The 143,790-nt window shown below is 45.6% G+C and overlaps 1 protein-coding gene and 3 long non-coding RNA genes across 12 annotated transcripts; 2 read left to right on the top strand and 2 right to left on the bottom strand.

Annotated features, from left to right (window-relative positions):
* The first annotated feature begins 10,370 nt into the window (after positions 1-10,370).
* LOC123286741 (uncharacterized) lies at positions 10,371-25,767 on the top strand. Of its 4 annotated transcripts, none has more exons than XR_011503834.1 (6): positions 10,371-16,241; positions 16,342-18,964; positions 20,092-20,163; positions 20,831-21,073; positions 22,439-22,856; positions 24,675-25,767. It is a non-coding gene; the product is annotated as an uncharacterized lncRNA (long non-coding RNA). The 4 variants fall into 4 exon arrangements; XR_011503835.1 differs by having other exon boundaries at positions 16,342-18,217; positions 18,795-20,163; XR_011503836.1 differs by having other exon boundaries at positions 16,342-18,217.
* Positions 25,768-32,850: 7,083 nt separating this feature from the next.
* POU3F3 (POU class 3 homeobox 3) lies at positions 32,851-34,586 on the bottom strand. The gene has a single exon (XM_044773068.2). The coding sequence runs from the start codon at positions 34,494-34,496 to the stop codon at positions 33,000-33,002; it is 1,497 nt and encodes a 498-aa protein (XP_044629003.2). The 5' UTR covers positions 34,497-34,586; the 3' UTR covers positions 32,851-32,999.
* A 46-nt stretch (positions 34,587-34,632) lies between these two features.
* Positions 34,633-36,746, bottom strand: LOC139045483 (uncharacterized). The gene is made up of 3 exons (XR_011503827.1): positions 36,442-36,746; positions 36,157-36,216; positions 34,633-35,566 (listed from the first exon to the last, which is right to left on the bottom strand). It is a non-coding gene; the product is annotated as an uncharacterized lncRNA (long non-coding RNA).
* Positions 36,747-36,764: 18 nt separating this feature from the next.
* LOC106832686 (uncharacterized) lies at positions 36,765-88,816 on the top strand. Of its 6 annotated transcripts, none has more exons than XR_011503832.1 (8): positions 36,765-36,901; positions 66,796-66,887; positions 76,100-76,296; positions 78,216-78,310; positions 80,425-81,716; positions 83,790-83,938; positions 84,480-84,570; positions 85,589-88,815. It is a non-coding gene; the product is annotated as an uncharacterized lncRNA (long non-coding RNA). The 6 variants fall into 6 exon arrangements; XR_011503829.1 differs by lacking the exon at positions 36,765-36,901 and adding an exon at positions 38,516-38,659; XR_011503831.1 differs by having other exon boundaries at positions 84,480-88,816.
* The last annotated feature ends 54,974 nt before the right edge of the window (positions 88,817-143,790 follow it).

Below are 143,790 nucleotides of genomic sequence, written 5' to 3' on the forward strand. Positions count from 1 at the left end.
CATAAGGTAGAGAGTAAAATCCTATAAATTACAGCGTCCGAAGGAGCTGAACCAAGTGAAGAGATTCACAGTGATCTGGTTCTATTGTGTTGTTTACCTAAAATATGTGGGCTATTGGTAGTGAAGAAATTTTAAAACAATAACGCTTGAGTTCCCATCAAATCTGTTTGGCTGTGAAATTGTCAGACCCTGTAGAGAAATAAACAAGGCAGGGGCTCTGAGAAGGCTCCGCACAAAGAGGTGTGGCTACATGTGAAGTAAAGAAGATGCTTGAGGGAGGGGCTGGCGAGAAACACACACCCTGAGGGTGGAATAGCCACAGTCCGGGAGGCAGGTGTAATTTATTAGGATTTTCTAGATAAAGTCCCTCAAGAAAGTAAATTTTAGGGGGAAAAGATGAGCACATGCACAAAAACTTCTACAGGCCCACAAACAGACTAAGCAGCCCTGGGGATTGCTGGGTGTCCCCTGTGCCCTTGTTCCTTCACACCCCCAGCCTGGGAAGGGCGGCTGAACCCAGGTCTCGAGGACCACACGGGATAAGACTGGCTCCCCAAGCCTGTCTACTGTTGTAGGTCGTTTGAGATGATGCCTCTGTAGATGTTTTAGACAGTGTGCTTTTCACTGAAACGGCCAGATGCTCTCATTAAAAGGATTCTATTGTCTCTCCCTGTTTGTTCATTCTGCCCCGCTTCCCAGCCGGCTTCTTGAGGCGCTTGTATCAGGAAGTGACAGAATGACTGAGGTGGACCAACACCCTTTCCTTAGCCCGGGGTAGAGGCAGATCCAGCTGGAGGCCACTGCAGAGCGCAGGGGAAGAGCAGAGAGGACCTGCCACGGTGAGCTGTGGGACCAGAGAACTCACTGGAAATCTCCACCCTGTTTTTTGGCCTGTGAGTGGAAATTCTTGACCCTTGTATCTCACAAGGATCATGAGCAAAAGTAAAGTAGTCCTTTCATAGAAGGATGTGAAAGCAGTTTTAAAAGTTAAATCATTAGACTAAAACAATGTGACGGTATGGTAAATGCAGAGAAGGGTGATTCTATGTAAAATATCAGTAATGCCTAGCATTTATTGAGTGCTTGCTGTGTGCTGGATACTGCTGTGTGCTGTACACATTGATCCCATCTAACCCTCACAGAAACTTTCACAAGACCCCACTGGACACACAAGGATAATGAAGCATGGGGGACTGAGGAACGGGCCTGAGGCCATGGAGTTAATTGGCAGATCCAGGACCTCAACTCGACAGTCAGATTCTGGAGCCCACCAGGTGACCCGTCATCCTCCACAACAAACATCCAGCATATCAGCATGCTAATGCTTATATGCATATCATTTCATGTAATATATTGTATATATTATATATGTAACTATACCACAGGAGCTAACATGAGTTAAGCATTTTTAATTCACCTACTTGGTGTAAATTCCTTTCTGTGAGCTACTTTTTTCAATCCTCTTTCAACTTAGTGAAGTTAGTACAATTATCATTCCCATTGAAAGCTGTGTAGACAGTCTGCATGGAGAATTCTGATCCAAGACATTTTTTTCCCCTTAAGTGGAAGGTCCACCGCTGTGGTCTGCAGATGAGCCAGCAGCTCTGGTCTGGGCTTGCTCTGTTTTCTCTGCGATGCAAAGAGCTAATCTGAACAGCCCTGTCTTCAGGGGGCTTGCCCAGGCTTCTTCAGGGTAAAATCCAGGCCCAGAGCGACAGCAAGGACAAGCCATCCCACTAATGACAGACCTGTCACTGGGGGTCTCAATCATTTTAGGAGTGTTTCTAATTCATCATTGCCAACCTGTGATTATTTCATTTTCAGAAAGTGAGTGTAAGCCCAGGTCCCTGAGCACATGGTTGGGTGACTCAGAGGGACCTGAAATTCAAGCTTTCTGCTAGCGCCTGTGCAAGCAGTGTATGTGCTGTCCATGGTCTGTAAAGCTTAATTCTTCAGAACCACCTCTCCTTACCTACTTGGGGTTTTCTACGACTAAACATACCATTTTAATTCAATGAAATAGCATTAACGTCGGTGAGCAATTCCTGAATCTGATCATAGAGTGGAGATTGCATGTGCAGGTAAGCCTCTCAAAGAAAGCTGTCTTCTTCCATCTTCATTATTCATCTTCCATCCTATCAATCTAAAGCATGAATCTCTTAAATGGCGAAGTCTTCAACTTGAGGTTGTTAAATGCCAAAAGGACTTGAAACGCTCAACAGCTGGAGGCCCTCTCTAATTCTGCCACTGGCTAAATGAATAAGCCTGAGGAAGCCATCTTGGTGCAGTGCAGTCGGTTCTTTTCGTCACATGTGGAGGCGGACAGGCTTTTCTAAGTTCTTTCTCTCTCAGTGGGGCCATCTTCACCATAGAACCTCGTGACAAAATCACAGAGGCAGAACATTAGAATGTATGGCTCACTCCTTCCAAACCTGCCATTCAACAGGTAAAGAGTCCGTGGCCCAGAAACATATAGAAGGCTCATGCCACAGTGGGGTTTCCGGCCCGGGTCTCCTTCTTGGACTCTGAGTCCAGGCTCACGTCGTCAGCAGTCTGAGCTGAGCCCAGGTGTGTACGTTAGTCATTTACCAAAACAATTTTGCTGGTGATATTTCTCTGTTTATACTTCAGGGATGCCGTGCTTTTCAGTGAGCTATGTGTCTAATGTGCTTTAGGCTGTGTTTAAATGATGAATTTCTCCAACCAATAAGTGAAAAATTCAGATGGTTTGTACCATATTTTTGTATATTTAGAAATAGCTGGTTGACTGACTGAATTTTTAATTTTTCAGACATGTTTGATGTTGGGGAGACTGTGCCTTTAAAGTTCTCTGAGGAAAGAAAAGATTTATACAAAAATGCCTTTTTCCATAACTCTTTCCCATTTCACTGAATGACTATGAACAGAAATTCAGTGACAATCCTTCTTTCCCCACATACCAGCTAAAGGTTCATTTTCCAAAGTCATGGCCACCCACTCCCATTTGGGAATCTGCTCCTAAACCCTTCTTCAGAATCCAGTTGTCATCCAACCCTTCTATCATATTTTGGAATTGGTTTTCAAATTGTTGCTACTGTAATTTTGAATAAACAAGACTGAATATTCGGTCAAAATGTTTAAGTTACCCGAGCTGCAGAAAAAAGGCATTACTGATCTTCATGCCTTGCACCTAATAAATACCCAATATATATTCATTCATTCAATCAATATTAAATATTTATTAATTTTTAATATACTAAAATACTAACAATTACTGCTACATAGTACTATAATATTCATATAAATTAATACATAATTAATAATATGAAATACATTAAATTGAATTGAATGACATCCCTCAGGGCTAATATATATAGTTAAGTAAAATGACTCAAAGAACTATAAGATTCTCGGTGGAAAGGGGCTAATATTGACTGAATATGTAGAAGATGCTAAGTATGGTGCTAAATGCATCATAAATGATCCCAATCGTCACAGAAACCTTGGGGGCAGAGCTCCCTTTGGGGACTTTCTCCAGCTCACAGAAAGGGAAACTCAAGGATCAGAGAGTGAAGGAACTCCCTCCAGACTGCACAGCTGGGAGCGGAGGTAGCCTGAAAGTTAACCCAGGCCAGTCTGGTTCCAAGGCCATGCCCTTACCCCCTTTATGCGCCCTTTACCCAGCCCTCTCCTAGGTCACCAGGACGAATTTCCTTCCTGCTCTGGAAATTCGGCATTAGGCACACCTAGCTAGATTAGAGAGCAGAACCTGGACCTGTGCTCCAGGTGTCCATGAGGAACGCGCACCCCCATGGCCTGCGGGAAGAACAGGTAGGGCAGGAATCGCCCTGCCTCTTGCACCTGGGAGTGCAGGAACACATCAGATGGGCTGGCTGTCCCCTTGCACTCTTGCCAAGGCCCAGCAGGCTTGAACTGATGAGCGAGAGACTTCCCAGAGTAACTGACAAAGCCCTGCATCCGGGTCAGGAGCCCTCGGACAGCCAGAGAGAGGAGGGAGTGAAGTGCCCCAGCGTCTTACACCCAATACTGTGGTCCTTAGACGTACTCAGCGGTGGCATTTTTTCTTTTTCCAGGAGTGCTTGATGTCACTTCCCCCTCTGTCATCAGACTCAGGCTGTTCCTCAGACAAGCAGTTGGGCTAATGAGGTCCCTCCCATCTAATATTTCATTATGGCAATGGAGAGGAGAGAGAAGGAAGGAGAGATGAATCCAGGCATTTGAGAGTCCTACGGGAATCAGCCCCAGGTGCACCTTGTGCAAGGGGAGCCCTCTGAAACGGGGCAGGGGGCGGGGGACACCCTCGGCCCAGGTGAGGAGGATGATGTGGAGGTGAACTGTTTCTCTCACACCCAGACAGGCCCCCATGGTCCAACTGTTACCTTCCCTTGCATTCTTGAGAAGTGAGTGATTAAAAGCAAAGCTCACAAGAAAAGACGATTTAATAATATATTTGCTATATGTTAGAATTGTCTATTAATTAGATATTCCAAACCTCTTTCTTACACTAAAGACTTAGTATTTTTTGTAAAAGTCACTAATTCAGTGTAATAAGCATTTCCCTGGCACTTGCTATGTGTCCTCCTGCACAGTGCCAGGCAGAACTAGAAAGGTGAGGAGGATCAGTTACCTGCCGGGCAGTTTAATTATGATGGTGCCCCTTTCAGTGTGGGCCTCGGGTTCGGATTCTGGATCATCCTAAAGACGAGGCCCTTATCGGAAGGGGGGAGTCCACATGTGGAAAGGATCCAGGCTTCAAAGGCACAGGCCCCAAAGACTAGTTAGGGGACCTTGGCCCAGTTACTTAATTCCTCTGACCTTCTGCTTTCTAATTTATAAAGTGTAGAAATACTATCTCTTTTTCACACATTCATGTGAGGATTCGACGAAACCGAGAGTGGAAAACATCTAGTAGCACAGTCTGCGGCTCCTAGTAAATGCTCTCACTATGGCAGCTAAGAAGGTTGAGGTCTCTGCTGCCGAGTTCCACACCTGTCAGACAGGGTGAGGCCTGACACATTTACTAGAAGCTAGGTTCAGTTTATTTTAAAAAGCGTCATCAAAATTTGATGGAAGGTTACCGACTAGGACAATTGCAAACAAACACTTCAGGCCTTCGCAGTATTGCTGCAAGAAGATCCCCCCTCTTTTCAGTGGCATAATTTGGGAAGCGCTGACTCAAAGTGTTTGGATTGGTGGGGAGGGGGGTGGTGGCAAAGGAGAAGAGAGGGAGGTCTCTTAGCCAAGATCTGCAGGTGTTAAATATAAACCCGAAATCGGTTCCTGAGACACTCCTGAGATAGGGGAAGGAAGTGGGTGGGTGGACGGGTGGATGAGGAGTGGCGAAACCAGGCTGGAAACCAAGGACTCCATATGATGAAGCTTAACAGATATTCTCTTCATGTTTCCTTCCTTCTCATGGGGGTGGGATTTACATAAGCATTTTCTTGAGTCCAGATAACAAAACTATGCCTTGAAAGACATTCCACTTTTTCTGCCCATAATCAAGGTTAGTACCATCCAAGATGCAGAAATCCTTGATCAACAACAACAAAAAATGTACTCACCATGTTCTGAAAGCCTTCCAAATCACGGTGCAATAAAGAACAAGGAGATGGCAAACCCCGCTGCCAGCCTGGCATCCGAGATGCCCTTTCATCCAGGAATGTTTTCATCTCCCCAGGCAGCACTTCACGCGCATCCTATTCAAAACCCACATTAGCTTCTTGATTTCTCACACAACAGAGAGTAATCTGTTAGACTTTCCTAATGAACCTTAACCCTTTGAAAAGTATTTAATGTTCGGCCCCTAAAAGCCTGTAAAAATATGCCCACTTCACATACGGAGCAGGGCTGCCAACAGAAAGACGGAGGGTGCGCTTATCTGATGAAAGGTGTCTTTTTCAAGTGCAGCTCTTTTACTGAAGGCATATGACATCTGAAATGGATGTACTTTGGATAGATAATGAGTGATGGTACTTCCTTATTGTTGGTACCCACTTTCCACTCTTAGGAAAAGCGGGTGTTGTGCAGCATTTGCAGGGATCCTACAAAAGAAAAATTTTAGATGATTTAAATACCTAACTGTTTCCAATTGTTATTCAGGATAAAAGGTTGTACTTCTTAAGTGTTCCCCCTTGTAGCACTGTTTTTAGTTCCTCCATTTAAAGCCTGAAGATAAAGATGCTTTTGCGTGTGAATGCAGAGCTATCCTCTCCTGGGGCGTCTATCTTGGTGGCTGGGGGGAGGCCTGGGTGCTCAAGAGTAGTCGGCATCACTCTCAGGAAGCACATGGAGTGCAAAAGGCTCTGGTGGATCAGGCACTTCAACCCACATCTCCACGTCGACTGGGCACCATTATGTGCTGGCACGCTTCGAAGCTCTGTAGGGGATAAAATAATAGGAGATCTTCTGCCTAAATTTCAGAAATTTAAAGTTTCATCAGCAAAATATGGTGGAACCATTGTGCCCAGTGTGCCGTCTAACCCAGGCTGGAGACCCTGAGCAATTCCACATCTGAAACTGCCTGCCCCGGTGATTGCAGCCTTGGATGAAAGTGTCTTGAGGCTCTTTCCTTTAGCTGCAGAAGGAAAGTGGCCGAGTCTCTCCAGTCGGATCAACAGGAGCTTCACAAAAAGTAGTTGGATTAATTGACAGCTGAGAATATTCTACCATTAGGGCATTGGACAGACATTTTTCAGTAATAGACAGTTTAACTTAAATCCCTTAAGCTTAATACTTACACCAATTTACCCCTTTTCTGCCCTAATTAAGGATGGAAAATCATGGTTTTTGTCTAACAGCCTAGGATGTGCATTGTACATTTGTGTATGCATTCCTGCCCTCCCACCCCTCAGCCGTGCCTGGTAGTCCTCAGCACACACTAAGTATTTAATAAGCGTTATTATACGCATCGAACTGTTCAGTTTTCAGTGATCACTGTCTTCCTTGTTCCAGACTAAACAACCTCCTTTCCTGGTTTATTAGCTTTCCTATCCCTTGGAACACCTTTAGGTTTTCCCTATTCCTCTGTAGTTGTGGCTCCCAGAAGGGAAGACTCTCCAGAAGGAGAGAATGACGAAGACGTCCTTTCAACACATCCCAGCATGGGGCCCGGTCCTTCTGCCACCATACAAGACAGTATGGCCATCTCCTGTCAGCCCTCTGAGTCAGAGAAGAGCTCATTGTTAGCTGATGGCACCAAAGCTTTGTGGGTTTTTATAGGGATAGAAGGTTTTGCCTAATTCGGCTGAGACATGTGTGCCCTGAAATTACCTCCATTAGCCACAGTGTTGGGCATGTTGAAGCGAGGTGGTGTTCTGACTTCCTCAGCGAACAGGTTTCCAAAATACTTCCTGAGTTGCTTTTAGGCTCTCAGAGAATCTTTTATTCAGTCTGTGCACAGTCACTAGTGGGATGCTTCGAGAGCGGAAGCGTGGTTGATTCTCTGCATGGCGAGAGGAGCCCTGCTACCCTAGAGAATCAGAAGGGGGCAGAGAGAGAGAGGCTCCTCTGCTTGACAAGCAAACTCAAGAGGGTCTCTGCCAGCAGCTGCAAGCTTTAGGAGCATTGAATTCCACAAGTTCTCATGCTGTACCTGACTAGTCATTCTCTACCATTGGGTGTCGTCATCCTCTGCTATTACCCTGAATTGGGTCCCAGTGGACATCCTTCCGTGTCACCCTCAAATAAATGTGTTTGAATTTTCATCACTACTCTAAACTAATTTTGAATTGAATTATATTTTTGTATGCACCCTCTTCCCTGTCAGCCCTTCCACAAGCCTCTCTCTACCGATTGGTGCCGCCCCTAACTTCGGGAGCATGATCTCTACTCTAATCAGTGCCTGTATGACGGAGCAGTTCTGCATCAGCAGCAGCAATTGGAAACGGACCACTGAGGACTCACCTAGGGAAGCAAGAGCTGCAGCAAGTGTCTTTCCACCTTTCTCCCATTCCCTGCTTTTTTCTTAGTTGTGTCCATAAGCTGCTGGCGGGCTCAGGAATTCTGAGAAAGGACCACTCCAGAACTCGGGCTCCCTACTATCCCAAGTGTATCCTGACTCCCTCTTAAGTGAAGGGCAGACATCCCCTCCACTCCTCCCTCCATCTCCTTCTCAAGAGTCAGAACCCTAGTGACAGTCATTCCTAAATGTTTGCAGCTTCACAATACAGCATGCTGATTTTCTGACATCACACATACGTTTGGTATGGGACCGTCTTGGAAATACGTTTTCTTCCTCTGTGCTGGGAGTAGAGAATTGCATTTGTTAGAGTCTCTCAGATGCTAAAAGAAGAGAACTGGGCTGAGGAGGGAGAGCTGGACAGAATCCAAAGCTGCTGTGTAATCTTTCTGACTCTCCTTTGCCAGATCTTCCACAAGTGATAGCACATTGCACAAAGCTCCCACTGAGGGGAAACCTGCCCGTTCCAGCCCTGCCTAATGACAGACCAACGTGCATTCACGCCCAATTTGAACAAGAAAAAAAAAAGGGCTGTCAGTGAGCAGCTTCTACGGTCCAAAGCTAATCCAGGGTTTTAAACTGTTTCACAAAGCCCAAGGCCAAGGCTGCAGCAGGCTCAGGGCGGGGGACGGGGGGCTGGGGCGGGGAGGGGGGGGGTGCTGCTGCTCATGCATGATGTTGCGGGAAGCTGCGTTGCTTGTGCATTACATACCAGGGGAATGCTGCCTTTCTAATGGCCTTGGCCACTTGGGGTGGGCGTCTCACTGCACGCAGGTAGGAAAATGCAGGCTCTTTTTCTCCACTTCTTCCCCTTAATCCATTTAGGGGTAATCCCTGCAATTCTCCACAGGAAAGACTGGCTTGCCACAAAGAAGCCGAGCTGGTCGTCCCCTTCTCTCTGCAGGGCCTTGCCGCAGAAACTGATGTGGGATAACTTTCCCCCTAGGACCCATCCAGGGACAGATTACACTTAGATAGCTATTATTTTCTGATATTCAATATTCTTCTTGCTTACTACCACCTGTCATTTTCACCTGTTATTCTGGGATTCAATTCCTACCCTAACACACTCTGCAAAGCTTTCTTTGATATTTCTTCTTGGTTCTTTCTTAGAGGAAGAAAGTAAAATTAAAATTTAAAGAGAGGAGAAAAGAATCATGTGAGAAGGTGTACAAAACTCTCAAAGCACTTAGAGTGTGAATTTGTTTCTGAACACAGATTTCGAGTGTTTTAGTCACATAATGTCAGATGAAGATGACGAAATTCGTTGGATTCCTCAGATGATCAACATGTGGGATTTTAAAAGTCAAGATGAACGATGCTTTAGCTCCAATATCCACTCTGTGGAGAGACTAGGTGAGGTTGAAGGAAGGAAAGGATGGTGAGAACATCCAGGTCTTCTCTCCAACCAGAAAGATCGTGCTTAAGTCAGGCCAATACCTGACATTTTAAACTCAGATAAGACTTGAAAAACATACAAACAAACAAACTTTCACTTTGAAACACTGCACATTTCTTAGAAATCCATTCCCTAACAGTAGATTTTATCTGTTCTAATAATCTTCAGTGAGTCAATAAGGCCACCAACTAGACAACAACCAAGATACCAACTTGCTTCGTTATTTCCCTTATAAGCGTGGATTTTATTTCTTCTCCCCTTTTCAAAGGGGGAAGAGAAGAAAAGCAACCTCGAAATGCAATGGAGTGGAGGGAATGGTGATAATCTAGTGGCAGATGTCCCAGCTGTGAGAGCTGTTCCGTCCACATCCACAGACTCAGGGGGACCCCAGCAAGGGACTGTCCCTACCTCCTTGGGACGTGTCCATGCTGCACCCTCAGAGAAGCACACCCATTCCCGTGAACCACGTGGGGTTCTCCACTCCAGCCCTCCCAACAAATCACCAAAGTTGAAAACTTGAATCAAGATGATTTTACTGAATTCAGGCAAATTTACTGGGTTTCGTGGACACACCTAAGGCTATGTTGGAAGAAGGTCAAAGCAACTGATTGAAGAGCTAGTTTGAAAAATATATATATAGGGGCCAGCCCGGTAGTGCAGCAGTTAAGTGCGCATGTTCCACTTCGGCGGCCCGGGGTTCACCGGTTCAGATCTTGGGTGCCGACATGACACCACTTGGCAAAACCATGCTGTGGCAGGCATCTCACATATAAAGTAGAGGAAGATGGGCACGGATGTTAGTTCAGGGCCAGTCTTCCTCAGCAAAAAGAGGAGGATTGGCAGCAGATGTTAGCTCAGGGCTAATCTTCCTCAAAAAGGAAAGAAAGAAATAAAGAAAAAATATATATATATTATATTATCAAATGATATATTTTCTGGTATATATGTAAATGTATACATATGTACATGTATATGTTTATATGTCTCATAGATAGAAAGAGACAGGGCACATTGAACTTCTGTGTAACGATCGTGTATGAAAAAAGAAAATTAGTTATGAATAAAAGAAGATTATACGTGAAATAAACTATATGTCCTTCATCTTCTAAGAGTCTAAAGCCTATCAGAAAAAATATTTTCACCCTATTAATGTAATAAGTTGCTTTTGATATACTGTCTTTGCCTTATTGACTTTTTAGAGCATTTAAATGATAAACTGAGTCTAATTCCACAATCTCTGTTCAGGCTGAAGAGCAGCCTTGTATTGGCTTATCTAATGGAATAGCACCCAACTCACTCCTGCCTAGCACAGATAAACTCTGCTCCAAGCCTTTGGCCAAGAGAAGAGGCAAGTACCGTGCCCAAAGGCATAGCTCTGGAGCACAGTGATGGCCACAGAGTTTTCAGAGGACTGGGCCAGCCAAACATGCCCTGATCTTTAGGAGAAAAGAGGAAAGCAGAGTGGAGAGATTTTCTTTCTTTTCTAGGCTCTGGCATCCATGCCTTGTGTGGAGAAGCGAACAACTCAAAATGGATTTCATGGCACCGCCTGAAGAAACAAGAGTAGACTCATATGAACACTTCCAGGGAAGAAACCAAGGCACCAGCAGTAAATACAAAAGCAGCAGGGAGCACGGTCAGGCACAGAGCACGCCTGGGAGCAGGCAGGAAATGTGAAGGCATTGGAGACCCCTCAGCTGCTCCCCCGAGAACAACAGGTCTCTTAGGGATGTTCACAGTCTCTCTCCAGCCAGTCCCACTGAGTTAATGGTACAGACGGCACTCCATCCAAGCACAGAACCTGGAAGTGGAGCCAAAGGAGGGCTTTCTCCTCCCTCACCGTTGGAGAGGGCATTGTTGTAGACTACGGAGGATGAAGGAGAGAATCTGGCAGAAGGAATCTTTTCCATCCTCCTGGCTGTGGAGTGAACAGGTGGCCCCAAATCTGTCTATGTGGTGGGGGGTGGAGGCGGGTGGAGAGAGGATGAATCTGAAAATATAATGTCCTGAAACTGAAATCCGAACCACATAAAGGAGGGGGAATAAGTTATAAGGTAGTATTCTCAGAAATTTCCACCAAAATATCACCGATGTCAGAAGAAACTGCATGTGCTTGGATGACAGGAAGGGGCGGGTATTGGTCCAAAGCCACCATCTCCAGTCCCCAAGCGCATTTGAAGTCTTGGTGTTTGTTTTAAATTATATGATGACGTTGTATGCTACTGTATAACAGATTTGTGCTTGTTTTTTAACAAATGTCCAGTTTGAAGTTATTTACCAGTTAAGTTACTTAACTTGTCCCCTCAAAGAATTATGTAGTACATCGATGCTCCAGGCAGACACACCATACTCGTGCTGTGACTTGCTTCCTGTAACCCGGACACCTCGCCTGCACCCCTTAGTAGGCATGAACTTAATAAGCTCAGCTATGGGACAGGATTTCTGCCATGAAAACAAGGCACAGAGGCCACAGTGACAGGAGGAGGTGACACCGCGAGGACGGAGACCCGATGCCCTCTTCCCCGTGGGCTCCTCTCCCCTCATGATTGCTGCCCCGTGCTGCTTGCCCAAGGCCTAAGCAGCTTTCTTTAGATGTTCTGGCCCAAATGTGGGGAGAATTTGCTTCTGGGGATTTCTCTTAGCTTAGCTGAGATGGGTTTTTTCCAAAAAAAAAAAAAAAAACTTGGAAAAAAATGAGAAAACAAATAGGAAATTAAGTACAAGAAACACAAAAAGCCAGCTTTCTTGCCTCTTCCATGTGCTATCACCTGAGATGACCACACTTCATCTCAGACGGCTGGCAGGGCTTGGCAGCCGTTTTACCCCCATGCCAGCTCATGGCCCCTTCTAGGACCTGGTCTCCTGGACATCCAGAGGAGAAGGAACTGTGGTCAGATCCCAGACGTGAGTGAGGACACAATGTATGTGTGTACTGTGTGTGTCGTATGCACATGTGTGCTGTGTGTGACACCCACACACAAGTCTTGAGACACAGTGCGGTGAATCTTGAGATCAAACAGAGCTCAAGTCTATCTTTGTCCCCCAGGCAGAACTCCCCTCCTCAGTAATGCAGTCTGAGAGGTCTATTTCTCATCAGGAGATGGTAAGGATGGGGTGACTGGCCCATTAAGAACCCCAACTCTTCGACAAGATGCCAACTTCTATATACAGGATCTGCCTTAGTCCCGTATTCTATCAAGTGTAAAATAATACGGGATTCATGGAATAAATACAACACTCCCCTAAGAATTCTAACTGTTGACTAGTAAGAGTGCAGCCTTATCACAAAAGCATAATGCAGAATAAAAGCACCGGGCTTCCACTGGGAATACGGAGAAGGTTGGAAATAGTTTCATTTAATGACTTCACCCCAGTCGATACTATAGTATGTGCAGGTAGACAATATTTATATAACAATATTGATAATATATCTTAGGCTTTCCGTATATCACAGTAAAGAAATTGGCAGAGAGGAAAAAAAAAATCCACTTAGTTGGAAATAATTCATCCTCATTTCCAGACCAAACCCTACAATTGAATTCAGTCTCTAAGATTTGGGTAAATTGCATGATTTTGTTTCCACTCTGACCTTTGAAATCTGGCTGATTAAGGCTGGGTCTGCAAGCACAGCCTGTCTGTCCAGATACTAAACTGACTTACTAGAAACCAGCCAGTTCAGCCAAGCAACCAGCTACTAATCAGCCAGTATCTGGTTCATCTTTACTGCTTACGAGGTCCCAGATTTTTCAACTGCCTGCATCCAGGTGAGTGAAGGAGCCTTTTCATTTTGTCTCTGTCCTGTCTTATGAGGACAGGAAGGACAGTCTTCTGTGGGAAAGGTCACTGGACAACTTAGAAACGATTCAGTGACAGCAATGGAGCCCATAGGCTGTGGCCTCCAGACAAGCCACATGCAGAGGGCACGACACTGGCTTGCTTCTGTCACAGCTAGACTCCACTTCTCTCTCCACTGTGATTAGAATGGAGCCGTGGAAATATGGGTGGCACTGGTGCACAGCGTACTGTCAGGGGAGCTCCTCACTGCAGAATGTAAAAAGAAGACACCAAAACTAACCACGGAGTCCTGCCTGCGGTCTCTGGGTTTATGGAAAGGACATTTTGCAGAGTAACTGTGTGGTGAGGACACACTTTGGCTATCTCCCCTGGCAGGGTCAGTTGGAGGGGGAGCTAATCACTCAGTAAACAGAGAAAGAGATGCTTATACTTAATAAGCCATTGCAAATGGAAAAGCAAGCTCCTACCCAATGTGATTCTCTCTAGAAACAAATGGCTTGGATCCAAACACTACAAAGCCCTTTCAGAATGCTGAGAGGTCTCCTGGTCCCAGCGTCCCCGGAATGTAATCCTTCTGCATCTTCTCTTTCACATGGAAGTAGCTTTAACAAGGGAAGAGGAAATGACTGTGCGTGCACGCGTGTGTCACAGTCGTGATTTTTTTTCTTTTGTCTTAAGTTGCAGAGCTCCTGATGTGCAGTACATCCTCCTCTCTGGGGAGCAGACACAGCAATTAAAGGGGAGGGCCAGACGAACACTCGAACACTCGCGCTGAGGTATTGGGAGCTGCCTCCATGACGCCCTTCCCAAAGGGCGTTCCCAGCCCCCTTCCTCCACGCCCCCTGAACCAGAGAAGCTCAGACACCACAGAGCCTTAGCGGTTCAGCAAGCGGCAGAGTTGGCCTGGTGGCAGAAGGGAGGTCGAGGTCTCTGCCAAGGCTTCCTGCACTGGTTTCTCTCATCTCTGTCCTGTGCCAACCCTCCTGTCAGATGAAAGAAACAGTGTGGTTCAGTGGGCCAAGGAAAAGCTCAGGCTTGGAGCCTCAGCCACCACCCTGTCACCACAGTCCTTTCCATTTAGCATCTTGTGCCCACTCTAGAGATCTTCACTTAAAATGTGGGCAATAAAAACACTAACCTGTTTCCCCAGGCTGTAATATAAAAAAGAAGAAAAAGGATAATAGAGTACTTTGTAAATACACCACACATAACTACTAAATAAGGCCGGCATGAGGTTACCAGCAATAGGGCCATGGAGAGAAGTTAAGGGGTGCTCTGTACAGGAGATAGCTCCCAAATCTGGGAATTCTGGAGGAGAATAACAGCCTCCTGCTTGCTCACTTGCTATTTCTCAGCCCTTTTCTAGAAAAAAGGACCCCAGAGATTTCCACCAATCTACAGCCAATGTCTGGGATACGAGTGTCTCTTTCAATTGGAACAAATCAAAGAATCCAGGAAGAAGACAAACACAATTTTTTTTCTCTCCTCTCTACTTAAGACAGGGTGAATCTCTGGTCTCCTTCTGGAAAGAAAGAAAGAATAGGGCTCACTAATACCATAGCCCAGCTCATAATTGGAAAGAGAGGCCAAAACGTGATCATCAAATAGGGTTAGTTTTGTGTGTCCCTCTATCTTAGCCATTTCTCCTCTTCTGTTTCTAGAACTGGACTCAAAAATTAAAGATCAGAGATTTAAAATAATTTCCAGGATATTTCTGCCCTGCTATAACCTGTAGCGAATTTGCCTCATTAGTATTATTTCATTATGTTTGTATATTTATACCTCAAGAAATGTTTCAAAAGTACAATGAGATACCCTCGTTAGGGTGGCTATTATTAAAAAAAAAAAGAAACAAAACAGAAAGTAACAAGTGTTGGTGATGATGTGGAGAAATTGGAACCCTTGTGCCCTGCTGGCGGGAATGTAAAACGGTGCAGCTGCTATGGAAAACAGTATGGCAGTTACTAAAAAAATTAAATGTAGAATTACCATATGATCCAGCAATCCCACTTATGGGGATATACCCAAAAGAAGTGAAAGTAGGATCTCAAAGAGATATTTGTATGCTCACTTTCATATCAGCATTATCACAATAGCCAAAAGGCGGACACGACACAACTCCCCATCAATGGATCAATGAATAAACAAAATGTGGTCTATCCATATAATGGGATATTATTCAGCCTTGAAAAGGAAGGAAATTCTGACACACGCTACAACATGGATGAACCTTGAGGACATTATGCGAAGTGAGATAAGCCAGATGCAAAAGGACAAAACTCTGTGATTCCACTTACATGAGGTGCTAGAGGAGTCAAATCATGGAGACAGAAAGCAGAATGGTGGGTGCCAGGGCTGGGGGAGAGGGGATGAGGAGTCAGTGTTTAAAGAGTACAGGGTTTCAGTTTGGGAAGATGAAAACATTCTGGAGATGGATGGTGGTGATGCTTGTATGACAATGGGAATATACTTAATGCTACTGAACTATACACATAAAATGCTTAAGATGGTAAATTTTATATGTATTTTACAATAAAAAATATTTGTACATCTGACATTATGTTCTACCCTCATAACATCCTTGAGAGAGGAACAGGTGTTCTATGCTCCCTTCTATAACCCAAGCAGACAAGGTGAAAGGCTCACAGTCCTTTAACAACTCTGGGCCTACACCGACCAGATTCACTGCTCTCCTCTGAATCTAGACTCCAGCCCAGCCACCTCTGGTTGCATCACCAGGGCCAACCACCAGGTGTCTAATGCTGCCCACAGTCCTCGCCTGCTTCTGGTCCTCCTCCTGGAGGCAGAGATAGGTCACCACATTGTTAAACAGCAGCACAGATGGCAGCTGTCCCATCTGAGGAGAGGGTGGGTTGGGCCTGACTGACACGTGTCTTCCCTTCTGGTCCTTATTTCACAGCTGGTCAGGAACATCAGCCCTCTGCTCCCTTCCTAGACTCTGCCAGATGCCCTGATCTGACAGAAGCACGTGGCCCAGATTTGTATCTCCCAGACCACTGGCCTTCCCAGTGGCCTGGAAGCCTCAGGAAAGGCCTGGGCCTCCTCAGGCTCCAGCCCACCTTCAAGGTAGGTGGGTCCCTCTCTTCCATCTCTTCCTGCCCCTGGCTTCCTTTGCCCTCCCCAGAGGCTCCACCTGGGCCTCACCACTTGTCACACTCCTCCCCAGACCAGCTCCCAAGTTCAAGGACAGCTCCTAAGAACCCAGCCCCTCCCTCGAAGGAGACAGGGAGACTCTCCAGAGGCCCCTGCAGGACCAAATCTCCTTCACTTGGGCACTTCCTTTTTGCTTCGGTACCATTACCCTCTTTCACCTCCTTTCCTGATCCCCCTGGAAGCTTCTTTGCCTAGAGACCTCTTTATTGCCTGGCTGTTCCTTTCGGGGGGGTGGGGGGGGGGAAATAGGTGCACCTGCCTGGGGCTTCTTGGGACTTTCCATCGCGGGCCAAAATGAAAAGGAGAGATCTTGAACGACACCAGGGTCCTATTAAGACAGGTGCAAGACGATCCTTCCTCTTCTGTGGCCTGGGGGAACGCGGAAAGAGGGAGGGCAGGGGCGCAGAGGACGGTCCCGGGGGGCAGGCGAGCGCTGCTCCCCGGCCCCTGGGAAGGTGAGCTCCGGGGGGTTCCGGAGTTCCCGATCGTGGGTGTGTGCGGCGTGTCTCGGGGCAGATGTCAAGTCCGGAGAGCGCAGAGGGCAGGGGAGAGGACCCTCCACGCCGGTCCCCGCGCCTGGGCCGTCCTGGCCTCCGCCCGGCGTCAACTTTTTGCTGCTCCCGTTAGATGGCGCCCAAGACTTTCTAACCACTTGTGAAAGTGAGCCTGGCCCGGAACAAAAAGAACCGCGGGGTGTGAGCGTGAGCGGGTGTGAGCGCGCGGGCGTCGCCCCGGCACGGCGCGGGGCCGTCGCGGGTCGGCCCGGCCCGGCGGGGGGCGCTCCCGGGAGGGCCTCCGCGCGGCCCGCGAGCCCCGCGGCCTCCCGCCCGGTCCCCTCCTGCCCCTCCCGGGCCGCCCGCGCTCGCGGGCAGAAGCCGGGCCTGGGCCGCGCCCCGAGGCTCGAAGGCGCGCCCGCCGCAGCGCCGGCCCTCGGCGCCCGGCTCCGTTGTTCTGGGAAGCGGGCAGGTGCCGGTGTTGTCGTTTTAACCGTTCCAAAGAAATTGTCGCTCAGGGCGAGGCTTCCTAAACTTCGTGCGTGCGTGTCTCCCCAACCTCACAGGGCAAACTTTCTGGCGGCCCCACGGCAGGTGGAGCCCGGGTGAAGCCAAACAGGTTTCTTTCTTACAAAAGCCCCTGGGGACCCTCGGGCGTAAGATGCGATCGCCAATTAAAACACAAACAAAAACTCAAAAACCTGTTTAGGGATCTGAGAGTGAGCTCTCTGTCCGCCACCAAGCTCCTCTCTCCTTCCACACCCTCCAAGAAAAGTGACTTGACAATAAGGCGGTCCCGCTCCCCAGCTCTCTCCTCCGCGTCAGTCCGAGCGGGCGCTGCCGCGGAGAGGGGCGCGTCTCCCCAGCCTGGAGAGCGAACCCGCGGGAGCGGAGACCTTCCTTTGTGCCTTCCCTTGGCCGTGAACTTTCCCGCTCGGTAGGTTCTCCTTTAAGAAAGTAGAGATCGCTATGAATATTTAATACCGAGCGCCTGCCGGCCTGGCGGAGGGGAGCCCACCGGCCTGGAGCCCGCGCGCAGCCCGGGCGCAGAGCGGCGGCCCCCTCCCGGCCACGGCGAGCCCCGGGGGCCGCGGGGGCGGGGGCGGGGGCGGCGGGAGGAACGGGCCGGGAGGAAGGGGCTGGGGACCGGGAGCCGCGCTCGGGGTGAGCGGGCCGTCGCGTTCATTTCCATAAGAAAGCTGAAATCGCGGTTGGAGGGAGGACTCCTCGCCCCTGCTGCCCTCCCCCTACACCCGGCTTTCAGCAGGAGCGGGCTCGGGAGCGCAGAGCCCTAACGTGCGCTCCGCTCTTTGATGGTATTGATAAAACGTGGCTTCAAGTGTCGCCCCGACTGAGGCCGCTTTCCTGCCTGTGAGGAGTGGAAGCTCCGCGCGGGTGAGTCCAGAGCGCGGGGGAGCGGGCGGCGGCGCAGGGGCAGGCGAGAGGAGGGCAGGGCACCCTGGCCAAGGAAGTTCTCCGGGAGGGTTCCGAAAAGGGGAGCCAGGCTGAACCGAAGACCCCAGCACAGAAGAGTGTGGGGAGGGGGGCGGTGATCAGCGAAGAGAGGTCGCAGAGCCCCTTGAGCCCAGGCGGCCGGCCGGTGGGGAAGTCTGGCCGGCCTCGCCGCCGTGGCCCTCCGCAAAGACCCGGGGAAACGTTCTCTCGCCGCCGCTGACCCTCTTCCTGCGAAGAAATAAAGTGAACTTGCTCAGATGCTCGATGCCGCTAGCGGTTCAGTTCTTTCTACTTTCGCATTGAGTTTCTTTTCGGCTTTTAGTGTGAACAGCAGCCATGTGTCCTCAGTTCTGTAGTATATTAAAAACAATCTCCTAGGTACTTTATGATCCCATCTGGAGAAATTAAAACCCAGATCTGTAATGTTTATTCTTAGATAGTTTACAAAAACCGGAAAAAAATGTGTGAGACATGTCTGCAAATATAACAAAAGTACTTTTCCTTCTGCTTGAAAAAGTTGCCTGCAAATGGCTCCCCTTTACTGATTCTGGACCACCTGTACTTGCCCGTGAAACCAAACCAGGTCGTGAATACAGCACCAATCAGATCAAGCAATCAAATACCAATTATGCCTATTAATGACTTTATTACTAATGATTGGAGTTAAGGACGCCAAACCTGCTCAAGGTAATCAAGCTGTTTCAAAATTCTGCTACCTAACATTTTTACAGCACTCCACCCCAATAAAGGAGATAAGAAGATAGAGTTGATGTTTTCAAAGAGTTCTCCAGTACGTATGCCATAGTCGATGCTGAATTTCTTTCTTTCAGTAAAGTTTATTGCTACTTCTGGTAAATAACGGAGTCTGCGTTGCTGTCTGTGTCAAGTTAGGCAAAGCGTAATTGATGATGGTGATTACAATATAGTTGGTTTGGATGCAGAATTGGGGTAGGGAGGGTGTGTTCTCTCTCCAGTTACTCTGGTAATGCTGAAAATCCTGGTGGATTTTAAGGAACAAGTGTTTTAAATCTTCCGATGGGGTAGTGGATATAGGGATGCTGGATGGTGAACTCAGGAGCAAAGGAGAAATAAAAAACTTGGTCTAGGTTTGAAAATTTCTTTTTGCTCATGGGTTGAAATGCTTTGGGCCTATCATAAGCTGAGTGACGGTTTGAAAGAAAAAGTTAGTGAGAATAGTCTGGGGGTGTCGAGGCTGCTGTGGCTGGGCTTATTTATTACTGAAGATGGCTTGCCGCTCCACCTTGCCTCTTTATCGACACCCTTCTTATCCCAAATAGAAATCCATGCTCCGTTCTGGGATGGAGGAGGAGGCATGGAAGGAGGGAGTAAATTGCTGTTGGGCATCCAGAGCAAGAAGACAGGAAGGGGGCAGCTTAGGGGACTCTTATCGACCACCATGAAGCAGGCAGGCTGAGCAACTGGGCCGCTGCAGGAGCCAGTAATTCACCTCAGTGTAGGTCTTCTGCTCACAGCTCCCTAGTCCAGCCCTTCCTGCTGGCCTGTCAGGACACTGGGTGAGTTGGAGCAAAGAATTTCAAGTCTGTCCTGTTTGGGGCATCTCCCTGGCACCTCAGCTCCTGGGTGGAAGCCCAGAGCAGCAGCACACATCTGGTTTGGATGTATCTACCAGGCTGGTATGGAACTGCCCAGGCTGCATGGCAGAAACCTGAGCTGCTTGCGACACACAAACTCCTCTGCTGAGCAGTGTAAAGGTTTGGATAGTTTCACAGTGCCGGATGGCCCCTTCTCTTGATGCGAAGCACATGACCCCCCTCCCCATTCTATTTTGTTAGAGTTAATTGCCCTGCAGCGAGGCCATCTGACACCTCAGCCAAGGAATACAGCAGAGAAGGAATCCTCCACAGGTAACAGGGTGGCATGGAATAATCTGGGACACCTGCAGGATCCAAAAACCTCCCCTGAATGAAATGGGCCTGGGGTAGTCTCCTTTCAGTGGCTCCCTGGATACATGACCCTTTTGCCTGGCCCAGGCCTTTAGCAACCTGCATAAGACCCTGAGTCCTGAAAGTAAGGCTACTACAGCTTCTGGGAGTGGGTCGCCGATCCCAGAGGCAGACCTTAACTGGACAGCTTCATATGTCAACAACAAATTCCCTTTGTCCCTAAGAACCCAGAGGCACCATAAGAACTCCCTGAAAGAGGGGCAAGAGTCTGGCACACAGCTCCTATTAACTCCCAGCAGTTCGGGCCCTGCCTACAGCTGAGCCTGGGAGTGAGCGAGAGGGGCAGGACCCAGGAACAGGGCTAAGAAAATCCGCGGTTGCCCCTCCTGGGGTCAGCTGTGGACAAGCCCGAGACAAGAAGTACCTGTGAGAAGGGGCAGCTGTGGAGTGTGGAGCAGGCCCTGTGGTCCTCTCTGGCTGTCCTACCGGGACTTCCAGGGCTGTGTGCTGAAAAAAAGACCAGAGCTCTCCCAAAGTGTTCATGCGTACCGTAGGAGGTGGCCTGGGGCGATAACACCAGAGGCCATTTGGTCCCTGGGACCTGCCAGCCCCTCCCCTTACCTTACAGGGGGACCACATCACCTGGGTCTGAGAGGACTGCTTCCTCAGGAAACCTTTCCTGGGAATCTGGTGAGAGTTGGAGGCAAGTTTCCTGCACTTAGAACTTGTTCGGAAATTGACATCTAAAGAGGAGAGAAGCACTTTGTCACCCAGACTGGGCCCCTACGGCATCAGAAAACCTTTCCACTCTTGGTGAACCCCTGAGACTGCCCCCCCACCCAAGAGGCCCCTTCACATTGTTCGATGTCAGGTAAGCCTGGAGAAGGAGTTTGATCTGCCCCCTGCAAGATCTGTCCAAGTAAATTCTAATGAATTTTGTTTCTTAAAAGAAAATGTTATAGCTTTAAACTTCTCTCAGCCAGAATCCACTTAGTTTCATCAAGGTCTCTTGTCAGCAACCATAAGCCACCCCACCTCCTTTTCCTTTCCTCTTTGTGGGGTAAGGTTGCATTTTAGGAGGGTTTATATAACGTTGTTCATGTCAGCAAGCCTCCTTGTCTCCACTCTCGCCCCATCTCCCTGTATGGAATTGTAGTTGGAAACCACACACAAAAAAAATTCTTCTAAAAATTTTCTGCTATTCTTTCCGACTAGAAGAGTTGACAAGACATAGACACATTAAGTTGCATAAAATACAGTGGACTGATCAGCCAAAATGCATCTCATTTGCACTTGTATGTAGCCAGGGGTAGAAGCCCGTGTCACTCATTGCCTCCAGCCTTCTCCGCCATGCTGGGCTGACTGGCTGGAATTTTGAGCAGGCCCCACTGCAGGGGCCATTTGCAGGTTGGAGCTCCAGCCCAGCCCAGGCCAGCTGGGGTGAGGGGAGTTGGGGCAGTGTCTGGAGGCCTGGCCTGAGGACTCGGGCCAGCTTTGGCTGACCTTGTGCTCAGGGCAGTTCAGGGAGCTGGGAGGCCTGGCCGGGTGGACACAGGCAGCTGGATGCCTGAGGCCTGCAAGACTCTGAGGGGCTTCCCGTGGGTTGAATTAAAGAGAAGGGACACCATGAAATAGAGGGATAGTCACTGACCACGTTTTACACCTACCTATAGCCTTCTCTCAAAGTTTCACTCATCACCCACTTTGTAACTGGTGGAGGGACACCTCTGCCTCCACCTACGCCTCAGACTCAGACCCTGAACTTCTCACTTCCTGAGTGTCTGCACTGAGCCCCACTCCTGTGCCACCGAGTTCCCAGAAAAAAGCATCTCCCACCAACTCAGAGAGGTGCATGGGAGCCACACTGATAGTCTTCAGGAGCCCAGTGTGGGCATTAGGGCGAAGTTAGGGTCTTTGTGGTGTTCCCCCTCACCTCACTCACTCAGTCCCTCTCCTACATTGGTCTCAACGCTTCCTGTCCCCTGGTGCTGGGGCACCAATTCTTATCCATCCATTCCTATCCATCAGCTGGACGCCCGGGCTGCGCTGCCCGGCGCAGGGTCACCGCCAGGGTTCTGTGGCGGTGGGAGGCACGGGGTAGAGGGGTCGGAGGAACGAGAGTCCTGGGGGAGCCTCAGCAGGGGCAGAGTGCCCAGGCTTAGGCGTTGGGATATGCCCATCTAGCCTCCGTGCGCTCCCTACCTACCAGCGCGTCCTGGGGACATTCTTTCCACAGTGTCCTGCTTGCTTTCCTTGGAAAGGTCATGGGGACTCAGACACCCGCCAACCCCACGGGCTCCGGCTTCTCCAGCGCTCTCCCTTTCGCCCAGCAGGGAGGCTTGTGGAGCGCTTCTGGGTCTGCATTGCCAGACCAGACTGCAGCCCATGACCTTCCCGGGGCCAACCAAGGGCGAGGTATGTTGCCCAACAAGACCACAGCCTCACCGGGCCGCCCAGGAACAACCACCGACAAAGGCTCTGCGGGCCCTGGCGCAGCCACCCACCCATGCCCGCGGGGCCTGCAGGAGTGCTGGGGCCGAGGCTGCAAAGCTGGGTAGCCAGCCCCACACCATTGACAGCCCAGGCACGTTTGCGGAACCCAGGGGAACAATCAACGGACTCTATGTCCCGGGAGCTGGGGATACGCCTGTAAGGTGTGTGATCCTTTAAAGATCCTTGGTACTACTTTTGCAAGAATCCTTTGTTACAGTTTCGTCAGCCTGCGCGCCTTCAGCAGCTCCCCCTCCCGGCCCCTCCACTCCCCCCCTCATTTCCTCCTCCCGGTTCCCCCTTCAGAGAAGGCCTGGCTCAGGGGATCTGCCCGGATCAACTGTCCTGCTCCAGATCCTCTCCTACAAAATGCTCGTCCCTGGGTTACATCTCCCCTTCGTGCTTGGGGCAAATGAACACGGTTTGCAATGCTTTTGCCTTTGGGGTGAGGCTGCCTGGAAGAACAGGCTTTCTGGATGTGACCTTGGGCTGCTGCAGGGGCAGAGTCCTGCTGCTGGTGAATGAGTAGCTCTCCTGCCACTGGCAGCGGTGACTGGGTGGGCACAGCAGGGTGCGTGGGTAGGGGGTAACCTGCCGTCCCACAGCAAGGGTTTGAGGATTCTGACAGAAAGAGCAGTGTGAGGATAACACAGCTCTGAACCAACTTGGCTCCTACTGGCAACAGGCAACCAGGTCCCAGTATTCTTTTGGGTACGAGTGCCCTCCCCCTAACCCCCAAATTAGGTATGACTCCTCTTTAGCCAAAGTACAGCTCTAGAGAGGGTGTCTGAAGGATGCTGTGGCGCACAGGAAGTGAAAGTAATGACTGTTCACATGCACATAGCTTATATGCATCGTCACATATGGCTACACATTTCCTCATAGGTTTTTAAAAATTTAATTTGTCTTCATTCCTCCTTTCTAGTCTTTTCTTCCTGCACATAGTGATTTGGAGAAAAATCAAGTGTGAGCACCTCTCCCTGCAGAACGTTCTGTATGTTATGTAACACACTCACACAGGGATTCCTCAAGTTACCATTTTGCTCCAGATCAGCCAGCACATGGCTTTCTGGCCTGGGTGGGGTGGAGGTGGGGGTGTCAGGGTGATGCAAATGGAGGTAGAGGCTTCGCTCCCTGGGGGCTTTGACTCCCCTTCTCGAAGTCCCAGATCAAGGCTCAGGAACAAAGGGGATAGGTAACTGATCTGCCTTTTGGTCTCTCCCCACGCTTCCACCCTCTCACCTGCAGGCCCTCCTCTTTGACAAACAGAGGAAAGCCTGAGGGCTCAGGGACACGTGTAAATATCGCTGGCCTCTGCCAGCCCTCCGCATGGGAAGCAGAAAGCCCACTTCAGGTGCAGGCTGCTTGTGCCTCTGAGCATCGACCTCTTCCACTCCCCCAGACTTCACTGGACTCAAGGCTACTTGCTTAGCATCTCTCTTGTGTTAAGAACATCCAGAACAACTATTAAATCATTTCTAGAAGAGTTAAAGACAGTTCTCATTTGAACCATTTTTAAAGCCCTGTTTGGAAGAAATAGTCAAGGAGTACAAAGTATAATCAGTAGGATTGCCTGAGCAATCCTGAAAGATTTCTCCTCCGAAAATGTGAATTAAAAGTAGTTTGTAGATGTTATTTTGCTCACTGATGAGTTTTTCCCTATTGTAACCTACAGATTCTTAAGACCAAGCTGGTAACACGTTTATTTTCATTCTGTTAGTTTCTGGCTGATACTATACTTTCTGATTAGACCTATTTAATTTATTTTTTAAAATTCTGCTGGAGAGTTTTCAACCTTGGAAATGTAAACGACAAATAGACTGCCTCCCTCCAAGACTCTTACGGGGATGGAGTGGAACGAACCTACCCGGCCCCTCATACCTCGAAGTCGCCCTGTCTGAACTTGGGTGTCTTGAGGGCAATTTTTATTTTAGTGCTGGTGCAAGGCGAGCTCTTTGAAATCAATATCTATTCTATTTCAGAGTGTGATGTTCCAGCCCAACTCAATGGGCTTGCCTTCTCCTGAGAGGCAGTCCTGGAGGACAGAACTAATGTGCCATCTCCCAGGAAGCTCTTCATCAGAATATCCCTTGTCCTTTTGTTTTTGTGTTAAAAAAGTGTTTTTACTTTCTCTGAGTGTCTGTCCTGTTATTTTGTAACTACAACAATGAAATGTGGACGACAGTTGATATAATTCTTGTGGTCCTTTGTAAACATGCTTCATATTGGGGCCTCACACAGTCCCAGCCATACCTCAGGTGTGTCCTGTGCTCTTGACATTCACTCACGACTCAGGAGTCACCCAGAGATTAACACTTCCTTCTGCCTTCCTCTGGACAGCTCTCTCCCAAACAATGCTCCTTTCCCAACTCATAGGGGAAGGGGATTCAGTTAGAGAAAGCTTTCTGAATTAAAAAAGATGAGCCTCAGGTTCTCCAGGTAATTGATACTGGCTTACACTGGTGGCTAGGAAGCCATGCCAGCATCTCCCTAGGTATAACTCCTCTCAGGAAGGAGGGAGGGCGGCGGGCACATTTCCACAGACATTTCTAAAACTATGGCAACTAAGTGAGTTTTATGGATAAAATTTTGGTATATTCCCAGCCAGCTGAAGTTATTTAAATTTTAGATTTGTTCACATGTACACACACACACACACCAACTAGGGTTATATTACCAGCTTATTTCCACTGGGAAACTCTGGTGACAGCAACCATGACCAAGAAACATTTTCTGAAGAGTAAAAAGGGGGGAAAACCCCTCCCCATATCTTTTAGATGGTTATTTTATGCTGTTTAACGTCCCCACAGACAGGAATAGACCTTTTTCAAGGGACAGGTAAACTACCCACTCTTCTTTCCCTCCCCCAAGATCCAGACACTTTTAAAATCTAAAAATTCTCTTTCCAAGGGGAGGAGACGGAACGAACTCCATCAATGAATGACGTGCAGGGAATGCGGCTTGTCCAGGGCGATTGTATTTGTAAACAAGCGGCTTCCTGTCTATTACGTATGTTTTACCGAAAAACGAACTCTAATGCCTCTGACTACTTAATACAGTAAATATTAAAACTTACAGTTTGATCCCCACTGTCTTTTTGTACTCATTAGAAGGAAATCGGGTTAAACTGCGTCACTGGGGGCTTCATTAGCCTTCCGCGTCCAGGCTGACCTGGGGAAGAGTCACCTCGAAAGTTCCCACGTTTGCCACAGCGTGAGCGAAGGGGGTCGGCTCCCTGGGAATGTTATTGGAATCAATCTGGGGACTTTCACTTTTGCCCCTGGATCTTTCTAAAGCTGACCAAGGCCTCCTTTGGCGGCTTCCGAGGCGAAGCGGGCGCGCGCCCCTGCGGGCCGGTGGCGGGGCAGCCCCGCCGCCTGGCACCCCTGCCTTTCCCCGCGGCCCGCTCGCCCGGCGGCCCCGCAGCGGCGCCGCGCAGGCCCCGGGCCGGGCCGGGCAGAGACAGCGAGCCCAGCGGCCGGGGGGCGCCCGAGCCCCCACGCGCCGGCCCAGCGCGGGGCTCCCCGGGAACTCGCCCGGACCGCGGCGCCGTCCCCAACAATGCGACCTGCCCGCGCACCAGGCCATCCTCTCGGAGTCCCCCACCCTCCGCCCCTCGTCGGACTGTTGCGAAGGGGTGGACCCTTATTCTGAGCTGGCGCGTCCCTTTCCATGAGCTGCGCCCCTCGGGAAGAGGCACAGAGTGCCCCCTTACGCCAATCCCAGGCTCTGGGCTCCGAGTTGGGCCTCAGTCTTCGCAGGCCCAGGGAGCGCAGCTCCGGCTTTACTTTCCCGGCGGGGCTCTAGGCTTGGGGCATGGGGAGACGGATCCGGAGAGCCCGGGGCAGCAGGCCCCGAGCCCAGCGCCTCTGGATCCACGGGCGCAGAAGGGGAGGCGGCGACTGAATTCCCCGCGAGAGGGGGCTGCACCTCAGCACCGAACATCCGCGAACAGCGAGCGGAGGGCCACAGGCGTTCCACAAAGTCACCGCCAGAACCTCTGGAACCTGAAGACTGGAGTCAGCAACTCCCTGACCTTCCAAGGAAACTGTCACAAGTTTCCCCTCTCTCTCTCCTCAATTTCGAAGGTTTTCTCCAGCCTTGGCGATCGCTCTGCCAACTGCCCGTTAGTCTTTCAGGCTCCCAAAACCTGCGTGCGTATTTCCAGAATTATAATAATAATTGTTATTACTAGGCTGGGAAGGGAGAGCAGGATCAGAGGATAGGAACTGAGGGGGAGAGGAGAAATCTTGATGAAAAGGGTAATTTTAACCTGTGTTTCAAAAAGTTTCAGTTGACAATTATCATTAACCACGATAGACAACTCCATTAAAAAAAAAAAAAAAGACAGACTTTACTACTGCTCTTGAAAAGCCGTTATTTTTTACATCGCTTTTAGGAAGATAGATGAACAAAACATCGCGTTTCAAGCCATTTTGATCTGTAATTAAATGGCAGGATCGGTTTGTATTCTCCTACGGCTTTTACAGAAGTTGCAGTGATCCAAAGTCGGGTTGCTGTGTCAGAGTGGCATTTTTATTAATGAGAATACAAAAAGCTTGCATATTCTTAGCCCTGCTTGAATTTAGTTGCTAAGCAACCGGTGTATGGTAATTCATCCGCGAAATTTAAATCTTTGAGAAAGGATCCTGCGTTTTGCTGAATGGTCGCCACGAGGAAAACAACTTGTGGGACTGGCAGCAGCTGTTCCGGCCAGGCCGCCTGGCTGGGCCGGGCCAAGCAGGGACCGGGCCACCCCACCGCGACCGCCACCGCCCCACCTCGGCGCCGGCAGGCCCTGCGTCCCAGAAAGAAGCTGGGCTTCTGACGCCCGCTGCCCCGAGTCCCCAGCACCACCTTCCTCTGCTCCTCTGCGCTCCCATTTCCACTGGAGGCAGGCTCTGCACCTGAGCAAGCCGTCTGCGTCCCTAGGGCTTGAGAGTCCAGGCTGAGAATTTCCGCAGCCCCTCCCTTCACCCTCGCCCACAGGCACGCGGCACACACGCACACGCGCGCGCTCACACACACTAGCGCACACATCGTGCCGTCGCGAGAATGCCAGTTGCCCTCTCCCCAGACCCCTCTGAGGTCACTTCCAGAGCCGACTCTTCCTTGAGGAAGACCCGACTCATAAAGAACGCACCCCACAGCCCTCCAGAAGGCCAGGCGGCCAGCGCTGGCCGGCAGTGACATCATAGGCTCCTGCTCGCCACGCTCGCGCCCACATTTTAGGACACAGGAACAAACACGGATGTGAAATCAAGAATGAAAGAGAGAGTAATCTAATTAATAGGCCATGAGCCAGGCTAACAAAATCAAAGAATCTGATTACACAAGTACCCCTCTTGCTATCTCCGCTGCCCCCGCCCCCATCCATCTCTTCCAGCCTCTGCACTATTTCCTTTCCTACACTGGAAAGTTCAGGAGGCAAACCCAGAGCCCTCTGATTTCCTTATTGAAATCAAGATCAAGCCCACGGTGGGGCTCCGGCAGCCAGGAGATCACGTGGGTGACCTTCAGGCCCTCGGAACAGGCCCCCTGAGGAACTGAGATGACCAAGTGACCTACAGAACTTGGAGAGCTGGAGAGGTGGCCCCCACACTTCTTACATGTATCTCTCTTAACAACAACAACAACAACACAACAACAACACCTGTAGTGACTGTTTCTGCTGTTAGAAGCAGGAATAGGAGAAAGAGATTCTTCACTCTGAGCCATTTTAAGAGGATCTATTTAAAAAATAAATAACACAACTCTTTCTCCTACATCACCTTGCTGCTGGTCACTGATAGCCTCAAAGTCTTAACTCTCTTTCAACACCCTTCCCCAGCATAGATGTCTGAGCACAGCCAGGTATTAGGTTTTACCACTGATACATAGCATCGGTTTTGATCGTTCCAGTCAGCCACATGTGTTTCATGACAGAAGCGAATTCTTTCGTTTCTATCCTTCTACTTTGAAAAAAACCAGGTCCACCTCCTAAATAATTAATTTCAAGTCTGTATCCAGTGCCAATACTTGTTGCATCCATTTTAGAGTTTGATTAATTACCCTGGAACTTGGGCGAACTAAACTCCATGTGGGGAGAATGTTTCTTCCTTCAATTTAGTTCTGCAAGCTACCAGTTATTGATGGATCTTACTCGATTTACATACAAATTGGTGCAAATATGCCCATCTCTTAAAATGCATTTTGTATAAATATATAAAAGTGTCATTTTTGATTTAGCTTGAAGAGGTTGATCATTTATTACAAAAATAAACGAATAAATACAACAATATATTGTTGCTTCCAACAGGATAAATACTTTACAAATATATAATTTAAAAAACAAATTTAATTGTTAAAGTTATTTAAAATATTACACTTATCGATAAAACTATCAATAGTATATACTGCAGTTAATATTAGAACCAATTATTCTCGGAATGTTGAAAACCATTCATACAAAACAGATTATAAGCATGGTAATGAGCAAACAGTGCAGGCTTCAGGGAAGCAGAGGGGATCTCTAAGATCAATAATGAATAGTTGTATTTTGGAACAAAGAAGTAGTCCTTGGCTAAGTACTTAAAAAGAAAGAAAAAAGGCAGAGCAACAACAGCAAAGTGACTATTTAAAATACACCTTGAATGATTAATCACCCAGACTTGCACGGGAAGATGGCTGGGTGAATGAGGTGACTGGGCCTTGCACAGGCTCAAGAGCCACAGGACACTGCAAACTATAAATGGGCCTAGCTTGGAATTAGCCAGATTGATGGAACAGAACTTTGTCACTTTCCTTTGGGTTGGAAGGGGAGGAGGGGGTGGACTGAAATGGAGGAAACAAATGGGCACTTTACGAAGCACAAGACACTTGCGCTGCAAAGGAACACAATGACCAAATTCATTAAAAAGATCTGGTGATATATAACAATATTTTCATTATTTACATGTGTAACAATATAAGCCTTAGCACAAAACCTCTCAGTTGTATCTGCCCTCTTTTGTTTTTCAACCACAAATTTCATTTTGTAAATACATTCAAAGGGCTGATTTTTTAAAATACCGAGTGCAAGCGTTAGCTCACTTTAAAAAATGCAACATAATGAAATAAAATGGGCTTGATTTCCCAGCTTCTCCAATTAAAAGTTACTCTGCTGCTCCTAAATCAGGGCTTCTTCCAAAGTAATCAGCAAAGGATGCTTTTTAATAGAAAACAGTGTGAAATCTAATGTTAGTTCTTTTGTTGTCAGGCAAATCAAGTAAGCAAACACCTCCTAAAATTTTAAATAGACCCAGTCTCTGTCTACTGCACCACAACCATTCCTGTAGGGGATACAGGATTTCATCTCACGTGCCAGTGGTACCCACCGTATGAAAACAACCACACCCAATGCTCAGCCTTCCAGTAAGGCCCTCTTTGCTTGCCCCTGTAGACCCTCAAAAAATGATGAGGTTTGTCTCCACCCCCTACTCCAGACTGTAAATTTGCTGAGCAGAGAAATTACAATAGCAAGAGAAATAGGAAATAAGAAGGCAAAGAAAAGTAAATTGTGGTTTCTTGTTTTCATTTTTTTCCTTCTCTCTGTTTAATAAATATGGCCTTTTTCAGATTTCACAAATCAAAATGATTGTGATTTTTAGTACGATTTGGTGTTTAAAATAATGCAACCCAATACACGGCCATCTGGCTGGGCTTGATTTATGAAAGTGACACAGGGTCTGTCTGGAAGAAATAACAGTTCCTTGTTGCTCTCACAGTTTTCTGGGTTTTTTAACCCCTGCATCGATAGCATAGGGAGAGGGTCTGAAGATGAGAGAAGAAGGCAAGAAGTGAGTGACAGCTAAATGAGATTGGGGGAAATTAATCTATAAAATCATTGCTTTATCACCCATAAATACTTTTTTTTTTAAGTACAATATGAAGGGACTCAACTAAGCAGAGCCTTTTGCGTCTTTAGTACTTACAACGTGAGGCATTACACTTTCATTTCCCACATTGTAAATATTGATGCATTGACTTGATAAATGTGACCGATCTGCAGGGTGTATCTAAAGAGTGATCAAAAAAGCTAAAACCCCCAGCACCAGTAAAGAAGATACAGAATTGTCCTGGGGAAAGACAGAAACACAGAAATGCAGAATCTTAAATCTGAGCTGGTCATCACACTGAGGGGAATGCAGTGTGGATCATAATTAGGATTTTGGAACTACATTCTTTCATTATAGGAAAAGCAAACTGAACAAAACCCCAAAACAGCTCAATAACTTAAACTTAATTACACATAGTTATTAATGGGAAGTAATTGATATAAAATATCTGATAGACTTGTAAGGTATTCTTCACAACTATTAGTCTTCAGAAAAAGAGGAAGGGACATAGCAATATGGTGGGGGGATGAGAGGAAAAAGAGAGGCTCAACTTGGCGGGGGGCGGGGGTCTGTATTAACTATTAATAACCAATTGGCACATTTTTACTGGTGATGTGGTCCAATCCTCTGATAAAGATGATAAAGGACACAGGTATCTCCAAGAAAAGGACTAGTATTTGGACAATCTCACCTAAAAACACTAAAAACACTAAAATTAGAGAAAAATATTGTGGAATTGATGGATTCACAAGGAGTGACACTGTGAAAGTTCTATCAGTTTCTGTCATGACTGTCCTTCCCTCTAGATTTCCAAACAGACCTTCGGTGGAGGGGGCCCTGCTTTCCTCAGCGCTATCACTTATGGATTTGCATTAGTAGAAAAATATTTTCTAAAGAACTCTTTTCTTCCCACACAGTGTTTATGCATCAGACACAGACTATTTCATTCTAACAAATTTATTTTCTCGATCAGCTCTTACGGAATCACTACTCAAATTAAATTACAATCAAATGATCACATCAAAAGATACCCTTATTACCTAACAACTGTCCATATTTTCATTTCATTTTGATTTGTGCTCGTCTGAAAAAAACACGTAATACAAGATCTGGGGAAAAATAAATTACCGTTTTGCAGCAGTTCATAAGTATTCTGAATAAAATATTAAAAGAAGTCATTTAATGAAAATATAAAGCAAATATTTTTAGATCAACAATGGATCTAACAATTCTATATTGCCGTCTTTTGAAAAGTCTGTTTATTAAAACCTACCAAAAACACTGCTTGGAAATGGCAGTATTATATAATCACATCCACAGCACCCATTCAATCAAAGTTGGCAACGGATTAAGGAGAGGAGTCCAGAGAAGCGCAGCGGCTGGTGCTCAGTCTTTCTAAATCCCTTTATCTGAGTCAGTCCAGAAATAAAAAATAAAAAATATTAATAAAAAAAATATTAGCGGTGGAATCTTTAGGCGTCGTCCGCCCGAGCCCGAGTGGCAGCCGTTAAAGCCGGGGTTGGCGGCCGGGCCTCTCTCCGCGCCCAGTCCGCCCGCGCGCGCCAGCTCGGCCCGGGCCTCTCCCACTCCTCGGAGGACGTCCCCTTCTCCCTCGCCCATCCCTCTGCTCTTTTGTGATGCTTTTATTTCCAAGGTTACTTTGAGAATACTTATTCTTTTCTTTTGGCTTTGCTATACAGTCTGCTAATTTCAGAAGCTGTGAATATATATATTTTGCTGGAGACTGTTCTTTTTTTCTCCTTCCCATTTCATAGTCAATTCATTTGTCCCCAATGACTTTAATATGGCCAAGAAAAACAGGGTCCCGGAGCACAGAGGCATCCCCTGATTAAACCCGGTGCCTCTGCTTCCTCTCAGATCGCTCCCAAGAGGCAAAGTTTTGCTGGATCACTGCAGGCAGCCCTTTGGAGGGAGGGGGTGGTGGGAAAGGGGATGCGATTTTTTTTCCTTTTTTTTTTTAAGAGGAGAGGACGAGGCAGGTGCTAGGTGCTGTCCACCGCTGCCGGGTAGGACTTCTCAGGGTGGGAGCAACCTCACGAGTGCAGTTTTGGTGCGCTAGGCATCTTCACCCTTCTTTAAAAAGAAAAAGAGAAAGGAAACGAAACACCACCGCAGTATAGACGAGATCTCAGGGTCGCCCCCTTTTTCTCTTCCGGTTTCGTTATATATATGTATATAAAACAGCCCGGGTATTTATTATGCTTTTGTTTGTTTGTTTTGCCCCTCCTTCCTTGGACTTCAAAAATGTCTTCTTGGTCCGGCTCTCTTTTCCTCCAAGGCCGGGCATGCCTGTCTTTGGGCGGAGGGGAGGGCGGCGGCCCGGCCCGGCCCGGTGCGCCCCGGTGCGGGGTCGGCGCGGCGGCGGCGGCGGCGGCGGCGGGGGCGGTGCTGGCGGCGGCGGCGGCCCTCTTCGCGCTGCGGCCCTTGCCTTCACTGCACGCTCGTCTGCAGCCCGTGGTGCGGAGGTGGCGTGTCGGCGCTCACGGTGCCCACCTGCGAGTAGACGTCGTCGGGCGTCTGCTGTTGGATCCCGGGCGGCGTCATGCGCTTCTCCTTCTGGCGCCGGTTGCAGAACCAGACCCGCACCACCTCCTTCTCGAGCTGCAGGCTGTCGGCCAGGTTGGTGATCTCCTGCGCAGAGGGCTTGGGGCACTTGAGGAAGTGGCTCTCGAGCGCGCCCTTGACGCTCACCTCGATGGAGGTCCGCTTCTTGCGCTTGCGGCCCTGCGCCGCGATCTTGTCGATGCTCGTGGGGCTGCCGGTGCTCGAGTCCGCCTCCTCCAGCCACTTGTTCAGCAGAGGCTTGAGCTTGCACATGTTCTTGAAGCTCAGCTGCAGGGCCTCGAAGCGGCAGATGGTGGTCTGAGAGAACACGTTGCCATACAGCGTGCCCAGCGCCAGCCCCACGTCGGCCTGCGTGAAGCCGAGTTTGATGCGCCGCTGCTTGAACTGCTTGGCGAACTGCTCCAGGTCGTCCGACGTCGGCGTGTCCTCGTCCGAGTGCGGGTCGTGGCTGTTGAGTCCGGGCCCCGCGCCGCCGCCGCCGTGGTGTGGAGGGCCCTGCGCGTGGTGCGGGTGCGGCGGGTGCGGGTGCGCGTGGTGGTGGTGGTGGTGGTGGTGCTCGGCCAGCTCGGGCGTGTCCCCGCGCACCAGCCCCGGGTGCACCAGGCTCTGGGCGCCGCCGCCCGCGCCGCCGCCGCCGCCGCCCGGCCCCGGGGGCGCGCTCAGCATGCCGTTCACCGTGAAGCCTCCGGGCTGCGAGTAGAGCAGACTCTGCGGCGGGGGCTGCTGGCCCCCCGCCATGGACGGGAGGTGGGCAGCGGCGGCGGCGGCTGCGGCGGCGGCGGCTGCGGCGGCGGCAGCCCCCCAGCCCCCCGGGTGGCCCTGGTGCGGGGGTGGCGGCGGGGGCCCGAGGTGCGGCGGCCCGCGGTGGTGCAGCGCGGTGCCCGCGTGCAGGTCGTCGCGGCCGGCGCCGCCCTTCACGTCGGGGCCCTGCGGTGGCGGCGGCGGCGGCGGCTGCGGCGGCTGCTGGGGACTGCCGGCCATGCCCACGGCGCTGCCAGACCACGGCGAGCTCGCCTCCACGGCGGCAGCGGCGGCGGCGGCGGCGGCGGCGGCGGCGTGGGGCAGGGCCGTGACCCACTGGTGCGCGTGGCTCAGCATATGGCCGCCGTTGCTGGCGGCCATGGCCCCCTGCATGAAGTCGCTCTGGACCATCTTGACGGAGGACGGGTCCCCACGGTAGGCGCCCGAGGTCACGGCGGCGCTGCCGGGCTGCATGCCGCCCCCGCCGCCCCCCGCGCCGCCCCCGCCGCCGCCGCCCCCGCCGCCGCCGCCGCCGGCCCCCGCCGCGTCCGAGTGCACAATGGAGCCGGCCGCCAGCAGGCTGTTCCCCGGCAGGTAGGGGTTAGAAGCCGCCGTGGCCATGCCGCTCCGCTCCCGCCACCCCACCGCCGCCACCACCGCCGCCGCCGCCGCCGCAGCAGCCGCGGCCGCCGCCGCCGCCGCCGCCGCGCCCCCCCGCCTCCCGCCTCCTCGCCCCCCTCCTCCCCCGCCCCCGCCCCGGGCCCCTGCCGGCCCCGCCGCCTCCGCCGCCGCCGCCGCCTCCGCCGCCTCCCCAGCCGCCGCCGCCGCCGCCGCCGCGGCCCCCGGCTGCAGCTGCAAGGCCGCTCGGCAGGGCGCGGGGGTCGCCGGCCGGCCTGGGTCAGCAGCAGCAGCAGCAGCAGCAGCAGCAGCAGGAGCAGCGCTCTGGGGAGGGGGCCTCGCTCCTCGGGGCGCGCTCCGTGGCCACCCCCTTCAGGGGGGGTCGTGGCCGCCCCCCAGCCCCGGCGCGGTCGGCTTGCTCCAGCAGGGCTCGCCGGGCGGGGCGCGGGCCTGCGCTCGGGGCTCTGTGCCGGGGCGCGCCGGCGCCCGCTCCTCCGCCTGTCCTCCGGCGAGCGCCGACGCTGCCCGGGCGCGGGGCTCCGTCCACCTGCTAAGTGAAGGTTTCACGGGAGACAACAAAGAAAGAAGCCGTTCCTTTCTTCCTCAACCAAACTGGACGACCAGCAGCCGGCCCGCTCCTTCCCTTGCCCGCTCTCTTCTCTCCTCCTCAGGAACACATTTCACTCGTTTTCCCTTAGAGTAGTAAAACTTTTTCGTCCTTGAAGGCGTGGTGATGCTGGCTGCTCGCGTGTGCGGAGAGGAGAGGCTCGCTCCTGCTCTCCCCCTCCGGTCCTCGCGTTTCAAGTTTTGTTCTGTCCTAGGAAAACTTCTTGCGATGGTGCATGTCTCTGAAGTTGCTATTGCCGGAGCTCTTGGTTGCCTCTGAAACAAGAGTCCTTTTTCATTCTCCTCGCAACAGTCACAGTCTGATGCGACATCTTTCCTTGTGGGCAGAAATTAGGAAACAAATATAACAAGGAAAAAATTGAACAGGAGAAAAATGAGGTCGAATTGCTCTGTTACCTTGTTGCTGACGGTTGGGGTTGGTGTTTTATTTTTTTCCCAGCAGTTGTCTGGAGGAGGAGGAGGAAGAAGAGTGCATTGGAGGAGGTGGAGGTGTTTGTGTGCATATAGGGGATCCTTGATACACAACCAACTCCAGTGGGCACGTTGCACGGCTCGTAGAGTGCACCGACGGCGCTGGCACTGGCCGTGCCGGAGCGGAGTTGCAGCGGGAGCTCGCTCTGCGCCCTCGTTCGCGCTCTCTCTCCCTCGCTCACTTTCCCTCTCCCTCCCTCTCTGTCGCCCGCCCGCTCTCGCTCGGATCTGACAGTTCGCTCTCTGTCCCTCCCTCTCAGAGCAGGGACTGTCGAATGTTTACCCTCCGCCGCGAGCGCGCACCCACCACCACACTTTCCCAAATACAAGGAAGTCGAGCACCAGGGCCCCCGCTGATTGGCTACCCGCTGGGTGATTGGCGGGCCCGAAATGACTGGCTCAGGACGCGCGGCCCCCCTTCCGGCCGTTCCGATTGGTTGCTTTTTAATTTAGGCAGAGCGTCGTAGAAGCTGGAAATCTGTCGTCCCCCCCTCCCAGCCTCCCTCCCCCTCGCCACTTTCTCCTCCCCGCCCCTCCCCCGCCACCCCCTCCGCCACATCTTAACTCTTAGAGTCCGGCCGAGTCCTTGGCGTTCCCTCCGCGGTTCTGGGCGTTCGCAATAGGTCTGGGAACGGGGAAGAAAGGGGAGAGAAAAGGGAGGGAGGGAGGGGTGGGAGAAAGGGGAGGGGGAGAATCAGAAGGAAAACGAAGAGGGGAAAAAAAAATCGTGAAAAATAGCAACCTACCCACTCCAGCTAGCACTGCGTTCTGTTGCCGCCCTCCCTGCCCCCCACCCCCTGCCCAGAGATTAGTAAAGCGCGCGGCGTGGATGCGCCATTCACGTTAATACCTATAGGCAGATGTGTCCCCAGTGGTTTCAAAGTTTCCTTTTTCCTTCACCGGCCGGCCCCCATCTCTGTCTCGGCGGGGGTGGGAAGGGGGAGCTCGCATCGCCAAGAGCTCGGGTCGTGGCCACGCTGCTTGGAAATCCGCCACCGCAACTTTCCGCAGCCGCTTCGCGCCGGCGGCGGCCCCCTTTGTTTAAGTTCTCGGATGCCATCATCTGGGAAACCTGCAGCCCAGGACCAGCGCGGTGCCCGCGCGTGCGAGACGGACCGCTCGCCGCCGCGGCTGGCTCTCTCCCCCACCCCCTCTCTGCCGCTCTCCCTCTCCCTCCCTTCCTCCCTCCCCCTCCTCTGGGATTCGTGCAAGTAGCGTGCGTGCCCTTGTGAGTTTGGAAGGTGCCGGTCAGCGGAGCCAGGCGTTGTATTTGAAAAGCAATCAGCCCGGCCTTTCCCCATAGATATATCGTAAGTGTATTCCACCCCATGGCGTTAGGAACTCCCGTCGTGGCAGGAGCCGGCCTCAGGAACCGGCTCCACTAGCCGCGCCCTCCACCGCTTACATTGTGTGTGTGTGTGTGTGTGTATTTCAGTGTGCTTATTGGTGGTGTTTTGCTTGCTTGCTATTCTTAGGCACGGTGGTGGTGCCTTTTCTTTCTTTTTTGTCTCAGATGGGTTTGCGTAGTGGATGGGGCTGGCGGCGACAAACGCTTTCTCAGCCCCAGCCTGGCTGAAAGAGTTAAGGGGACGGGAGGGGGAGTGCGCGGGGTAGGCGGGAGGAGCCGGGTGGGGGGACGCGGCCAAGCGGAAACGCTGCACAGAGGAACCGCAGCGAACCAAGAAAAAAGAGAAAGTGGCAACGAAAACAAGGGCAAATTGAACCCTCCTCGGGGATTTCCAATGCACTAACCCAACTCGGACATTCAATAAATACGTCGTTCCTAATGAGTGTGCGTGTATGTGCACCCCGCACCCCTAGCTGCGGGTGCGCCCGCCGCCCAGCCTGCTCCTCCGGCTGGCGGTCCTGAGCTCCTGCCGCGCCCGCCGCCCGAGCGGCGGCCCTGGACGTAGACGCGGAGCCGCCGGTGTGCTCCGATTAAAACGTGAACGGGGCTGCCCTTCTCTCCCCATGAAAAATTCCTGTGCTCGGCGCAGTTAGGTGAACTCGGTTCAAGCCGGAGCTCTGCAGCCCAGCCGCAGCCACGCAGCCTTTGCGTGATCTCAAAATTCACAGTAGACGCGTAGAACCTATGTAGGAGCTCGTCCAGCTCCAGCTTGCCGGGGGAGAGATGCCACCGTAGGTAGGTTTTAGCAAAGCCATTCTTGCTAAGGTATAGATCGGAAAGGCAGTGGTAACCAAACCCCAAACAGAACGGATTTTTTTCGCCTGCATTCCCCTAAGGTTCCTTTTTCTATTTATGTATGCGTATATGTATATATAAAAGATGGAACACAGATTTCATTGAATAAATCCGAGATCTCCAGGTGCAGACGTTTGAATGGTCGGTGCCAGCACCCCGTGTTTTCCTTTCCTGCCGATTTTGCTTGGATCCGGCTCAAAAACCGAGAGAGTCTCGTGGTTTTGTTTACACTGAATGGGGAGGATAGGAACAGAGCCACGGGGCCGCCTTTCATTAATATACAGTGAGGATTTTGTCTAAATTACTGCTATGAATTTCACAGTACACGCTTTCAAAAGCAGTCTCAGGTGGCCTGATGAAACGTGATAGCGCCTCTGCAAACAGATCCACTTTCTTTCTTTTCAAGGAGGATGTGTGTGCGTCTGGGAAGCCCCCCAAAACGCTGCGCTCCTCGATAACAGAAATACGCTGCTGTTGCGAAGTCTGTCCCCTTCGTCCTCCCCCCTTTCGGCGCACTTGGTTCTCCAGTCTCTCCCCATCCGCCCCCCCCCCCAGCCCCACCCCATCCGCCCCCTCCCTTTGCCGAGTGTGATTGTTTTGTCTGGAAAAAAAAATCCAAAGTATATAACAAGGGGAGAACAGTTAGTGCTGATTTTCATTTGCATACATTTTCATATATTTTGGTGAAAATAATAGACTAGTGGAGAGCTGGGCTTAGAGGAGTCAGTGTAAAGGGAAGACTAGGATGCGTCGCTTCTGGGGAGTTGAGAACATACCTCCCCCCCCCACCCCCCAGTCACCTTATTTAAAAAAAATAATAAAACCTCTTCTTTTATTTTAAAATCTAACCCTGGAAGTTTGCTCGGTAAGTGTTTTTCATTTTCTTTCCTTACTTTCTGCTTTGCTCCCCTTCCTTTCGGTTTATTTATGCTCTGGTAGGGTTGGGAGCTTATTTTCATTGCTTGGGACAAGAGAGGGTTCACAGAGCAACTGTTTTGAAGGAAGGAAGGGAAAGTGTGTTGGGGGAGAGTGAAAAAAACCAGTCCTGCTGAAATATTACATTAAAAATGGACTCAATCCAAAGCGCCCCACAGCAAGGCACTTTGCTTTTTTTGGGGGGGGGGAGTGCTATTAATTTTAATTGTTGATTGTGAGGGGGAAAAAAGCCCCAGAAAAGAAGCGATTATAAAGCACGCAGTATTATAAATATTTCTTGTTTTTGGAATTTTTTTCTGGAGAATCATGACTAGAGGGGAAGAAATCCCCTTTCTGTATGCAGTGCTCATGTGGTGAACTATGTGTGCTTGCCCAGGGTTGGGGTGGGTGGATTCCTGCTGGGAGCAGGGGGGTGGGATGAGGGAGGGGGGTTGGCAAAGGGAGGGCAGAGAGCTGAGAAGAAGGAAGCAGGGGAGGAAGAAGAGGCAGGAAGTCAGCGCACCCTGGTCACTGCCTTGTCTGGGGAGCAGGGGCTTCGTTGCAGCCTCCCAGCTCGAAGTGAAAGTCCATCAGAAAGCGGGGGATCGATCAAAACTAACCAGGACGTCCTGCACTTCACTCCCAGAGGAGGCTGGAGTGTTTGCTTCACAGACTAGGTTTTACTTTGTTTTCCATTTTTGACAGCTGGCCTTGCCCCCCTCCTTGCTACTGTCCCTGGGTTTTGTGAAAATGGAGGGTGCAGTCACTTGCTAGGTGCAGTTAATTAGATAAATATGGCTGGAGGAAATGGCTAGGCCGAGTCCAAGCCTGTGTGAGCACCTTACCTTAGTGAAATTGACTGGAGAGGATTCTTAAAGCTTCTCGGTTTTGTTCTTTTTAACGGAAGCAGCGTCTGGGGTGAGGAGAGGGTGGACTCAAATGGCTGGAATTTTATTGCACTTTTGTATCCCAAACACCTTGCAATTTAAAATGTGTAATTTCTTTGGAAATAGTTGATGCCTAATCAATGAAATGGTTTGTAAGGGGGGAGGAAGAGGTTTCAGTTGGGGGTGGTGGTGGTAAGAATCGCCAGTTTTCCACTCCTTGTTTACGTGCTTGGCAGCGTTGCTTTTGACTGGGGTTAACTCTCTGTGCTCCATTGGACCAGATGCCATATAGAGCTGCTCCCTGAAGATCATTTGTTTCCTTGATGGGGAACATTTCTGAGCAGAGCATATTGGTTGCCATAGAGAAAGAAATAAAAGGAAGAACACTAGTCACATTAAGCTATATGTTTGTGCACTGGGCTTTAGATAAAAGGACCTTGGTTCAGCCAAAGAGAAGAAGCCAAACTAGAGATTTCTAGCGCTGCTAAAACTAGCTTTATTTTGTTTTGGACTTTTACAGTTGAAACATATAAGCTAATTTTATTGGTGGTTGTTAATTTTATATGACACGGTTTACTGAACAAAATAAACTTTGGAAGTGCTCAGGAGTCCCACTGCGGACTTGTCAGCAGGGGGCGCACTGACTCGTCTTAGCAGGTTCTGAGGAAAACCTGGCTGTTTTCGAAAGCAAATCTGCTCATCCAAACTTGCCAAAGGAACAAACAGCCCTACCTTTCCATACATATTCACAATGAGAAGTGAATTCATTGCATAACGCAGGGTCTTAAATATGAGGACAATGACCTCCTCATCTCCCACCCACCCACATCCGTGAAATGGCCCTGAAAGAAATACACTTAAAAAAAAAATTCATCCATTTCTCTCAGGGAAGTGTATCTAGGGCTGGAAAACAGAATTGGGCTGTGGAAGCAAAAACTCTTTGAAGAGATCCTTGAGGGTATGTAATGAGCTACTTAAGAAGGTGCCTTTCAGGTTGTATTTTTTGGGAAACAGTCAAGAAAACAAAACGCATTCTAAGGTATTATCTATTAAGTAATGAACGTTCTTCAACTTGATACATGCTTTGACTTCTAAATAAAACTCAAGCTCCTAGACATTTAGTCCAGGCTCCAGGATCTCTGTTACTCCATTTGATACTTAATGGCTACTTTAATTGTTGGTACCTCCTATGGTTGTAGAAAGATTTTGGATTCATCCTTGAAAGGCTTGTTAGGGAAAAGAAAATACAAAATAGCCATTGCTTAGAGGTAACTGTGGGCTTGAAACTTTTTAGCACAGCATTACTTAACACAGTTGAAGAAAAGTTTTAATAGAGCACAAGGTTTCCGCCTCAGAGATTTTTAGATACTGCCAGCGAAGACTGAACTTTATTGTGGTCAGGATGAAAAAGATGTGGAAAATTTCCTAAAATAGTGAGGGGCAAATCCTGACCAGTTCTGAGGAATTAGTCAGTTTGTCACTAACAATTTTCCCAAGGAGATTTAGAGACTATGACTAAGAAAGGGAAGCCATGAGTGACTGGAAGTGAGAAGCTGGCTTCTCTGGTTCAGTAGTTCAACGCACCTGTGAATGTGTCACCGAGCCTGTTAGGAAGGGGCGCATCACGTGAAAGCTCGAATGTTCCTCAGGAAGAGGGGGGCAAGGCACCTTATTCTTTCTAACCCAACTCCGAGTCAACCAGGTTCCAGCCCTGAGAAGTTTTTCTTTGAAACTAACTTTAAAAAGTCAAGATTTGGATTTAAATGGTATTTAATCTAGGAGGGTTGAAAGATTATGGGAATGATGTAAGCAAAGGAGACACTCTGAAAAATATTTTAATTCAGTGATTTTTGCCTGCAAGCTCTCACATTTAGAGTCAGGAAATGTACTGTCAGGTTTGTGTTAATAAAACAAAGTGGAAAATTGAGGAAACTGTGTAATTTGAACCCAAACATTGCTTTTTCACCAGCTATCTGGACATTTTAGACAAAAGACTTCTGGGGGCGATCCACATGAACTGGACAAATGCCTCAGAGCTCTCGCTTACTTTGCATGCCCTGGCGCGGAATGCGTTGAAAAATTATTAAGGAGCAAGGAAACTTTTCTATTTACTCAGACATTTTACAAAACCCTAGTTAAGCAATAATAGGACATATTTAGAGCATAATTTTTTGTATCACTTTTCGTGAGATCTGTGATTGCTACTATCTTGTCTGCTACTTACTTTCCTTTTTTTTACAAAGGTATTAAAAAAAAAAACCCGAAAGGAAAAAAAATGCTTGCCCCTCATGATATCTATAGTCTTTTACCTAAAAAAGTAAAAGAAACAGAAAATGATAATTTGGGGTAAAGCAACAAGTTAATTTGAGAACTGACATATTATAGAGACGGCGTTAGCGTTCTGTTATGATTTGGAGGTGGAAGCGATCGAGCTGGGTGTGAATTAAGATCCAAAGTGCTGGGCAAAGCTACAGACTTTTAAATTGTTGGGGATGGTGAAATTGCTTTTGCCAAGTGAGAGAGTGAAGAACATTAGCTGAGTCAAATGCACAAACACATAATGGATATTCACTCCTTCACTTCCATTTGAGAATGCTGAGGTGCCCTGATATTTCAGCAGAGCAGAAGCACATCTACCATTAGCATTTGCAAGTGAAAGTGTTAAGCATCCTCACAGTCTACACTGTGTGCGATATACAAAGGAAAGGGCTCTTCAACCATAGTTTTTGGGTAGAAATGAATATTTTCTGTCCTGGCAGTGGATGAGTTGTTTGTTGGTCTGCTGAGTTTTTGAAGCACACCGATGGTTCCCCCGGTTCTTTGTATCGCTTTGATAACTGATTTATCTGATCTGTAGGAAAGGAACAAGCACTTAGTTTTCTTAGATGGGTTTGAAGGAGCAATTATAATTCAGACACTATGGTTTCTCACCCTACATTAAGGAGCTTTACTTCTGATGCATATAGGAAAGCTTTAAACCACAGGCCCTTTCAGATTGTGGAATCTAAATTAAGAAGTCATGGTAAGTTGGTAATCGAGTGTATGCTTTTAAAACAACCCATTTCCAACAGCTCACCCACTCTAGCTGCACGCGTGCACCTGACAAGTCTGCAGTGCAAGCTACCAATCACTAGGGAAGCCGGTCACTGACACAGGGTGATGGACTATTCTCCCCAATCCCCCCCCCCCACAGCCCTACCCTACCCCACCCCACCCCACGCCACCCCCCAACACAGTGGTCTTCTTCTAATTTAAATTCCCAGGGATAGGTAACATAGAGCCCAGCTGATTGACCACAGAGACGATGTATTATCAAAAGCATATGGGTATGTCCTAGCTAGAAAAATATTCCAAGGTCAACTTGGTGTTTTTGTGTCTATGTTTTTAAAAAAAAAACTCAGAGACAGTGACTCAGCTTTGGCAGAGGGGTGGTTGGCTTTTTTGAGCTTGTGGTCCTAACAGAATTGAATTCTCTTCTCCCTTGAGGACATCCCCTACCCCAAACATTCCCTACATATCATACAGCATCTCCTTTCTGGGTTGGAACCAGGTAGTCTTGGGATGGATAAGAGTCGTTGTGGCACACCAGAAAACAATTCTTGCAATTTGGTGCTTCTGTTTTTTTATTATTAGGTTTTTGGTTTTTTTCTTTTTGACATTTGACCTTAGCTACTCTCAGGACCTGGGTGCAGATTGCAGCTTGTTGGACTGAAAGCTGCTCGTTTGGGCATTTCCCCCAAATGGTGCTTATGTGGAATTTTCTCTCCTGTGAGTGCTGAAGCTCCCACTTCACTGTCCTGCTCTCTCCCTAGGCCTACCCTAGACCAGTCAGCCTTATGGGGTCCTCGAGAAAGTGTGGCTATTTTGTTCACTTTTAAAATACAGTACCAATATTCACTGGCATTTGACACTTCAAATACTCCAGGGTTTTCAGCGTGAAAATATCTGGTAAAGAGACTTTGGTGGTAGAACTAAGTGGCCTTGCTCACTGTAGCTTCATGCAACTGGGGTGTCTTAGTCTCAAGTTAAAAGTTACGTGTCTTCTATTGCTTGGAACACTCACCCTTCCTTCCAAATTTTCTCTGGGGGCCTGGTTACTCACTAAAGCCCAAGGGGAGGACCCGAGGCTTACAGCGGTGCTTGACAGACATCCACTATGAATTTAGCATTATATCAGGGTGCATGAAGTCTCCAGAACGGAAGGCATGCATTGTCCAAAGGGTATAGCTTGTGTTCCCTTTATTTTTATTTCACATCGCAAAAACAAACCAGTAAAACTTCACTTGGAAAAACACTGACTATTAAAGTCACCTAAGTTAGAAAACACTACAATTTGATTGCGGGGCGGGGGCGGGGTGGGGGGGGGGGGGTGTCTAGCAAGAGATTGATTCCTTTCCAGGATTAGAAAGTCAGGTTGGAAGTTTCCCTAGAAAGGTTTGCTTTGGGGGACACCAGCGCTCGAGGTCTCCATTCCACAGCGGCGGGTCCCCTGCCCGCCCCCCCAGTGATTTGTGGCCATCAGAAGCGACTTCTCCCGAATAGGCGGCGACTTGTTGGGGTCCCAGGGCCAAGCTCTGCTTCCTTAGACTGCATTTTATTTGGAGCACAGTTTGCATAATAAAATGAAGAGGGTCCCTTTACTCCCCAAGCACTCCCCTATAAGGGCTTTCAGACTGTTATTTGAACACCCAGAGCGGCCTTCAGAAGACGAATTAGCATTGCTTTCTACGGAAAATAAAAACGAAAAGAGATTTTTAAAAAGGCAAAGAGAAAAGGGAGTAAGGTAAAAGGAGTGAGGTTGAGGAAAAAGCAGGGCGAGATGGAGGAGACCGGGGACAGGAGAGGACAAGAGAGAGGGAGATGGGGGTGCGGGACAGCGAAGAGGTAAACGCTGAGTCACCCTAACAGGTCATTGGGTACCCAGGAGCGAGATACGGCAGCCCAGGAAAAGCCGGGTGCAAATCGCACCCTGTCTTCCAGGTCTCCTTCCCCGCCTGCTGTGGAAGCGCAGACTCGGAGCTCGGCGCCGCCCGCCCGCCTTTGTCACCGGCTCGGTGCGCGGCCGCGGGCTCCCGCGGTGGGCTTTGTTCTGGTGGAGCAGGGCAGGACCCCTCGCACCGCCGCGTCCCCGCCCTCCCTGAGCTGGGGACGGTGGGGGTGGGGACTGGGCGACAGGGACGGGGACCAGAAGAGCATCGGCGGGCGGGCGCCTCCGAGCCTGGGATTTCCTTCCTTGGCTCCTTTTCGCAATTGAGCTGTTCTCCCTTCAGGAAGGGGGCCAGGGCTGCGCAGAAGGAGGGCGAGCGGGAAAGGGGGCGAGGTGCCGCTCTCGGTGCCTGCGTCTGAGGATTTGTATTGTATGCATGTCCGCATCGATGGACGGATGGATGCATGTATGCATGAGGAGAACCGTTGAATCTGGTCCCAGGTTCTAGGTTTCGGGCCAAGGTTTGGCAGCAGCAGGGCGCCTCAGGTCTGTGCCTGGTTATGCCCTGAGATCTGCTCTCAAGGTGCTTTGGGGCCGCGGGTGGGCGCTGTGGACGCGCCCTGGGTCCGGGGGCTGCCCACGGAGAGCGCACAGACCCCAGTCGTGGAGGCCTGTGGCGGGGGACAAAGAAGCAGACACTCGAGCAAGCAGAGGGCAGGCGCGCACGTGCACCCACGCGCGCACCCCACCTGGAGCCCCTCCCCATGTGCCCCCGCGCCTCGGAGCCCAGGGCTCTGCGTCTGGAAAGTTCGCCCCTTGCAGAGCCGGCTCTCTCCTCGCACCATTACATTTAGCAAACGGCGTGTGAACGTGTGTCACCCTCTCCCCAGCCACCCCCAAAGGTGTGGACAGATTGCAAGAGTTGCTCTGTTATTGTTTGTCAAATAGGCCCTTTCTCTTGGGAGAGGGGCGAGGGGCATGTGGCGGATCCCGGGCCAGGATTACATTAATCAAAGCATTATTTCCCCAGAGAAGCCAAGCACAAATGAGAGTAAATCCTAATAAAATTGGATCGCGGACAAATGGTACGCTTTAAGTAATCTGTACCGCCTGACAAAAATCTCACATGTATAAGATGTGGGTCTTTAAAGAAAAAGTCCGCACACCTCTGGCCTTGGCTTGGCTATTGGGTCGGGATCAGGATGAGGGACAGTCACCACGCAAAGCTCAGCTGAACTTCTTGAGTGACAAGGGGACGTGGACTCCGGAGTTGGAGGTGCCACAAAATCAGGTCTACTCCAAAGTCACTGTTGGCCCGAGCCCCCCCAACCCCCCGGGGAGTATCTGCAGAGCCCCTGGGCCGGATGAAGTCCCCCTCGGTGCCCTGCGAGGACGCGAACTCTGTTCCTCTGGGAACGTAGCTCTCATTTTCCTTCTCCAGCGAAGCTGTAGGGTGGGCAGGTCCCCGAGGCTGAGGGCGCAAAGCTCCAGCGAGCGGGTAGGCGGGCGCGGCCCGCGGGCTGGGCAGGGGCCGGGCGCCCGGGCGCGGCGCCGGCAGCGGATTCCCAGGGCTCCCCGGGCCCCCAGCAGCGGGCCCGGCGGGGCCGTTTCTTAGGCGGCCTCGGCTCCCCTCGGCCAGGGAAGGGATGTGCGTTTGAGGGTGACTGCTGGGACAGCCGAGGGCGCAACTCGCCGGCGAGACTTCGGGTACTTTTGGGTCCGCCCCAGCCAGGAGGCGAGGCTCATCCGCCTTCGTCGCCCAAGTAGGAAACTTTCCGAGGCTTTGTGCAGCTCTGCGGGGAGAGAAAAGCAAAGCTCCCCCTTCCAACCCCGTAGCGATGATTGAGTCAAGCAAAGCCAGCCAGCCAGGAGGCACGCTCCCCCAGCCGCGGAGACCCGAGAGCCGACGGCGACGCCTCGCGGCCCCTCGTTGGTGACAAGTGTGAAAACACTGTCTCAGTCGTGCGGCTGAGCACCAGGACCCTTTCAGAGAGGCGCCGAGGAAACCCGCTCGGTCCGGGTCCTCCGCCCGGCCCCTCCCCTGCGCCCCGAGGCTGGCTGCTAGGCCCCCATGGGGCGCGGACGCGCCGACGCCCCCTGCAGGCCAGCGCCGGGAGGAGCCAGCGCACCGCCCGCGGCCATGCCCGGGCCGGGTGGGTGCTCCGCGCTGCCCGCGCCGACGCCCCGCCGGCGCCCGCCCGCACGCCCGGCGCCGGTGCCTTTCCGCAGGCGAGCTCCCGGCGGCCGAGGAGCGGCGGGCAGCGGTGAAGGAGGGAGAGAGGGGAGCGCGGGACGCGCGGGGCGGGATGCTGCCGGCGTCGCCCCCTCCTTGGTCGCCTTCCCGCCCCCTCTCCAGTCCGCGCCGGGCAGCCCGGCTGGTGCGGCGCGCGCGCCTCGTTCCCGGCCCGTGGCCTCCGGAACCCCGAGAGGTCGCCGTCCGCTCGCAGGGGCCATGCCGGGCGCCTGGCGGGAATGGGCCGCCTCACCTCCGGCGAGCGCGCTTCGGAGGGGCCGCTTGCCCTGCAGTCTGGCGAGTAGAGCGGCTTGGAGGCAGTGTGCCTGTGCGAGGGCGGGTGTGCGTGTGAGTGCGGTGCGCGCGCAGGGCAGGGCAGGCGGCGTTAGAGGATGCTCTGGTGCAAGCGTAACCTTTTCAGCCTTGAGATCTAAATCTGCAACCCTAGTGCTTCTCCCGCCTCTGCCCCCCCACCACACACATTCTCTGCACACGCGTCTGCTTCTTTCGCCTTCATCCCGTCTGATTCCCAAAGAGATCCCCCTTGCGGTCCGGGGATATTCATGGACACGCTGACCCACGTGAGCGAGGGTAATGCTGAAAGGGACAATGTTCTCTGAGAAATGCCACCGAGAGAATTCCCATCATTCAGCCTGCTCTTTAGACTGGATTTCCCCCACCGGGAAGCCACGTTTCAGGGGGCTTGTGTATCTGCTTCCTCTCTGCCTTGGCCTTAAAAATTGCTGCATGGAGGTTGTTTTTATATTTGGAGGCATAGGGACGAGGTAGGAACCAACTGAAAGTCACTTTTGGGGTGTCTCTTTAGCTGCTCAGCTGTGGTCCTGTTATGTGCCACTGTCCTCAGCCCCTTCCACTTTGCTGGCTCCTTTCCAGCGATGGGAAATTTGGGGTGGAAGTGAAGACACCCACACCTTTTCCGTTCTGAAATAATGATTCTCCTTTCCTCCAGTCTGCGATTTGCATAATTTGGAAAAAAAAAAAAAAAAACCAGAGCTGTCGGTTATCTTCTCATTAGAAAAGAGAAAGCAGACTAGCAGAAGAAAACTTGGGCCAAATGAAATTCCTCCTTCTTAAAACATTAACCAGTCCCCTCCAGACTGTCCGACTCTCAAGGGGAAAGCAGGGCAGAGAGAATTCAGAAAAAGGCTAAATATTTCTCTCCTACACCGAGAATATGAGCCTAATTGCTAAACTGTATTTTTGGTAGCATGAGGTTCAGAAGATCCTGAAAAGAAACTTTATAAGTACTTTTAGTTGTCTTCTTTTTGCCTTAATGTTTACATCTGAAGATTTTCAAGAATTTGGAAATATCAGTGGTATATAGTTTTTATTTCTTGGATTTATTCATGTTAGGTGGTTTTACTATTAGCCAGAATTCTTTGTAAGACCTCCTGTCCTGGAGAAGGTCTCTAAGTAAAATTTACACATACTCACCTCAAGAGACCCTCACCAGTCAGTATCTTGATACAATTTCCATCACTCCTTCTCCTAAGATAACTTATAGACTGCTAAATTTTAATAAAGAGTGTTAATGGTAAAATGTTAATGTTTAAGTAGATGAACTTTTGTTTTTGGAATCAAAGCTTAGCTATTCTTTGAATTCTTTATCAAGCTGTTTGACCACAGGCCTTCCTAAGAGAAGGGAAAGATGAAGAGGAGGTGGCACTTTAATTTATTTGAACTATATGTTGACATAAGATCATAAAACTAGCCTTTTGGAAAACAGTAAATAACTAAACCATGTCTATAAACACCCACCACCTTTGGGACTGTGAAAAAAATAAAACCTCATTACTTTCATAGAAAACAGCGCTCAGTTAACAGTTAACTAAAATATTGTATGGCAATCCTTAGAAGCTCCTCCTCCTCCTTCAGTATAGTAGAGTTTGGTAATGTACACATATTTATACACGATGTAAATATACATATGCACAAGGGTAGATGTTTATGTACATAACATAACAAAATATATACATACCCCAACTGAATATATTTGCATATAACAAGCCCATGTGTAATATACCAAACTTCTATGATTAACAATACGTTCTATAACAGATAGTCTTAAAATAAGAGGAAGAGGGAGTAAATCTTATCCCTTTTGAAAAACTTTTTAAAATTTCCTTTGAAATCTGAATTGTACTAACTGTAGATGACGTCACCGAAATCAATAAATAATACATGCATAGTATTAATATTTTAAGCACACCACCATTTAAAGTCCTATGAACTTAAATAACTTGTTTTACATAAAAAAAGGGGACCATACTTTAGAATGCACATTTAAAATATAAACATTCTATCTAAAGTCAGGTATATTTTGTCTTTTTTCCCCCTGCAAATGAAATACTGTTGTCTTAGAACAAAAAGTAAATTCTGGACACAACAAAAAAGAGCATTAGTATTATTTTCCATTACATTGTAAAGAAAACATTTTTAAGTAGTTTAATTTTCTGGGCTTTTATATCATTGAAAGACGTTCAGTGTTCTAGTGATAATTCAAAATGTAAAAGCAAATTCGAAGCATATATTTATACTTGAAATGATTTGTATAGTATGGGATGACGTGTTATGTATTTGCTTCTTGTTAGATGGTATTTTGAATCTTTGCATTTTCAAAGACCTTTTTGGGTTAAAATAAGAATTATTACAATAAGTTAAAATGAGTACATTGGCAAAAATCCAAATGTTCATTTGTGCTGAGCAAATGTAAAGAAATGTTATGTTTGAATATTATACTTTAAAAGCTATTTGTCCTAGTTGATAAAGGAATCAAAATGACAAAGTTTTGAAATTTTCTTGAAGCCCATGATAGAAGGACCTCTCTCAAGTAATGAGAGTTATTTTTACTGATACTGTAAAATATTTTGTTCACTTTTCTGTGTTTATGATGTATATTTCCTTACTGAAAAACGTATATGATGCTTATGATGGTGTTTATTCCCACATGCAACTTATTGCTTATTTATTTCAGAGAATTTCAGGGATTGATGACTCATGGTGGTATCTAAATATTAGTGATGAGCTTGTGAAAATAAAAATCGGTTTAGCCCATATGCTTTTTGAGATTTGTTGCTTAATCTTTTAAAAAATTTGAAGTTAAAATGATAGGAATACCACAAGTGAAAATTTTTAAGAAGAGAATATTACTTGGGAAGAAGTAAGAACATTTTACTCTAAATGGGTTTTAAAATCAATCGCAAAAATAAGTTAGTCTTTTAATTGAGAAAGTTTTCTATCCCATGGTGTGGGGTGACATAAGGAGACACAGGCTATGTAATGATTTAAAAATGCACAATGTTCATTCAAAAATTTGGGTGAAGAGTCATTCACTACAAAAATGTAAAATAATCTTTTCTGTCAATTTAATTAATGAAATGAGTAGAGGACTATTTTGGTAGGCTCAAGTTACACATATAGAAAAATTTGTAAGAATAAATACTTTGGCACGCTGTGGCCTAAAAGCAGACAGAACTATAATATAGCAAATAAAACTCCCCAGAATGTAGGCATCCAAGATTCGATTTCATTAAAAAATTTGGCAGTTAAAGAAAAGAAGGAAAAATGCTTATTAAATCAGGGCAACTATAAAATGTTGACAGATCTCAAGTTTCACATCCAACTAGGCTCTTAGAAAACTGCTAGGATGTGGTGGAGAACAAGTTATTCTGTCAAACCATTTCTCATAGTGAATTATCTTTTCAATACCCTCAAATTTAAACTCCAACTTCATAGACTAACCATTTTTACCTCCCTCCTTTCCTTCCTTCCTCCCCCACTTCCTTCTTCCTTCCTTCCCTCCTTTCTCTCTCTTTCTCTGTTACTTTTTCTCTTTCTTTCTTCAGTCTGTACGCAGTTGAGTGAGGCTAATTGAGGAAGGTTCAGAGAGAAACCCTAGGGCAATTTCAGGTATTCAGCCTCAATGTTCGACATTATCAATTACACACATTGAGGTGAGGTGTATCTGTGCTCTCTCAAAACGTTTATTTTCTTTCCTCATCCAACTACCAGCATCTTTTAAAGAGAGAGCCAGGCAATGTTTACCAAAGGCAAAATAAATTGGAGAATTGGATTAATTATTTGGAGAATTCAGGCATTGCTACTCTCCCTTCAGCCTAGCTATTACCAAAAACAAAAAAAGGAGTGAAATTTGAACAATCTAATTTGGCTATCTATCGTGATTAAATTTGTAAAATAGCAACTAATTCTATAAGATATTGCTTGATTCCTCATTCTACCAATGTTATGAGAGATGGAACACACACCTGAATGGAACTCCAGTTGAATCATTTACCAGATTTAAATAAAGAGAGTTGAGGGGCCTGACTTGCCAGGTTTGGCTGAGTACATTGATTGAAGTTATTAGATAATTGTTCACCTTTCTACTTAGCCCCGTGAGAGGAGACACACACACACATATTATAAAATACTTTAAATTAATATTAAATAGTCCAACTGGGATTGCTAAAGTTATTTACATTAGCAATGGATTAAAATATTCGCATTATACATTTAATGAGTTAGAATCTTAGTCTCCTTGTCTGCTCTGACTTGGAAACATTTGCTGAACACTTCTTACAGGATCTTTCAGAGAGGACAACTTTCCCAGTGTGATTTGGTGAATTGAAAGTTGCTGTCTCTTTACTTTCTGCAGGGGACAAAAAGTGAGAGAATAACAGGGGACAGTGTTATGTACCGTAGGTGATAATTAGAGCCATAGACGATTTTGAAATGGTCTTCGGTAGAGTAGGATAAGATTGAGCATCATTTGGGTTTAGTCTAAAGAACATTAGTAAACATTAATTATGGGTGACTTTTAAAAAGATAGCTAGCTGCAAATATTATTTTAAAAATAGCATCTAGAATCCATATTAATAAGCTTTGCTTTCTTTCTGAAAAATTTCTGGAAAATTATGTCACTACATTTTGCATTCATCTAATTAAACAGCTGAAGTATTGTTCTAACATATAAAGCATGAATACTCCAAGAAGAAATAAAAATGTATGCTAGATAAAAAGAAAACATTGCTGATTTCATATTTGCTATAATTTCAAGGAGTGGCCAAGTGAAAACTATAGGCTAATAATGCTTTCTGTTTATTTATAAAGTTGTTTTATTACATTAACAGAAATTACGTTCTTTGTATTAATCTTAGAAAAAGTGTGATCATCTTTTGAAGTTTTTAATGATTCCTGTGTCTAGATGCATGTAAAATAGGGGAATACTTAACAGCTTTACTGTTTGCTTGCACAGAAATGAAACATATAGAAAAGATGTTAGTGAATAAATGAATGAAGGGTGTTTAACAACCAGGCATTTGTTACAACCACTAGTCATCCTATGCTGTCTTTTTCCTCTTGAGCCTCCAAAAACTTCTACAATGTGAAATTATTACAGAATCACTAATTATTCCCCACCCCAGATACTTCTCAAAAAAGTGATGCCATCCACTGAAGATTTATGGCAAAACAAGACAACAAACTTATTGTTAGGAAATTCTCCTGTCATAAGGATTTACAGGAGTTTTTGGAAATAATACCTAAGGGGGTATTTATTTTGCTTCTTTCCTTTCTCGGCTTTGAGGTGGAGCCTGATTCTCTGTGTTGGCCGTTGATCACGGTGGAGGCTATGGAGAGGTAGCCATGTAATTTCTTTATCTTTCACCTGCAAATTACGCACATTATTTTGCAGCTCAAAATAAGCATTCCCAACGAGTTGCATTCAGTAAATGTCTTTCACAGCATTAGTACAGAACTGAGGTACAAAAGAATATTAATCTAATACATTCCAAAATTCAAATACTTGTGATTAATAAGCATTATTATCTATAAATAAGGCCCTAATGATACTTTGGCAGTGTTGTAAACACAAGAATCAGAGGCAATTATTGTCATTATTGTTCGGCGAGTACTTCCCATGAATACCAAATGGGTATTGCTGCCCAGCTACTTGGCAAGTAAGGTTCCTATAAAGAAGCAGATGTTGTCCAGTCAGGACTGGCTACTATCAACTGCCCTTAGCCCAAAACACAGAGTCCTTAAAGAAAGAAAAAAACCCCCAACATATCAAAAACAATTTTGACGTGATTTTTTAAAAAAATGCCCTTTATAATAAATATAAAAGCATCTTGAGAATAACGCTGTTTCCCAGTACTGACTTTGGTGAATTGGCTACATCAGCAACCATTGTGTTAGCCGGAAGGAAAGGTCTCCTCTGCGGGGCTCTAGACCCAGTGTGATGAGGTCCCTTGAAGAAAATCAGTGGACAACAAAAAATCAGTTACAACAATACAAATAATGCCTCCAAGAGCATGGGCATGACCACGTCTTTATCTTTTTTCCCTTCCACAGGCCACACAGAGCTTACTCTTCTCTGTTAAGCAGGCCCAACCCACCAGGCCCAGCTGCAACACCGTGTGTGTGTGTGTGTGTGTGTGTGTGTGTGTGTGTGTGTGTGGTAAGGTAGAGGGAAGAGTTACCACAGTACAAGTTAAATCAAGTTCCTCATACTCAGAGAAAACTGGACACAGCTCCCTGGCCACACGTTCACTCTTCACTCTAGGTCTTAGAAGTCAATGCAGGCCCAGCGTTGGCTGTGTCAGTGAGCTGATTTTAGCTTGCAGTCTTACTGAATTCAATGGCATTGGGTAACAGCTAAATTGGTTTTTGTGGAGAGGAAAAAAAAGTTTTGTACACATTTTCCTAAGGGATAGGTGCATTAAGCATCAAATAGAGATTTTTTTTGTCTATTTTTAAATTTTCTTGCGCCACGCTTATGCTTTAAAGATGTTACACGTCTGTACAGAGGGACTTGAGAAAGCATTGAACTGCTTTCCCAAGGCACTGGAGAAACTTAGAGAGGAGGCTTAGGGTGGCGGTGGGGGAGGTGGGTGTTGCAGAGAAACGACCTCTTTGCCAACCATTGTTCTCGGCTCTCAGTTTCAGCGTGAGCGTGCTCTTGATGGAGAATGCATTGTGGAAGGGGACACTAACCCCTGGAGGTGAGCGAGATTGTTTAGTGGACTCCCCCCACCCCCCAGCAGACACCTCTTTACCATCACTTTACGTTTGAAGAGATTGTCTCTTCTTGCCCTCAGGGAACTGAAACAGAAGGGATTCCATTGTCCTCACAATAAGCTGGAGGGGGGTGGGGGGAGGGGAACCAGGGAGAATGTCAGCCTATGAGATTTTCCTCTAGCTCCTTCTGAAAATGCTCTTGCCACTCTCAGCCTGGATTCGGTCATGGGAACAAGGTAGCCAGGTGCAGGGATGCAGGTAGCTGGACCCCAAAGCCATTGCTGACAGGAGGCCTTGGGGTGATAGCCTGGGCCCTGGGCACTCTCTCCTTCCTCTTCCACTTTGAACTCTTCTGAAGGGGCTGGGGGGGAATGGTCCACCAGAATTCAGCAGCCTGTGCTCAATCTCTGAGTACAGGGAGATGAGAAAAGGTGAGCCCTTCCAAGCATATCTGTTATCATTTCCAAGCATAATGACTCGAAAGAGAATTTCCGTGACAACGCTAATAATAATGACCAAATTTTACCAAGGACTTACCATGTACCAGGTATTAAAACAGCACCTTATGTGCATTGTCGTATTTAAGCCCCAAAATGCCCTTTGAAGTACAGCTCCTATCCAGGTTTGACTTGAACCAACTGAGGCATCTAGGGGCTGAGTCGCCTGCCCAAGGTCACATGACAATGGTACTGGGTTTTGATCTTCCATCATGTCTCTTAGAGACAATGTGCTTTTAATGGCAATGCTTTACTGCTTTCTAAATTCTCGGGGACCCTGCTGCTTTCTCCTCCTCTTGGAGTTTCCCAGATGTCACCCCTTTAGGGACACCTCTGTGCTAGTTTGCAAAGCAGTCCTGTGACATTTGTGAGTTCAGCACCCCCACCAATCTCATATCAAAACAAAGATGGTAAAGGCTCTTCAGGCTTCCTCATACACCGTTGTTACAGTCAGCCACGTCTCCCAGCCCTGTGTGAGAATGAGAACAGAATAAAGCTCAACATACTAGCCTGAAAGGATTATTACAATTTAGTTTGGATGGTGTATTTACACTAAAGTATAGCAAATTGTGATAAGGGACTCAGAAAGTGCATGTGTGTATATCTATAAAGTCTTGTGCTAAATAAACAAGTAGTAATGTGTCAGTTTCTCCGTGTATTAGCGCGCTGGGAATGCAAATAACCTATTGATGGGAAACACGGTCCCTAAACATAGTGTTGACTACCAGTTCTGGAGATTGTCCCGCTTCCAGGCTGGCGAAAGAGCCCTTGGGGCTGCTTTGGCTGGTTCTGCTCCTCAGCGTGCTCAGCTCAGAACACCTTCACAGGGACTGTGTGGACGCCTCGTGGTGCCAGGCAGAGGAACTTTCTTAAATCTCTTCACTGCTCTTCTTTGGGAGACAAGGGAGCTGTTTCAGGTGAGCCCAGGGTAAATCCGTGAGGCTGGACTCTGTGCCCCCGGGAGAGGGTTGTGAGTCTGCGTACTGCTCCTCCTACCCTAACCGGTGAGCAAAGTGGGCAAATGCTGGTTCTTGGCTAGAGGGAAAATATGTGGCTTCGTTTGGGATCTAAGAGGAAATATAATCAGCCATGAAACTTTGAGAAACACTGGTACTCAACATACAGCAACAGTGACATAAAGGTTGAAAAAACCCTCAATAATGATGAAATCATTTCATCATTTAGAATGAAATCTTCATTGCTGCCACTGGCCCCCAAAGGACAAAATGTTATTTGTAAAGGTCAAAGTGAAAAGGTTACTTGGCTTTCAGCAAATGACTTTCACGAATTAATTAATCAGTTATTAATCCACTAATATTGTACCTCATTCCAAGAAAGAATTTGAGGCAGTTTATAAAAATATATGACAGAAAGAAGCTGAGTTGGGAAAAGTGAAGCAAGGTAAAGGTGGCACAAACTAATGCATGCCCTCAAATGCTGTCCTCTGCTTCGAGATGTTAGAAAGTCACATGAAACGACCCGAGATAGAGTTTGCTTTCTCCACAGCAAAAAAAAGCAAGAGAAAGAGAAAAAAAGAGTTTTACAATAAACTATCAATCTATGTTAACTTTCATTTAAAAAGACAGTTTTCAAGATGAAGTATCAATTACATATGACTTGGATATATCTCCTAAACATCTTTGATATATTTAACCTTACAGAAAATGTTCTGAGAAGAATTTACTACAGTATCTTCTGTATTAAAAATAAGAAAACTAAAATTGAGTCCATTAGAAGTTTATATTGGAGAAATAGCATGATGATAGTCTTTGACAATTTTTAATGCAAGCAATCGGCATTTTACTTCCCACAAGATAATTTGACAGTTTGCAAAGTATAGATCATGTCTGCTTCTTCCCAGTAAGTCCCAGGAAATCAATAAATGATGCATGTTTTACTGTTTCTTCTGTTTTTTTGTTGAGGTAGTCAAGAGGCAGACAGTATAAAGAGCTCAGTAAAATTCCTTATATTCAGGAGTATATAAATTCATGCAGTGAGCCTCAATTAGTTTAGTGACTTGGTTGCCTCATGTAATCTTTTTGGTTTTGGTTTTCTCATCTGTTCAACCAGATATGGGATGCAGTTGATCTTTAAGTTGCTTTCTAGTCATAAAATTCTCTATTTTGAATTTTCTGTCATCTAGAGAATCCATTAATGTAAGCATGATTTTTAAATATCTAGCTGTATTTCAATGGATACAGAACTTGCTTGTAAAGAAGAATACAGGGCCTTCTATTGTGCAGTGTAAATCAATAAAATGAAAATGTATCCATTGACAACATTTGTATCTTCACCTCTTACAGAGCGGTGCCATCTCTTTGAATACAATATACTTTTATGCCCCATTAAAGCATGCTTGACATAGCTTTCAACTACTTGCAAATGCTGAGAAGTTGAAAAACATAACATTTACAAAAGATACATCTGGTGCATATTTATATGACTTGGAATAAGGAATCATTTAAATACTGCTGAGCCATCGCCATATTAGGAGAAAAGATATGCCATGTCCATATGTGAAATCAGTAGTAGAATACATGTAGGTTTAAATTTCTCTTACACATTTTTTTTTTACTTGACGCATATTAAAAATATGGAAATATCAATTAGGGCTTAATTCATCTATTTGAGTTGTTGGAACTGCTGTTCCCCTGAAGTTTATAGATTATATCATTAAATCTTGTTTATATTCTAGAGGAGATCAGTTTTGAAAAGGGTTAAAGTGGCACTTTCTACTTAGAAAAGTTGTTTCTTCAGGTGCAGGAGCTCTGAATTTGGGGATCGTGGACCTGTTAAGCATCCAGAGATAAGATTCAGGGGCTCCGTGACCCTCTTGAGTTTATATGCAAACATTTCGCATGTGTATCTACATAGGATTTTTTTCTTTTTTTTTTTCCTTCCTGGAAAAGGTCTAACTTACATCAATATCTCAAAGAGGTTTATGACCCTGGTGTAGTGGAAAGACTTGGAATCATAAGAAATACTTGAGATTACCTCTTACTAGTTGCTTAACCTACCTTCTGCAGGCCTTATCAGTAAAATAAAAGGGTTGCACTACATCATCTGAGACGCCCTTTCCAGCGCCAGCATTCTGTAGTTGTGGGTCAGAAACTTACCTCAACTTACCTAAATACTCAAGCCACCAGCGCCGTCAGCATTTATTCTATCCACGCCCTCATTTTCAGGTTGTTATTGTGGAGTTTTTGTGTGGCATGTAGGCAGGGTTATGCTGAATAGTGTGCAGGGCTGCATACATATCAAGTTGGGAAAAAAGCGTACCTAAAAATCGTACAGCTCTTCTAGAATGCCATGTGGTACAGCATATGAAATATAACTTGTACCCTCCAGCTCACACACACTTTAATTAATGTTATGGGCTGTGCTTTAAACTGAGAGAAGTGAGAAAATCAAGGTTAAGGACGCTCTGTTCTTTACTATGTAGAAGGAAAAAAAGAGACAGCTATGTAAATTACAGATTTCGTATCTCCTTGTCAATTTCTTATCTGTTGTCAGTTTGAATGATTTCTAAATCAGAAGAATGCTGAAGATCTGTTTTCCCATCAGTTTTGAGCCTGAGGAATTTGAAGCCGGAGTTCTGAGCCAGGAAACAGTCCTGTTTTGAATTCAGAGGCTCTACTGCTGATCACAGATGCCAGGCTGATGATAAATTCCAAAAGGTTCAGCTTGATATTTCAACCCTGGAGGTCAGAGAGAATTCCTTGGAGTGGGCAGATGAAGAATAGCAAATGTGGCTGGGGAATCTCCAGTCATAGGCTGGGAGGGTAGCACCTCAACAGGCTTTGGTGGCACGGTCAGCTAGGAGCGACCCACCTTTACGGAGTACAACGTTGTGATAGTGGGCACCGCTGGCCTCAGACTATAAGGTATCTCTACATTTCTACATATTTGACGTGGTGTAGCTCCAACTTCTAGAAGGCTTTCTAAATTTTTCACTGTACAGTTAGTTGTTATGGTGTCATATAGACCCAACCTCCAAAGCTGATATGATTGTGCAAAAATTCTTAATTTGAGAGGTATTAATTGGACAGATTCTGCCAGATTTTTAAAAATTTTGAGCTTTTAAGATCGTTCATGTCAGTGTGATAGATGTGCGTATGGACTGACACCACATGCATGCGACAAACCAGATTCCTGCCTCAGATGCAGCCCCGGTTTCATTTCCTTCTGTCTTTTCCCAGGTATTTTTCTATATTGCAGATCTATTAAAACTCTTTCCATATAACGAGAAGTGATAACTTTTTCTGAGTTCAAGCTCCCTTGGAGACTATTTTTCGGGGACGATGGCTTGAGAGAGTCCTGTAGAGCTGAGATGTCTGCAGTCGTGAACTTCATATGAAGTCTGACTTAAATCATACACATTATGATGTAGTGTACTGATGACACTAGGAAATCTGCAAACATTGGGATTTATTTATTACTAATTTGTATTTCTAATGGTTGACAGAACTTCTCATGACCAATTGAAATGACAAAAAAAAAAAAAGACACGATTAGGGATTGAACTATCAAAGACCACATTTCGATGAGGAAGGAAACAAAAATATATTTTTTTTCTGAAGGACCATAATTCTAATACCTCCAAAGCATTGTGAAAACCAGAAATACATCCTCACTGCATGTTACCTTAGCAATTAAGGTATTGATTTGCCCTGGTGGAAAGATACATTGACTCCACCTGAGTACCAGGCAGCTGCAGGCGGTAGGAGGGCCAGTCAGTTTGCCTAATGGTGCTGTATTTTCATCTTTGGAAGAAAGGGAGACAAAAGACTGCCAACTTTTGGTGCCATTTCGTCTCCACTAGAAGAGATCTGAATGACGGAAGCTGTCCTGTGAGAGTTCTGTGTCCTGTCCCCTCTGCTTCTCCAGAGCCCCATCTGGGGAGATGCAGCAACTCCATGGTTTGGTAAATGACACTTGAGCTTTCTCTCTAGGAATATTCTTGTGGAAAACTGTTTGAGCATATTGATAAAGCAACCACAATACAATTGAATGGCATGCCATCAATAACATTAGCTGATTTAGGTTTGACCATAACCCCTTCAGACAACAATATATCTGTTTACTCATATGCCTATACCCAGGGTTAACTCTATTTGACTTTACCATCATAAGGACTTTGGAAGAAGAAATGAAATAAAGTGTGTCAGAAGCTCCTTAGAAAAGCTACCTTACAGGTCAGATGTATTGTTCCCTTCACACTGACTCGGTGTTGCCGTGCAGCGGGAGATCATAAGACATCTCATGAAACGGAAGGTGATAGAGAAACAAACAAACAAAAAAAGGTCTCTGACTCTCTTTCGTGATGCATCTTAATCAGACAGTTTCAAGTCCCTTCCCTTAGGCTCTGATATTCCCGCTGGACTTAATGGACGCTATCTTGATTTGGAACTGCCATTGGTCTATCATGATAATCTTTTTGGTTGAATCGTATTATTCAGAACTGAGGGGAGGTGGTCCACCTTGGAAAGGTTATGTATTTGAGAATTGAGACCCTTCAACTTGGATTTCTAGTTTGGGGTTCACCTAGAGAATATTTTCTTATGTCTCTTGAACTTCTATATTTATTTAATTAATTAATTATTTATGTGAATTCCAGGGCAGTTTTGTTAAGTAAATATGAAACAGGGATCTGGATGAAAAGAAAAAATCAGATGGTCTGCCACCTCTCTCCTCTCCAGTGAAGGCACTGAAACCAGAAATCTAAATGATTCTTCTACAGACATTATTTAGAACATATGACCATGACATTACAAAAATGTCTGAGGACAATTTCGCCAACTGTATTTTTACATTCTGGGTGGGAAAGCATTATCTTTTTTTTTTTTTTTTTTAAAGATTGGCACCTGAGCTAACATCTGTTGCCAATCTCTTTTTTCTTTTTTCCTTCTTCTCCCCAGAGCCCCCCAGTACATAGTTTTGTATTCTAGCTGTGAGTGCCTCTGGTTGTACTGTGTGGGACACCGCCTCAGCATGGATTGATGAGTGGTCCTAGGTCCGCGCCCAGGATCCAAACCACAAAAACCTGGGCCACGGAAGCGGAGCGCGAACTTAACCACTTGGCCCTGGGGTGGACCACAGGATTATCATTTTAAATATAGAAACCTTTCCTTTTTCACTAGCTGTTCTGAGAATACTCTTCAAGGTCTTAAATTTTCTCTTTTCCTCATGTCATCAACCAGGAAGATTTTTCTGATAGAAAAGATTACTAAAAGAGATCAGGAAATGTGCTTTTTAAAGGTACAATTCACCGTAAGAAAAGGCATGGGCTATTAAATTGTCTAAATAAAGTGGTGTAGGCTGTTAAATCATCCCTCCAACTTTGGGAATTTATGGGTGAACATTCACTATGCAATACTAAATGTTCATATTGTAGATCAAAAATTCAAGAAAAGCCATTTTGCCAATGATGTGCTGTGAGGAAGCCATGCAAATTAATTAACATCGAGGAAGCACGTCATGTGTCTAAGTCCTTAAACAGCTGGTCTGTTGGGACTGAAATGAGTGATAATTCAGCGATAAATTCCAGTTAAGTTGGTGAACCAGTTAACTCCGTAAACAAATTAAGTATGGCTAAATTTTAAAAATGAGGTGGATAGTTCAAGTTGATAGATCAAAATCAGAGAACACTATAAAGGAATATGGACACAGTCCCCCAGGTGAGGAATTTCTTGTGATGCCATTTGCAAAGAAGTGGAGAAAGAGATTGCAAACATTTTTTGTAATTATTTGAGATGAATGTGTAACCTTTTGGGTATGTAAAATAGGAACATAAGAGGAGAAAAAGACAATAAAAATCTGGAAGTTTACAACAAAAACATCTTTTAGAAACCTAAGTATTTTTTGCATATTCAAAAGCTTTCCTTTCCCTAATTTTGGTTATGCCTGTTTAAGTAGCTGGTGTGTTTATCAGCATTCTTAACCTGAGTCAGAGGATTTTGCCCCTGACGATTTTTCTGGTGTCTCCGAAGACTATTTCAACTTGTTTTCTCAGGAGACAGTATGTATTTACTTTTTGCGGAAATGATTTTGGCCATTTCAAACCCCTCAGTTTTAGTTTTTTTCATCTTGCTCCTTGGATTTTCTTCCCTTTTGTTTTTTTCCCCTTTTAATGTTTAAAATCAGTCTCTGTTTCCACATTTGTTTTTCTTTGCTTTCCTCTGTGGCTCCCTTCCTCCCCAGGGATGTTGCTGGGGTTTCTTCCCTGCCCCACCACCCAGTTTCGCTCTGGATATTCCCTATGCATCTACCAACTATCCTTTATCCAGAGCATCCTTATCTTTCCCCATTCTCTTTGCTTTTATGGATAGGGTATGTTGTCTTCTTCCTATAGAGATCTCCCAAGCTATTGGAAATTTCAAACCATATATGTTGAATATATGTTGATAGACAACTAATTTTTCATTGAATTTCTACTTGGCCCTGCTCCCAGACTTCTTCCCCACAGTTGCTCAGCCTTGTCCTTTCTTCCTGATGGGCGCAGGCCCCATCTTTTCTTCCTCACTTCCCTGTTTGGAACCTTCTTTGTCCAGTAGGCTTTGGTTACATCTAAGAAACTCTAGGTTGAGAGTTCCACCCAGCCAACTTAATGTAGACAGTTTAGTACATTCTTCTCATCAGCTAAATAGATGGCACCTCCATGCCCATCCTTTGTGGAACAGACTGGTAGCAGGAAGACCCCTTAGCTGAGAGATGGCACTCTGTGCCTGTTGAGTCAATGGACAGACAGACAGGGTTCTGTCCTGGACTCTCCACTTACCACTGTTTGTGTTACCATGTGTAAACCACTGACTTCTCTACACCTCTCTGCATTCTTGGAGATAATACCACCCAACTCATTGGGTTTCCATGTGAATCTTGTACTTGGAGCATTTCCAGCAAGTGTTAATTTGCTCTGTACTTGCCTATGCTGAGACCCCAGAAAACTTCAAGCAGTACAACTTAGACACAATAGAGCCAGTAGATGTGACAGAAGCTGGGCATGTGGAAATAAGGCCACTAGGATAGCACTTTTAGTGTTTTCAAAGCAGATTCATATTGTCCATTTAATTTTATCTTTACAGTGACCCTGAGGTCTGGTGAGGACCCCAGGCCCCTCAGTAGGGAACTAGAGCATCTTTTTGGGACACTGCTGCCATGCAATTAATTTGGGAGGAAAGCAATGCCCACTAAAAAGCCACATAAAAAGGTATCATGAAGGTAAAGGCTAGTAAGAGATCATCCTGAGTGTGGAAAATTGGAGCCATTCAGCTTCATAGAAGAGGAGTTTTATGTTTCATTCCCAAGTTTAGAGAAAAAAAAAACCCTTTCCTTTTCTTTCCTCTTTGTTGTTGTTGGCAAGACTGTGAGACTGCAACTCACATATAAGACACACTGGGCCAGATTTTCAAAGAGCCTCTATACTTTGCATGTGTTAGATTTTTCATGCATAGCTACAGCTCTGGGTGGTGGTAGAGTTGGTGGGGCGGAGGGGAGGGTGGGCACAGATGGGCTTTTCACATTTGCCACCTCACTTTGAATGTGGAAATGTACTAATTTTGTGAGATTTCGTTTTCTTAAAAGTAGAGTTCCGTAAGGAGGCTTATATCTTGGGTAGTGTAGTCTTTAAATGAACAGTTCTGAAAATGATAAGGAGTCTGTGCCTGTCTGCCTGGATAGTGGTGAGAAGGTGGTTTATTGTTTGAAATAGAACTCAGGCAGAAGAGAGCTCCACAGTATCTTGCAGTTTGCGAGGGCTAGAGTGACTTCCAGTTGCTTGCAGGTCATGTCATACCTTTTCCTAGGCAGGCTTCGTCTAGAAGAGACCTTCACTGGGGAATGCTTAAATGCCTCAGAGTTAGTGATTTGATCAGAGAGCCTTGAGGGGGCCGGCCCCGTGGCTGAGTGGTTAAGTTCCCACGTTCCACTGCGGCAGCCCGGGGTTTCGCTGGTTCGGATCCTGGGTGTGGACATGGCACCGCTCGTCAGGCCATGTTGGGGTGGCGTCCCACATGCCACAACTAGAAGGACCTGCAACTGAGATATACAACTATGTACCAGGGGGGATTTGGGGAGATAAAGCAGAAAAAGAAAAGATTGGCCACAGTTGTTAGCTCAGGTGCCAATCTTTAAAAAAAAAAGCCTTGAGAGTTTGTTTTATTCTCAGAAAGATGCAGATTTCTTTTTTCCCACATGACCACTAGTGACTTGAAACTCTCTTGTTTTGGCTCTTTGCCATCTGTATCTGTTAGGATGGAGAAGGTTCTGCTGTGGTAGAAAATAACTATCGAAACTTAGTGGCTTAAAACAACAAGAGTTTACTTCTTGATCCCATTGAATGTCTGTTGGGCATGGGAAGGGATCTGCCGGTTGCAGACATGCAGGGACCCAGGGCGGTGGCGGCTCCTCTGTGCACCTTCTTCCACATTCCCCACAGCACGGGGAGGGGAACGTGGTGAAGCTCGCCCTTCTCTTGAAGCTCCTGCCCAGAAGTGACACCTACCACTTCTGTATTCCATTGGTCAAAAAAGCTGTAGGACCATGCCGAACTTCAAAGTAGTTGCAGCCATTCAATCCTACTCTGAGCCTAGAAGGAGAAGAAAAATATTACCAAGCTGCCTATGACTACCTCATCATCCATTAAACATAACCACACAGGGGAGGTATTTCTCTGTGTTTATGGTAATCACACTGCCAGTGCCAATTTCTTTGCCCCCGACGTTTTTGAGCATTGGTAGAAAAGTGTTGTCACATGTCTCTACAATATTTCCAGGAATTGAATGTTCCACATCCTTCGAATCTTATGCTACATCAGGTTCAAGGCCTATTGATACTTTGAAATGCTTTCAGTGACAATGATTATGATGAAAATAATAGTGAAGAATAAAAACTCAACTACAGAGAGAAAAAAATCCCTTAAGCAACTGCTTTGACTCCACTTTTTTTCTTCTTCTGAAAGTGCCTTTCAAGTTTAATCAGAGAACAACATCTTTGTGATCAGATTAATCAACGTTTGATGGATAAGGAGGTTAAGACTCAGAGAAGCTGGGTAGAATAGACTTCTCAAATTTCTAATACGTAAGTCAAAGTGTTTAATTCATTTTGGGGGGTTTGATTGTAATCAACAAAACCAACTGCACCCCCACCCCCTTCACTCACCCCACCACCCCCCTCACCACCATTACCAACGCTGTCACCACCCCGTCTCCTTACCACCCCCCCTCACCACCACCACCACTCCCTTCACCACCATTATCAACACCGTCACCACCATAACCACCATCACCATCAGCACCATCGCTAGTACTTCCACTGCTGCCACCATCACCACCACCGCCACTGCCACCACCGTCTATCATTATAAACACACACTTGTGTAACCCATATCATGTGTCTTTTCAGACCATCATTGGAACTATAAAATTAGGTAAGATTTTTAGCAATTAAGCTTGGTTTTTTTCTATGCGTTGCATAATCCAGGAGTTTGAAAGGTCATGGAAGAAAAGTGGCAACTCAGAACTGTCGTAGGGACTGGATTTGGGCCAAACCTCTCTGTTTCCCTCTTCAATTTGTCTTTTTGTTTTCTTTCAAATTTCTTTCTGTGCTACTCTGCTTCTTTAAACTCAAAAGAGAACCAGACTACAAAATGACCCACTCCGTGCCCTTCAGGTCCCAGAAAGGAGCTGGGTGTTACTTCAGCACTTCCTTTGACCCCTTTACCATGCACCCTGCTCAGGTGTACCCCTTTGGAGTGCACAGGTGTGGCCAGGATTTCCAAAGTTGGAGAGATTCTCCTGCCAAACTCTGCTCAGCAACCGGCAGGGGGAAGTTAGAAGGACCAAAGCAGAGTGGCCCAATTACCCAGTGACTGAGAATGATGTCGTAGGATCACTGCAGTGGGCAGATCTCACTTCATGAATTCACTGGTCTGCTCTGATTTGGGCGTGAGGCTCCAGGCCTCTGGGAGTAGCGTCCAGAGTGGGCTTTCTTTAGAGATGATTCCCATTGCCCACTGAGCTGCAGAGACTGAGGTTCTGTTGCAGTCTCTGGCTTATGTGGGAAAGATGGCATCTTGGGCCATTGCCCATGGCCTATGTAGTTTTAGCAACACTTTGCAAGGCCTCCAGGAGTTTGTGTCTTTAAACACTCCTGCTGGCTGAGGTAATGGTGGAGAGCGGAGAGATTCTGGCCCAAAGCTAAAGCCCGAGGGCTTTACCCCCCCAACCCGCCCAAATATTAACAAAACAGGGATGTTATTAAATTACCAATCCTGGCTCCAATTGAATATTTGCCAAGAATTCCATGCTTCCACCTCACATAATACACTTTACTTTTCTTTTGGGGATTTGTTTTCTGAATCAGTTTACTTCTTCGTGGTCCAATAATCACCAAATAGAATTCTCTCCATCTTTCATCCTTCATCATTAGGGGAAAAATACAGTATCATTTTCCGCCAAGAAATAAATATCTCAAAATGAAAGACAATATTTAGTGACCAAAAAAAAAAAAAAATCCCTCGAGTGTCCTACTTTTCTGATGAATCAGAACTGGAAGTGATTAAAGGCTCAGTGCGTTCAAACAATGAGCACTCACGTCCATTCCTCCATTTTCATAAGAAAATCAAACATCCTCTTTTAAGCAAGTGGGGGGCTGCTTACCAAATCTTTTAAGTGAGCTGTAGATAAGTGCCTTGGCATGGTTTGAGGAAATGCATAGAGGATATTAAAAATATTTATTTTATTGAACTAATATTCCCTGCTGGAGATTAAAGTAGCAAATTGAGCCCACAACTGTAAGACAGATACTATTTAGCAATTTAGTTTCTATTTATTTAGTTCCTAACTGTCAACTTGAACTTGAGTAGTTTTAAATTGCAACTTACTAAATGCTTATAAGAATGTTCCTCGAATATAAAGTGGAGTTGTCTCAGATTGTATTTTCAGATAAAAATATACTTAGTCTGATTTTGTTTGAATTAGTGGATTTTTTTGTACATTGAGAATTTGAATTTCCTGAGAATCTTTAGATTGACTAAAGTTTTGGTATGTTGAAGGGAATTGTGATTTTAAAATCATTTATTTTGATCATGCTAGTTTGAAAGTTTCTTATGCCATTTTATAATGTATTTCATAAGAAGACTTTTTAAAGGCATTATTTAGAAATCAGGGCTAGCTCTTTTCATTTTAGGCTGCTACCGCTTAGCTATTTGAATCAGAGAATACTGTTTAGGCTTGACTGCAGTCAGTTTAATCATCAGTATCTTCTTCATGGATGTACACTGTAGGACTTAATTTTTATTTTATATTTTCAAAGGAAGGGATATCTGGAATGCAGACATATTACATTGAGATAGTCATGCTTTGCTCAGGAGGCAGATAAAGCTACAATAGTTGAGTTTCAATGAGTAGTTACTGTGTTCCAGGCAATAGAGTGAAGAATTGTATGTCCATTATTTCGTGTGGAGACAGTCACTATTTTGCAGTAACTATAATTATCATCATTTTACAGGTGTGGAAACTGACAACTCAAAGGTGATACCTAACTTTTCTTCAGGCCCCAAGCTGGCAGGTGGCAGAACTGGGGTGCTTCTGAGATGTCAGGTTGGTTCTCCCCACGGGGTGTCATGGGGCTTCCCTTACGATGGGCAGAGACCTGAGTATTTAAAGATGGTCTTAAAGTTCCTGGGGCAAAAGGTCATAAGTGCCAAATGCAAGGCTAGATTCCCATCTTCTTCTACTTCATAGAAATTCTCCTGCAAAACAGCCATGCATTTTCGAGCAGGCTTTTCCATGGAAAAGCTAGTGTGGGCACATACTCAATTCAGTTTCCAGTGCGCTTTCTCACAGAGGTTCTTCCACAAGATTACAAAGACTGGGAATCCGGCCCATTATTATTAATATATTTAAAAAGTTATTCTGGCTTCTTTCAGGGCCATATCAGTTTCAAAGATCGCTGTCAGGGTGGGAGCAACTGAAGTTGAACTGGTCTGAATGCTAAATGTAGTCTCTGAGCGGAAACTTTTCTTCAGAGTTGAAAAGTCGCTGGAATATTCATAGAAATGTAATATGAGCAGAGGATAGTGAGTCAGTGTCAAAACTCTGTTCCAAACCATATTTGCTGTTTGGAAAACTGGCTCCTCAGGGACCAGCTGGGGAACAAGGTAAGAAGGCGGAGTGGGGTGGGACAGGGCTGCAGGTCTGGCTCCACTTCCCCACGGATGGAAGGTCTTCTCTCCACAGGAATTAGGGTTCTGGGGCAGGGGGGTAATGGGGTCCAGCCTTCCCACTCCAGGAGGACCATCTCTGCCTCAGATATGGAAACCTTTACTTCATTTTGCCACTTAAGTTTTGTGACAGAGTTTGAGATAGAAACTGTGGAGGAATCTAGGTGAAAATCGTTGGGTAGCATTTTGCAAGTGTGGAAGTGACATCATTTGCTTTTTCCTTGAAAGTTTCCTGATCCGGATATTGGTTAAAAAAAAATCATGGTGGCATAGACCCTGATGAGTATCATCTTCAGATGCTGGAATTATATCTTAAACTAACCAAAGGGATCATCTACTGATGACCCAAATTTCCTTTCAAGAATTAACAAATCTCATTTTTTTTCCCCCTAGGAACTCTACTCATCTGTAGTTAATCTAAGAATTAACATTTAGCAAATTACTGCGTCAGTGCCTTAAATGAGGTATGTGCCTGGTGGCTCAGTTGATTAGAACCCTGTGCTAATGAGGTCATGAGTTCAGTTCTCAGGAGGCTGGTCCACTTCATCATGGTCCCCCTCTGAGCCCCAGCCAGCCCTCCAAATGAACGCTGGTCACAAGTGGCCTTCTGCGGAAGAATCAACACAAACTCTTCAACATTTGTGGGAAAAAAGAACTCAGAGCATATGCCTTGAGTTAACTTCGAATATGACAACGGTCCCACGGGGTAACCAAATGGTACCCTAGAGGCTGCAAAGACTTCTTGCAGACTGTGCAAGTGCCACACTTCCTGGGGGTGGCTTCCGTGCTGGGAGAACAGCTTTGATGTGTGTGGGAGGTTCCAATTCGGCACGTTGAAGGGGAGTGTCATCTAGGAACAGGAGGAGCCTGGATGCTATTCAAGAGGCACACCCAGAGGGATGCTTTGGGAAATTTTGTTGAATTTTCACTAATCGCTTCTTTAAAAGATGGATCATTTTGGATCTTCTAATTAATGTCTGTAGTCATGCAACCCATGGGACCATTTGTCCCCCAGCCAGGCCACTTCAGCCATTTGTCTCAAGCTAGCAGGAGACACAGTAGCTAAGAGCTTTAAGAACAGGGTGCTTCTCCCTCTCGTGCTTTCTTTCCATTTTCCACTCTCAGAAACCACTTTTTCAGACCACTTTTTCCGGGTCCAGTTCTGAGCCTAAATCTCACCCAAGCACGACCGGATGCATTGACGTCCTCTGAGGCCATTTCTTGGGTTTAGGGAAGAATAATGCCTAATGAGCTCCAGCTGTACCTGGTGGTGTTCACAGTTGAAACCAGCAATCCCCACTGGCTTTCTCCCGTTTCCCAAGAATACCTTCTCCAGGGCAGAGGCCACCTCTTTTTTATAATTAAAAAATTTTTAGGGTCAGCCCTGTGGCCAAGTGGTTAAGTTCACACGCTCCGCTTCGGCGGCCCAGGGTTTCTTTCACCAGTTCAGATCCTGGGCGCGGACATGGCACCACTCATCAGGCCATGCTGAGGCGGCATCCCACATAGCACATCCAGAGGCACTCACAACTAGAATACACAACTATGTACTGGGGGGCTTTGAGGAGAAGAATAAAAAAAAAAAAGAAGATTGGTAACAGTTGTTAGCTCAGGTGCCAATCTTCAGAAAGAAAAAATGTATATACCTTAAAAAAATTAATCATTGTACTCTTATCATCTAGCAGAACACTTTATATATAGTAGGAGTTCAATAAATATTTGTTGAGTGAGTGAGTGAGTGGATGAAAGAATCAAATGTAGAACCGGTTGCATTTAGACAAAGGCAATTTTTTTGGGCGGGGGGGGAGGAAGATTGACCCTGAGCTAACGTGTGTTTCCAGTCTCCCTCTTTTTGCTTGAGGAAGATGGTCACTGAGCTAACATCTTTGCCAGCCTTCCTCTATTTTATGTGGGATGCTGCTACAGCATGACTTGATGAGTGGTGCTGGGTCTGTGCCCTGGAACGGAACCTGCAAACCCCAGGCCGCTGAAGTGGAGCATGTGAACTTAACCACTATGCCACTGGGTCAGCCCCAAAAGGCAACTGTTTTAATGTTATCATTTTCTTGTTTTTCTCTTTACAAAATTATACTTGGCTATTGAAAATAATTTAGAAAATAGAGGTGAGCAGGAATTAGGAAAATAAAAATCACCCATAATGCCATCAGTTGGAGATAACCTTTCTTGACATTTTGGGGTGCATAATATTTATATCTGTGTGTGTATCTATCATATTCATGGGACTCAGACAATGTGTATTATTGTGTATTCTTTTTTCACTATATTAGAAAACTTTGCATGATATTATATATTCTTCCACATTATTTTTAATTTTTTCAGAGCATTTTATTGCATGACATGATTTCAAATTAATCAGTCACGTATGAAAATATCCTTGTAGCTTAAACTTTCTATGTAGCTTTGTTTATTTCTTTGGGAGAAATTCCTACAAGGAGAATTGCATGGCTCCATGATTTTCTATTCACTATGTGTTGGCAAGTTATTGGTCAGAGAGGTGCCACCAATACGTACTCCTACCTGCAATAATCTAGTGTGCTGTCTCTCTTCCCTTGCTGAACAGTGTGTATTATCATTCTTTTAAATATTTGCTAATTCATAGGCACAAAGTATATTAGTGTTCCTATACTTTGCATTTCTTTTATAGGTAGTGAAACTGAGTATATTTTCATGTGGCCATTTTAATGTCTTCTTTGCAAAGTGCCTGTTAATGTGTCTTAAGACCCGTATATTTTGGGGGCCAATATACCCTTCTGTATTTCAAAGGGCTATTGTAAGAATTAGTTGAAGTAATATATTTTAGTATGTTTGAAACCTGCAAAACAATATACAAATGTGTTGGTCAAATTTGTGACCTGGTGGTGAAGGTCAGAAGGAAGGGTCACCTGCAGACAAATGGGCTGAGGAAATGGGCACCGACTGAAGGCTTGGGTAAACCTTGCCAGAGGAGAGATAGGGAGAGACATCTCTGGAGAAAGGGAAAGACGCCATGGCCTAGAGCTTTGTTACTTTGAAAAGGTCAGGGGAAATAGATGAAGTCAGAGATAATACAAGGGCTGGGAGCTTGAAACCGGAGCCAATTAGAGACAGAAGGGAGAGAGAGGGGCTAGGGAGCTAAAGGGAACCAGGGGTGGTTTGTGGCCGCCTGCGAGGGGGGCACAGATGTCTCTCCAGATGTCTCCAAACCAGCAACCGGGAAGAGAAAACACCAGCAGTGCCACTTCTCTGAAGACTCACCTGAATTCTGGTATGACCAAGGCAGATGTCTTTAAGAACAGAAAGGGAAGCCTTAGGAACACATCTGTGCTTTCCAGTACGTCCCTGGAGTAACCACACTGGGAGAGGCAAGCAAAACACACAGAGAAATGATAACTAAATGGAGATAAAATACTGCACTGAAATTCCCCCAGTGTATATATGACCCCACTTATGTGAAATTATGTATAATTATATATTTACATATAAATATGTGTAATATATAATATATAATTACATATAAACATATTAAATATAAATGTATGTTATATACATTATATATATTACATTATGTAATTACATATACAATACATAGATACAGGCAGATGCATGCACACCCATGGTAATCTCCAGAGAGTGGTAATGAAGTGGGACAGGGAGAAAGAATTATCTTTGTTTTTATTCACATTTTTAAGTGTTGCTTCACTTGTTACAATTAATATATATTACTTCTCTAATATGAAATTGATGCCATAAAGAGAAAATATTTTAGACTAAAAAGACAGGAATGCTGTGCTGTGGCCTGCCTCTCCACCCGGCGGCGCCAGCGGGGATTCATCAGGCAGCGGGAGCTGTAGTTCTGGGCTGTCACTGGAGCCCGTGCTCACTTGGACAGGGGAGCCCCAGGAAGCACCTGAGAGTCACACCGGGGCCCCGCAGGACACCAAGCTCGTCGCCATCTCACACTTAGATGACAGGGGAAGCCATGCCTCTGTCGGCAGGCAGGACTCTGGCCAACAGGTGAGGCATTTCCCAGGCTGGGAGTGAACACAGGCCCGCCTTCCAGACCTCGTGTGCATTGCCGCCTTGCAGGGCGGAGGCGCAGATTAATTGCAGGGGAAAGAACCTGAGCTTGGTGAAGAGGAAAAATGAGAACTTTTCTCCTTCCGCTCCAGGGCTGCCACTGCAGCCTGAAACAAAATATCTGACTGGGGCTCTGCGTTTTTTACATCAGGTCAAGCTGCTTTAAGGCAACACTGTTTCCTGTGTCCTTGACGTGACAGGCACTGTATTGTAGACTGGGGACAAAGTTGGGGAAGAAGACTGAGATGGCCTCTGACTTTCTGGAGGCTGCGGCTGAGCTGGGGAGATGGGTGGTACACAAGGGACCAAACCAATAGAGAGGGTCATACGTGGTAAGGGTGCTCTGAAAGAAACTAAAAGGAGCCAGGAGATCAGGGCTGGGCTGTTTTGGATCCAGAGGCAATGGAAGGGCTTTGTGAGGAGAGGACATTTCAGCCGAGTCAGGAGTGAAGAGAAGGTGTGAGAAGCCAGCAGGCATCAGATCACACCTGCCTCACATGTGGTTCATGTTTAGAAGTTTGATTTTAGCCTATGTGCAAAGGCAAGGTAAAGTGTGCTTAGAAATCCAACACAATGATGCAGCATCTAAGCCTTAGGCTAGTGTGCTTAGAGGTTTGTTGAGTGAATGCAAAATAAATAAATGGATTGATGTTCCATGTTCGGAAAACATCTTATTTTATAACTTTGTTTTTGACATCTATTGTATGAAAAATCACTCCCATTCAGATTTATTCTCACTAGTGATAAGAATAAAAAGCCTGACGTTGAGAAACACGTCTGAAATTAAAGGAGAGGTTATTGAGACACTGTGCCCACAGCGTGGATTGTAGGAAGCGCTTTCATGAACGGGATGCTGTCCCATCTTTCTCATCAGACAGTGTGCTGGGCTGAGCAGGTACTCATACTGTCTGCCTGGTACCAATGAGGAAACAGCCTCAGAGAACTGAAACAAGGCTTGGCAGGGCCACGTCCCTGGGAGCAGTCTTGGGGGCGTGTGCCTTTGTTCTGGTGAACTTTTGGTTAGCCCAGGGCAAATGGTGGCCACAGTGAGGCACACAGAGTTGCTTGGGCTCCTTCTAGTGGCCTCCGGGGCTCTTGTTGTAGGAATCAGCGGAAACAGGAAGGAGCTCCCGGGTGATCATGGCTGGCCCTGTTACTTCTGGGGCCCCTGGCCAGTGTCTGCTCACCAGGGACAGGAGACTCAGCCCCCCAATCTCACTCTGTGCCCACTGAATATCCACATCCTAGACCTACTCAGGGTTCCCAGATCTAGAGGTTGGAAAGGGGCCCAATGAGATCGGTGAAAGCTCTGACTTTCTCCTCCCATCCCAACACTTCATACATGGGCTGTGATGGTTTTGGACATGCTACCTCTCTAAGGATTAGCAGCTGGGCCCTCCGTCACAGTGGAGCCCTGGCTGATCCTCTTACTGCTCCTCGAACTCCAGGGCGTCTGCTCTGACCATTACGATCACCCCTAGTTTCTGAGGTTCACTGAGGTGTGTCAGTGTTTTGGGACACAAACATGTGGCATTCAGACTGGTTGGTGTAGATCTCCAGCCACGTGGGATTCTCTGGTCCTTGGCAGGATCCCACTGGGAACTCTTTGGGGCAAAATGATTCTTTTGAAACTTAATCTTCAGCATGTGGAGTACAGTATTCTTTGTCTGAGCTTCAACTGAAGGAACCCAAACCTTTGAGTCCTAGCTCTTCAGAAAAATGGCAGCTGCTGTGAGATGTGAACTTGACTTTTGAAATCACCAGAGCCTGGGAGCTAGAGTGAGCTAGAGAAACAAACATGGGCTTCGGGGTTGGCTAGATCTGGATTCAAGACCAGCTCTGCATGTCCTGGGGTGAGACTCTGAAGCAGAAGATTTGCATCATCTCTGTGAAACCCATTTTCCTATCTTTAAAATGGAGGTAGTACAAGTTACCTCATAATATATTGGCGAGGATTAAAAAAGAAGAGTTAAGGAGCTGGCCCCGTGGCCGACTGGTTAAGTTCTCGCGCTCTGCTGCAGGAAGTCCAGTGTTTCGTTAGTTTGAATCCCGGGCGCGGACATGGCACTGCTTGTCAAACCATGCTGAGGCAGTGTCCCACATGCCACAACTAGAAGGACTCACAACGAAGAATGTACAACTATACAGGGGGGCTTTGGGGAGAAAAAGGAGAAAAATAAAATCTTTAAAAAAAAAAAAGAGTTAAAATATCTCAATTCAATTAAAAAGAGGAGAAACAAACTATCTCACACCAGAAACACTCAAAAAATATTAGTTTCTATGTTCCCTTCCCTCAATGATTTAACGAGTCCTTACAAAATTAGAACATCCTTCAGAGTAGAATTCTACCCTTTTTTTTTTGTCGTTGGGACATCCAAAAAAATCTTAGTTTCCTTTGTTTGGTTTGTGGTAAGTTGACTTTGCACTTTAAAAGGGAAAAAAAGGAAACCTGTAGTACCTCAAACAATGAGCCTTTTTAAAGCCTGCGTTGGACTCCAGTTTCAAAGAATATTCTTATTAACATAACTTTCTTATAAATGGAGTGCCACTCATCAAATATTTATGAGTAGTAGCCTGAGAAGCCAGTGCGGTGCCTGGCCGGCCTGGGGACATCTCCCACGCGCGCTGTGGGATGCATAGGCAGGGGACCCCCTCTAATTCTGTGACATGGTTTGGGGGCTCCTGCGCGAGCGAGTCTTGGCATGGCTCCCCAGCTCTGGGCCTGTTCTGGGGACTTTCAGGACTCCCACGCAGCCCGTCCTCGAAGGCGACTCCCTTTGAAGTCCTCGGAGCTCTTTGAATGGAAAACGCACAACGGGCTGTTGATGCAAATAAGAAATCATGGCTAACGTACTGGGGAATAAAGGTGTTTCTCAGCCTGAATATTAGCTCTCTAGCCCAGAAACTCTGGTTTGATCATTAAATAAAAGACCCATTCCCTCCCCTGCCCCCCAATCGCAACCAGCCCCCAAAGCTCCACCACCCACTTGCTCAGGAAATGATAAACCTGCTAATTACCTGAAAGTTTTAATTAAGCAACAGATACAGCCAGCGCAGGGCTATGTTTTCTCTTTAAACGTATCGATAAAATAAACATTCTCAATTCCAGGGCAACTTGCTAAATGAAAAAAAAATTTACTACCTTTTGAAATATCACTCACCGGGTGTGATAATTTAGAAAAATATCTCTATTAGAGATAGTTAGAGATGTTTTTTGGTTGAAAATGCGGTCGCCGATGGAGCACAAACCTGCAATTTGTAGACAGGTTAAGTAAATTAAGTCACTCACTGTCTTTTTTTTTTTCAATGGCTTTAAAAGTTAAAGGTAATTTGCAAAGAAAATGCTCTGTTTGAATTGGTTTGTAATATCTGTTAATGATCTTTAAAAAAATCCACTTATTCACAATCTTGTCCCTGAGGGAATTCCAGTGTGTTATCAGAAAAATTTCTGAAGTCTGAAATGTCATTAGCTAGTGATTTCTTTGAAGTAAAAAGCCCTGAAAAAATAAATTATATAAGGTATACAAGTGCACAGGACAATCACTTTGATGAATAATATCTGTGTTGTTCATACCTAAAAGTGCAACAATTGAAATCCAAGCTGCTAAATTATAGAGCTGTCTCTTGAATTACCTCGGTGCAGGCATACCTGCTCTGTTTATTTCACACATACATTAAGTTCTTCCATATATTTATAGATTGCTGATGTAAAAACAGCAGTGTTAGGAACAATTTTGATTATATTCATAGAGTTTACCTTTTGGAAACACAAGGTGTTGCCTAAACACAGGCCTACAGGTGTTGTCATCCAGGATGAAAACAATAGCCTGTTTCAAGGCAGCATCCTGGATCCCAGAGCCAGGTGCCACGAGTGGAGGTGAGACGCCCCACAGCCCCTCGAATTGCTCAGTGTTAGATAACAGAGCTGTGAAATGCTACACCAAAGGGAAAACTTTGTCCTGACCCCAGCTGGCTATCAGTTTTCTCCTGGAAGCAGGGGAATCTTCATAACACTATATCAGTCACTGTAACCACTGTTGTTGGTTTGGCTGCTATAAATAGCTTTTTTTTTTTTCCTTCTTTTTTGAGGGAGGAGTTGGATTTTACTAAACCGTTGGCTACAGGTTAATTATACATTTCATAAGAGAGCATTTCCTTGTAGCCAGCCTAAATTTGTTACCTTTTAATCCCACTTCGTATAATAAGGCTAGAAACGTGTGAGCCCCTAGCAGACCCTTCGTTATTGTCGTGATTTTATACATTGGGCCCTTAACTTTTTTTTCTTCCTCATGCATTGCTCATCTCTTCGCTAAACTGCAAACAGTCCCAGTTTCATTCGTTTTTCCTCAAGGGGAAGGCATTCTCTTCTTCCTAGTCCAGCTGACCTGTAATCATATGTGTGGGTCTTCCTTTTTTCTGCTCTGTAGCTGACATCAGGAAAGCAAACTCAAACAGGTAAGAACAAACCACTGATGGATTTTAATAAAGATGTTCTATGATATTTTCTGTCAGCCCCTCCATTTACTTCACCTAAGAAGTGGAAATCAATATTTGAAACTTTTCTTGAAGCTTTGTGGGAATTCCACACATGGAAGATTGCCAGGAGCAGAAGCATGTGACTCGATGTCTTTTCCTGGAGTGGACACATCCTGTAACCACCTCCCTAGGACAAGAAAGAGGATACGGCCAACTTTCCCCGCTGCCCCGTGGTGGGTGTCCCCTTCCTCCTCAAAGATAAGCATTATCCTGATTTCTGGCTCCATAGATGTGTTTTGTTTTGTTTCGAACTTCATATAAATGGAATCATATGGCAGGTGTTCTTTTGTGTCTGTTTTCATTCTCCCAGCGTTATGTTTGTGAGCTCTATCTATGTTGTTGGGTATAATTATAGTATATTTTCCTTGTTGTATTTCCTCCCACTGTATCAATAATATACCACAGTTTATCCATTTTACCCTTGATGAACAGTTGGGTTGTTTTCAGTCTAGGCTATTTCAGAGAGTGCCGCTGTAAACTTTTTGGTGCACATCTTTGGTAGGTGTGCGCACGCATTTCTGTTGGGCATATAGACTAAAGGGGAACTTACTGTGTTGTAAGGAATCACTATGCTCAGCTTTAAAAATGCCAAGCAGTTTTCCACAGAGGTTGGATCAGTTTCCATTCCCACCAGCAGTGGGTGAGAGTTATGCTGCTCTCCATCCTTGTTAGCATCTGGTGTCCTTAGTCTTTTTGATTTTGGTCATTCAGGTAGTATGTAGCTGAATCTCACTGTGGTTTTAATTTGATTTCCCAGATTACTAATAAGTTGAGCGTCTTTCCATGTATAGTGGCCATTTGGATATTTTGTAAATGGGCTTTTCAAGTGTCTTGCTAATTTTTTGACTGTATTGTTCATCTTTCTTATTGATTTTTGGAGATATTTACATATTCTAGAAGGATCCTCTTTTGGTTATATATATTGAAAATATCATATACAATGCTGAGCTTGACTTTTACTCTGTGGTATTTTTGGATGAACAGAGATTTTAATTTTAGTGTAGTCTAATTTACCAATATTTTCCTTTATAGTTAGCTCTTTTTATGTGCTACTTAAGAGAGCTTTGCTTACCCTAAGGCCATGAAGATATCCTTTTATATTATCTTCTGGAAGTTTTATTGTTTCACTTTGACATTTAGATATATAGTCCACATGGCATTGATTTTTGTATATCAAAATGTGTGTGAGGTTGGGATCAAGTTTGTTTTTTCCTCCATGCTGTCTATTTACTCTATACCATTGATGGAAAAAGTCTTCATTTCCCCTGTGCTCCGAAGTGATACTTTTGTCATAAATTTAAGTACTCACTTATTTATAGATTGATTATGTGACTTTTTTCTTTTATCTGTTAGTGTGGTAAATTATTCAATGGGTTTTGAGTGTTAAACCAATCTTGTATTTCTGGGCTAAACCCAACTCGGTTATGTTATATTATTTATTTTATGCATTGCTGCATGTTTTGATAATTCATGCAACAATGTATATGAATGAAATTTACCTGTAGTTTTCTTTTAGGGTAATGTCCCTGTCAGGTGTGTTATTAAGGTTTAACAGGCTCGTAAGTGAGTTGAGAAGTGTCCTCTTTACCTTATTTAAAAATTAAAACACAAATGAGTCTAATATAATATAGTAATTAAAAATATATGTAGTTTGTCCTAAGTATATCAGTCAGGGTTCTCCAGAGAAACAGAACGAATAGGATATATATAGAGATGTATAACAGGAGATTTATTATGGGAATTGTCTCACACAAGTATGGAGGCCATGAGGTCCCATGATCTGCTGTCTGCAAGCTGCATAGCTAGCAATGCTGGTGGTGTAACTCAGTCCAAGTCTGAAGGCTTGAGAATCGTTGGGGAAGGTAGGCAATGGTGTAAGTGCTGGTTGGATTCTGAAGGCCTGAGAACCAGGAGCTCCGATGTCCAAGGGAAGGAAAGATGGATGTCCCAGCTGAAGCAGAGAGAGAAAATTCACGCTTCCTCTGCCTTTCTCTTCTATTTGAGCCTTCGGTGGATTGGACGATGCCCCCCCAAATTGGTGTGGGTGATCTTCTTTACTCAGTCTACTGATTCAAATGCTAATCTTTTCCAGAAATGCCCTCACAGACACACCCAGAAATAATGTTTTACCAGCTATCTGGGCATCCCTTGGCCCAGTCAAACTGACACATAAAATTAACCATCACAGTAAGTATTCACCATAATTTTCTTTCCTTCTAGGCTTCTGTATATTTTAACTTAGACTTATGGCAGGAAACTGGGTGTGCGTGAGTTTTGCATGGGAAAGTAAATAAAGTTAGACTATCTTCTAGGAGTTTTCATATAGCACTCAGCAGTTTGCTCATGTTCCCAGGGCTGAAATTTGTTACTGCATCTTAATTCCAGAACCCATGATCAAGGCCCATCCTGGGTTTAAAGGGGAACCTATAAGGTGAGAAGCTTTTTGGACATAGGACAAGTGTTCAGATGAAACACCTGCTTCCCACCAAGAATCTTCAAAACTAATTTCATTTCCTACTTTTGACCCCTTCAGTCACTGTTCTACAGAGGTTTTGTTTGTTTTGTTTTGTTTTTAATCTCCTTCAATACCGTATATCTCGTGCCTCATGCTGTCTCTCCATTCCTACTTCCTCTTGTCCTAGTTCAAGACCTTATCACATCTTACTTGGGCTGTGGCATTTGCGGGACACCTAGTCTCCATTTCCTCCTCTTCTCAGCCATCCAAGTGCTCGCTCTAAGATGGAAAGCTGGCCACATTTGTCCCTTGTTGAGCAGCGTTTGGTGGCTCTCCATTGCTTTACCAGACGATGTCCAGGCTCATCACCATGGCACATGACTTCTCCCATGACCCAGCTCTTGCTTACTTCTCCAGCTTGCTCTCCTGCTCCACTCTCATCTTTCGCTTCACACTCCAGCAGCTCTAACTGCTTACGGTTCCCAGTGTATACCCTGGGGTTCTTTTGTCCCAGCTTTTTTGTAGACTGATCTGAGAAAGATCTGGAATAGACTGTCCATGTCCTTCTCCTGGATAATCCATTCTTTAATGATCAGCTCAGGCCATATACCCTTGACCCTACCCGGCGGGGGCTGCATGGTCTCCTTTCTGCCCATACCTCTGTCCCTGTGACTAGACTGTAGGGTCTTTGCAGGCAGTGTCCAGGTCTTAGTCATCTTTGTACATCCATAACTTGCTGTGTGCTGGTAGATGACAGTTGCTCAATAAACATTTATAGCTTCAAACAGAAAGAACAACAGTGACTAGTTGACTGGTTTGAGTTTCATTTCATCTCCTTTCAGAAGCCAGAGGTGGAATAAAATGGCCAAAGTAGCACGACCAGAAGGGAGGGAGGAAGGCAGTGGCTATGGAAAGTCTGCAGATACAATCCCTTCCTGCGGGACTGAATTCAGTTCAAATGATTAAAAGTCTCTTATGATGGAATCCGCTTTGTGTAGAATGGATTAGTAACAAGGATTTTCTCGAAAGATAGATTTTTTTCCAGAGAAACAAATTTGAACAATTTACTCGAAGAATTTAAATGCAAAAGTAATCCTACTTAAAAGGCAAATTGACCACTATCCTTCCTCCTTTCTCTTATTAGTAAAAGAGTTTACACAGAAACTCTATAAGAAATTGTGTAAGAGATTCACAAGGATCATTAAGGTCTCTCCTAGACATTTACTTTCACTTTGTAAAATTGGCCATCCCCTCAAAATGGTATCACATTAAAATGGACTTTCTGGGGCTCTTATATGTGAATGGGTTTTAGCTGCACAGTGGTGCCATTCATTTTATTTGGCCCATTTATTGCCAAGTACATTCTAAATTTGGCCTTAATTATTTTTCCTTTCACAAAAATATTTTGTGGGATCTTTTTGAACCCTGACTACTTCCTTCTTGCCCCTTAAAACAGAATCCAGGAGTGTTATTTTTGTTCTCTTCTAATTAAAATAATTGCTCGGTTCCTTTTAACTAGATTCATGCAGTTATTAGCCTAATACATGGATGGGTGCCATGGGGTGCTTGAGAAACAAAATGAAAAGTGATCATGTAGCTTCACATGAAAAAGGTTCTGTGGTGCCAAAGAGCATTATTTCCTTTCAGCCGGCATTTTATAAGGGCCTTTAGTAAACCTGGCCCCCCGTACCCTTCCTAAAAGACTATTAAGTGAAAGAATAGTTCTGTTTTCTTTATTAGGTAGACAGCTAACTCAGTACAATTTGAAGAGGGGCACTTGATATGCCGGGTATGGCACAAAGACCTGGGGTCTGGTTTTAATGTCTGTCCCTGCTTTGTCTTGCAGAATAACTGCTGTTGAAGGATCGATGCTCCAGGTCCCCTCTGCCAGTCGGTGTTTATCAGAGGACAGTGGAGGAAGAGGGACAAAAGTTCTTGGATATATGTGTTAATCAAGAATTGTCAGGACCCTGCCTCTAAAAGGAAGTGTTAAAATAATGTTTTTGACATCAAGACTTTTCTCAAAGTTCATGTAATCCAAGGGTTTGGCAAACAAAGGACCACAGGCTAAATCTGATTTGTTGCCTGTTTTTGTAAATAAAGATTTATTGGAACACGGCCACACTCACTCGTTTATGCATTGTCTGCCACTGCTTTTGCACTAGAACGTGGAGCAGTAGTGGCAGAGACCACGTGGCCTGCAAAGATTTGCCTTCTGGCTCTTTACAGAAAAAGTTTGCTGACTTCTGAAATAGTCTATCCAATTCACTGAGTATCTACTCAATAACTCCTCCACGCGGAGAAATACACTTACAGGAATTTTTAGAGTGGTCCTTGTTTGATGAAAGGCTGAGGGCCTTCGGTAACGTGCTTATGTTATGGGTGTTCAGTACGGGTGTATAGATAGCAGGAAGCAAGAAGGTTTTGGCAAGAAGTCATGGTTTGAGAAAGGTTCTGCCGTTATTGTCTCAGTGGCAAGTCACCAATCATGATTGGGCTCTTCCTTGTCTGCTACCTGGAGGAGAAGGTGTTGACGTGGTTGGAGCTTCTGGCTTGGAGTGCACCTTTATTAACTACTTCAAGACCTTACGGTCAACATGGTGGACTTTTGCTTCCAGACCAAAAGATGGGAGCCCTTTGCCACCAGTTGGTGGTTGGGAGGGTACATAAAGTCCTAGGGAATCCATATCAGAGAAATTTTCAAGTATGAATTGTCCAATTAAATGACATATAGTAAACATGCCCGATGTGCACTTATTTTGCCATACTGTTAAACACAGTCTTCATTCAGATTGTACTCATTCAATGACGTGTCTTGTAATTTTTGAGATGATCATTATCGAATATCCCTACAGGAAGCAGCTTCCACCAAAATATTGAATTTGCCTTGTCATGGGAGGAGAAGTGAAGTTCTTCAAAGTTTTCGTTTTTGATATTGCCCTTTTAACAGAGAAGTTTGCCAACATTTTCCTCATCTTCAATATTGTTAGTTATTTGTTCTCTTCAGGTTTATCTGTGAACCTAAAAGTCATAGAAATCGCTGAAACAAAGATGCCAATGAAGTTGCCTCCCCCCCACACGCAAAAACTTTCCGGAATCTTCCATCGTACAGTTGTCACCTGCAAAGAATTTTGAGAGGTACAGTGGAAAATATTGCCTTATTCTCCTCTTTCCCCCCAAATAAGTCAGTCGCAGACCTGTTGGCTGAATTTTGGTGGTGTTATCTGATTCTGCAATTCTTCCATGAAGCTGTGTTACTTCTCAGATATTCACAGGACCCAGGATGCTGCTGTTTTGAGAAATTTAATTTGTTCAGCACACAAAAAGCATATCCATAGCAGGGCTTAACACTGATACAGATAACTCTTTCCATCTGTAAGAAGTTTGTAAGTATTAACTAATTTATTTAACTTTCCTGTAATGGAGTGAATTTCCTTCCATTTGCTATGGGAAACCCTTCTTTTTCTAATTCTAATCTTTTAGCAGGTATTCTACTGAAAATTGTCACCATGCTGGAAATATTTTGTAGAGAGAAAATACATATTTCAACACAGTGTGAAATTCCACCGAAATAGATGACCTCCATTTCCTCAGTGTATAAGCCTATTTTTAAGTGATTAAGTCATGCTCTGGGCAAAAGTTAAATCTTTTGGAAAACTGTGGGAACTGTTATTGTATTGCTCCTGCTATTTCTGCCATCACCACGTGCAATGTTCATAATGGTTTACACACATTACTTTGAGTTGCCCAGAAAGGAGAGCTTGAGGAGAACCTCAGGTGCTGCCTCTTTAGTGGGGAGTTTGAGCCAAGAATAGGAGTATGGGAGAGTGTTAGTGAGGCTGAGATGAAAGGAGCAGATACAAGGACGTGTTATTGGTGTGGTCCCACCTCAGCGTGAAGTGTAACTGACTGCTCAGGCCTCTGGACTGTGGGAGGCTAAATACCGGCCTCCAAAGGAAGGTCTGCGCCCTAGTTCCTAGAACCTGTGAATGTTACCTTCTATACCAAAGGCTTTGCAGGTGGGATTCAGGATCTTGAGATGGAGAGGTTACCTTGGATTATCTGGGTAGGGCCTAAATCCAAGTGTAAATGTCTTTATAAGAAGGAGGCAGAGGCAGATATGACACACAGAAGAGGAGAGGGCAGTGTGACCACGGAGGCAGAGGTTGGAGTGATGTGGTCATAAGCCAAGGACTGTGGGCAGTCACCCAGTGCTGACAGGAGGCGAGGAAGGGACCCTCCCCTAGAGCCTCTGGAGGGAGCACAGCCCATGCTGACCCCTTGATGTGCGCCCAGCGATATGGATTACAGACTTCTGCCTTCAGGCCTGTGAGAGAATGCATTTCCCTTGTTTTAAGGCACCAAGTTTGTGGTGATTTGTTACGGCAGCCATAAGGAACGAATTCAGGGACCATCCTCCCAGAGCATAAACTATGAGGTTTCAGGATACACTGATTGGGTGGAAGGTGAGCAAGGAAGGGAAAAGAGTTTATTTGCCAGTTCCAACCTCTGATTGGTCAACAGTTTTCCTTGTGGGCATTACTTCCCCTTTATTTCTCGCTCTTAGCTCCGGGTTGAGCATGGTTGGGCACTGAGATTTGCTGGAGTGTCTCATGCTTCAGGGGTAACAGGCACGTTCCGGGGTGGAAGGGCAGAGACCAGTCAAGGGGACACAAGCAGAGGCTCCGTTGGGTTGCACCCTAGGAAGTCTGTTGTGTGGAATCTGGGGTGAAACAAGAAGCTGACAGTCCAGAGCAGTGTGGCCAAGTCACCACCTGAAAGGTGGCATATAGGGAGAGTGTGAAACAGCTATCGCCTTCGTCCTCATCAGAACCCCGTGCGGCGGGTGTGATGTGATATCCTCAGCAGGGACTCGTTCTCCGACCTTGAATGGCGTTAGCTTTTGGAGCTCGCTGTTGCTCAGGACTGCTGATCTTCAGATGTGGTGACTGAAATCTCTTCCTTCAGTTGAGTCGAAACCCGCCTCCATGGAGCCCTCACTCCACGATTGGCTCTAGTTTTACTTCTTTTTTTTTTTTCTGCTTTATCTCCCCAAATCCCCCCGGTGCATAGTTGTACATCTTAGTCGCAGGTTCTTCTAGTTGTGGCATAGTTTTACTTCTTGATGCACATAAAATAAGGCTCATTCTCACTCATGAAAGCCCTCTCCAAATATTTGAACACAGTTTTTATCCTTTTTTCCCCTACCAGGCAAAGCACTCCCCATTCCTTCGACTCTGGCGTTGTGTGGGAGTTTTCTTTTTGTGGCCAGTGGCCACACCAGTCCTTCCTCTGGACATGTTGCAGTTTGTCTCTCTCTTACCTCACAGGGAAGCTCACAGAATGCATCAGAACTTCAGGTATGGTCTGCTCAAGCACACAGGAGTCTTGCCTCCCTGTTTTTTTTTTTTTTTCTGAAGTGGAGTTGACATACAATATTATATTATTTTCGGGAGTATGCCTCTTGATTCTTACATCACTAATGTAGGCAGAGATTATTTTTATTTTGTTTTTTGGTAAGCACATAATTTTTAGTCTCATTAAACATAGTGTTATTTAAAACGCCCTGTTCCTATACTTGGGCACAGTGGAAGCAGATGTTATTACTAAAGTTGTCCTAAGAGCCCCAAAGAATTAATCAATTTGCAAGGGGTGTTACTGTACGGCAGAGATCAAAATGTCACCCCACGTCAAGGGACATAAATATCCACAGTCTTCTGCAGAATTGAGGTCACCTGGTGATTCCTCCAGATCAGTACCTTGTGCTCAGCCAACTGCTCTATCACCATCCTTCCTCCTCAAAACAACCAACCAACCAACCAACCAAACCCAATTCTGGAGCACCTTCTGAGCTGGAGGAAATCTACCCAGGTGGCAATGTCCCCTCTTCTCGTCTCTTAGCAGGCAGCACTGATCTGAGTCCTGTTCCCGGTCCAATTCAAGTCCCCAGGATCTTCTGCGAGAAGAAGAGCCATTACCACCCACTAAAAAGGCCAGTGTGGACAGGCACTTTACCTCCCTTGTCTCTCATCTTCACAGCAGCCCTGCAGGGTAGATGTTACTGGCTTCATTTTGTGGATAAAGAAATTAAGGCTCAGTTCAGAGTAACTTTCCCAGGGTCGTAGAGCAGCAGACCTAGGGTTCAGACCCAGGTGGGTCAGAGTTTCTGCTATACCATGTGGTAGCCAAAATGATTCTGAAGCTGTAGGAGGGGGGAGGGGGCCTTTGGACCTCTGCAGGTGGACTCAGCCTGGAGCTGACCCTTCTGAGCACACTGAAGGAGCTGGGCAGCACACAGCTGGCGTTAAATGGCTCAACCTCTGGAGTTTCTCCCTGAATGACTGGGTCTTCTAGTGACATATGTGTTAGGAAGCAAGGCACTGCCACATTCTGGCCCAGCCTCTGCAGTTCACAAACATGGGAGTTTCCCTGGCCCAGTTCTACTTCGTGAGTGCCCTCTGGGTCTCTTGGGCCAAGCCAGGGTAGGAATGGAAGAACAGAGGCCCCTGGTACAGGCCATGCAGCCTGTGAGTGGTAGGGGTTTGGACGGAAGGGCAAGTGTCTAGTTCACTGCATCTGATCCTGCAGAGGAGCCAGGAACATTGGGACTTCCTCTGGGCTGTCTAGCCAGACCAGGATGTCCTTGAATCCGTGAGGTGGATAATATTTTATGAAGCATTTCCAACGTTTCACCTCTACTTTTTCTTTACACCTTTTACCTCATTCAAGCAACTAGGCCGGTGCCTACTGGTTGTTTGCAGGAGGGAAGTGACAGGGAAAAATGAGTCTTCCCCTGCTTGTGGCAGATTCCTTATGCTGACACCCTCAATCCTCTTTTTAACCCCCTTCTGACTGGCAATTACCTGCAATGGAAGCTAGAAAGCTAAAAGCACGGCCTCCTAGACTACCCTATGAATTAAGGTGGGCAGACGCCTCCAGTGCTGATCCGTGAAACATAGGCCGTGGTCTGTTGTAGTTACTTCTTTCCCTTCTGGCTTTTTCCTGCTCAGAAGGCCTGTGATGCCCTGGGACAGCTGCCATTGCTAAACAGTACCCTGGTTGGAGAATAGAAAGAGCCTGGTCCTTGACAGCATCTGTGAGCACTGTGCCAGAATTTTGTGTGTGTGTCCCATAATAAATTTATGTTTGGTCAAGTCTCTGTTCTTGGGTTTCTGTAGTATTTGTCCAAATGGAAGCCTTATTGTTTTGTTTTGCTACAGCCTTGGTCCTTAGGGGAATAGAAAGGCCTTAAGGCCTTGCTGGAGACATCACAAGTCCGTGGGGACATTTCACAGTCATGATGGTGGGAACAGAGAGAGAAGGAGGTCTGTGCTTGCTCTCGTGACCCCTGGAAGGAGCTGTCAGGGCGGAACAAGAGCCTGTTCAGGGCGGCTTGGGGGAACTGAGATCTGAGGACCAGGTCGGGGGATTGAGTGACATCTCAGAGGTTGTCTGAAGGGACACGGCATCAAACACTGGCGGCCTCTCCCCTGCCAGGTCTTAGAATTAGAGGATCCCCAGAACTCTGCCACAACATAGTTGAAGGCGGGAGCCCAAGACTGCGTTCCTGTCACCCTTGAAGAATAAGGCTTCAAAATAGAAATTGTATTAAATTATTAAAAATGTTATCTTTTTAACCTACCCAAGTCATGGACTGAGATTCCCACCAGCCACGCCTTAGGAGTAGACCACGCCGAAGCGCTCTGTGAAAGGTTGAAATGGATGAGTCAGGCTGAGGCGAACCCTCGGGCCTGCCTGCCTTCCACTCTTGGGTGGGGGCCCCGGACAGGACAAGACCGCAGGGTTGGGTGGTGGGCAGGGCTGCCGGCATTCACATATCCAGGATCTCGGAGCTGACCACTTGTTCTCTCTCACAGTCTATGGAGCATCTGCAGTCCCGGGACTGGTTCCACTACGCAGGTGGATGCAGAGCGGGGATTCGGGAAGAGTGGGCAGGAGAGGATGTTTGTCTCTCTGCACTCATGGAAATGTCGCTGGACACTGCTGAGATGGAGGGGAGAATCGAGCAAATCGGCTTTTATTTTGGAGATGAGTAGAATTAAGCCAAATCCTTTTCTGCCTTCTTTTAAGCTCGCCACTTTCCTGACTTCCCATTCAACTGAATTCAGTTCATTTGAGCAGCAGGCACAGTGGTTACTTGGGACTCTCAGAGCTGGCCACCCGGCTTTGAGTGCCTCTCCAGCACCTAATAACCGTGTGACATTGGGCAAGTCACTTCCTGTGTCTCTGCCTCATTTGTAAAACAGAGCGAGTGACAGGTCCTTCCTCACAGGGTTGTGTGAGGGGCAAAGCCCTCGGAACAGGGCTGACACTTGAGCATCAGCTTGCTTTGTGCCACTTGGTGTGCCGGCCCTGGGGACCCCAGTCAGGCTCCTCACCAACCCCCTGTTCCCTAGGAGAGGGCGGGCACTTGGCATCACAATGAAAGAGTTACATCGCCAGACACAAATCTAATGCTTTCCTTCTGCCAAGAGCAGCGAGCAACAAGTCCACTCATATAGCCCCGCCTAGGTGGCTGGTGAACAGCCTTACTTTTTGCATTTTGTTTGCGAGGAGGACGTTTACTTCAGATCATCCCCCTTGTACTTCCTTGAAAGGTGGCTTCTCATCAAAACCAGCCACCACAAAAGGGACCCTCCTGCTCCACCCCAGTCGGGGCTTCCAGAAATTGTCACGTTGTGTCACAGGGTTAAATTCCTCATCAGAAACTCAAGTATAGTTGGAATAAACCCTTTGCAATGTAACCCCTAATTGCATAATTTAAAGTTACACTTTATTTCCTTTGCTCCATTCTAATAGTTGACCCATTGATGGTGATGGCCATCCTCCTCCTCATGGTCATCACACAGATAGATCCTACGGCCCCTCCCTCCGCAGGAGACCATTCTCGATGACAGTTGGTTTCACTCTACTGCTCAGAAGAGATGTATTCCAATGAGCTCCTTCCCTTCATTCATTATGCTGAAATCATATTTCCAGAGGACAGAGATGAATGCTGTGTGCTTATCTGATTAAACTGCCTGTTGTTTTAAACCTATTTTCACAGAGACTTTTTCCCTCCAATAGACATTCAGTGACACAACACATTAAAAATTATATCTGTATCAGTGGTTTCTTCTATTGTATTTATGTAGAGCACACGCGTGTGTGTGCACACGCATATGAGCATGTGCTAAGCCAGTGGTCCCTTGTTATGACTGATATGTATTCAACAATTATGAAACAATTGCAGTTTTCAAAAAAGCAAGGTGGGATCTATATTTTTATTGACCAGTTAAAAAAATTGCACAGTGTATAAAACACCAGATACATAAATTATATGACAATGGAAAAGTACAAGGAAACACTATTCACCAAAGGCTTTCTACCTGAGTGACAGACTCGCCATTGCCATGGGCAATTCAGCACATCTCTTTTCCAGGCCATTTTCCTAATATTTTTGCTTTTCAGCAGGACCTGGGGAGCGGGGCTGCATGTACCTCAGTCCCTGCCCACTGCTGTCGCTAGAACCTTCATTCATCTTTGAGTTCTTTGCCCCCACTTTACCAAAAGAATAATGTCTCCCCCAGAATTACACAAAAATCAATGGCTAAGTTAATTGAAATCTGGATCTCCATGTTTTTCCCTTTCTGAAGTGATTGCTTGGTTTCTGAAAAGTGAGGTTTAAGTCAAAGGATGGCTTTAATTGAGGGTGAGTGAATTGGTAAGAGAGGGAAGGTAGAGGCAGATAATTTTCCAAGTGACTGCAAGATAGTGTTTACATTTAGGATTTCCTTTCCTTTCAAGTTTTGCATTGGGGCTTAAGGAATGTTACTGGATGAGAAGAATGCCCAGGGCCTTTCCACGGCACAGCTCCAGCTCGCTGCTCTGCTGTCTCCTGAAAGGGCTAGAAATGCTTTGAAGGAGGCTGGCCTCTTCCCTTCCCTCCCAGGGGCCAGAGAGAGCAGGAGGGATGAGAGAAAGCGGTGGAGGAGGTACTGACCACGAGAAGGTGGCCAGCTTCCTTCTTTTAATGATTCTCCACCTTTCTGATGATGGAAGTATTCATGTCATAGGTACTTGGGCCTGTAGTTTGGTTTCATATCAGCAATAATCAGCAACTTTTTATATTTATAGCAGTTTATAAAACACAAAGTCAACTCTATTTCCCTGGATTCTCAAATCATTTTGCTGAGGCAAATGGGACTGATATTTTTACCTCTACTTTGTGGAGGAAGAAACCAAGACTCCAGTGGATTGGAATTTGTCCAAGACCCAACCACAATGGTGGGGGACGGGGGGGCAGAGAGGGGGTGGCAGTAGAACAGGTCTTCAGGCTTTTAGGGGAAGAGAAAGAGGGTGGCGGGCCAGGCACTTACCTTGATGGAGCTCCCGATGACAGCATGGGCAAAGCTCATCTTCAGCCAGTTGGGACCCCCGCATGTCCCTATAGTGCCCTCACTTAGTGCCAGTGCGGCCACTGCGTGCTGCAATTCAGAATGCTGTTTCCGACTCTCCTTGGTATCTGCAGCTTCCAAAATATTCAGACAAAGGACTCCGAAAGGCATCTGGTCAAGCTTTGCAAGGGGAGAAAACCTATCCTCTGATCCCCGAAGCCCTGAAGTCAGGGATTTGATTATGCTTATCATGATCTCAGCTTCCACTGCTCCAAATGTGATTAGTTTTGTAATTAGTTAATGTCATTACCTGTCATCAAATCCAGACAACGTTGGTCTCTAAAAGCTCCCGTGGCAGAGAAACCCACAACCTGACATCTTTCCACTGTTTAACACAGAGTTTCTTTAATAATCCTGGCAACTATTCCCTCATTCCTGGACCACAGGTCTGAAAGTTAGGAGAAAGATGTATTTCTTGTGTTTTTTTTAAGGCAATTTAAAATTCTTGGGTCTGGTTCCCAAAACTTTTCTTCACTCCAAGCAAAGCATAAATATAATCTTTTCAGCAAATCTTATACCCCACTGTATTTCCCTTCTTATATATGTTGGCTATGTTTTGCTTTGGGCGAAATGGCCAAAATAAGAACGAGTTTACCGTAGGGAAACACCCCTTAAGGACTATTTATAAAATGCTGCTTGTCTTGTTACTTGCTTGCTGCTAAATACTGGGCAAATGGTTTTCTTCTTTCTCCTTATTGGTCACTCAACAAATATCCTCTGAGTGCCTGTTTGTGTGCAGGTACTTGGGACACAGCAGGGAAGAGACAAGCTGAAGTGCCCGTCCTCCGGGAGCTTACGTTCAGTGGGGAGGGTGGGAGGGTGGACAACAGGACAGGGGCACTTAGAAGGAAGTTGGGTGGTATGTGGGCTGGGAGTTTTCCATTTGCCCCTGCGGACGCCCTCACTCCTTTTCTGTCTTGCTACGTGGAGAATGCTGGGGAGGCAGGCCATTAAAGGCGGCATCAGTGGCTCCTTTGCCCTCAGGGTCTGGCTGGGTCGGGAGCCAGACACTGAGGAGCAGGACGGTGAGGGGGAGGTACCATGCCCCCGTCCTCCTGCCCGCCTGAGGGGGACACAGTTGCTTTTCTGTTGAGGGGGAATTGCCCCTCCCTGGTGCTGCTGCAAACCCAAGGGTGAGAACTGCTCACCACAGTTCTGGTTTTCTTAACCTTAATGACACCTCAGTAAACAGACCCTTCGTGAGCCTCTCCCCACTCGCCCATTTGAGTGAACCATCTAGTTCCCGCCAGGACACTGACTGCCACAGTAGGTGAGAAGGCAAGGCCATGGGAAGATGCCGTTTCTTCCATGCCCCCAGTTCATCAGCAATATTGCTTGCTGTCACCTGCATGCTTTTGGATTAAATCTCATCAGGCTTCAGGCCGCATTGCTCCCCTGTGACTCAATTACTTGTTGATGAGCCAGGAGATTCGCCACCATTACACATTATAAAACAAGGGCGCCTCCCTTGCACGTTCTCTGAAGGCAGCAACTGTGTCCTCAATGCCAGGCCAACCCTCAACATCTCCTGCGACAAAGACCTGCTCATTCATGGACCAGTTCAGCAAGCTCCCGAGAGCCTTCGGGAAGATGTCTCGGCACTGTAATGTGGTCCCTGAGCCCTTTCCCACTCAGCCCTGCCTCCTGCCTGTCAGCCATACTCTCGCTCTGTGCTCATGGGACCGCTAGTACCTTCCCAGCCATCATGCACGTTTATTCCTCCTTGAGAAAGACCCAATTCAAGAGGCCTCTCGGAATCCTTCGCTGGTTTCATCCTTTTGAGGAAGGGGGGCTTTATCTCTCTTTTTTTTAAAAGGTTGTAATTTTAATCTTTTTAATTTCCTGATGATGAAAAATTGCATGCTGATCACAGAGAACATAAAATAAAGAAGTTAAAAAATTATTTTACTATCATAAACATATAAGCAGCATAAACATTTGGATGTATTTGGGGGGTGGGGCTTTATCTTTAGCTTTGGGGGAAGCACGTTTGTACATTGCCAGGCCCCCTCTGTTGATCAGGGCCTTTTTGTTTTCTAAAGCACCTTTATAGATTCCTGGACTCGTTTGCCTGCCCAGTTCACACTGGCCTGAACTGTCCACTTAAGCCAAACCAAGTATTTTCCTTGCCTGCTTTTAAGCTTGTTGCTTGGGTTTGGGGAGTGAATCTGGGCTCCGTGCTCTGCAGCTCATGGCATCTCCTCGTCTTGAAAATAAAGTCCAAGGGTTCAGTTGGCCTGGAGCATGCTCCATGTTTGTGGGTGGTTTATATACTTATCACTTTCCTTCTGGGAGCCCCTGATGGATGCCGTCCAGTCAAGGAGCTCTGCTTCTTGGTTCAAGATTTCCAGGTTACTGCGTAGCGCTCCCCCCCCACCCCCGCCCCCCCACCAGAGACTTCTATGTGTGCTCAGGCCACCCTAGGATTTCCTGTGCAAAAGGTCCTTGAAATATGAAGTTCCCCATTTCTCTTGATGATAAGAGCGATGCAGAAAGAAAAAACCATAATAACTACTTCTCTACCTGATGGTACCTCTTAGTTAGCTTCCCTCCAAAATAGTCCTGAGAGCTTTCTTGTGGATCTGAGTTGTCCCTGGGGGAATTTGTCAATGAAGGCCACCGAGTGGATGCCATTCATGGGTACATTTATTTTTGGTCTGTAATAGATGAAATGAGGATAATGTTCTTCATTTGATAATGCATTCAAGAATCATTCAATAAAAGTTTAAGTTTAAGACTCTCAGTTTCCAGCAGCCTATTGAAAAAAAAACACACCAGTCTGGCTAAAAAATATCCTCAGGAAACCAGCCTGGAAGAACAGAGGGTGAAACATGAATGAGCTATTTAGCTTTTCTTGGAAAATGGCATAATTCTCAGAGGAATGAAAGGCCAAGCATTCCCCAGATTTTTGTCAGGCACATGTGCCAGTCCACAGAGTGCTGGAACCCCAAACACAGAATCTGGATTGCTTTCAATTTCAGTAATTCAGGTGTTTGTGGCATAGAATAAACACCACCCAGAAGGCAGCATCCTGAGTTACCAGAAGTTCCAGCGTGCAGTATAATTTTAGGCAGCATTTTCAGCTTCTCCGTAGGGATAGTAAGTTAGTTATTCCATTCACATAAGCAGAATATTTTACTATTTAAAAAAGAAATCTTGAATCAACCAACGTTTGGGACTAATCTTCTGAATTCACATATTTTTCTAGGGTCATGTAGATGTAGCTTTAGTCTGCCGATATTTCCATTTCAATAACGCAGTGGCGTGTCTGTGGAGTGGACATTATGCAGTCCTGTTGTATCAGATGTTCTGAGCTACGGGAACCCAACATGGCATCTGCTACTCTCAGGGAGCTTGCAATCTAGCCAACGAGACTGGACAAGCACTTATGAAACTATCAGTGGACAGCACAAAGCAGTAAATAAAAATGTGAACAAGTATGGGGCAGGGATTGAGAGAAGAGAGAGGGAAAGGCTACTGGACTCTTTCAGAGAAGACTTTCGGCAACAGGAGTATAGTCTGGGGGAATTTGAATAAGTTGAGATGGCTTGCCAGTCTGGGATTTAGCAAGAGAAAAGCCACTAATTGAGATAAAAATAAGTTGAATATCTAAGTACCAGGTATTTCTTAAAAACCTAAGATCTTTACATGCATGCACTAATTTAATTCTACTAACCAGATGACAGGGTATTTTAGCTCTCATTTTGGGGGTAAGCAAAATGAGTCATAAGGATATTGAATGATTTGCTCACGATTGCACTGAAGAAAGCTGCTAAACTGGGATTGTCTTGGGGACAAGGAAGAGGGCTGCCCGTCTATTTCCCTCACTTCACATTAGAGAAGCGGGCACTCTGGGCAATTGCTTTTTGCATGTTCTTCTTGCACAATGAATGAAGAACTGAATGTGAGAATTTACATGTGAAAACAAAAATGCATCTGGAGTTTTCTGAGCTTCAGAGCCAACAAGGAAGGGAAAGATTGAGCATCTTAGAGTGTCAGTGCTCATGGTGGCTGCAGTGACTGCTACTCCCGAGGTCCTGATGCCCCCTCCAGCTCCCATGAGCTCTGCAGTGTAGTGATGGGATCGTGGGTGGGAGGTCTTCTCCCTCCAAAGACAGAGCCTGCACACAGGTTCTGCTACCCCCAGATGGGTCCCGGAAAGTGTTCTACTCAGAGAGGGGTCAAGGAACATGTGTCAGATGGCTAGTTTTCCATCTTTGCTTTCTCCCTGGATATGAAGTCATTTAGCTAGAGACTCTACTTCCCAACCTCCCTTTCAGGACATAAAACTAATTATTACCTGTGAAATGGGGGCAGGAGTGATACGCGCAATTCCTGTTTCACGTCTTAACTGGAAATGGCTTTTCCTAGACTTCCTCTCTTTCTCTCCTCTTGTGGTCTGGAACCTGGAACTTAGAGGTGCTGGCAACCCCATTAAACCAAGCAGATGTGCAGTGCCCTGCAGGATAGAGGGGCAGCAATAGGAAAAGAATCGGGATCTCTTTGTCACTGTGTGACACAGAGCATCCTTCCAGCCTGAACTGTCCAATTCCAGAGTGTTATGCAAAAGAGAAAGCAATCTGAGCTTGTGAGCCTCTGTATTTTGGGGTCTGTTTAATATGAGAGGTGAGGTTTTTACTCTAAATAATACAGAACATTTCTGGGCTGGGCAGTCGAGCATTCACGTCAAGTCAGTATCTTGTCTTCCTGCATTCTTTCCTTCCTCCCACACATATTTATCGAGCACTCACTCTGTGCCAGCAATGTGCAAGTTGCTGGTGATGGTAAACAAGAGTCATGTCACTATCCTCCTGGAGCCTACATTCTAGTAGCGGAGGTAGACAAAAACCAGTAGACAGATAAAAGGAAAACACCTACAGGCTGGAATCTGTGTTGTGAGGACATAAGCTTGGGTCTGGATTAGAGAGGACCGGACAAGAGAAAGCTGCTTTCGATGGCATGGTCAGGCCAGACTTCTGTGTGGAAAGAACAGAAGACAAGACTGAAGAGCAGAGAGGGTGTACGAGGTGATTGGTGATCAACAGCAGTGGGGGCCGAGGCTGGGCTATGCCCGCGGCGCCCCGAGAGGCTGTGGAAGAGTTTAACAAGGAGTGTCTGTGTGTGTGTCTGTGTCTGGGGGGGGGAGGGAGGCCAGATGATTCACTTGATTGCTGTATTGTTTACTGCTTTACGGAGAAAAGACTGCGAAAAGGTAAGAATTTTTACAGTTGCCCCAGGCTGTAGTGGCCCTGCGTGTGGAGGCTGGGAAAGAGTCTAAAAAAAAATCACAGAAGAATTGCTCCGATCAGATAATATTTGAATTCAGTTAACAAAGATTAGCACAAGCCAGCAGTTTGAAGATTTATATTAGAAGAGGGTTTCTTAAGCAACATGTTGTCCAATTCTGAACAGGCTGGGAAGTGCCGGTTTCCAGCTTAGTGGTGCTGTCATCTTGTCAACGTTTGTAGGTTTTGGTTGTGGGCGAGGCTGTTGAAAAGGAGGTCTCCCCAGACGCTGTGGGCGCTGCCGTTTCTGGGGCTTGGCAGAGTTGTGGTGGGGCTTCAGGAAGCTTCTCAGGGGTCTGGCCTTTGGAATTTCTACCTCTGGCTTTGAGATACTGAATACGGAAACGGAAATATTTCAATTTATGAAAGCTCCCCATACCATTAAAGCTACCTGTTTTTCTCAAGCAAGTGAGGTCCATATTTAAGAACCACCATTTCCTTCAAATATTAATTTTTCTAAGCGAGATTTTGCCTCTTAAGAGCAATATCCTGACTCCTTTTGAAATAACTATTAACAAGTGAGTTATTTCAGGAAGGAAATGATACAGTTCCCAGACTTGCAGATGTCGATGGAGTTATTAGTGGGGTTTTCTTTCTCAGGCTTTATTTTCCCCCAGCTTTATTGAGATATAATTGACGTTTAACATTGCGTAAGTTTGAGTGTACAATGTGAGGGTTTAATATGCTTACGCACGGCAAATTTCTGAGGTTTCTCATACTGTCCTCAGAAATAGGAAATTGTTTGACCTGTTTCTCTCTCATTTTTTTTTTTTTTACCGGAGAAGTGATACCAGGGTCTGACATTGTCTAAGTTAAGGATATTGCGAGACTCTCTTTTGTTGGGTTAGTTTTTTGCAATATCTAAGAAATCTAACAAGAATACAAGTCCAAATTTCAGCTTTTGCACATCAGGAAATGGTTAGTGTGCCCCAGTCTCGCCTTACAGACCTGCTAAGGAGGAAGAGTTTCCTTCTCCTCCCTTCCCCCATCCGTCCATTCTGTCTCTCACTCCAGAGGATTCTCCAGGGGAACTGGGCTGTGGTTGACTGCCCCTGGAGAATGGCCCGTGTCAGCACAGCTGCTCCCAGAGTCGCCCTTGGAGCCAGGCTCTCCTTGGGGCAGGAAGAGGGAAGCGTGGAGTCGAACATGGCTGGATTTCCTATGGCAAGGCTTCCTCGTGTGTGCTTTCTTCCCCTGCTCTGAAAAAAGCCCCTGGAAGACGCCTGGATGTCAGATCAAGTGAGCTGGCTCAGGGCCTAAGCTTGACTTCTCCAGGTCTGAGTCTCAGGCCAGGAACTCCACGTTCTCCTGTCTTCCTTTCTCTGTCCTGTTGAAACTGATAGGGAGGGTTAATGAGATTAACATGGCCAGACACTGTGGGCTCCTGAGAAGGAAGGAGCCAGATACGTGCTGGCCACCGCTAAAATATCACCAGGCCACTCCAGCTGGGGACATGTGATTGAGCTCTCCTAGTAAAACTTGGCTGTTTTTATCAGACGATTCAAAAGTAGCATGTATCCAGGGCTAGTCCCACCAGTGGCTACTCAGTAAATGCCTGCCGAGTCACTGAAAGCATGGATGTCCCATTTTATTTCACTTCTGGCCTTTTCACCAGCTAGGCCCAACACTTGCCACCTTTCCAAACACATGGTGATTAATATTTTCTAGGATAGCTCTTTTCATTCATAAAAGAAATTGGGTCCATGATGAAATGTGGTAAAAATGTGGTGAAGAAATAGTTAAGGAGGAAAACCAAATACTGTATCAAGCAGAAAGATGAAATATCTCTTCGGTTGGAGATTTTCTGAATAAACCATTCCTGAGAAAAGTGGAGACGATGGAAATGCTTGTGTATGTGTGTATGTGTGTTTATGAGCATTTAAAAAAATGAAATATAAGTAGAAGGAGGAAGAAATTTTGGTAAATCTATAAAATCACCACAATTTACGAGAGTTTAAAAGGCAATTCCTTTTTAAGGGGCAAGTTCCTAATTTCCCACATAAAAGTATGGGAATTGAATGGTAAATCCTTCTCCGCCGACAGGACCCCTGAAAAGAGGTATGAAAAAGAGTTACTGTTCCGTTTCCATTCATGTCTCTTGAAAGCGCGTGGATGTGAAACTGCCGGGGAACACACAGCCCTGGGTTTCAAAGCTGCCCGGATGACTTCTCAGAAATGATCTATTGTGGCGCTTTGTTTTGTCCGGGTCGCCCTCTTTTTGTTCTGCTCGGGCTGTATCACTCTTCTGCCGCTGCCATTAATCCACCCTGTCTACTCCTCCCCATTCAGAGGCCCATTTTACCCCCTGCCCTGCGCAGGGAGCCCGGTGGAACGGCTGAAGGGCTCGGCGTTGCTGCGGGAGAGCGAAGGGGGCGTGGGGTGCGGGCGCCGAGGCTCACCTGGCGGGGTGGGCGCCTAGGAAGAAAGGGGCGGGCAGCAGGAGCGGAGGGCAGGAAGCAGTGCAATAGGCGTTATCCATCTGCTGGGAGCCCAGGCGAGTTGCAACGAAACCTTTCTCTTACCCTTTAGCTGTATGGCTGAGCTCGGGGACGCGAGTTGCGCGGCCTGCAAATGAGAGCGCCCTTATTTTTCAGTTTTGATTTGATTCACTCACTTGTAGTTAGGTAAATAGGCTCCACGTGGCTCGAGGGTTGTCAGACTGGGATAAAATGGCAAGAGATACAACGATTCGTGAAAGAAAATTAAATCCAAAATCTGTTTGGTTAGTAAAAGAAAATTAAATCCAAAATCTGTTTGGTTAGTAACTCAGGTCTGGTTCCCATCCTTACGACCTCTTGGAAATCTCATTATACTGAATTATGTTCTAAATGGGGAAGATGCTTCTTTTTTACCTCTCCTCTGTCCTCACTTTTAATAGTGCAAGGGGATTGTCTGGAAGTCCAAAAGGTCCGGTGATATCCTGGGTTGTAAAGTAGTAACAAATGTTCCTGAAATATCAGTGACTTAACACCTTCGTCTGTTGCTCTCACTACACTCCAGTGGGGGTCAGCAGGGGACTCTGCTCATCACTGTCAGTCAGGGAACCCGGTGAGGCAGGTCATTCTCTCCAAATGCATCCACCATCTTCGTGGACAAAGGAAGGTCCCTCTCAAGTTTCTCGTGATGGGAACTAAATCTCTGGCTTGGGAGATTCTTCCCCTCACAACTGGTCCAACCATTCCAGAGGCTCTGTGTCTGGTGTCCAGAAGGAAGAGAAGAACGAGCCGTCTGCCAGCACAGATCCTGTGCACGTTCTCAGGGACGAGGAGAGGACCACACAAAAACCAAACCCAAACCAAAGTGAACTAAAACAGGGCAGCAAAACATTTTCAAAACTTTAGCTAAATAATAAAAGCCAGGAATGAAATGCTTTGAACCCAATATGATCAACCCTGCGCTCTGCTGTCATTTGAGCCGCGTGACTTTAAGCAAATTACTTAACCCGCTGAGCCTCCATTTCATCATCCATACAGTGGAGGAGTGGGTCTGGGTCAGTGGGTCTCAAACCCGAGTGGCCTTTAGATCCTGGGCAGGACTTTAAGGTGTTAATTTCGAACCTTACCCGCAGAACCTCTGCTCCAGCAGGCCTGAACTTGGGCTCAGGACTTTGAATTTCTAACAAGTTCCCAGGTGATGCTGATGCTGCTGGCCTGAGGACCCCACTTTGAGGTGATCTCCAGAGGATCTCTAGAGTCTGATGCAGCTAGATGGTTCGATCTTTCCCACAGGGGACGAGGTAGAACGAGTTGATGAGTTGACTAATAGCTTACAGTCCAGTTTTCATGTTGAAATTTGACTGGAAAATGATTCACCGGAGAGTCGCTAACTCTTAACCTTTTTTGAGAGCACATTTGCATGTTGGGTTGACACACAGAGTTTAAAGACACATCTCAATTACAAGATGTGGTCCAGACAGCTGCCCTTGTGGGGACAGAGGCGGCCACTAAACTCTGAGCAATTACTTAAAATTAGACTTGTCAAATTTGTTTAGGGTGACCAGGCAAGTACATACATTGACCTGATGTCACTCTTCCTGGAGAGACGTCGTAATGATTTTGTATATCAGTCAAACTATTCAAATACTAATGCTGCCTTCATGCCTTAATCACCATTCCAGTCAGACGTCATTTTTAGAAGCCCTTAGGGATTTGCATCCCTTAATTATTCTTCAATACCCAAACCAAGCATTCTTTAATTGGTGTAAATTGAACAGCGTACCAGTGCAAACAAGGAGAGGGCACACTGATCAATGATTCCGTGCGTGTCTATTGGAAAGCCATTGCCTTTAGATCAGGGAACAAATCCTTAACTCCGTTTGCTTCAGTGGAAACACCAGCTCATGGAGCCGACAACTACTGTTTCTGCTTAAGTCATCACAAATGGGAAGCAAGGAGTAAGTTATGATTCCAAAATATCAGCTTTTAGGGAAAGGGTTAAAAACATCCATCATAAAAATACTTTCTGTTCTAATGTCAGAGACCACATTCAGAAACCTTTTATGAGAATTCAACTGGAAACAAAGTATTTCTATCCTCCAGCGATTTGGGGTCTGTCTGCCTCTCTTTCTCTTTCTTTTTCTAAATTGTAAACAATATAAAATTTTTGTTAACTTGCCAGGCCATTCTTTCCCACGATTTTGTCGTTGTTGTTCCTAATAGTGCAGGATACCTCTAATTATACATCTGAGCTGTGGTCGGGTGGCGTGAAACAGGTGTTCCCTTCCACTTTTAGTATTTTGGAAAAAACTCAAGGCACTATACTTAGGAAGCCCGGGAAGAAATCCTCATAAATGTGCCATGACCACTTTTCACTCTTGTCTCCTTCTATCCGCTCTCTCAGATTGATTATTTATTACTGGAGCGGGAAGCAAAGGAAGCCACAGCCCCATCACACGCCCCTGGCCCAGATCTGCCAGCCTCCTGCTCCCTCAGTTCGGAAACTGTGCTCTGATGCTACGTGGTGTAGTGGCTGTGTGTTCATTTTGAATCCTATCTGGTTTTTTGACAAAACGTGCTGGTTCTTTGGGGGGAATCTTTCAAGTTGATTTAAGTTTGAGTTTTAGAGCAGTCCAGTGCAGAACACTTAAAATGAGTCGAGAGGAGAGTAAGAGAGCTGTCAGCTTCCCTGACAATCTTTGTTCAATAGCCTAGATTTAAAGGGGAGCTTTTGGTGGGTAAGCTCTTTTGGGCAGCCTGTCTCCACATAGTGTGGTGTAATTTATAGACATCTTAACAGAGAGTGTGTTGCTTTGTTTTCAATGATCCAGCCAAGGGTTTTGAGCATCTTGGGGTAAGCCTTATGAGGACCTTGGGTGTGTCTTAGACTCTGGGGCTTCACTTATCAAACCCAGCTGGCGGAATGTAGACGGAATAACACCTGATAGCCATCTCCCTGTGCCTCGGTGGGTCTTGTGGACCAGAATACCATCCTTAACATAAGAACACATTCAGGCTGGGAAGCCAAAGGAGATCAGTATTTCTTTATCTGGATCAACTTTGGGAGTCTCAAAGAGCAGGCTTGAAAACGGGCTGCAAAAATGATCTGCCCCCCAACGGTATTGAGGGACCTCTCAGAATCTGCAGTGGTGTGGCACCTCATCCTCCCTGTTTCATTTCTGTCACCCTTTCTCTTAGAGACACTGTTACCTGGCTTTTTTCAGTCCTGCAATGGGCACATCGAACTGAGGGTAAAATCCTTGGTTCCGATCCTGGCTTTTCCCCTTAGACATCATGTTACCTTGCTAGGTTTCAATTTCGTCACTGACAGAATGAGGGAGTCGAATTAGATGAACTCTAGAATCCCTTTGAGATCTAACAGCTCAAGACTTGTTTTCTCCAATACCAGCTCTCATGAAAGTCAGTGAAAGGGAACCCAGGAGACATTTCTTTGGAGTCTGACTCTCATTCAGGGACATGAGCATCCAGATCAGCACTTCCCAAACTTTAAGGTGCATTCAAATGGCCTGGGACCACGTTAAAATGGAGACTCAGGGTCAGCTGGTCTGGAGCGGGGCCTGAGATTCTGCCTTCCTGACAGCTCTCGGTGGTGTAGCAGGACTGAGTGACAAGGCTTCAGACGGTAAGCACAGTAAGGCCCAGGGGTTGGGCTGTTTTGTTGACCGCTGGAGCCCAGCACAACCTGGCTCAGAGTGCCTGGTGGTGCTATGTTTGAATAAATGAATACTGGGGGATGTTCTGAGAGAAGGACAAGCCGTGGGTTACTGAGCCTTTGGTCAGATCTCACCATTTCCCATTTTACTTTCAACTGGGTTAGAAGGTTCCAGCAGCATAGCTAGCCCCTTGCCTCACGGGGCTCTGCACTGTGGTGGGAGCAGGGGGTAAGTCAGAGACTCAGGGGAGCTGCTGGTGGGAGAAGCAGTGTCCCCCTGCCTCTGTCCCTGTCCTGGCTCCTGACTCTTCACCCAGAGGCCACAGCTCTCAAGTGTATACTCTCCTATGCTTTCTATTTTCCTGTTGGTTTCTGTTTGATGTCCATTTCAACCACTGCAAATTCTTTAGGGGGAGCGGAGGGTTCCATACAGTGTGATTGTGGCTCCAAACATCATCATGTTATGGATGGAACACTGGTCTGGGTGGCAAAGTATATGGACATAATTCTGGCCGGCCCACTGCCAGGGGGGTGAATGCAAGCTAGTCAAAGGCCCTGGGCTCTGAAGTAGGAAGAGCCTTTCCAACCTGGCTGTTCACAGGAGATGTTGCTTGTGGAGGTCCCTGGAGGCTGCAGCTCGTAGGATGAATGTGAGGTTTTTACTCTGCTGTCCTAGGGAGAGCCGTCCCTGGAGGCCAGAGACCATGCTTTCTGCTTCTCTTCTCACCCGGGCCCTCTCAGGCGTGAGCGTGGAGGAGGGGCTTTCTCTCTCTCCTCTTGCTTCTCTCTCTCTCTTTCACACACACACACACACACACGGAAATGTGGGCTTTTTGCATGTAATTTATTTCTCTTGCAGAGTTTGCTACACTTCCGTGAGAAGAATAACTTCGTTCCCTTCTCAAGCTCCCAATGACCAGGCCTCTCCCGAGTCTGCAGGTTTGGGGTGGCCACTGGGAATCAATCCTCCCGTCTTGTTCTCTTTCTCTCTGTCTTTTGAAAGAGCTCCAGTTGATTCTTATTTTCAAGGATGTTCAGGAAACTGTTGAGCGCAGGGCTCCTGGTTTGGCCACCCCTCAGATGACTTGGGAAGCTTTCAAAAGTCCCTGTGTCCAGTCTGCGCCCCAGATCAGGAAGTCTGGGGATAGGACCAGGCATTAGTAATGTTTAAGGTTTCCCAGGTGACTTTCCTGTGCAGTTGGGGTTACGAACCTCTGCATGGTTTCCTACTGACTCGTCCAGCCCAAGGAGGTCAGGGAACCCATCACCTTGTCTGTAGGCCAGTGATTCCCTAGCGTGGCTGTCCATTAGAATCACCCAGGCACCCTTTAAAAATCTTGATGCCTAGGTCTCCCTTCAAACCAACTGAGTCAGAATGTCTGGGAATTGGTGCCCAAGATCAGGGTTTTTGAAAGATCCCAGGTGATCCCAAAGGCGGCAGAGCCCAGATGCTATTTGAACATAAGTTTCAGTGACGAACTGCAGGGCCTCTGCCATCTCTGCTGCTGCTCCAAGACATGCTGCTCTGGAGCCTGTTTCCTTAATCACCTGGGTCTGCGGGAGGAGTCCTTCTCAGGGTTCAGGGACTTCTCGGCAGTGGACTCCAGCCAGTCCTGCCTGAGCACCACGCAGGAGGAGCTTCTGCCTAGGCTCCCAGCCCTCTCCCCTCCCGCAGACAGCCGCATGCTGACCTGGAGAGGGGTCTTTCTTCGTGCATAGGGTTTTTTTTCAATTGAGGTGAAATTCACATAACATAAAATTAATCATTTTAAAGTGTACAATTCAGTGGCATTCATTCCATTCGCAGTGATATGCAATCACTACCTGTCTCTTGTTTCAAAACTTTTTCATTACCTCAGAAAAACACACCCTACCTATTAATTACTCCCCATTTCCCCCTCCTCCTAGCCCCTGGCAACCACTAATCCGATTTCTGTCTATATGGACACCTATTCTGGATGTTTCATACAAATGGAATCTGTAATATGGGACGTTTTGTGTCCAGCTTCTTTCACTTTGCAGAATGTTTTCACGGTTCGTTTATGCTGTAGTATGTTTCAGTACTTTTTTCCCTTTTATCACTGAGTAACATTCCATTGCACCTCTGCCTGTTTTTGTAAATAAAGTTTTCATGGACACAGCCATGTCTATTAATTTACACACTATCCATGGCTGCTTTTGCACTTCAACGCTGGAGGTGAGAAGTTGTGACAGAGAACATAGTCTGCAAAGACTCAAATATTCACTATTTGGCCCTTTACAGAAAAAAAATTTGCTGATTCTTGTTCTAAGTAATATTTCTAGGAAACTTTGCTATAATACTCTGTATGGAAATTCTAAAGTTGCAACACCGTTTATTTTTTATCATGACAATTTTAAAGTTTAGTTGGATGAAAAAATGAGAGAAAGGCTATGAAAATTTTGAAAAAGAAATGTAGTCAGAGAAAGACTTGCCCTACAAGACAGCACAAAGGCGTGGAGGTGTCAGAGCTGAAGGATGTCGTGCCAGCGCAGCAATAGGCAGGTCGTGAAAAAGACTGCACAGCTGAGAAAGGGACAGAAACAGATGCCGGAGGTGGCACTTCATACTCAGCAGACACTGTTGGGCAGCTCTCTTGAGTCCAGCCACATAGCAGTCCGGAAGCTGGATCTCCCCTCTATGCCTTCAAAATGTATTCCTGAGGAACAAAATATTTAAATGTGTAAAAAAGAATCTAAAAACATCGGAAGAAAATATTGATGACTATCTTAATAATTTGGTAGTAGATTCTTTTCAGCTTGACAGAAAAAAGACAATATAAGGCAAAATTGATTAATTTGAATTAAATTTGATAAAACTGGTGAAGATGTAAACTTTCGTACTGTAAATAAAGCTTAAAAGATAGACCAAAACTAACCTGGGAAAAGTATTTTTTTGTTGTAGACAAGTGGCTAACATCTCTCATAGTAAAAAAATCTCTGGCAAATAAATGAGAGTCTGAACAGGACAAAATAAATAAGGGGGAAATATACAAACTGGCAATAATGCAATGAATGCAAATGGTCAGTAAGCAAAATACTATGGGTGTTCAACCTTGTAAAGAATTGAGGCAAACGTAATATGAATTTAAACAAGGTGTCATTTTTGTTGCTGTTTATTTGATTGGCAAAGACGAAAAAAATTGAGAAGCCCCAGTGACAGTAAGAGTGTGGAGAAAAGGGCTCTTTATTGTGTTGTTGGAGTCAATATTTTTGGAGGGAAATCTGGTGGTATGAATCACTTTTTTTGTTTTTTTTGGTGAGGAAGATTGTTGCTGAGCTAACATCTCTGCCAGTCTTCCTCTATTTTGTGTGTGGGATGCCACCACAGCATGGCTTGATGAGGGTGTTCAGGTCCGTGCCTGGGATCCAAACCTGTAAACCCTGGGCCACCAAAGCAGAATGCACGAACTTAACCACTATGCCACTGGGCTGGCCCCAGACCACATTTTTAAATGTAAATACCTTTTGACCCAGCAACCTGACATCTTGGACATGTAACATATAGAAAACTGACATAAAGATTTCCTTGCGGACCCCATGAGTGAAAACTAGCACAGAAACAACAGAAACAGAAGAAAAGAAGATGTTCTTTGCTGCAGTGAAAAGCTGGTAATCATCTCAATTCTCATCAGTAGAATTTTTTTTTTAACCACTTTGCTGAGGTATAATTGACAGGTAAAATCTGTACGTATTCAATATATACAATTTGATGAGTTTGGAGACAAGTATGCACCCATGAAACCATCACCGACATCAAGGCCGTAGACATATCCATCACCTCTCACAGTTTCCTCCTGCGTCCTTTATTATTACTAATGATTGTTGTTATTTCTTTTTTTGTGGTAAGAACAGTTAACATAGCCAATTTTAGGTCTGCAATACAGAATTGTTAGTTACAAGCGCTATGCTGTATGGCAGATCTCCAAAATGTATTTATCTTGCGTAACTGAAACTTCACACCCTTTGACCATGACCTCTCCATTCCTCTCCCCCCCAGAAGGATTTGATAAAATAAGTTGTGATATATCCCGATGATGGAGTTCCAAGAAGCCATTGCAAATGAGGTAGGATTTCCAACATTAGCAGATACTCCGAGTCCTCTCCATGTTCTTCATCAAGTTGTAATTACGTTGATCTTCCTCTTTTATTAAGAAACACTGGATTCATTTGGCTGCAAAATAATGCACCTACTTGCCAACCAAATGAAAATGATGACTATTGCATACCTTTTAATATTTTACTTATTTATTTTTACTACAGATATTACCTTTAACGTTATAGCAATTAAGACTTGAAACATGTAAATCCATGTTTCAGAGCCACGGGCTTAGGTTTGTGTGTGAGTGTGTATATATGTGTATGCATGTGTGGATACGTGTGTACCTGGGCATTGTGTGCCATGCCTGCATGTGTGCAGGGTCCCTGGACAGCCTAACATCCAGTTGAGGATGCCAACACACTCCAGCTACCCAGAGAAGTTGCTGTTCCCTTTTGAGACAGATTCAGGGGCTTAATCAACCAAGAAAGGACATAAACTCTGTCTCCCTGAGGAGAAAACCTTTCTACGTGCAGGGCTCCTTTATCTGCGGACTGGAACAGCATGGGACGTGGACGCCAAGGCGAGCCACAGAGAAGCCTGCTAAGATTTGCCACGTGGCAACAAACTCCACAATCACTCCTCAACCCTTTGAAATTCTTGCCCGCCTTTTTCTCTTCTTCCAAGGGCTTGCCCACCTCTTCTGTGCCTTTGGGATTGGTTCCCCCTGGTAACGGTGCCCCTGCCTGCCCCCCTCACTTTCCATTTTATCTCCCTACTCCTTTCATCCTGTTGGGCTGGTACAAAAGGCAGTGGGCATCTCCAGATGCTCGTTGCTCTTGATCCTACTTACAGACGTAGGAGTTTATTAAAGGCTAGATTGCCTGAGAGCAGTGATCACCAAACTGTTTGATTGCTCGCTGTTATCATTAAAATAATTTGAACATAAACTTCCAATATATGCTTGCTTATTTATTTATTTATTTTGTGCACCCCAACTATTGTACTAATAAATTATATACATTATAAAATACACATAAAGGTGAAAATTCAAAAGAATGAGATTTTGAAAAAAATACAAAAATTCTAATATTTTCTCCCTGAGTCTTGTCGGGGTCGTTTGGTACGAGTAGACCAGAGGTGGAAAGGGCTTTTCAAGTCTATCTTTGGGCGCCTCAAGGGAACTGCAAACTCTTTGCTCCTCCTCAAGGGCAAGGCTTCCTTCCATAGGATCTGCCTGGGGCCAAGCTGCCCACTGGCTTCTGTGAACACAGGACACAGGGGCTGCTGCAGAAGACCCGAAGAGTTTTTCTCAGCACTTTCTTCTGCGCCCTTCCCTCTCCTGCAGGCCTTGCTGCTGCTCTTTGAGCTACGCTGGTGTTCTCTCTCGCCCTCTCTGTTTCTCCGCCAGCACTCAGGCCGGGGACCAAGTCCTAAACCATGTTGGCAGTCCAGCCCTCTTCTCTGCTCTTGGGCGGAGCCTGTGTGTGGAAATATCCTGCTTCCTCAGCCGTTTTGGACTTGGACTTCCTTGCCCATAACTGTACAAACACTGGCTTACTATTGCCATGGTGAATGGTCTTACAGGATTGGTCCAAGGTCTTGAGGCGTTTACCAACTCTTATAAGGCACAAAAAAGCCAGGACGCAGAGATGCACAGCATGAGCTGTATCTGTGCACAAGGGATGTGTGACAGAACAGAGCGCAACTGATGGGAGCCTCTGAGATGCAGCTGCCGTGGGAGCAGAGAGTTGTCCCGACGCTCCGCTCTCCCCAGCTCCTCGAGCAGTGCCTGGCTCAGAGGAAAGACTTGTCGAATGAACGAATGTTACAAATTTCACCTTGGGTTGGTACCTATCAGGAGACCGCTTCCACTGCTTGCTTTGGTTCGGAGTCTGAAAAAACACTTTAATTCACACTCAGGTTGTTTTTCTTCCAAACTGGGAGAAGTGATGCAGGGAAGAGGGGCTCAAGCTGTGGGTACCGTCTCACGGATTTATCCAAATGGGAACCTGGGACTACATGTTAGGCAAGAAGAGTCCTTGGGTCATTTCGAGCAGTTCCTCCATCCAGAGCCCTTGGAGGCTTCCTGGACGCTGTGGGAGGCCTTGCTTCCTCCTGGGACTTGATTTCATCTTTATGCTTTTCTTTTAAAGATCTCTGGACACATTTTTTCCCGCCTGCTTCTTTTTCCTCTGCCTCAAAATCTCTTGGTTTTCCTTCCTCCCCATCCTCCCCACCTCACCCTACAAGTGAACTTTCACTTGCTCTGGGCTTCCTTTCCATTGCACCCCCACTCCTTCTAAGGGAAATTAAAATTAAAAAAATATTTTTTTGGTGGCAAAAGAATATAAAATTTACCATCTTAACCATTTTTTAATTGTACAGTTTAGTGGTAAGTATTTTCACATTGTCGTGAAATAGATCTTCAGAGTTTGCAAATCTGAAACTCTATACTCATCAAGTGACAACTCCACTTTTCTCCCTCCCCCAGCCCATGGACAGAACTGTTCTACTTTCTGTTTCTATGAATTTGATCACTTAAGATACTTCATATAAGTGGAATCACACAGTATTTGTCTTTGGTGAACGGCATATTTCACTTAGGGTAATGTCCTCAAGGCTCATCCATGTTGTAGCATGTGATGGGATTTCCTTCCTTTTTGGAGTTGAATAATATTTTATTGTATGTGCAGACTACATCTTCTTTATCTGTTCACCTTTTCTTTTTCCTTCTTTCTTTTGAGGGATATTTAGCTCTGAACTGACATCTGCCGCCACTCCTCCTCTTTTCTTTTTGCTGAGGAAGACTGGCCCTGAGCTAACATCTGTGCCCATCTTCCTCTACTTTATATGTGAGACGCCTGCCACAGCATGGCTTGATAAGCAGCACATAGGGCTGTGCCTGGGATCTGAAGAGACGAACCCCAGGCCGCCAAAGCGGAGAATGTGAACTTAACTGCTACACCACTGGGCCGACCCCCTCTGTTCAACTTTTGATGGGCATTTGGATTGCTTCCACCTCTGGGCTATTGTGAATAATGCTGCAATAAACAGGGGTGTGTATATTTTTCTTTGAGACCCTTTGGAATTCTTTTGAATATATACCCAGAAGTGGGATTGCTGGATCATACATATAGTAATTCTGTTTTTAATTTTTTGAGCAACTGCCATACTATTTCCCATGACAGTTGTACCATTTTACAATTCCACTAAGCATGCACAAGCATTTCTCACCAATACTTATTATTTTCTGTTTCCTTGATGGTAGTCAACCTAATGGGTGTGAGGTGATGTCTCATTGCATTTTTAATTTTTTGAGGAACCTCAGTACTGTTTTCATAGTGGACACACTACTTTACAATCCCACCAACAGTGTACAAGTGTTCCGATTTTTGCACATCCTGGTCAGCACTTAGTATTTCCTGTTTTTTTTCATAGTAGCCATCCTAATGGGTGTGAGGTGATATCTCATTGTCATTTTGATTTGCATTTCTCTGGTGATGAGTGATGTTGAGCAGCTTTCCATATGCTTCTTGGCCATCTGTACATCTTCTTTGGAGAAATGTCTATTCAAGTCCTGTGCCCATTTTTTATTTGGATTATTTGTTTATTTGTTATTGATTGTAGGAGTTCTTTATATATTCTGGATATTAACCCTTGTCAGATACGTGATTTACAATTTTTTTTCCTCATTCCATAGGGTGACTTTTCACTCTGTTAATCTTTTCTTTGTATGCACGGAAGTTTCTAAGTTTGATGTAGTCCCGTTTGTCTATTCGCTTTTGTTGTCTGTGCTTTTGGTGTCATATCTAAGAAATCATTGCCAAATCTAATGTCATGAAACTTTTCCTCTATGTTTTCTTCTAGGAATTTTATAGTTGGGGCTCTTGTATTTAGGTCTTTAATCTATCTTGAGTGTATTTTGTATATGTTGTAAGATAACAATCCGACAATTATTTTGCATGTGGATATCCAGTTTTACCAACACCATTTGTTGAGGAAACTGTCCTTTCCCCATTGAGTGGTCTTGGCTCCCTTGTTGAGGATCACTTGACCATAGACGTGAGAGTTTGTTCCTGGGCTTTCTATTCTCTTCTATTGATCTGTATGTCTGTCTTTACACCAGTGCCCCACTGTTTTGATTATTGTAGCTTTGTAATATGTTTTGAAATCAGGAAACATGGGAAAAAAGTTGGAGAAATTTTTTCAAAAATAGTTTTGGCTATTTGGGATCCATTGAGATTCCATATAAATTTTAGCAGAATTTTTTCTATTTTTGCAAAAAATGCCATTGGACTTGGCAGGATTTGGATTGAATCTGTAGATTGCTTTGGATTGTATCAACCTCTTAACAATATTGTCTTTGTATTCATGAACATGGGATGTCTTTCCATTTATTTGTATGTTTACTCTCTTTCAGCGATGTTTCATAGGTTTCAGTGTACAAGCCTTTCACTTCCTTGGTTAGATTTATTCCTAAGTATTTTATTCTTTTTAATGCTATTGTAAGTGGAATTATCGTAATATCCTTTTTGGATTATTCATTGTTAGTGTATAGAAACACAAGTGATTTTCATGTGTAGATTTTGTATTTTGCAATTTTGCTGAATTTATTAGTTCTAATAGTTTTTGTGGAGTCTTTAGGGTTTTCCACATATAAGATCATGTCATATAGATAATATCACTTTCTCTTTCTTTCTAATTTCTATGCTTTTTATTTCTTTTTCTTGCCTGACGGCTCTGGCTAGAGTTTCCAGTATTATGTTGAATAGAAGTGGTGAGACTGGGCGTTGTTCTCTTACTCCTGATCTTACAGGAAAGCTTTCAATCTTTAACCTTTGAGTATGATATTTTCTGTGGGCTTTTCATACATGGACTTTACTATGTTGAGATAGTTTCCTTCTATTCCTAGTTTGTTGAATTTTTTTTTTTATCATGAAAGGATGTTGAATCTCTCAAATGCTTCTTCTGCATCACTTGAAAAAATCATGTCTTTGTCCTTTATTTTGTTATTGTAGTGTATTTCTGTTCTCCTTTGTGTAGTTCCTGGATCCTGTTAAATCTTTCTTTCCAACCTTCAGCTCTTTGACAATACCCTTATTCTTCAGTAAAACTCTGGGTAAGGATTTTTATCAATATGTTATTTGTTGTGATATGTTAATTTCTTAAGCACATTTGATTGTCCCGGCACTCATCATTCTGAACTTTGCTGAAGGGAACATGATTCTGTTCTGTTATGATCACCCAGCCCTCTATTTACAAACGTCTCTCTGAATGCCCTTTGGACTCTCCCCTATTTTTAATCTATTCTCAAATCTCTAAGTAACCTCCTATGTGTCCTCCAAGAAATTCATTCTGAAATTTTTTTCTTTTCTGTGAAACTGCTCAGTACGATGACTCACCAGTGAGACAATATTAAAACCATAGTAACTGAAACTCAACATTCCCCTGCGTGCCAACACCACCTCCTGATCCTGGGCATTTTCTGAGTCTCTGCAACTTGGACACAGTCTCGAGCATATCCCTGGTTACTGGTGCAAAAAAAAAAAAAAAAACACAAAAAACCCCCCAAAACAAAGAAAACTAACAATAAAGCAAAACAGAATGATAACTGGACCTCATAGACATTTGGTAGGGTAGGAGTTTTATTTTTAAAGTCAAACCATACTTTAAAACTTAAGGCCATTTTATCAATACTTTATTTATAGATGTAATCAATTCCATTCGGAGAGAAATTCCTAAAGAATTAGATCATAAACAGAGAAAAAAACAATGTGGAACAAAATTGCCTTGTCGTTTCCGATATTTTTGAACCCCAAGTTCTGTTTCTTGGATAGGCTGTGAGTTGGCAGCGATGAGGGTAAAATACGAGGAGAGTTGCATAAGATTGACCCTGAAATGCTGTCTTGCCACAATTATCTTCTAAATACTGCCTTAATTACACCTACCTGCTATTAGTTATATATCACAGCGAGGTTAATGAAAATGACATGTCTAAAAGGGAAAATCTACATACAGCTTTCTATTGGGGGGCCATGAAAGCTAGCTGAATAAAAATTCAAAACTTCAGTTTCGACATTTTCTAATTAGGTAATTGGCAATTGGATTTTATTTTACCATTTTATTTTGAGAGGTAATTTTTTTTTTTTTAGGATCAAAAGGCTTTTCCCTCATTAATGTCAACGTAATAAATAAGTGTCTGTCTAAAACTATTATTTTATGGGTAACATAGTTCAGTCTTTGTACCAGTATTATAAAATTCTGGTTTTAATAATTCAAAGTTATGGGGTCTACATAGAACTCCTTATGAGAAACACACACGGAAATCCAGTATTTTACAAAATGATTTATATTTCATTCACGTTTTAATTCTATTTTTAGTACAACTTGATCATTAGTAGACACAAATGGTACTGTGAGGCCTTGGTCAGTAGGCAATAAACGATTTATCATTACCTACAGCACCAGAAACTCCTCATCCTTTGAAAACAGGGCTAGAAAAATGAAATACGCAGGACAGCCCAAAATTCCTGTCTTTTCTGAAATTGCCAAGCAAATGGGAACCGTCTGAGTTCTCCGAGGCTTATGTTGAACTCATTCTTGTCTCCCCTGTGAGCTCCGGTTTTCTTTCCTGCAGACTCTGGTTATGGTCTCTGAGATCACTGGGAGCTGCAATCATGACGTTCTTTGTCATAAGCTTACTGTACTTATATGATGCAGCCAAGCTGTAGGAGTATCAAATTTACCTTCAAAATCTTGGCTTTGTGGCTTTAAAAACCCCAAACAGGAATTCTTCTGGAACAGCTCTTTCAAGATCTTGGCTTGGCTGGTATGACTCCCAAGGGCTGTTTGTGGCAGGCTAATCTCTCATAAGGGTGTGAGGCTCTGTTTTATTTCACGTTAGGTCCAAGCTCTTTTCTGGCAGCGGTGTATCTGTGGTACAGACACTGTGATCACGTCCAAGGGATAGACGGGGTTTAAGACTGGTGGAAGGACAAATGAAAATATATGGGTGTGATCCCAAAGGGAAGAACAAGGGCCAGTATCTCAAAAATCATAGTATGTAATATGAATTTAAAAAGTCACACCGACAGCAAAGAACCCAAGTATACGGGGCCCCTCATTACTGAAAACCATGGGGCTGTGTTGCTCAGAAAGAGAAGTGGAGTGTCTAGGCCCACATAAAGGACCCCAGAGTCTTGCTATGCTCTCGCCCAGTATTGGTTCAATGAGCATCATCCTTCCAGGATTTCTGTTGACAGAGGGAAGTGAGGGTGATGAGCTCCCTGCTGCTTCAGGAACTCCTGGTCCACATGTTCCCTGACCATCCCAGTTTGGAGCAGAGTATAAACCTGAGCAGAATAAGGCTTGGTCCATCATTGGTCAATTAATCCCATTCAGGAACTGGTTAAGTGGCCTGGCAGGGTTGGCAAGTGACATCCAGGCCTCTCCCACAGTGGGTGTGGCCCTCCCTCTCCTCTCTCTTCCCTGACAGCTGGGCTTCCCGAATGCAGGGGCTGGGCCACCTCCCTGACAGGCAGTGGGAAGTGTGGGTGGCAGGCGAACACCTAGGGAGGCCTCCGGTAGCAATCTCTAGAGGCTGAACGAGCTAATCAGGCTTCGCAAATGGGGTTGACTAGAAAATGAAATATTTATTGTGATTCCTCCTCTTTTTTTTTGAAGTTCAAAAATCCTTGTCGTCCCTGGGCTGAAGTCTGCGTACACGAGAGGAATTCACAATTAGATCAGAAGTGGCCTGTGACCGCTTACTGATGACCTCGACCTGCGGCAGGCAGACGGCAAGGGATCGACTCTGTGTACATGCTCCATTTAATGTTTTTTTCTAATACAACAGAAAAGTCCATGAAACAAAAGAAAGCAACCCAAAAAACCAGGCTGTGTGATTGTCTTTCATTAGTTCTTGTTGTATGAAATATTTTCTTATGTGGGTGAAAACAGAGGCAAATGACTTTGATGTTGTTTTAAAATAGACTTTTATATAAACAATGTTGAGTCTTAAAGATACTTATTTTTATATCCCTTGAGTGTCTACTAAGAGCAAATGGAGAATTGTGGGATTATTCAGGTGATTCAGACCAAAATGCTGATTTCCCTTTAAATATTTAGATAACGGAAGAAAAATCTAGCTACATCTGACTTGTGTGGTTAGTGACCAAGTACTCTTTTTCTCCAATGCTCACACTAATTAGTAATTTCACATTTCCATGTTTCAATCAATCAGTAATCAACACTGATTACAGAGGAAGATGAAGGTTCTTCATCGGGTGTAAGATGACTCCCGCTTTGGGCCTCCTACCTGTCTCGTTCCAGCTCCTCCCATTCCCCCGAGAGATGCCACGCTCAGGTGAAACCTCCTCGGGATTCCAAAACCTGCCTGTACTGCTTACTCCCCCAGGACTTGACATCTGCTGTGTCTCCTGACTTTGCTTTTTGGGCAACCTCCTGCATATCTCCTCACGGGAACCCCGTGCTTCCATCCTCACCTCCTCCTTGATACCTTTCATGATCAATCCACCTTCCACCACACCCTATGCTGTGGAAGACATCTCTCCTTTGGGCTCTCATTTCATCCATTCACATCTTGGAAATATCACTTTTCTCTTTTCAACAGCTGCCGATATTTACTGAGTGCCTCTCCTGCTGCAGTTGCTGCTTGGACAGTGAGGATGTAGACGCAGTCCCTGTCCTCACGGGGCTCACGTTCTGGTTGAGGAGAAAGATAATACACATGCATATAAAATGATGCAGATAGTATGATTACAAAAGTACACAGAGGCTTTTTTTGTCCAATTTTCCCGGCATACAGTGAACTCTGAGAGCGGGCACTGGTGAGTCTAGCCCAGAGTGGAACATTGCCATATATTAGCTATCAGTAGATGTGGAATGAATGAACAAGTGAAAGGAGTATTTAGTGGACTTATAACTGTGCTCTCAATCTTCCCAGCACTGAAAGATGTAAAAGAAATCAGAGCTCGTTTTACTTGTCTTTATAGTGGGAAAGTTTTCTCTTTTCAGAGACTATCTTTGCTACATTTTCAGGGATAATAAAGGATTTTCCAGGCCTGGTTCTGTGGTCAAGTGGTTATGTTCGTGTGCTTACGGGTTTGGATACTGGGCACGGACCTACACACCAGTCATCAAGCCATGCTGTGGTAGCGTCCCACATAAAAGAACTAGAAAGATCTACAACTGGGATATACAACTATGTACTGGGGCTTTGGGGAGGGAAAAAAAAAGGAAGATTGGCAACAAATGTTAGCTCAGGGCTAATCTTCCTCACCAAAAAAAAAAAAAAAAAAAGCTATGTATATTGAAAACGCAAAAAAAGAATTTTCCCTCTGACTAGAAAACAATAACTGGTTCATATAGACAGGCATATTGCTCTGAACTTCTGCCTGTTTTTCATTCATCATTCTGCTAGATCACCCACAAGACACACAAAAAGTGATGGTTCTGTATTACAGGTTTTTATTTCTATTAAATTCTGTGGCATATGATCTTGAACAAACATTTATAGTCAATATTTGACAAAAAGTCCGATTCAATCAAGTAAATAAAGCATTAGAGAAAATAATTTCATTCCTTTGCTAAACTAAATCCATTAAGACTCTAATACAAGTAGAACTGAGGACAAAGGATATTTCAAACAAAACAAAACAGTGAGACCCATTGCGCATTTGCATTTTAAAATTAATTGCTGCCCTAATTATTTGTCAGTAGAAGCATAAATTAAGCAAATATAACTTGGAGTAAGCTTTTAGACACCCATAGGATTCTCCCCTCAAGAGTGAATTGTAATGGTTCAGTGTGATGGTTTATTCCATGATTGAGGAAAGAGAGAAGATTGGAAATGGAGCCACATGGAAATGAAACAGACTCTAGAGAAAAAGAAAGACACAGGTAGGGACTTCTAGTTTCCCTGTAAGGCGTGAGAAGGTAACAACCAGCAAAGAATGTGGGGACCAAAGAGGTGTTTTGGAAACCTCACTGAAGTTGCACCTTCACTAATATCAAATGCAATTCCATGACCCCAACATGGAACCAAAGGGTGAAGAATGGAGATGTTATTCATCTTACCTTGTGTAAATAGGATGGATTGGGCTGAGTAGTTGCTCTACCTGTTTCCCTTGCACCATGTCCATGCAGCTATGGGCATCGAGCACCACTGGAATAGCTTTCCTGTAGCATAATCAGGCGTACATTGCTGGTGATCTCTCTCCAAAGCTTATGAAACAACACAATGATGCTAAGTAACAACCAGTTCCAAACCTCAGCGACTTCAATTACCTGCCATTTACGCTCGTGCTTCCTGGGCTGCAGGTCAGCTGTGGCTCGGCTTATGGAGGCTGGCTTCAGTTAGGCAGCTCTCTTCCAGGTATGCTTGCGGGTGTGTGGGCCCGTTGGGACAAGTCTGCTTCAAGCTGCAGGTTAAGTTGAGGTCGCTTCCACCTGTCTCTCATCTGCGAGGATCATCAGAGGGCACAGAACTTTCTAGCTCATGATCTTTTCAAGGCAGAAGTGGACGCTCTCAGGGGAGTGAGTGTAAACATATGGTGCCTTAAGGCCTAGGCTCCAAACTGGTGCATGGTCGTGTCTGCTCACCTTTCACTGGGCAAAGGAATTCCCATGGTCAAGCTCAACATCAGTGGGATAAGAAAGTAAATTCTTCCCATGGAGGTCAGTGCGTGTGTTTGTTGAGGAGAGGAGCGACTATTTCCTGAACAATAATTTAAGCTAACACGATTGCATTTATAAGAAGACCTTCATTTTACGATATGGGACCTTTACACATGAATTATTTAGTTTGTCCATCTTTTTTCTCATGAATTTGTTAGCTATAAGTATGTTAGATTAGCCAGAAAGATCTTTTCTCAGGAAGACAGATGTGTGGAAGATTTAGGAAGAAACATAGATGAACCTCCATCAACAGTAGGCTGGGGTGGTCCAGTTGAGTCGTGTCCCTTCTGTTTGAAGAAGGGGTCTGTGGGGTGTGGGTCTGCAAGGCTTATTTGGCTTCAAGGCCATACACTGAGCTGCCTGGTAGAGACCAGACAGGCAGGAATTCCGCCTCAGCAGATGTGTGCATGACTTCACCGCTCCGATTACAGCATCACCTCTCCTCTGTCACCAACTGGCAACTCACAGCGAAGGATGTTTTTCTGATCATTTTGCACTCATTAAATGCAGCTGTCACAACAGTGGATGCGAGGATGCATGCAAAAGTTTTCTGCCACGTCAAAACACAACTGAAAAGCCTTTCAAAAAAGAGCTGAAACCTTTGAAGCCTATTTTCAAGGAATATTGGAAATATTGCCTTTTGTTGTTGACAACTGAAATCGTTCATTGCAACACAAATTAAATCTCAGGCCAGGCTAAAGAAGCATCATCCATGAAAATTTTGCAGCAGAAAGCATTTGGCCGAGTGTTGGGTCTCAAATGTACTATTCCTGGGATGGAATGATCTAGAGGCTCCTAATGCATTGGACTGGCTGATCCCTACTAACAGTTTTGATAGGGTGGAGCAGTTCCCTAGCTCTAGAAGAAATGTTACAATAATGAAATAATTGGACACCTACTACATACCCCATTAGAGAATTAAAACGAACAAATGGACTCTGGAGCCGTAACACAGACCTACTGGACTAGACTTTCTGAGTGGAGGTGAGGCCCTTCCATGATTTTGGCACAGTCATCAGAATCCATTTCACCAATCCATGGACCTGCGTAGGAAGCAGCAGTAAGGACTATATATGCAGTATTGTGCTTCTTGTTGTAGCGCCTCCTAAACTTTCCTGTTGTTTACTCTTAGTCGTATCACTTGACCAGCTCAAAAGTTGCCTCTGGCTTTTGCTCCTCCAAGAAGCTTTCCACGAGCTCCGCCTGGGCTGAGTAATGGGACCATTGGCTGTTCCCTTCCCATCCTCTGTCCACCTTGATTGCAATCACAGAGGTGATCACTCTATCCCCTGACATGGCATCATCTGCTCAGGCTTCCTCACTAGACTGGGGTTTTGAGAGTGAGGGTTTATCATCACATGTGTGGCCCTAATGGTGTAATGCAGGTCTGGGCCCACAAAATGGTGGCGGCCAGAAGGCAGGAAGGAGACAAACAGCATCAGATGATTTCAAGGGGTGAGTAGGCACATCTTGCAGCCAGATGTTGCTTATGCACATAAGGTAACACAGATACAGATGTTTTAGTCTTTGTCTGCTCCCTCTTCCACCCTTAGAGGCACAGCACAGGTTCCTGGGCACATGGGCAGTAATTATTGATTAAGCAATAAGAGATCGCTAGTCTCCTGGGTGGGTGTATCAGTCAGGGTCTAGTCAGGAAGATCCGCCTCACTAGATATTCCGTACCTCACAGTCTCCAGCTAAGCTCCTCTTCGGATGCAGCCTAAAGGGAGCAGGAGAATGTGGCTGGTTGAGTCCCAGCCCCACAGCCACGAAGCAGATAGAGAAGAGCAGGGACAATGGTTAGGTGACCAGCACCATGAGAGCCAAGTGGCCGAGCAGTCTGCGTTTGTTCAGTTCTCTCTTCCCTCACAAGACGTGACACACATTCAAACGATCCAAAGCCAGCTGTGCAAGCTATGGGGCTGACGATTACTTCCGCCTTGCTCTCCCGCCCTGTGATATGGGCTAACATCACAGGCGACTTCAAGCAAAAAGATACAGGAACTTGCGATGCTGTCTCCACCGTGACTCCACGCCGGTGAGAAAATCCAATGATGAGAGAGAAATGAGGAATTTAAGGTAATTGTGGATGAAAGCTAGAATTCCCTAGTGTTTTGGCCATCCTGCTGGGTACGATGAGATGAGAAGGAAGAGGCTGAGGCTAAGAGAACGCAGAGCCACGTGCGTGAGTCACTGTCTTCAGTGAGCCCATCAGGGCACAGGAGCCATGGTCTACATGAGACTCTGTCGCCTCGTGGAAAGTGAAGAGCGCACTTACTGGTTGCTTTGTCTATACACAAGTGTATTTGACTAGATTCTCTCACTTGACTTTATTAGATCGACTTTATAAATTCTTATCAACAAGTCAAGAAGCATTGGTCACGTGTCTGCCGTGCGCGAGGAGCCTGTGCCAGGACCGCCTGCCCCTGCTCGCTGCACAGCTGGCTGCTTCTCTTTCCTCTAAGCCTCCCTTTGAATGTCCCCTCTGCAGAAGCTCTCCTTAACAGTCCCATTGAAGGTGATCTCTTCTCCTTCATCGTTTCTTACGTTAGGCCTTTGTCATTTTCCCTAACACTAATTCTAATTTCTAATTTGTTCGTTTACTTGGTTATTTATTAGCCTCCTCCAGAAGGGCAGGGCCAGTGTCTATATCCTGAGGCCAGCATGGTGCCTGGCACATGATAGACATGACATATCAGCATGACGCAATAAACACACACAGCACACAGGTCAAAACGAAATAAGATGCACTTCTTTTCCTCAGCGACTTGATCATGTTGGGAGGAGCCAGATACACAGATAAGCAACAAAACAAGGCATTGCAAGAAAATTCCTTTTCTGAAGAAGGCAACAATCACTATTGGAAAGGGCGCCGGGGGTCTTGGCAGCTGCGTGGGCAGGTGCCGTCGCTCTTTAGATGAGGAGGAGAGGCACGGCAGCAGAGTGAGTTTGCGGTGGGAACAGGGGCAGCACCGACCTGCTCCTGAGCAAGCCTGTTCCACCCACTGCGTTCCCGACCTCCCGTCAGGATGTGTGAGTGTGTGTGTGTGTGAGTGTGTGTGTGAGTGCGTGTGTCACCTCAGCCTGAATCAGCAGGGAATTTGGGTGTCATGGAGTGTCCAGCCTGTCTGAGGCGAGTTGCACTGCATATCTTCTGGACTGTCTCATTTTGTTTCTGGCCCCATCTGTTGCTCCTTAAAGTCAAACTGACTGTGCTGTGTCCCTCTTTGATGATGGTCCATGTGCCTCTGGCATCCTCAGGGAGTGACAGTGGCTTACACCCATTCCATAGGCGGCATAGGTGGTATTTAATTATATTACTCACGCCTCTCTTAACAGTGCTGTATATATATCTTTTATTTTAATAAGAAAGTATTCACAATTCGGTATAATTGAAAACATTTTTGAGTCTTTCTTGAAAACTCTTGAGGATAATTCAGAGTGCTCTGGGGTATGGTAAAACCAAGACTGGATCTCAGAAGGTTAAACTGGTTGCCTGGAAGGGGACCTGGAACATCGCAGCTTACGTGAAGGAGCTGGCCCAACCCGGAGAATCAGGGCAGGCAACCACCTAGCCTGGTGAGGACCACCCTGAACTCGGGAGCCTTCAGAATTTATTTTTTCATTAATGAATGCTTCAGAAAGCGCACTGTCCCTAATTCCCTTCTTTGAAAGATGGAAACTTTAATGTGCAGTTAATTAAATGCTGTGTTGATTCGCAAGCCCTGAGCTCTCAGAGGCCTCAGGGAGGTGGAGGCAAGTTTAGAAATCAAACAACAGGAGGACTGGCTGTCCCCAATCTGACCACAGAGTGAGGGGCACTGTTTGCTCCAGACGCCCGGGAGGCGTCCCAGGCGCCCCTGTGGCCAGGCCCTGCGTCCTGGGCCCGGCGATTCCTGCACGGTCTGTTTACAGTGGAGAGGAGCAGAGCTGAGCTGAGCTCCGGGAGGCAGCAGGCTGGTCCAACACTGCCTCTCTCTCCGGGCTGCCTTGCTTTCGGAGGCATTCTCTGTCTCTTCTTTTCCCTAGTGCTTTTGCACTTCTTTGTACTGAGAGGAGCTGTGTCATGCTGGAATTCTTTTCACAACAAACTGAAGAGCCCAACTGTGGGGCTGGATGCATCTCGCGTAGCTGCAGGCTTCTTGGGTGTGGTCATTTACAGGGGCCGGGGTGGGGTGGGGGGAGCAGTTCAGATGCTAAGGTGGGCTCCTTGTGTAAAATACAGTGCCGGGGGTGGGGGTGTGGACATCTGCAGATGGGTGGCGGAGTGTGGCACCTCTGAGGAAACTGAGGCAGGAGAGGGCTTGGTGAAAATTCAAGTACTCAGGATCAGAGGCTGTCTTCCCTCACTCCCATTTCATAGATGGGGAAATGTAGTCAAGAAATTCAGTAGCTTGATTTTACAGGAGAAAGTATAGTTTGCTCCAAATAACAAGCACCTGTTAACAGTGACAAACTTATCATCCATTTGGCCCCGGCTAAAGACACAGCTTATGCGGTTACCAAATGACAACTTGCAGGGTTATCTGCCACCAGAGCGCTCTTTCCTCAACCCCACGCCTGGCAAGAACAAAGCACCAATACCTGATTAGAATATGCTTGCTTATCGTTTTGGCATCCAAATCCCTCACTTGTAACTCTTCTGTGTGGTCATCTTGTTTACGATGCCCTGAAGAGCTGGCAAAGACGCCAGGACTGACTCTGGAAAGTGTTGGCAGTGCTACTATATTCTTATTATGAATAAAAATTTTAAGCCCAAGCTGATAAACATATTTTTTTTTCACACTGAATTCATCAGGAATACATTAACATTTTCTAAAAGGTAAAGACAGAAAAAATGAAAGAATTGAAAGGAGAACATTAGGATGTATTTGGCCATTAGGATCCCTGTTTCCATCAGCTCCTGTTCATGAGCCAGAACTTCACCCCATATAACTAACGCTCTGGGAATTAGCCTATGGAATAATTATCACTCCTCTTGAACAGAATAAGAGCTCGTTCTCGTGTGTGTGCACAGCCATTCATCCTAAGAAAGAAATCTGGAGTGAAAGCTCACAGCATATTTTGCATAGGTCCTGTAAAAGGATCCAGGCAAAACAGGCTTTGCAACATTAGTTATGATCATATATGGAAAAAGCAGTTACTTTCTGTGGTGACATATGGCTGAGTTGGTACAATGCCCGGGAATCTCAATGTCCCCCTCCCCAGAAGGGTGAGCCCTGGCTTCATGCTTCGCCCTGCCGTCATCGGGACCAGCAGTGCAGGCAGCTTGTGGCGAGATCACCAGTGAAGGAAAACTGTATCCACGTGTGCCAAGACCAAAGCTGCTGTTGGGCTCTGGCAGTTGGCAGGTGCTACTGTCCCCATCTGTGATAATGGTTTTTTCTAAATCAGAGAAATTATGAATGGAGCCCAAACCCATCTGCTTAAAATTCAAGCACAGTGACATTGCACAGTGAACAATGGCAACAACAACGACAGAAACAAGAACACTTTTATTGCAAGGCTGATTCCATCGTTAACTGATGGAAATTTAACCTTGTTCTGAAAACAAACACAATATACAAATAGAACTTTGTTCTATTCTAGAACTTTGTTCTAGAATAACTTACATTCTATAATCAGTAAATTCATTTCCAAAATTTCTAACATGGCCAAGCAAATAAATTGAGTTTTATTATGGAAGAGACAGAGGAATGTGACCACTTGAGTGCATCATACTCACTCACCCACTTCTTTATTTATCTGACCATTCCTTGATTCAATTAAACCTCCCTGAGTGTTAGCTCTGGGCTCAGCACTGGGGACACAAAACGACCTTTCTGTTCAAGGAATCCAGTCTTGTGGGGAGGACAGAGACTTACACCCAAGCTACCGAGTGATGAGAGGTGCATGCTTTAGCTCTGGGGACACCTCGAAGGGAGTGCCCTGAAAATTGGCCCTGGGAAGCTGGGGAATACTTACACCTTCTAAGTGACACTGGGGAGTGAATGGAGGTGGGAGAGGGCAGTGCCTTTGGGACCGGTCCCATCTGGCTGAGATTCCTGGCTCAGCTTCTCCCTAGCTGTCTACAAATGATGGACCCCTTCAAGTCTCAGCTTCCTCCCTGGTAAATGGAGATGGCAATGTCCCCTCCCAGTCATGCTGTGAGGCATCAATGGAAAACTTTATGGAAAGAGCTTAGCAGGGCCCCTGGTAGGAATGAGTGCCTGGAAGGTAGTGGTTTGGTGTTGCTGGGGGAATAGGAGCCCGGGCTGAGAAAGGCAGCCCCTGGGGACTTTGGGGAGCCCCTAATGGTCTTCAGCAGGGAGAAGACACTCTTAGATTTGTGTTTCATAAATGACACTTTGTAGACACTTTGGTAAACGGACTAGGAGAGAGAGAAGGGTGGAGTATGGTGAGCTGCTGGCGGTAAGATGAGTGAGGAGAGTCCGGGGCTGTTATGAAGGCACGTCCTGAGTCAGGGAGAGGGAGGAAGGGCTGGATTGGAGATCCTTTGGAAAGCAAAACAGGCAGGACTGAGAGAAGGGAGAGGGAGAGAGGGAGAGAGACAGACACAGAGAGAGACAGACACAGAGAGAGTAGGTGCTATACCTGGGCAGTTCGGACTGTGTGTCTTCTTGGGGACAGTTACATCCTCAGGCTCCATGCAGCTCCCCATGGCGTCTGTCTCTTCCTTCGGTGCCCTGGAGCTTGCAAGGGAGACCAGTCCTCCTCCCTCGTGCTGTCACTCATTCATCAATACTCAGAGTGCACCTCCTCCTGCCAAGCCCTATCCCGGGCACAGGAAGGTGACAATTCAAACAGAAGGGGTCCCTGTCCTCACTGTGCTTGTGGTCAGGAGAAGAGCTCTGGTGGTCTAATCCTGTTCTCCAGCTGTCGCCTGAGGGGTTTAACCTCTTACTAGAGGCATTCCAGGCAGGCAGCAGGTGGTGCTTTGAGACCAAGGGGCTCCTCCTTCCCTTTGAAACCATAGCTGCTCTGCCTTCTGGTAGCGCTTCCCTGGGCCTTGGCTTAAAGGTCCTCCAGGAGCTGCTCTCAGGAGACCAGCTCCAGGTTCTCCCACAAAAAACATGTTGCTGGGGAAATGCAAAGAGCATGGCCTCAAAGAAGAGATGAGGACATTGCCATCTCTTTTCTGGAAATCTCTACAGAAAGAAATCTGGTACTGAATTTTCCGTAGTCTAAACCAGTGATTCCTGTAATTAGTGGTGTGATTTCAGCAGATGCTCCTTCAGTACGTGGCAATGAACATTCACTGAGTGCTTTATGTGGGGGCAAGGCCTGGGCTGGGGGCTGCCAAGTGCTTGACCTTGCCTAAGCCCCCCATGAGATCCTATGAGGGCAATAGTATTTGAGAATCTCAGTGCTATGGGTGGGGGAATGGGCGCTCAGAGAGGTTAGATAACTGATTTCTGGTCACACAGCTAGACATGGTTGGAGATAGTTTTTGAACTCAGATCTTTGGATTCTGAGAACAGAACTCATTCTATTATAGCCTACTACCTCCATAATTCTTGACTGTCGATGATTTTATTTTCTCCTCCTGTTGGGCACTTCAGCAAAGGAATAGGAGTTTTGGGGGAGCTCAGGGAAGAGGTACCAGGTAGAGAGAGAGTGCTACATTCATGGGCTGTTTGTAAATCAAATGAGCCCTCTTCTCACATTCTGGTAGTGTGCTCCATGCGCCTCTGAAACAGTGATGAGCAACACATCGGCCTTGAGCTGGAGGAATGCAACGCTTATCTAGTCATTTCAGGAACAAAAGCTTAATTCGGGTTGGTGAACCTTTGAATTCATGCTGACTCAAGTTCAGGCAGCAGCTGGCCCTCCAGCTGTGGCCGACCTTGGCAAGCCAGGGCCCGGGAATCTGCTACCAGCCCAGGATGAGCTCCTGACAGGGGCTGACTCCAGCGATGTGATCTCGGAGGCCCTGTGTACGCAGTTGTGCCCCAGTCTCTGGAGTCTGCGGAGACACTGATCTCTCTCCTGCCCACATACATCCTCAAGGAGAGGACCAGCAAGAAGGGCCCTTTTCACTACTTCATAAGTAGTCAGTGGAGAAGGAAATCCCACCTAGAAAGCCTTTTGCATCCCCTCCTTCCCTGAGCTGTCATACTCTGTGGGAGGCTGCTAAATCCCCATCCAGATGATGGGTCCCTCTGTGTCCTCCACTTCCCTAGGAGCTAGAAGTCAGAGATGGGTCTGTCTTTTGCGTCCCTGTTCAGGGACTGGACTCTGGTGCTTATTTATTTCCGATTTGTTTATTCTTTAATATTTATTGAGTGAGAAACCATTCCTCTCTAAAATCCTTCCGTCTACCCTCCCACATCACTAGTTCTTAGTGTGCAAAAATGTGTTCAAAATACAGAATTTTTCAGATTTTGAATTTTATGCTACTTTTAGCCTTGTTTCCGCTCCTCTCGCCTACCATCTCCCCGCAAAGCAGCCAACAGACCCTTTGTGAATAGGGAAATAGTAAAGGAGTGTTTGAGGCTTGAGGATATTTGCGGACTCAGTCTAGGAACATTTTTATTTTTCCTGAATTGTATTTTATGAACAAACACATTATATTTTAAATTCTTAGTGAAGAGAGGAAGAAGAGCTATGGTGAAGAAAGCTCACTTCATATGGCCACCGGCTCTGGCAGAAGGTGGATTCCAGAAACCAAGGCCTGCCTGCGTCCACGGATGAGGAGCTAGAGAGAGGGCTGCTCACTCCACTCGGCCTTGGAGGTGGGTCCTACACCTCCTACTGATGGGAGAAGGTTCTTTGGCATCTCAGGAGCCTGGGCTTCATGTGGCTGGAAGCACCAGTGGTAGGGACAGTGATGGTCAACAGAGCAACCTAGAGCAGCCTGCTCCTGCTCAAGAGGGCAGCGATAGGGTGCTTCTCCTTCTCCGCTCTGGGTTCAGTGAGTTCTCTGTCAGACACAAGCTTAACTCTAAGATTACGTAGCAAAAAATAGTCTTATAGAACAAACTTCTGCCACCCTTTACCATTTCTGACAACGTTAGGTTAATTATCTGAGCCTGATATTACTAAGTCAAATTTAAAGGAAAGTCAAAGGCGATGACAGACCCCCAGACACTGTCCTCATTATGTGTGTGGCTTTCAGTCAGTTAACTAAGGGGCTATGGAGGAGCAATGCGAAAAGCATTCAGAAGGGAAGTTGGTGGGGACACTCGCTTGTGAGGCCTGGATTGCCGGACTGGCCTTGTCTCTAATTAGATTTTGAGAAGTTGTCGCATCAGAATTTGCCACGTTGAGCCAGGAGTTCACGAGGCCCCATCTGTTCCAGGCGTGAAGACCATGATGGGTCTGTCAGGTTTTCTGCACAAATGTAAGCAGGGGAGTCGACCCCGGGGTTGGACAGAGTGTGACTAGAGTGAACGGCGCTCTGGGGTCTTTGGCCCTCTGCATGGACAGACACTGGTCTGTGGATCACTGGGGTCACCGCTCAATGGACACTCTGGCCTTTCTTAGAGCCTGAGCTGAAGGGAATCGGCGTGAGCTCACCGGTTAGTTGAGCAGGCTGTGAGCTGCTCTGGCCTTCAAATAACTTACTCGTACAAGTTAACATATCTCCTATATGTTGAAAAAATGGCAATTTAGACCCAAAGACCTAGAAACGTTATTTTTAGCCCATCTGCGGGGTTTTCATCGCCTCGGCGGCAGGGACCCCCCATCTGTGTGTTTCACACAACATTCAGTGAGGGCCAACCCTTGGAGGAGGCTCCACCCACCAGGCATTTGCTCTCCTTTTACCCTCACCATCAGCCCAGGAGGGATGTATGGTTACCATCACGTCTATTGTGTAGCTGAAAACTGAGACAGAGCGTGATTAAGTGACTCTTCCAAGATCCCACTGGCAAGGGAGCTGTGGAGCTGGCCTTTGGCTCCGAGGGCATGTCTCTACCATCCTGACCATGGAGACGTCATGGAGGTCCTGGGGAAGACTGTGGGATGGGGGAATTTGGAGAATTTTCTCACTGCTTTCCTCTTAAACTGACTCCTTTGAGAGGATGGTGAGCCTAAGGCCTCCCAGAGAGATGAGAATCTACAGAATTGGTAAAGTCCTCCAGGGAGGGATGGTCCAGCCCCCTATGGCAACCTCTAGTAATGTCCTAACAATCCTCATTGTTAGGAACTCCTTTCTTCCTATTGAACTGAAATCCTTCTCACGCAAGTTTAAGCCACTAGTTTCTCAATCCCTGCTAGATGAGGATGAAGAACAGCTGTTTACAATATTTTGTGTGTAAATCCACAATTCTTGAGAAACGAAAACACACACACACACACGTACACACACCCCAAGCAACTCAGGAGCACCAGTAAGCAGCGCTCTTCGAGGCCCAACGGTCCCACGTTCCCACCACTCCCCCGGGACGGCACCGGCTCAGGGACCCCCAGCCTGCGCCATCCGTCTCTGCTCCCGTTGGGCTCTGGCCGCCACCCAGGCCACCCGTCTCTGGTCCAGCCCGCGCCCGCCACCTCCTGCCACCCTGCCCTTGGCCCCCGGGGCTTCGGACCCCTGAAGTGCTGGTGGATTCCCCCAACAGACATGCGTCCTCACAGCCTTGCATGTGCTGCTGCTCGATCTGGAATAACGAAAACGACCGCCACCACGGAGGCCCCAGGAGCGCCGGGCGGGGCTGGCCTTTAACCCTCTGAGGTGGCATCAGGGCTATGGCGATTTCCCAGAGAAGTAAACTGAAGCCTCAAGAGGTTCGCAGACTTAGGGGACATGTTGCCTGTGTGAAAAGTGTATCAGATAAGGAAAGAGAGAAAAAAGAACTGACATGCATTTAGCACCTCCTATGTACTGGGCGTGGATGTGGTTCCAGATCTAAGATGCTATGATTTGAATGCCAAGCTGTCATATTTTTCCAGAATCGAGATTTTTGATCAATGTTTAGTTAGAGGAGAGACAGTCTGTCTTCTGCAGACTTTGTTTCTGAACCACAGCCTTTTCTGGTGTGATAAGGTAAAGAGCTTCTCTCTCTTGCCTCCTTCCCCACTGTCAGTCTGCTTTTTATCCCTTTGCTTGCAACTGTTGTCTGTCTTTGAGTCACATGGAACCACTTGCAGGAAAAGCTCTAGAGAATTTGGGAAGAAAGGAAAGGGAGGAGAGACAAAAGGTAGATTTTTTTTCAAGAAGCAGGAAAACATAAGGAAAATAAAGGTGTTCTCAACTGTGTCGCCTGTAGCCTTGTCAGGTAACACTTCTTTAGATGGCTTCGCGTCCTCTCCCTCATGCCTAGCTGTTCTTCATCATTTTTTAACATCTCTTTGGGGACAGGGAGATGAAAGTGAACTGCACATTAAAGTCAGGAATTAGGGGTTCTGGGGTGCTTTGTCCCATAGCCTCACTTCATCTGTGTGTCTGTGCCTTTACTGGGGGCAGGTAGGGCCAGTTCACTCATTCCAGTCACATCGTTCCCCCTGGATGACAGCATCACACCTTCATCCATCCATTTACATTTCAAACTGCCACCCGCCTTCTCTTGATTAATTATTTAGTAGAGCTGTCCACTTAGCGTTTCTGAGCTCATGTTTCACGTAAAGGGGCCAATCCTTTTTCGTCCAAATCTTCTTTCCCTGAATCCTCATGTCATTTTCTGAATGAAGTGCTGTGTATTCCTTTTGAGCCCCCTGCACCGGATGTCTTGTGCTCCCGTCTTTGCAGCAGCACACCTGGACATTCAGTGTGCTGAGGACCGGAGGGCGCCCGTCTGGATCCTTGCCTGCCTGGCCCTTGGTCAGCCACCTGTGGGGTTTGGAATACATAGCCTCCAGCTCTCTTTTCTCTTTCATTACTGATGCGATCTTGAGGGGACATGCGCTTTAGATTTCGAGAGACTTTGGGTGGCTCTCCTGGCTCTGGCACTTTACTTGTGTGTGTGAGGCATTGGGTAAGTTGAGTCATCTGTCTGAGCCTTCCTTCCTCTACCTCTACAATGGGTATGAAAATATATGGGTTGTGGGGTATTAGGAATTCATGAAGCCACACCACCACCAACACACACTGAGTGTGGACTGTGAGGTAGATGGTGTACTCAGGATTTAATCTTGACCCCCTCAAACAATGCGAATAAAACAGTTGGCACCGAATCAACCCTCACGGTCAGTTAGGCAGTTTATTATGGTGATACCTTTACCCTATGGAAAACTCTTACCAATATCGATGTGCTGAGGTGCGAGAACTCCATAGGAGAACAATTTTGTAAGAAGATAACCTGGGGTTTGTTCTTTGAACTTTTGAGTTCTAGTTCTAACACTTATTAGTTGTGTGATTTTTGGAAAAATTATTTAATTTTCCTGGGTCTCAGTTTCATCATCTGTAGAATGGTGCCAATTCGAACTACCTCTGGGGGGAGACTGTGAAAAAATTAAATGTTAAAGTAGTAAATACCTGGCATAGCAGGCATTCAACAAATGATTTGGCTTTCTTAACATTTTGATAAATTGGTGTCTGTTCGCAAATAAGCTCTGATCAATTCTCAAAAAAAGAAGGAAGGTTCAGATTTTTCTATTTTGTTACCCGAAGTATTATTAGCCTTAAAAGAAAACAGAACACATTCTTCACCACATAAGAAAACGGAATCTACTGTTTTTTGGCAAGAAAAAAAAGCATAAACACAACTGACATCAACTCTCCGTGCATATTGCATCTTGTCTCTCTGTTTTACAGTTTTCAGAAACCAAAAGTCCATCTGTCTCTGAAGACCTTCCTAGTTTCGAGAAAAGAAAACACTGTCTAGATATAGTAGTGCTGTTCAATTTGGCTGACAACATCCCCTTGTACACCTTCCTTCTGCTGGCATGTGTGGGAGGCCAGGATGCTGATTTATGGCTGCCTCTGCCCTGCCGGGTTAACCCCGTCACAGGTCAGTCACCCTGCTCTGTTAATTTCATCACAACCTTCCCGGCTCTTCAGTGGGGAAATCACAACAGCAGAGAACGCGCAGCTTGACGCACATTGCTCATTTCTGCCCACGTGAAAAGAACAGCCAAGATGTCCCGGACACCAGAGAACTGCCTTCTGCAGTGTTTGTACAATCCTGGATCCATCTGACAGCTACCGATCTATTGAGTCCGTCAACTGCACAGCACACTGTATTACTTGGTGCAGAGCCCTATGCTTGAGAACATTAAAATCTTGACTTATTTTTCCAGTCCAGGCTATTTGTCCCCCTTTGCTTCTTAGTTCTACATTTTCTATGTCAGTTTAAATGTCCCCTTAGTCTGTAAGAGGCAGACAGAGCAGACTCTTTTGCTTTTTGGCAACATGTGGCATTTACCACTTGGACTGTAGTAAAAGAACAAAAGAAGAACTCACATCTATTTCCCATCTTTAATGATCAGATTGCCAAAGCAAGACAGATCTAATTAGATTTTCAAGTGATTTCTGGGCCCCTGGAGGGCAGGGGTAGTGATACGTCAGGCCCCGGGTCTCTGTCCTGTGTGGGGTTGACAACTCCATGCTGGGAACTGAGCCCCTTGCCCTGCTTGGGTGAGACTCCGAGCCCCGGGGGGAGGTCGGCAGGCGGGAGGCAGGGGAAGCGGGCTGCGGGGGGACCCCGGGGAAGCCTCTTCAGGCCTCCTCCCTCCACCTCTGCTTCGCAGCTCCCCAGGCCCACCTCCACCCCCGGGCCAGGTCTCAGGTGCAGCCCAAATCTGCCTACGAGATGCCGGGTTCTTCAGTTGTAGAAGTGTGGCTGGCGACTCTCAGGGCCTCGATTTCCTGAATTTAATATACCAAGAACAGTGTCTTTCATGCCTACTTTCTAAAAGTTGTGAAGATTAAGTGGCATAAAACCTGTTAAGGCTGGCCAAAGAAGAAAATAGCATAAACACGCAGGTGTTTAAAAAAAAAATCCCTGCCAACTAAATAATAGATGAGTTAGGATCCCAGGGCCAAACTCTTTACGCCGGGCGGCAGTAGTCACGGGGGGTGGGGGAACCCCTCCTTCATCAGGTGATCTCTCATCAGTCACAGAGGATAATGGCATGTGGAACAGCCAGGGCACCGAGTGCCACCTGGCTGGAACTGCTTCCCTGCCCCTTCCGTTCTCCTTTCCTGGCCCTGTCGGCAGCACAATCCATTGTGCCAGCAGTTGGTATCTCCAAGACCCAGCATCCAGGGCAGAGGAGCTGTCTCAAGGTGCAGGGTGAGTGCTGCTAAGCTGGCCTCTTCTAAGGAGCTGCCCTGCACTCAGTGATCACCAGGAGGAATACTGGTGATGTGGGCTGAATAGAGAATGCTGAGTTCCTGTGTGGGATGACTCTTCTGGAGGAAGGGAGGCTAGAAGCCTTTTCCAAATAATAATAATTTTTTGTCTGTATTCCCATGGTCATATAAGATGTTCCTTGAGGCAAATCTAGGCAAAATTGTGAAGCTCTGTCTCGGCTCCCATTTGTTTTTTAATTAAATCTGTGAAAACTGTTATGGTACCCAGGCAAGATGGACAATAGTAGGAGTTCCTTTCAATCTTCATTCTGAAGAGCATTTAAATGGGAGTGAGATTATAACACTGTTAAAATAAGATTAATGGTATAATAAATACTAGCATTCCAGAACAGTCAAGGAGAAATATAACGAGGAGCTGAGGCTGGTTAAATGGAAATGTCATCAATGCCACATAGGTAGAGTAAGTTACTACCATTGAGGATTAAGTTGGACTGTACATAAAATGAGACCCAGAATAACTGTAACTTCAGCAAGATAGAGGTTTATGTCCCTTTTACATAAAAATTTGGACATGGATGGTCCAGGGTTCTGTTAGCCTCCCGCTCCTCTCCTTTCTCTCTTTCCTCTGGAGTGATGGAGACCTTGATTGTCCAGCACATCAGCCTTCTTTCTTGTGGTTCCATGTGGGCTTCCATTCCCAAGGACACCTCTTGGTCCAAGATGACTGCTCTAGAGCTGCCCATCACACCTGCGTTCCTGCCAGCTAGAAAGAGGGATAAGGAAGATGTGGCAAAGTGCAGATGCCTGCTGTCTCTTAAGGAAGGGTCCCAGAAGCTCCTACACAACACTTTCACCTACATTCCCCTGCCCTGCCCAGGCCCTAGTCACGTGGCCACGTCCAGCTGTCTCTATTCTGTTGGCCAGCGTCTGCCAAAACCAATTACTGTGAAAGAAGTGGAGAATATGTTAGCAACCACTCAGGGTCTCTGCCATTCATGTAATTTCGGGGATTCTGGGAAGTGCCTTTTACCTTCACTTCCCCTTCCACACCCCCAATCTACTTAGCTGATGTTCTCAACAGCATTGTCTTTCATGAAGGCAAAGTGGACTTTCTCATGCTGTGATTTTCTCTGAGTCACCTCTAGGGTGTCTGGTGCTCGTTCTTTTTCCCAATAATCCCCCAGCCCAGCTAAGCTGTATTATGGTGGCTCACCTCCAAGATATGGTTTCTTTCTGTTGTCCATTTTGAAAGAGGGCAGTGGCTATTATAGCAGCCAACACTTACTGAGCTTACTACACATCTATACTCACAGTTTATAGCCTTTTTCTCATTTAATTGTCAGCATAGCCCTAGAAGATAAGTGCTCTTAATAGACATGAGGAACTGAAACTGGGATACACTAGTGCAGTTGTCCTGCCCAGCCCTGGCACTAACCATTATGCAACACTGCCTCTCCTTTATCTTCTCTGATCTCCGGGTAGGGCCAGGCACCATTCTGATTCCTGGAGAGGAGGTACCTTTCTCTGGGTCCTGGTTCTCAACGTATGTGTATGTGAGCCATGGAGGTGAGGTGGAAGAAGCTAAACTAAATTCCCAAGTGCATATAAGGCAGTTTGGTATATTCCAGAAGAGGTGAAGGCAGGTGGCCTTCATCTTGCCTGTTCAGGAGACATAAAGGCAAGGCACTGGAATGGCGCTGTAAAACGAGTTATTGCTCACACAGCTGCACCTCCTTTCCCTCACCAGCCCGCATTCCAGTATGAAGTCGTTTCCCTGTGGGAGCTAAGTGTCAGCAGGGCTCCTGCCCTTAGGGACCTGGTCAAACTTGACTGGAGTCCTCATTCCATGGCCCCAGGAGAGCCCAGAGTCCTTCCTGCAATGTCCTTGTCTTACTGCTCACTTCCGTAAGCCTCCTTTTTGCTTCAGTGCCTAAACGCTACCACCCTAGCCCACGTCATTGTTTTTTATCAAAGGTCGCTCTTTCTTTTTTGTGGCTGAGTAGCATTGCCTTGTGTGCATACACCGCATCTTCTCTATCCATTCATCTGTCGATGGGCACTTAGGTTGTTTCCATGTCTTGGCCATTGTGAATAACGCTGCAATGAACATGGGGGTGCAGGTGTTTTCAAATTAGTGTTTTCATGTTCTGAGGGTATTATGCTAAGCAAAATAAGTCAGACAGAGAAAGAGAATTACCGTATGACTTCACTCATATGTGGAAGATAAACAAACAAGCACACACATAGATATGGAGAAAAGATTGGTGGTTACTAGAGAAGAAGGGGATGGAGGAGGGCAAAAGGGGTAAGGGGCACATGTGTATGGTGATGGGTGGAAACTAGACTTTTGGTGGTGAACAGAACGCAGTCTATATAGAAACTGAAATATAATGATGTATACCTGCAATTCACACAATGTTATATACCAACGTGACCTCAATCTAAAAAAAAGATCACTCTTACGTGTGTCCTTTCCGAGTTTTGTGGCTTTCTCAAAGGCCAGGGGGATTCCTAGGGAGGTCCTGTCTCAGGAAATGAGGCCTTCTGCTGGTCCATTCCTCTTTGCCTTTGTTCTACCTCCTCTGGATTATATTCAGCTTTGCTTGTCTAACACATGATTCCTTAGCATTTGGGAATTTATATCCAACCACTGATTGAAGTATTTTCCTCACCAAAAACTGATTCTCCTTGCTATAAGAGATTCTGGAGAATTAAAGTGTCCTTCTCTTGTTACTGTTGTTTTGGTGGCTAGATTGGTACAGCAGAAATGAATCTCACTCTTCAGGTAAGAAAGATGGCATGGTGCTCCTAGAAGCTGGTGACGACAAAGCTTTGGCCCCTCTTGTAGGCCTGGAAGACAGGGCCTTTGGTTCATGGTGAGTTCATTGTCCCTGAAGCAGCAGGACTTGCTGTAATCTGCAGACTTGGCAATCACTAGCAATTTTGAACATGGTGCAGTGAAAGAATCTGCTCCACAGTGTACAGGTTTGGCCATTGGTGGAAGCAATAGACATGCCTAGTGCTTTCCATTTCTGGTCTCCCTTCATTCTCCAGCACTTGGGAAGACTCCAGCTGCTCTGAAAGTAACTGGAGGCCGTGTGACTAGTACTGCCCATTGGGCTTTGAGTGAAGAGACAAATCATTTTTGATCCAAGACAGTTAAGAGTTTTCCATGTTCTCTCTCCCCTGTGAGCCATGTGTTGAAATGATAGCATTGCAAGATAGGAGGAGCCTGGATCCCTGAGACACTAGATGGATGAGAGCCCTGCTGACCTGCATCAGACTTTGCATGAACAAGACATAAGCTTCTATTAGGTGACAGGTACTGAATAGAAACCCCAACAGACAGAATACCACAGCTATTTTGACCTTTATTTGTTACCTCAGCATATTATAATAAGTCCTAACAAATACAGATAATATGGAATTCATACAGATTTTACTCAGCTCTGCCACTCCTGAATGACTAATAGATTCCCAAGGTTTGGTGGTCACGGGATGTTTTGGAATTAGAAGAAAGAAAGGATTTTCTGTATCTTTACTTATTTCTGATTTTTATTCTCCTTAAGTGGCCATCCTTTCAAAGAGACTAGATGATAAGGTGACAGGTACCGAATAGAAACACGAACAGACAGAATTGGAGAGAAGCATTTGGTAGGATGGTTCCTGCAAAGTCCCCCAAGCCTCTGCCTGCCTAATTGATATGCTGCCTGGAACAATCTTGCTGGCACGGGTGCTCCCGCAGGTGAGTAAAAAGGAGAGTGTGGTGCCGAATCCAGATGCTGCCATTTCACCTTTCACAGCAGCCCGGAAGCCAGGCTCTGTTTCCATTAGTAATCATCAAACGTAACAATTAAACACATAGCGTGCCAGACTACAAAGCCCCAGAGGCCACTCCATGTCCGTTCTTTTCAAGTCTGCAATGTGTTCCAAATACTGGCAAAGTGGGCTACTGGTTAGAGAGGTAGGAGAGGGGAAGGCAACCTGAAGATGATTAGAGTAGCAGAGAATTTGCATATTGTGCTCTTGGAAGCTTGAAGAGTGCCAAATGCAGTGCCTAATAAAGCACTAAGTGAATATTTATTGATCAAGTGGTGACTATACGTTAAGAGTGAACATGTCAATTAGTAGTAGAGATTGTTGTTTACAAACTCATTCTGGCAGTGGAGAAAAAGCCCATGAATCCTCATCAATACTACCCTTTCCAGCACAGCTCACCCACTGGCACAGAGCATGGCAAGATCTGGGATGGCTCACTTGTAGTGTGTGACTCTCCACTATGGTCCAAGTTGAATTCTCTGTCCTATATTCTCTGATGCTGTTGCTGTGGACAGGGACATTCCAGCCGCAGAATAGCAGCTGGCTACATCTGGATTCATTCATTCTAGTAATGAATCCAGACTGCTGATGAAGGTGCCTGTGAGCAATCCTATTCATGTGCATTATCTGTGCCGCTTCTAGAAAGCCTCTTATATAGGAGGAAGCAGAGACGTAAAGCTGGGATGTAAGAGGATGTACTTTGTTAAAAAGGAAACCTCTTTCTACCTCTCGGACGACGAGCCCAAGGTTCTGTCTAACTAAATGCTACTTTTCTAAGCTGGTTTTCGGTGTTTCACCTTCAAAGACAGAGAGGACCCTCTTGCCCTAGTACCTCTCAGACAGGGAAAGGTTTGTTTTGACTCCCTCCACAAGGAGCTTCGGGCCCTGTCTGAGTGTTCGGGGATCCTGGATCTGACAGCGGATGCTCACTGTTCCCCGGGCCTATTATTACCAGTTCTCCAGGGGGATGGGCTGCCAACGTTCACTTATTGAGAAAGGAGAGAGCAAATGAAATCTTTCTACTTCTTTCCTTTCAGGATGCTCTCCAGAAAGATTCCCTTTGGCCTGACTCAGAAGAGCAGCAGCCTATGCGTGAGCCTGTTATCCTCAAGAATTTTCTTTTCCTTCCATAATATCTTGTGATGACCACATTTTCCACTTCGGTGGCTTCCTATCAGCTTTTGAAATGGTTGGCTAGAAACTAAAGTTATTCTAGCATAGACTGTGTGGTCTCAGGATTTTCACAACTAGTTTTCCTCAAGGTGAATATTAGGAAGAGTTTGGGAGCAAGCCATATGATGAGAAAGGAGCACTGCAATGGGAGTCCAAAGGCTTTGTAAACTGGAGCACGTTACTTCACCTCTCTGAACCTTATTCTCATTCAACTCTAGGTAAGAGAGTGGACTAAAGATTCTTCTAACTACCAAATCCTATAGTCTGAGAAACTGTGCTCCAGAGGAGAAAATCCACATTGGCAAACGTGTTTATGCACTCTCCTGCCTTGTTTTGTAGACTGGCTTGATAGAGTTCTGCGTTCACCTAATTGCACTATCTTAATTTCATATTGAAGACACAGTTTCAATAACTTGACTGTGAGACCTGTACATTGGCTGACTTCCAACCTTCTCCTAACGAAGTATATTAATTAATCCAGACGATTACTTTCAAGCCTCCATATCACAAAGCAAAGAAGCAAGATTGAAAATTCTGAGAAATTTAGTTTTTGTACAGCTGATATGGTTAATTTGAGAGACCCCAGTGGAATATTTTGGCCAATGATTTCAGTAACTATTATATTTAGATAGTTCTGGTTGGGTAGAAATATATTAAAATTGTAAAGTTTTGGTCAAATTACCAATGGGAAGGACAAGCATCATTCTAGCTTGTTTTCTCTTCTTTTGCTTTCTAGAACCATAGCCATTAGAGGAATCATCTCCTGAGACTGGGCAAATAAATCAACCAGTCTTGGCTCCAAAGTAGATGAAAGGCAAACCATTAAAACCCTCCTCAAATCAAACAGAGGCTTACTGGGAAGCAATGTTTATGGAATGACATAGACAAGCTTTAAAATTTCCATACACAAAAATTCCTCAACAAGGGGTGCTAACCCTGTGGCATAGTGGTTAAGTTTGCGAGCCCCGCTTCAGCGGCCCAGGGTTTGCTGGTTCGGATCCCGGGCATGAACCTATGCACTGCTCATCAGTCCATGCTGTGGCAGCATCCCACATACAAAATAGAGGAAGATGGGCACAGAAGTTAGCTCAGGGCCACTCTTCCACAGCAAAATGAGGAGAATTGGTGGTGGATGTTAGCTCAGGGCTAATCTGTCTCAAAAAAAAAATCCCTCAACAGGGACTTTCCCTATGTATGTCTCCATTACCTTGATAAAAGTGAGAGTTGACCAATGACTCTACAAATTTGGAGCAAATAGAGACAATTAGGTCCTCAGGGAACATCCTCATATCGCCGTTACTCACTTCAGATTCATAATTTTAGATTGTTATTTTATATTTTTATGTTTATGGTCCTTGAAGGACGCTGAATACTGCATTTTGACAGAATAATCTGAAAGAGCTACAATTCTAGATTCTGCAAATTTTTCTTGACCAGAGAAATGTCTTGGTTTTAACTTTGATCACTGTCACGTTGGTCAAGCTCTTTTGACGGAATATATGTTTTGTTGAAAGATCAATCCCCAAAACTCATATTACGGAGGTACTTTCCAAATGTTCAAATTATGGATGGCTTGGTTCATATACTTTACCCTAAAATGAAAATTCTGGCATTCTCATTAGCTTTCTCACAAAGCAAGCCTTTAGAGCTTCCCCAACACATGTGAAAACGAAATTTTATGAGGATCCGAGACCAGCCAGGAAACTTTAACAAAGACTAGATTTTAGAACAGCAAATCTTTAGTTGTGCAAAGGCCATTGCTAAACTTCTGGCTTGGAAGGTATCCTGATCTACCTAATTCTATTTATGAAGCTGCATATGTGCTTTGAAACTCCATTTAGATCCAGCTCTTTCAGCTAGAGATGGAAACCATATGTGTGTCTACGGCCCGTATGTTTGGGCTTGGAGAGTCTTAGATTTTGTTTTGATTTCCAACTCAGCATCATTTTCAGATTAGGAGGCATCCTGGGTATGTCCTTGACCCTCTGTGTCACGAGGCAATGTTTTTATTATTCGTTATTCTTCTTGGATGAATCCCACTTCCATACGCTTAGAAAGGTGTTGTGGCCTTTTATTCTCAAAAGATTGTTCTCAGTAAAACAGAGATTTGAAGTAAATATGTGGAAAATTCAGGCTCACAATGTTATGCTCGGGTAAAATAGGATTTTGTTTATTGTTTATTTGAATTCATTGCGTCTTCTTTTTTCCTCAATTCATTGTTTCTTTGGTGTAGTGTGGACTTCAGCTTCTCTTGCACATGCACCCAAGAATTGTGGGCGCACTCCGGTGTGAAGATAGCTGGCTGTCCATCAAATCTATTTTCCCATTCTTTCAAGGTAATAATCTAGTTGTAGCTGGGCGTGCGGTCTGTCAGATAGGGCTATATTTCAAGCCTCACTTGCAGGTGTTTGTTTAAGTTCTTGCCAATGAAATGCGAGCAGAAGTGATAGGAGATGTTTCTAGGCCTATGTCCCAACACGTAATCTTTCTCTTTGGCTGGTACTAAAATACAGAACAGCCTACAACCAGCTTTGACTGTGCCAGTGATGGCAGTATCCTGGGGATGGTGGAGAAACTGGATGGAAGGAACTGAAGTCCTCTCACGTCTACAAGAAGCAGAGCCACCTGCTGTCACACCTTGGACTACTGGGTTAGGGAGGAAAAAAAACTCCTTTGTCCTTAAAATTAGCTTTTTACCCTGCACTCATGTGTAGGCCCCAGGGCTCATGCATCATAATTAAAGGAAAAGAAATCCTTTTCTGCGTAGAATGAAGAGAGAGTCTTAGGCTGTGATGACATGGATTCAACAGGAAATCAGTTTTCTGAACAAAAAGTGTATAGATCCATTCAGGAAAAAATGGTCAGTCTGGTTGTTTGGCCTCAGTATTTAGAGGCGGAGGAACATTTATTCAACCTGGGAGTTCTTTATTCATCTCTTTTGTTGGATAGTCGTTTGAATCTCTACTCATGAAATTAAAAGAAAAATCAGGTTAATGATGAAAGTAATCAGTGTTTAAATGTGTCTTTTTTTTATTTTTAACTTTTTTTTTTAAGCTTGGCACCTGAGCTAACATCTGTTGCCAATCTTCTTTTTTTTCCTTCTTCTTCTCCCCAAAGGTCCCCAGCACATAGTTGTATATTCTAGTTGTGGGTGCCTCTGGTTGTGCTATGTGGGACGCCTCCTGAGTATGGCCTCATGAGTGGTGCCATGTCCATGCCCAGGATCCGAACTGGTGAAACCCTGGGTCACCGAAGCGGAGCACGTGAACTTAACCACTTGGCCCCGGGGCCTGCCCCATAAATGTCTCTTTTTCAGTGAAAGTGGACAGGTGAAAATGAGGAGTGAAGTACATAAGATTTTCCAGAGGGAAGACAGGCAAAGAGCTCACTTTGTGAGCTCGCCTCTCCAGGGGGTGGGCTCTGGTGGGCAGCCCGTGGAATTTGGCAGGTGAAATCCTGTGAGACCTCAGTCTATGATTTTACTTGGCTTAGCCTCAATTCCCTAAATCATGAAATGGCAATGATGATACCCATCTCATTCATTTTTGTATTTGATAGATGATATGAAATAATATCTATATGTTATCTGACGCACAGCACATGTTCAATAAGCAATGACTTACGTTCATTGGTTGATGGCAACTTCTCGAAGGTTCCCATTGCTGACAGCAGTTACCTGGTATGGGCTCTGGATGCAAAGGTGAAGGTTTGCGGTTCTGTGAGAGTGAATGAGGTGTGTCTGGACTTTCAGATTGGCTTCCCTCTAATTTATTCAAGATTTGGAAGAACCAAGATGTGCCAAGACTTTGAAAGATCTTGAATAGTTAAGATATTTTTAAACATAAGAAGAAAAATAAGCCATAAGTTTTTGCATTTCACACATTATTTCAGGATTTGTATTCGAATCTATGTATCATATTTGGTTTACATGATGTACTTCAAGAAAATGTTTGAATAAACAAATACTTTTTTCAGTAGACTGTCAGTACTGTATGATATTTATAATCATATTGAATATTGAAAAAAAAGCACTGTTCAGGTGTTTTGTAGACAGATTCCACATGTCTTTTTTTCACATTGTATGGTTTAATAAGTTGAGGCAGTGGAGGGTTTTAGTCAAAGCCCGGTAAGTAGTAAGAAAGGATAATGTAAGCTATGATGATAAAGACAGTTATGGCTGTGATAAAATTTCTGTTTATTCTTCCATATACTTTGATTTTGAAGACAAATCATCATGACCAGTCTTAAGCTTCTTTTGGAGTGGTTTTCAATTATAGTCTCTAGATCATCCGAGAATTCGAGAACCACACGTTTGGCCTAGAATGATGTCAGGTGTAGTTTTAGGAAATCAGTTGACTGAGAAGATTTGGCAGTAGTTGAAAGGAGCATCCTCAGAACATAGTGGGCACAATAATTGATTTTGGCAGGTAAATGATCAAGGTAGAAAAGTTCATGATTGATTTACTACAGTGATCAAAGTCAATTGAAAAGTTGAGCAAAATGAATGGATGGCAGAACCCTGTTTGTTGGTTGTGTGTAGATGTTTTTACTTCTGTGGCCTGTTGTTTTCATGAATTCATCTGTGAAATAGTTGTGTTTGTATACAAAAATAAAGTAGATAGTTGAAGCAATTATTCATAGAATCCAAACTCCTACTCTACAATCACTTGAATAATTTATGTTAAATATTCAAATGTGAGATAAAATTTGAGTATTGAATTATCTGAGTACAGAAACAAGTATATATGGATTTGCAAATCTATAAGTGTGCACAGCATAGCCAGTGATGGATTTGTTCATCTGATAAGACTAAGGCAAACTTTGTAGTTTTATCATCCATGGAGCAATTGGTTTCTTTGGCTCTGTGGCCATCAACTGTGTCCAAACCCTGAACAGCCATCTTATCCATGTCTGTCACCTGGCTGCAAGGAAGAACAGGAGTGAGAGAGAGAGGTGGGTTGGTGCATCGCTATTATGGTCCAGGTAAGACAACTTGAGTCACAGGCCCTTCTGGTATAGATCAAGACTGCCATGGCTCTACATGAAGGATGTATCTCTCAGTTGTCATGCAAATCTGTTCTGTGAGAGTGAATCTCTCTGAGTCTCTTAAATGTGAGATTTCCTCACGATATCTTATGGGCCATCACAATTTTTTCACTAGGCTCCGGTCATCCTAGGAAATCTCATCCACTCCTGTGGTTTCTGTTGCATTTATACTCCATATCTGCACCCTCCATTGCAGAGCTTTCTCCTAAACTTCAGATGCATCTTCAGATTCACTTATTTATTAACATCTCCATTTGAATGTCTCTTAGCCCCTCAAGTTCAAAATGTCTAAATCTGAGTTTATCACTTCATCTTCACCTCTCCCTTCCAAATCTTTGTCTCTGCCAGTGCTCCCTCTCTCTATCTAGGTGCCCGAGATTCACCTTCTCTCAACTCCTCCCCACAACCAATCAATCAATCACATATCCATCTCCAACTCCCTTGGCATCACTTTATTTCAGGCCACCATCATTTTCCAACTGGCCTTTCCTTCACATTTCCTTATTTCTTCCTGCAGGAGGATTCGTACAATTCCCCTGCCCATACTTTTCCTTCATAGCATTTATTTTGATTTGTAATCATATACTTGTAAGACTATGTGATGTTAATCTCTTAATGTGAGCTCCATGAGAGCAAGAACCAGTCCCATTTTTATGCACTTGTCTGATTACCTAGCATATAGTACAAGTTCAGTTCATATTTGTTGAATGAATAATTGAATCAATATGGCTTCTTGCTACAGCCTAATCACCCGTCTTTTTCTTGGGTCTTGCTCTTATCTTCTCTATTTTCCATTTTGCAAAGCAGACTGAAGACTTTAAAGCACATTTAAGCATGCTGTGTCCCTACATATCATCCTTCAATGACTGATAAAGTCTGGCACTCTCCACATACCTTAGGCTTTCATGATGATCTGGTGCCCACCAATGTCTCCAGTCTCATTTCTTTTATTTTTGCTGCTGGTCTCCCTCCTGTCTCCCTTCTCCATCTTCTTTCTACTCCTGAACACTTCTAGCCTTGCTAATTCTCATCCTCCAGGCCTCAACTTAGATGTCACCTACTGGGAATCTTTTTGTGACCCTCTGAAATGCTTCATAATGCTCTGTGCCTCTACAGTAATTTGCATGCATCAAAGCATCCTGATCTGCTATGAGTCCTTCTCCCCACTGAACTCTTGAGGGTAGAGTCCAGTGCCTGGGAAAAAGTAGGTGATCAACACATGTTACTAAGTTGATGACAGATGGATGCTCAGCTCCCAGTGACAGGATGCATGGTGCTTTTGTGGCCCAGGGCTCTGTCTCAGAGGGAAGGTGAGTTAGGACTGGTGTAGACTTGTTGCCACCTTGGGTCAGTGGGTCCTGGAAGGGTTCCTCTCAATCTAATGGATTCTCCTGATCCTCTTGGGACCCACACTCTAATAATTAATAAGAGAGAGGGTGCGGAGTGAGGGAAAGTAATAAGTGCACAATGAGGAAGGAGGAGTGTGAGTGGAGACACGATAAAAAATACACAGCAACAGCACAGAGGACAGTGACAAAGAGCTAGCAGTGTTATCGCTCATTATGGTCGGAGTGATTTGTGATCTAAATTGTTCCATAGTGACAACGTGACTGGGTGACAGAGTTCCCTGACTTTGTTTGTTTGGGATGTGATTGCCTGAAGGCAATGGCAAAATTCCTTGATACCTTTGGGAATATGGATCTTAAATCCAATTGTTATTCTGCTTCGTAATTCTAATCTGGTGAATTGCTAAACTGCCTGTTTTCTATGCTCTCTTTTTCTCATACTTGATTAGAGCTGGGTTTTCTGTGATAACTTGCACTTTTGGCGCTTAGGTTAATTTGTAGAGAAGCTTGAGCTTGGTTAATATTGAAAAATTTAAAGTAATATGCAGCAGAACTCCTTTTTTCACATATTTGTAACTTTCAGAAAATTGTGCCATTTATGAAACTTCCATGCTTAGTCACGGCCCAAAGTGAAAATTTTTAAGAGTTTAATAGTTACCTCATTTCAGATACTTTTCAACTAAGTTGAAGATGGGTCGTGTTTGTGATTTATGAGTAACACTTCAGAGTTTTTCTGGTTATTAGTGAATCAAAACACCTAAATCTAAAAGCCCAGAAATAATTGGATATAAAGGCAAGAGAATGTAAAAACAAAGGCAAATAAACAAGAAGAAAATGTTGTTAATCTACCATTTGGTAATTGTTAAATAAATTTTAGGTATGATTTTCTATATACGAAGACCTATCTTTATCCCCAGTAAGGCTATATCACTGTTTAGTAGTAAGGTATGCAGTGAAACCAATAAAAGTTAGTTGTACAATTATGTTCACTTTAGTTTAATTCAGCAGTTGAATTGAGCATTTTTTAAAAATGTAAGTGTATTTATTTTTTAAAATAAAGATTGTGTATATTTAAGGTGTACATTATGATTTGATATACATATATATAGTAGAATGATTCTTACAGTCAAGCCAATTATCATATGATTTTCTTACACAGTTATCGTTTTTTGTGTACATGTGTGATGAGAGCTCTGAACTCTACTCGTAGCAAATTTCCAATATTCAATAAAGTGTTATCAACTATAGTCCTCCTTCTCTGCATTAGCTCTCCAGACTTACTCATCCTACATAACTGCAACTTTGTACCCTTTGATCAGCATCTCCTATTTCCCCTCACTCCCTGCCCCTGGTAACCACCATTCCATTCTCTACCTCTGTGCATTTGACTTTTTTAGGTTCCGCATACAAATGAGATCATGCAGTTTTTTTCTTTCTATGTCTGGCTTATTTTACGTAGAATCATGTCTTCCAGGTTCGTCCACGTTGTTTCAAATGACAGGGTCTTCTTTTTTTAAGCTGAATAATATTCCATTGTATATATACATGCACCATAATTTCTTTATCCATTTGTCTGTCAACAGACACTTAGGTGGTTTCCATATCTTGGCTATTGTGAATAATGCGGCAATGGACATAGGGGTGCAGATAGCTCTTTGAGGTACTGATTTCATTTCCTTTGGGTATGTAACCAAAAGAGGGATTGCTGGAGCCTATGGCAGTTCTGTTTTTAGTTTTTTGAGGATCCTCCATACTGTTTTCGATAGTGGCTGCACCGATTTACATTCCCACCAATGATGTATAAGGGCTTCCTTTTCTCCACATCTTTGCCAACACCTTATCTTTTATTCTTTTTGATAATAGCCACCCTAACAAATGTGAAGTGATATCTCATTGTGACTTTGATTTCATTCAACAAACGTTTCTGGAGTTCCTACTCTGTGCCAGATACTGAGATAGTTCCTAGGGATAAAAAGACAGCTAGCACTTATCTTTGCTTTTGAGAAATTCAGTCTGCTGTGTGGGAGATGTGTGTTTCCCATCACTGCTGTAACAAATTACCACAAACTTAGTGGTTTGCTTAAAAGAACACATATTTGTTATCTTACAATTCTGATAGTCAGGTGTCTGACCTAGGTCTCATAGGGCTAAAAGCAAGGCATCAGAGGATGGCGCTCCTTCTGGAGGCTCTAGGGGAGAATACCTTCCTTGCCTTTTCCAGCTTCTAGAGGCTGCCTGCATTCCTTGCCTCAAGGTTGCATCACTCTGACCTCTGTTTCTGTCGTCCCTTCTCCTTTTCTGACTCTGATCCTCCTGCCTCCCTCTTGTAAGGACCCTGCACTTACATTGGACCCAGCTGGATAATCTGGGATAATCTCCTTATCTCAAGATCCTTCGCTTAGTCACAATGCAGAACTTAGTTCCGCGATGTCCCTTTTGCCGTGTAAGGGAACATATTCATAGGTTCCAGGGATTAGGATGCGGGTATTTTGGGGGGCCATTATCCCTACCACAACATGTAAACCACTAAACCATCATATGTCTGCGTATATTTACATAGTCACACCCTTCCCTTTTACTAAACAGCGGGCAAGCAGTTTATACAGTTCTATAAACCACGCGCAGACTGCACACACTAAAGCACAGTGTGATAAGCAATGTAAGCTAAACCCCTGTACAGCGTTACTATGGAGAAAATGGTGGAAGTAAAGGCTGTGGGTTGTAGATGATGCTGAAACTTGGCCTTAAAGTATAATATGAGTTCATCAGTTAGAGTACTAGATGTGCAAAGTCGTAGAGGCATGAAGGAGTTTGGTGTTTCTGAGAATGGCAAGTAGTTGGGTTTGACGGAAATGAGTGTGTGTGTGTGTAAGGGGTTAGGAGCTAGGACTGGGGGTCTTGGATGACAGGAGGCCTCATATTCAGCAAGGAGGGAATAGTACCTGGGCTAGATTCTCAGGGCAGACGAACATTTGGGGGATGGCCAGCAGAAGTGTGGGAGCAAAAGAGACCGGGAAAATAACAAT

The sequence above is a fragment of the Equus asinus genome, chromosome 6 (genome assembly GCF_041296235.1).
Source record: "Equus asinus isolate D_3611 breed Donkey chromosome 6, EquAss-T2T_v2, whole genome shotgun sequence".
Classification (NCBI taxonomy): Eukaryota; Metazoa; Chordata; class Mammalia; order Perissodactyla; family Equidae; genus Equus; species Equus asinus.

Bases quoted from the DNA above. Each gene is read 5' to 3' on its own strand.
- POU3F3 (XM_044773068.2), bottom strand. From the start codon at position 34,496: ATGGCCACGGCGGCTTCTAACCCCTACCTGCCGGGGAACAGCCTGCTG.